This window comes from Pinus tabuliformis, chromosome 9 (assembly GCF_031772625.1).
Source record: "Pinus tabuliformis cultivar Carrire ecotype Pingquan chromosome 9, CPIR1, whole genome shotgun sequence".
In the NCBI taxonomy this organism is placed as follows: Eukaryota; Viridiplantae; Streptophyta; class Pinopsida; order Pinales; family Pinaceae; genus Pinus; species Pinus tabuliformis.
In genome coordinates this window covers 1151607009-1151751187 of record NC_142307.1, presented here as the reverse complement: position 1 = coordinate 1151751187, position 144179 = coordinate 1151607009, and positions in this window count along the sequence as shown.

Sequence of the window (144179 nt, the reverse complement as noted above, 5' to 3'; positions counted from 1 at the left end):
AAGGACAAGGCACAAAAAAGGAGTGTGGATGAGACTAGAGATGTGGAAACGGAAGATGTTCACACCAGCAAAAGGGCCAAAACCAAAGAAGTAGAAGAGGAAGAGATTGAAGCCAGGTTGAGAGAGACAAATATAGATCAGCCAAGATTCAATGTGACCTTAGAAGACCCATTGCAAGCTTCTTCCTCCTCATCTACAAAGGTAGACCCTTTAAGCTCGAATGGGAGTTCAACAATGATAGAATCTAGCTAGAATATAGGAAAGGCGATATAAGAAAGCAACAAAAATTTAGAGAAATGCAACAACAGGTGGCATCACATTCGATCCCCTACTAGACCAAACTCCTTGCTACCATGGGCCTGGAGAGGAATCAAATGAATTTATTACTACACCATATCTTGGCATAATCCCTTCCATCAAGCTCACAGTTTAGGGCTTTGAATGTATCTTTGAACTGACAAGTGTCCCTCTGCATGAAAAAATAAACTTTCATAGGCAAGTGGGAGAAATGGTGTATAGTGAACTAACCAGGAAATCCATGACCACTAGCAAAGCTAAAACGTTGTTGGAGAATGTTGTAATGAAGCTGAAGCAAGAGAGAGATAACTTTAGAGCTCTACATATGAAAAATGAGAACTTTAAGGAACTAATTATAAATCTGACATTGAAACAGAAGAAAAGGTTTCCTTAGACATTATTATCCAGATTTCATAGGTTGATATCCAAGAACTAAGGCATAAGATGAAGATGCATGCTGGTGAACATGTGTAGTCCAAAGAACTAGCACATGTGGAGGAAGAAAAATAGATTCTAGCTAAGGAGGTAATAGACCATAATAACAAAGTGGTGGGCCTCAAGCAATAGGTAGCAGAGAACCAACAAAAAATCGTCTCCCATATTTGTGCAGTGCTTTTGCTAGAGAATCCTCAGAATCCCACTAAGAAGCTCACTAAAAATCTCACTAAGATGCAACTCTCAGAAGGATAACTCAAGAAGGTGCAGGCGGATTTAGAAAATTCCAAAGATGCCCTTGCACAAAAGGAGAAACAATTGGAGACTACCAAGACAAATGCAAAACTAATAATAAAAAATCTATATACATCAAATCAAGAAATCATTGAGCTTAAAGATAGGATGAAAGGTAATATGTATCTCCTTTAGGCCAAACAATTAATATGGGATGAAGTGATAACAAAGATGAAGAATAAGTGGGAGTATATGACTCTGATGGAAGAGAAAAAAGTTGTAATCAAGGACTATGAGTTCTTCATCTTATCTGCTAAGGAGGAGGGTGAAAATAATGTTGAGACAACTAAAAGATTCATTCAGTATGTAAATGAAAAACCACTCAGTGAGTTGAGGGCCATAGATGTGGTAGATTGGGTGACTACAATCATGGAGGTCTCCAAAATGATCCAGAAGGAAGCTACTAGAGCTAAGGATGAATAATGTCTGGATAAAGTGTTGAAGGATGTAGCTGCTTTTGACTTAGAGTTTAAGCAGAGGGTTCGAGTAGGATTACCCAACTGTAGATTCAATTCCTTCCACGAGAAGACATCCTCCTTAAAGGGAAATACAATGGTAAACTCTCTAAGGAGAGATTTCCAACTAGTAGGGTTGTCGAGGACCTTGTTTTGCTCCAAGGAAAATTATTGAGGGCTCACACATCTTAATATCGCCTATCAAAACTTACTTCATTTTGCTCTATCGAGTCTAACATTGTGGCAAAAATGTGACTAGTTTTTCAACCCTCCTCAACTCTAGATCATCGACCCAAAAACTCTTCCTCCAGTACCTTTCCATTGGAGATGAAGATATTTTCTGATCATGTCAATAATGACACCTTACTGTTTTATGTTTTCTGTAAATATTTTATTTCAAGAAATGAAATCAAGTTAGTTAGGATTTTGTTAGTACAACAGTGCCAGTAACACACTCATATCATTATGTTTTGATGAATCATTGGTAAATCAAGAAGGAATATTTTTGTAAGGGGTACTCATCCTGAGGCCCTATAAAAAAATGTTTATGATACATTTTGAGAAGTTCTGATTTTTTTTCAAAGGGGGATCTAGAACTGTTAATGGAGAAATGGAAATTGTATGCTCTATCTGAAGATTAATAAACAATTTTGGTGATTCTGCTTGCATAAGGTTGTAGTATGTATTCTCTTCTATGTTTATCCCATTCATCTATTTTTTCTTCTTAGATGACATGTAATAGTAGTTGTTGGATGTAGTTTTATGAAATCATGGATTCATCTATGTCTAATATTGAACTGAGATGCTTGTGACTAATGAGATCTGACATCCTTAATATGCACTCCATGTAATCTGAAATATCATTCAAATGTTCATTCCTTCATTTCTTACCGAAGTTTGATGCATGGGATTCTATGTTTAGCCCTGTGTATTTGACTTCTCTTCTACATATTCTTCTTTCACACTTGCTACAATGACCAATGAACTATATGCTTATGTAAGTTAGCCACTAAAGCTTGATATTTAAGTCTTCTATGAGTCTACTTTGATATAAATGGTAATCTACCCTCTTGAAAGAGATTTTGAATCAATTCTATTAAAAATATGTTCAATGTTGAGTGTAAGTGAACAATTGCAATAGATCTTACAAACACTCTTTAAGATGTCCTAGGCACTGGTCTCTCCTCAACCTGGGGATTGTCTCTAGGAGATAGAACATCTTCTGGCATTGTTTCCAGGGACCGAATCAAAACATTTTCCTTAGGTACAACACTTGTACACCCCTCAATTAGGTGAGAAATATGGGTTGTGGGTTGAAGATCTCTCACCTTGGCAATGCCATTGTTTAAATCTTTGTTTGTTCACCCTGGATTTCAAAAGGATTCGTACTCATTCTGACACTTATAAATAGAAACCTTACCCTATATTTCACATTAAAAAAATCATATCCAAGAGGGTTTGGAAAGAGAGGACTCCCATTACTCCAGATCCCATGATATCATTTCCTGAAGTGTCAACATCCATCTCTCAGAAGGCTAAGATAAACTACCTTGTTTCCACGTCTAGAGCCTTGGAATATTCAGAAGAATGTTGCCATTTGTTTATCTCATTTTCATCAAGAGTCAAATATAAAGATGCTTCTGTCGGTAAACCTCCTTTTACATTCCATAACTTCCCAATACTTGAAGAATTCAAAGATATCCTCGTAAATAGTTCGACTCAGAGCACTGCTAGCATTCCATCTCAGCTCCAATTAGTTATAATTCATACAACTCCTCAACAAGGCCCTATGGTAAATCTTCTACCACCTCCATTGGCAAAAATTTCTATCCATAGTTTTCTGCTTAATAGATATGCTCCAATCAAATTTCGACAACCTCTGAATGGGATGCCACAAGAATACTTTAAAATCCTACCAAGGTTCACTGGAGAGGATGATACTTTAACCCAAAAGCATATAGAAACTTTCTGTGCATTTTTTGAGAATTTGAATGTGGAACATTTGGACGTAGTCCTAAGACTTTTTGTTCAATCTTTGGATGGAGAGGCTAGGAAATGGTTCAATATCCTCCCTAATGCTTCTATTAATACTTGGGAGGATATGGAGAACTCTTTCATGTTGAAATGGGGGGAGAAAAGGGACCATGGGCATATTCTTACAGAATTTAATGTAGTGAAGAAAAAGCACAACAAAGATGTTTCAGAATTTATAAATAGGTTTAATAAATTATGTAATAGTCTTTCTATTGAAATTAAACCTCCACAGGCTACTGCCAAAGTGGTTTTTTCTGGATCCTTTGAACTAGAGTTTTGGTTTACCCTCAGAGAAAGAAAGTCTCGTACTCTGGACCAAATCCAAACATATGCCTTGGAAGTTGAAGCAAATTTCACCTCCACTGTAAAGTGGAAAGGGAAGGTTGAATATGGTGATAGGAGGAGGAGAAAGGAAGAATCCATTTCTTCAAGCCATGTGAAGGAAAATAAAGAAAAAAAAGTTAGATGAGAGGAGCAATATGATAAGGAATTTGTCTAACAAACTCATAAAACTAGAGTTGGAAAACAAAAGCCCTCTCAACAAAGTAAACCAACTCTGAAGATAAATTTTAAGCCCCAGTATAAGAGGTTGCCCTTGTAGCCCTTACAAAGGGAGAAAAAGGATCAACATGATCATATTCAACTTCCTTTATATTTAGAAGATGATCACGAGGATACTCTTGAAGAAACTATAGAATTTCAAGAAAAATAATTATCTTCTCTCTCAGAGGGATAAGATGAAATAGAAGCACATAAAGGATAAAGGATGATTTGGATGCCCCAGTATATGGTGATGAGATAAATAGCTATTGCAAATAGTTTTTTGAATTCATGCAAGCCTAGCTACACAAGAAATATGATCTCAGGTAATCTAGGAAAAGGTCCAAGGGGAAATATTAGAATGAAGAAAATCTTCACCCAATTCCCCCTAAGCCAATAGATAAAGGGAAGAAACCACTCAACCCTGTCTCACCAACCAAAAAATAATCCCCCAATCCCATTCCAAATGATTTTGGAGCCTACAAAAAAAAAAAAAAAATTACCCCACAGATAAAGCCAATCCATAATGAGAACAAATAAACTTTTGAGTCTGTTAAAATTGATAGGAATCCCTTTGCCTTCAATCTCCAAAACGAGTTCGAGAAAGTCAAGATAGCTATCCCTTTAACTAAACTATTGAAACAACCCAATGATAAAGCTTAAGTGTCTCAGTTTATGAGTTCACCCACCATTACTCCCTGCAAGATAGCCTTAACCTTTAATAAGAAAGTCCTATGGTTGTGTTTGGACCGCATGTGGAGAGAAAGACACTTCCACTCCTCCATTCTATGTCACCTTGGTGATTCATGACCTATTACTACATAATTGTATGCTTGACTCAGGAGCATATCATAAATTAATTCCATTATCTGTGATGGAACAATTGGGACTGCAAATAACAAAACCAGACAAATATCTATACTCCTTTGATTCTGTGGAGCACCTGGAAGGTATGCTTTTGACTAGCAATCTAGTGGTTTTTCAATAATAATTGTAACCTTTTCTGCATTATGAGTTCAAAGAAGATAAAGGGTTTTGATAAAATGTGCAACAATCGATAAAGGAAGTTCAAGTGCTAATGATTGACGTTTTCTATGCAGGAAGACGTGGAAACAAAGGATCGGCGATTGAAAGCAAGAAGCAAAGGGAAAATAACTATTGTCCCGCCAACAGGGAACCGGATGCGGACAAGATCAAGTAAAATTAGAGCCGAATAGCCCAGAGAAAGAATGCAGGATACTGAGACGGAGAACGCAAGAAGGGAAAGAGAAGAATCGAACGATTAGCGAATCCCTCAGGATCTTTGATCCTGAGGGATCGCTGCTTTAACTTATCTTTTGATTATCTAGATACCTCCGTCATTTCTGTTATATAAAGGCACTACGCCATTAAACGGGGGGGACTGTTTTTGTAATTCTAAATTTCAGAACCAACTGTAATCATTGAGTCTCTCTAAGACCTGACTTTGTTATACTTTTGTTGATGCGATTAATATAAAAGACTTGGTGTTCATTTCGTCTCTGCATCTGGAGTAACTTAAGGAAGTGTTCCATTGGCAGCCAAGGGCCCAGCTCCGAAGGACACTTGCTTTTGTATTATTATACTGTGTGGTTTGTTTATTTCCATTATTTAAATAATCTGATACATCTTTTATGTGATATGCTATTCTTCGTTATAACTGATATCTGAATGAGTCCTTTATCTCATGTCTATGCATTGTATAAGTGGATCTATTCGAATTGCATCTTTCAGCTATTTCTGTAGCGGAATGTTGGTATGAATGTTATTGTTATCAGATCCATGTGAAATAGTATTTGTAAGACTTGAAAGCAATTTTACTTCGTTCAGGAACATAGTCATATCATTCATTACTCTCAGATTGCTGTAGTAGTAGAGAACGTGTACATACGGTTGAGGATTGCTGTTCCATTTCTTTACTGCTGTTCCATTTCTTTACTGCTGTTCCATTTCTTTATTGTTGTTCCATTTTGTTATTGTTGTTCCATTGCCAGACTGCTGTTCCATTTTACTTTTCGCTGCTTGATTTACCTGCCTTTGTTGTTCTTAGTGTGAGAGCAGGCCTAAGGCTGTAGTGAGCCTCACCAAGACGCTGCTTAGCCCCAGACCTATAATTCCATGCTCTGATTTCCTTTCTTTATCAGTTTCTAAAGGGATGGGTTATTGTTTCCGTACCCTTGACTGATCAACTGCCTTGTGTGATTTTATCTTTTGGGTTAGTTTCGTTACAACTTAGCATTTGTTTCCTTTCAAATCATTAGGACACTATACTACCGAGCATTACTCAGACAAACAGCCTCGGATTGAGTTACTCCTTGCAATAACAAAACGCTCCCGGGTTGACTTATTAATGTGGGATAATTAGCGGTGTGAGGGACCCTAGTTACAGCTCTACATTTTGGCGCCGTTGCCGGGGAGGAGTAATAGCCATTTGCCCTTTACAGAGTAGTGCGCAAATCTGCTAGGGGGGAGTTGGATTTTAAAAACGGAAGGTAAGAACCTGCGTACGGAGCATGTAAAAGCCCTGCTCCACCGTCCGCTCTCTTAGTAGAATTGCTGGTTGATAGGATTTAGTAGTTTTTAGAGTGCATGACTAAGCAGAAAAAGTTAGAAAAGAATACCAAAACCCCAGCCAAACCTGAGAAAGCCAAAGGACCGGTGACCCTTGGCCGAACGACCTTCATAGACGAAATCTACAAGAAAACTAAATCTCAGCCGTCAGTAGGCCTCAGAAATATTCATTCTAAGCAGCCTACTAGTTCCCTTCAGGCTACAACATCACCATCTGGAGCCTACGCTGAGGTGCATAGTCAGACTGTTGAACAGGACTTCCAAGAAATTGAAAATCCTGTGTCAGAACGGTTGCAAGAAGGGAACTTAAGCAACCTTTGTGAAGGAGAAGGGGAAACAGGGGAAATAGAGGAACCGAAATCTCCTTCTAGGATAATCCAGCTGATAAACAACCCAGATAAGGGAAGTGCAGCCAGAATTAATACTGAAGGCACCCCATTCCTTCAAATATAAATCCCAGATAAGGGAAGTGTCATTAAGACAGCCCCTGCCAAGGCCGCCCCTTCTCAACCTAGGAACACCCTCCTAGAAATCCCGGAAGGTTATTGGCACATATTCGATCCCATGGCGCAGAATCAACCAAATACCCAAACTTCTACATTGCAATATCCTATAGTAGATTCTGCTGCAAATGCCCCCATGAAGGCAATTCCTCTTCAACACATCCCAACGTTTCACGGACTCACATCAGAGGACCCTGATGCATTCTTATTTGAATTCGATGTGTTATGTAGAGGGTATGATTACACCACTGACCCTCAGAAATTAAAGTTGTTTCCCTCTACTTTGAAGGGAGCAGCTCTGAGATGGTTTATGGGTCTAGGTGGTGGAGTCATAAACAATTGGGAGCAAATGAAAGAGTCCTTTCTCAAGAAATATCAAGATTACTGTAGGTCAAGAGAACTGAAAGATGAAATCTTCCAAATGACGGCCAGACCAAATGAAACTCTAGAGGAATATGTAGAATGCTTCCAGTATAATTTACAGAGATCCCCCTATGCATCATTACCTCTACCTGACAATGTGTTGAAAACCACATTAATTAGAGGTATGAAAGAACAGTGGATTGAAACGTTGAATATCATGGGAAAAGGAGATATTTACCAAGAGAATTTTGCTGATATCATTAATTTATGTATTAGGAGTTCAAGAGGTAGCACAAGGATAAAACCAACAGAATATGATAGGTTTGTTAGAGATAACAAAACATCAACAGAAGGGGTAACACGAGTAGAACTTGGGAATTTATTAGAAAATTTTAAAACTGATATCCTAGGGACATTAACTAAGCTTCATATTGTGCAGGCTAAACAAAAGCAAATGGAGGCAGAGCAAAATCTGGCAATTTTCTGCCCCCAATGCAGAAGAAAACACAGCCACAAAGAATGTCCGCTAGATACAGTTCAAGCATGTGCTATCTGTACGAAAGACCACCTTACTGAAAGCTGCCCCTCACTTCCTAGATTGAAGGCTGTATACAAGGAAGCAGAAGAAGAATCAGAACCAGCATACTTTGTTAACCAACGTCGCCAATGGCAACCTAGGCAATCAGGTATGTTTTCGGACCCAGCTTCTTCTTTTCAACCTCCACAATACAATGCTCAGCAATATGGTATGTGGCAAAACCAATCTACACCCCCAGTCCCGAATTGGTCATCACAGCTGTTTCCTTCTCCGAATCCATGGATGAATCAGACAAACCAATTCGGATGGCCAAATTTTCCATACACCCCACCATATTGGCAGAACAATTCATACCCTCCGCAATGGATTCCCCCCACTTCACAAGGTTCACCCTGGCAGACCAATTGGCCAAGATCGACATATCAGTCAACAGGAACTATTCCACTCCCTCAACCAACTCTGCCAGCCTTACAACAAAACCCCCAGTCTAATTTAAGGCCGCAACTCCTAGCCCAACCCAATCCCAATCCTAATAATAGACCAGTCCAATCCATCCAAATCATAGACACATCAGAAACTGGACTTGACCTAAGGGAGTGCAATGACCTTCAGTTACGATCTGGACGTATCATAGAAACAGAGGGAGACAAAACAGGTCACATTGAAGATCAGTTACCAATAGAACAACCGCTACAACAAAAGGATGTAAATAAGGAACAGACCCATCAACAAACAAATACATCCTCTCCTCCTTTCCCGGAACGATTAGTCATACCACGACCAGTGCAACATCCAGACTTTGACATTCTGGGAGAGTTGCAAAACCTGTATATAAAAATTCCATTCCTCCAGGCCATTCAAGATATTCCCATATACGCAAAAACTATAAAAGAACTGTGCATAAAAAAATCAAGGAGGAATATAACTACTAACCCTAGAGTCCAAGTAGTTGGAACTTTATCCGACCTGTTATCAGGAAAAGAGACACCTATCAAATACGAAGATCCCGGGAATCCAATTGTAACTGTCCAAATCTATGGTCAAACCCTGACTAACACTTTAGTCGACTTGGGAGCTGCAATCAATATTTTGACAACTTACACCTGCCAAAAGCTTGGCATCACATCAGTAGAACCTACTTCTACTTTGTTAGAATTGGCAGATCGATCTGTAGTTCGACCCGAAGGTACTCTATATGATGTCATGGTTTCCGTAGATTCCTGGGAATATCCAACTGATTTCCTGGTAATTAATCCAAAAACCCGACTAGATGGACATCCGCTAATATTAGGAAGACCTTGGCTTGCCACTGCCGATGCCTACATTGGTTGCCGGCAGGGAAACATGACTATAACTAAAGGACCAGATGTTAAAAATCTAGTTCTATATCCTCCAGCACAGCCAAGCCTGCCAATGATCAAAACCAATCAGTATCCTGTGTCATACCTTACTAACAATATCAGAGCCCCATTGACTGTACAGAAGGCTTTAGATTTTAAAGATCAAATAGAAGATGATGCTATCAATAACTTCATCAGTCAAACCGAACCTAGATCTCACACATAGTGTTTTATGATAGAGGCAGCATTTGATAGTGAGCTAGAAGAAGACCCCTTAAAAGATCCACATGACCAAACAATACCAGTAACTGTTGTTGCCAATAGTAAAGTAGTGGAAATTGAACCTAGTAAGACTCTAAATATTAACGTCAACCTTACACCAGATCAAGAAATGAAGCTTGTTAATCTGTTACAAAAATATAAGGGAGCATTTGCGTGGGATTACCCTGACATGAAGGGGATTGATCCTCAATTATGCACCCACCACATTTATATAGAGAAGGATGCAAGACCTGTTCGTCAGCCACAAAGAAGACTCAACCCCCATCTAAAAGAAATAGTAAAAGCCGAACTTCAGAAACTTTTAGATGTTAATTTTACTTACCCCATCTCCGACAGTAAGTGGGTCTCTCCCCTAGTGGTGGTACCCAAGAAAAATGGGAAATGGAGGATTTGCGTGGATTACAGGGAGTTAAATAAGGCCACACAGAAGGATCACTTTCCCCTCCCATTTATAGATCAAGTACTGGACACTTTAGCAGGGAAGAGATTTTTCTCTTTCCTGGATGGCTTCAGCGGATATAACCAAATCCAAATCGCCCCTGAAGATCAGGATAAAACTACCTTTACTTGCCCTTGGGGAACGTTTGCCTATCGAGTACTACCCTTCGGCCTATGCAATGCCCCTGCTACATTCCAAAGGGCTGTTCTCAGCATCTTTGTAGACCTAATAAACGACGGACTTGAGGTGTACATGGATGACTTTACACCATATGGGGATGATTTTGACCCAGCTCTGGATACCCTGGAAAAAGTCCTACAACGTTGTATCGCTACCAGACTTTGCCTGAGCCACGAAAAGTGTTACATGATGATGACAGAAGGGCTCATTCTAGGGCACTACATCTCAGCAGCTGGCATCCAGGTAGACCCGGCTAAAATTTAGATTCTTTTGCTCATCCCTACTCCCACTACTCAAACAGAGGTACGCAGTTTCCTTGGATTTTCTGGATATTACGGACGATTTATAGAACATTACTCACGTATTGCTGCACCTCTATATGCTTTAACTGGCAATGTTGATTTTTTGTGGACAGAAAAATGTGACCAGGCTTTTAAGGAATTGAAGAACCTGTTATCAACAGCTCCAGTCCTTCGAGGACCCAACTGGAATTTGCCATTTCAAATCTCATCTGATGCCTCGGACACAGCAATTGGTGCAGTCCTGGGGCAAGAAGAGGATAAGAAGCCATATGCTATTTACTATATCAGCAAAAATTTATCCTCTGCCGAACTCAATTATACTGTTACTGAAAAGGAATTCCTGGCTGTAATACATGCTGTTAACAAATTTAGACATTATATTACAGGCTATCCTGTTGTGTTATATACAGATCATTCTGCTATCAAATATTTGGCAAATAAACCTGTTACGAATGCTAGAATAACCAGGTGGTTGATCTTATTGCAGGAGTTCGACATCACAATTAAGGATCGACCTGGCAAGGAGAACCCTGTAGCTGATTTCCTCTCACGGATACCGAAAGCAGTCGAAACAGCAGCAGTGGAAGATCAATTCCCTGACGAGCACCTTTTTGCTGTTGCTGTTCGAACACCCTGGTATGCAGATGTCGCCAATTACCTCGCAGTCGGTAAGTTACCAAAACACTTAACCCCTCAGGAACGCAAGCAGATTGTTCAGAAGAGCACTCGGTTTTCATGGATTGGAGGCCATTTGTTCCATACAGGGGCAGACATGCAAATCAGAAGGTGTATTCGAGAAGACAAAATCTTCGACATTCTAAAAGATTGCCATGACGGGCCATGCGGGGGACATTTCACTGAAAAAAGAACAGCACATAAAGTATTGCAGACCGGATACTATTGGCCTACAATTTTCAAGGATGCGAAAAAATTTGCACAAGCCTGTGATAGCTGCCAACGAGCAGGAAAACCTGGCCAAGCTGATGAAATGCCTCTGAGACCACAATTGGTCATTGAGCCATTTGAACGATGGGCTCTGGACTTCGTTGGGCCCATCAATCCATCATCAAATCAGAGGACATACATTCTGGTGGCGACAGACTATGTTACTAAATGGGTCGAGGCCGAATCATTACCTAGGGCTACAGAAGACTCTGTGATACAATTCTTGTTCCATTTGTTTGTACGTTATGGACTTCCGAGAGAATTAATCACCGATGGTGGACCACAATTTGTTGGAAACAAATTAGTTGCAACACTTAACAATTACCATGTCCAACATAAGATTACTACCCCATACCATCCGCAGGCAAATGGGCAAGTAGAAAGTAGTAATAAGGTAATAGAATCAATTTTAACAAAAACCATTGCATCGCATCGGTGAGATTGGGCCGCTCGACTACCTGAGGCACTGTGGGCCTACAGAACCACATGGAGAAGTACTACAGGCTATTCACCCTATCAATTAGTGTTTGGAAAGCAGCCAATTTTCCCCATAGAATTCGAAATCCGAACGCTACGAACTGCACAGGAAGTCGGCCTAGATCTGAGTGAGGCACAAATCAATCGATTACAGCAGATTAATGAATTAGACGAAATCAGGCTCTCTGCATTACAAAATACAGCATTGATTCAACAGCAGCGAGCTAAATGGCACGATGCACTTATCAAGAATAAAGTCTTTCATGAAGGAGACTGGGCTCTGTTATACGACTCTCGGTTTCAGGATTTCCCGGGGAAACTCCAGACTCGATGGTTAGGACCATACGAAATCCAGAAGGTACATGATAATGGGACCCTTACCTTGATCACAATTGACGGTTCTGGATATGCATTCAAGGTAAATGGCCACTGAGTTCGCCTCTATCGAAAGCCACTCACTCGGGAATCCTTCTGTCAACAACTGCGACAAGATACTGATATGAAAATTTTAGGAGAGGAAGCGCAATCTTCCTCACCTATAGCTTAAGAAATTCATTTCATAACTTGTACATAACATCTTGTATATATGTTTCCTTGATTTTTTTTTCCAAGTGTCTTTGCTGTTCCTTTGCGAAAAGGAACAGCACTTGTGTGATTTTGCTGTTCCTTTTCAAAAGGAACAGCTTTTGAGTGTTTTTGCTGTTCCTTTGTGAAAAGGAACAACACTTTTGCTTTTTGCTGTTCCTTTGTGAAAAGGAACAACACCTGTGTGCTTTTTGCTGTTCCTTTGTGAAAAGGAACAGCACTTGCGTGTTTTTGCTATTCCTTTGCGAAAAGGAACAGCACTGGTGTGTTTTGTTGTTCCTTTGCGAAAAGGAACAACACTTGCATGTTTTTGCTGTTCCTTTGCGAAAAGGAACAACACTAGTGTGTTTTGTTGTTCCTTTGTGAAAAGGAACAGCACTTGCGTGTTTTTGTTGTTCCTTTGCGAAAAGGAACAACACTGGTGTGTTTTGCTGTTCCTTTGCGAAAAGGAACAGCACTTGCGTGTTTTTGTTGTTCCTTTGCGAAAAGGAACAGCACTGGTGTGTTTTGCTGTTCCTTTGCGAAAAGGAACAGCACTTGCGTGTTTTTGCTGTTCCTTTGCGAAAAGGAACAGCACTGGTGTGTTTTGCTATTCCTTTGCGAAAAGGAACAGCACTTGTGTGTTTTGTTGTTCCTTTGCGAAAAGGAACATCACTTGTGTGTTTTGTTGTTCCTTTGCGAAAAGGAACAGCACTTGTGTGTTTTGTTGTTCCTTTGTGAAAAGGAACAACACTTGTGTGTTTTGTTGTTCCTTTGCGAAAAGGAACAGCACTTGTGTGTTTTGCTGTTCCTTTGCGAAAAGGAACAGCACTTGTGTGTCCCTGCTGTTCCTTTGCGAAAAGGAACAACACTTGAGTGTGTCTGCTGTTCCTTGTCAAAAGGAACAGCATTTGAGTGTCTTTGCTGTTCCTTTCTCAAAAGGAACAACATTTGCGATTTTCGGTTGCTCCTCTCAAATAAATGGTATCCTATGAATGAATTCTTCTCTCAGGAATGCCATTGACATGTTTTCGCCCTTATGGAGGATGCTTTGCGACCATGGTCTCCTCAATCTTTTAGATACAACAATGAACTTATGCGGTGAACATAAACCATGAGATACCGAAATCAGCACATCATAAATCGCTATCACTATGAAGCCAGTATGTATAAAAGGACAAGAGGAGGGACGTGAACTTTTAATCTTCACTGTCATTGTCATTTACCGGTACCATTGTTATTGATGATCTTTATCATGACGATTTCCCTAAAAATCTTTTTTGATCACTACTTGGGAGTGAGAACGAACGATTTATATCTATCTGTTGGGATCGTAAGACTTCTTCCACCATTCCCCACTCTTAAGGAGTGCGGAACCACCCTGATGTGAAAATAAACAAGAGAGATGCTCTGCAAAAGAAAACAAAAACAAAATATGAAAGTTGTCAAATGCAGGATAGGAGGTCTCATTCAGAGCCGGCCTACCATGATCATAAGGGTGGAAGCGAAGTGGCATTCCCATAATGGCCACCACACCAGGGATATGGTCCAAAGATAAATTAACAAGCAAATCTTGGAACAGGAGGTCTCATCGCGAGCCGGCCTGACCACGTTTCGTGCCTACCTTGTGAATGGCATTATGACTATCTGGTCACCAAGCCAGCATAATGGCCTGCATTTTGACAAAGCACTCTTCAGAATATACACAAAGGATCATGGTTCTGGAGGGTGAGATAAACAACTCTGCCAAGGTTATGAACACCTGTTGGCAGCAGAGCTCTGTTAATGGCATCGAAGTCGTAATATTTACACCAACAGGTATGATATTAAATCTTTCTGTCTCTTATATCCTTTGCATGTATCATATGTCACACCTCGATATATCTATCGCATGAACATTACCACTGATCATGGCAATGGAACTAACAATGACTACTGGAGACTTCGTACAGTTGACAGACATCCAATCCCCCGGTTCCTCATTATATCACGCAGGCTTATATAAAACGCGATCCACCTTTTTGCCTCGGTTTCGGCATTTCGTTGTTTTTTTACAACATGGCATAATTTCATATGATGTACTTGATGATTGCACTCCCGACTGGCTGCTGCTCCTCTCTTTGACGGCTGTGGGTAGCCTATCAGATCGCGGGGGGGGAAGTAACCTCATTACTCCATGGATTACGTGGCTGCATACTATTCGGGCAAAATAATGTACAAAGGAATGGCATGATTTAACGGTATGATGCTTCCATCCCACGGAGACTGTCGTCCACGATCTTTTCTTTTTGTTGCATGCCTTGTGTGATCCTTTCCTAAATTGGCATCGATCATCCTTTCTGCGTCGCAAATACCGCAAACAGTTGCTGTTCCATTTCTGAGTTGAATCATGGGCGGAAAGACGGTCCGGAGCGAACCTCATAAGCTGACAGTTTCCGCTGCTGCTCGCAAAATCCTGGAAAACGCAGGATGGTTGAATTACTTCAACCGCCTGCAAGAATCAAACGAAGCAGTAGCGTTGGAATTCCTGCAGAATTTGCAGGAAAACTACTCCGTAGTAGGAGGAAAGCGGATAGAGGTTACAGAGGATATCATCGTGGAAGTCTCAGGATTACCAGCTGCTGGACCCATATGGACGCCGAAGAAGGAGAGATTACAAAAAGCTATGGAAATTTTCCAGGACGAAGGCCAAAGCTTGACAGTCAAAGGGAAAGGAGTTCTGCCGGCAGCACTAGGGGAACCCTGGACCGAGCTAGCGAAGACAGTACAAAGCTATATCCCCTGCGAAGGGAGAAAAGATGTGGTAAGACCTCGTCACCTGAAACTCTTAGCTGTTTTAAAAGGAAAATGTTCTGTAAATCTCCCTGCACTTTTAAATTCGTTACTGCATGGCGCGGCCCAAAGCCTGAAAAAGGCCCAGCACATAGATACAGTCGTTAGCCACCATGGGCTGATTCGGTTGATAGTGAGCCACGGTCTCACTCAACAGCAAAGCACTTGGGAGGAATTGGTCGCAATAGTCGAAGGAGGATCGGCTGCACCACCCCCAAAACCTGAACAATCCTCTAGCACGCCGAACGATTAGAGAAATGCAAGAAGTCAACAGCAGAAAGACATGCCGCTTCAAAACAGAAGCAACCTCCCAATACGCCAGAACAACCAGAGAAACCCGCAGAACCTACTGATACTCCCGACCAACTTGAGAGGCCAAGGAAGTCAGCTCGGCTGGCCCGGATACGAGGAAGGTTGGAAAGAATTCAGGGAACAACGGCTCAGCCAATTGAAATTGTGGATGAACTTCCAGAATCAGAGGGAGGACCCTTCGAAGGAAATGCTGAGCAATTGGAGGCCGAGACTGACCAGCCGGAAGGAGAAATTGGAAAAGGACATGAACCCTCTGAGGGAGAAGAGGCCACCAAACAGGGCAATCAGGAAGAAGAAATTGCACAGCCAGGGGGTAGCCCGTTGCAAGACCCTCCAAGTGAGGAGGAATTGGCAGCAGTTCTGGCCAATATGGGAGAATATGGCCAGGACTCCAGCACAGGAGGTGTCCCTGACGGTCCCAGAGAAAGAGAATTACCCGAGGAAATGCATGCAGAAGAGGCAGGGGAAGAAAACCTGCCTGGTTATGATAATGAAATGGAAGATAACAATCTGGGACAATCTACCCCCAGGATGCCGGAAGATATCACAGATAAAGAAGACGCAAGCTTGAGAACCAAACCCTCTGCCGAGACAAGGGAAATTGCAAAATTAAGAAAGAAGCAGCAGAGGTTGCTGGGCACTATAGCCAGACTCCAGCAGCAAATTCGAATGCTGAAAGCCAGTCTGAGGATACAAAAGACTGCAAGGAAAAGGAGGAGGACCACGGTAGCAAGAACCCCGAGGACAAGAATTCGCTTTGATGGACGAAACCCCATCAGGAGACCTACTGCCGAGGAACAGTCTGCTGTTCCAAATAATAATGAGGAACAGGGTGTTGTTCCAAATGACATGCAGGAACAAACTGCTGTTCCAAATAGCGCGGAGGGACAGACTGCTGTTCCATCTGGCCTTGAAGAACGAATGGATATTCCAATGGAACAACAAGAGGCTCCGATGGCAGGAAGACCACAGCAACCCTTCGTTCGCATTAAGAAGGAAGCAGAAAACAAAGAAGTCCAAACAGAAGCACCACCCTCGGGCGTAATTCGGGTCCTAAACTCAAAGCAACGTAATAGGAAGGTCCAGGTTAAACTCCCAGCCTCTACGGCTGTGTGGAAGAAGGACCCAAAAAACAGAACCTTGCATAAAATGATGAAGGAAGCCCAGCAGGAAGCCGAGCAATTGCGAGAACAGACAGTCCCCAAGGAAAGATACGAAGAGCTCCAACAGCAACTTCGGGACATCAGTCAGTCCGAGAGCCAGGCCTTTGAAGGATGGCAGAAGGAGCAGGAAAAGGTTGCTAAGGTAACTCGTCGATTAGATAGTGTTGTTAAGCAGATGGACACCGTGTGTTCCTTATATAATGACGTTTTGACTTGTAGGGCCCCTGCTAAAAATTATGCTTTATTTTTGCTTGAACGATATCTAAGATTAAAAATAAAAGCCGTTAGGGCAGGAGCACCTATCCATATCAACACTGTTAATGATTTTATAGACTGTTGCAAGCACTATGGAGTTAGAGTTCAAAGGTTATTATGCGAGTTTTACCTGCACAATCTTGTGCTAGACCAGGAAACTGACTTAAATCCTGGCCCTTTTGTTGGCGATATACAATTCCAAGCCTTCATCTCATTTGGGGTTAATCAGGTGAAATGGCTCAGAGCTTATAACACCTTTCAGAGACAAGAAAATAGCCTAGACTTGTGGATACGAGCTGAACCTAGAGACCCAGTGATGCTATGGAGAAAGCATAGGAGTCTTATAAGGACCCCAGGAGTCATTGAGATAATAGGGCCCATGCACGAAGACTTGATCCGAAATGGTCTGGAATATTTCCTGACTATTAAAGATCTTGCCCTCGATGCTGCAAAGTTTCGATACCGGACTTCTAGTCCAAGCATCCAGCTCAGGGAACCATTCAAATATGAGAATTTTGAGCTGGCTGCCAGCCGATTGAACCTTTATGGGGAATGGATTCTGCAAGCAGGGCCATCCTGGTTAGGGTATCAATTTCGCAGTCCAATTATTTGGCACCCTGCACCCAGATATCAGGCCTTATATGAGATGCTTGCAGATCAAATAGACCAGTTCTTTGACCATCTAGTTGCTCATCACAGTTGCCGGCCTCCTCACGAGATCCCTTCTCCGGCCTATTCTCTCACCGCCTTGCATCTCAACTACAATTTTTTCATGAGGCCATGAAACAGGGTAAGCAAGGGGGTGTGTGGAGCACCTGGAAGGTATGCTTTTGACTAGCAATCTAGTGGTTTTTCAATAATAATTGTAACCTTTTCTGCATTATGAGTTCAAAGAAGATAAAGGGTTTTGATAAAATGTGCAACAATCGATAAAGGAAGTTCAAGTGCTAATGATTGACGTTTTCTATGCAGGAAGACGTGGAAACAAAGGATCGGCGATTGAAAGCAAGAAGCAAAGGGAAAATAACTACTGTCCCGCCAACAGGGAACCGGATGCGGACAAGATCAAGTAAAATTAGAGCCGAATAGCCCAGAGAAAGAATGCAGGATACTGAGACGGAGAACGCAAGAAGGGAAAGAGAAGAATCGAACGATTAGCGAATCCCTCAGGATCTTTGATCCTGAGGGATCGCTGCTTTAACTTATCTTTTGATTATCTAGATACCTCCGTCATTTCTGTTATATAAAGGCACTACGCCATTAAACGGGGGGGGACTGTTTTTGTAATTCTAAATTTCAGAACCAACTGTAATCATTGAGTCTCTCTGAGACCTGACTTTGTTATACTTTTGTTGATGCGATTAATATAAAAGACTTGGTGTTCATTTCGTCTCTGCATCTGGAGTAACTTAAGGCAGTGTTCCATTGGCAGCCAAGGGCCCAGCTCCGAAGGACACTTGCTTTTGTATTATTATACTGTGTGGTTTGTTTATTTCCATTATTTAAATAATCTGATACATCTTTTATGTGATATGCTATGCTTCGTTATAACTGATATCTGAATGAGTCCTTTATCTCATGTCTCTGCATTGTATAAGTGGATCTATTCGAATTGCATCTTTCAGCTATTTCTGTAGCGGAATGTTGGTATGAATGTTATTGTTATCAGATCCATGTGAAATAGTATTTGTAAGACTTGAAAGCAATTTTACTTCGTTCAGGAACATAGTCATATCATTCATTACTCTCAGATTGCTGTAGTAGTAGAGAACGTGTACATACGGTTGAGGATTGCTGTTCCATTTCTTTACTGCTGTTCCATTTCTTTATTGTTGTTCCATTTCGTTATTGTTGTTCCATTGCCAGACTGCTGTTCCATTTTACTTTTCGCTGCTTGATTTACTTGCCTTTGTTGTTCTTAGTGTGAGAGCAGGCCTAAGGCTGTAGTGAGCCTCACCAAGACGCTGCTTAGCCCTAGACCTACAAGTCCATACTCTGATTTCCTTTCTTTATCAGTTTCTAAAGGGATGGGTTATTGTTTCCGTACCCTTGACTGATCAACTGCCTTGTGTGATTTTATCTTTTGGGTTAGTTTCATTACAGCTTAGCATCTGTTTCCTTTCAAATCATTAGGACACTATACTACCGAGCATTACTCGGACAAACAGCCTCGGATTGAGTTACTCCTTGCAATAACAAAACGCTCCCGGGTTGACTTATTAATGTGGGATAATTAGCGGTGTGAGGGACCCTAGTTACAGCTCTACAGATTCCAAAAGAGTAAAGTGCTTGGGTGTGATCAAGGACCTAGTGGTCAATTTGGCTCAAATGCCAGTAAAAAGTGTAGTAATGGATACTGTAGTGGCTGACATCTCTGCAAGATTTGGTATGGTTTAGTCTAGGTCGTGGGAAATGAAAATTGAGGGGTTCATTAAACTAGATCTAACCTATGCTACCATTCCTAGGTTTGGTGGATATGAGCACCAATTATACAGGGAATCTAGAATTGTGAATATAGTTACAAAGGAATATTGTTCAAACAAAGCTCATGTGTATGGTAAAGAGAAGGATTTTTCTTGTCTGCTATTAGAAGAGGATAATAAAATCATGGGAGATACCCAGGTGGAATTTTCTACTCAGCTGGCTAAACAACTACTTTAACATGTCCAGGTGTGGAAATTATATTTTGATGGTGCTTTCTCTAGGGAAAGAAATGGAGCAGGTGTGTTGTTGGTATCCCCAAAAGGTAATTTTATCCCTTTTTTCCATTAAACTAGAATTCTAGGTGATGAAAAATGTGTGGCTCAATATGAAGCCATGTTGTTGAGGCTGTGTGCATAGAGGCCTAGAGTAGAGTCCACAGCTGATTGCATGGACCCCTGTAGCTGAGTGCACAGGGTAGTCTTGAGTCTGTAAGCAGAACTGAAGAATTAATAAAGAGATTATTCTGGAAATATCTATGTTTTATCCATTTACTTCTGTTATGAATGAATGCATTTATGTTATGATGAATGATGGGTTTATGATTTAATAATGTATTGATGTGCTATTTGGTATGGTTTACATTGTTATATGAATGCAATACTAATATCTATTTATGCGAAGAATATCTTAATGCATGGTAAAGTTATCAAACACGTAAGTCGATGTAGGTAAATACAGAAGTAGGAGTGATTACAGAGGCGTGTAAGTGGTTGAGTCACCTATTTAGGGTCAGTAAAAGGCAGTCGTAGACCTTCACCAAGGTCTAGAGGCTGGTAAAAGGAATTTATATCGATAAGCCTCAAGGGCTTATCGATCTGCACGAAGGAAGGCTTAGGGCATAAAATGACATCATAATCATATCTGGGTGTGGAAACTTGGTTCCAGTATCCCCCTATACTGCTTTGGGTGAGACTTCAGTCTGTGCTCCATGGATTGATGCTGAAAGGGCTAGTAGTGTAGGGATTTGTTTGGAAAACTTAACTCTGAACCTAGGTCAGGACCCACTAAGCCAACAAATGGTTCTATTGTCGGGATTGGGATATGTATAAAGAGATGTGTGATGTCACATCACTGGAATCCATATAAGAAAGAAATTGAAGATTGGTTGGATAGAAAGAGCCACGAATTTTTGGCGCAAGAAAACAAAAATCTTCGATTGACGAAAGAACAGTGGTTGTACTGGTAATTGTACATAGAGATCCATGAAATTTTCTTTTGTTCCTTCCCGATTGAGCTATACAAGGGGATTTCTAGATTGGCAGACGGATAGGGAAGGTGGAGGCTTGATGGTCTAATAGTGTGGACCTTGGAGCTAGTGCAGAGATTGGAAGCCTCTTAAGATAAGATCATGTGCGCTATCAATCATTGGCTTCATCATGTCGTCGAAGGATTTGTGAAAAAGTTCGCGGTCAATACCTCAGTCAGCTACAACAAAGTAGAGCGACGCTTCTTCAAGGGATCATGAGGTAAGTATTTAAGATCTTTGAATACTTGGATTAAAATGCTCTTGTGTGAAAAGCAAGTTGTGAAATTACCTTAATGTTTGGTGCTACATGAAGTGGAAAGTTATTCATGGATAGAAGGAGGATAGGTCCTGAATATATACTGCTAATTGAGCCTCCTCTGAGTGATGACGATGGAGCAGCACAGGCTTCTCCACAGATTGTTATTCAGTTAATAAGGCAGGGGTTTGCGTGAATACCGCACCCACCCACACCACCTCCATCTTCACCTCCACTGCATACACCTTTGCCCACACTACCACCTCCTCCACCACCATTCAATATGGTGAATACTGTGAACTTTCTTGTTTTCAAGGGCTTGGGAAACAAGGACCTGGACCAGTTTTGGTTTGTTGTGAAGGCTATGTGGCAGGCTCAGAACATTACAGATGATCGAATGAAGAAAGAAACATTGGTTACTACTTTACAAGAGCACAAGCTAATGTGGTACATTAAGTACTGCACTGATAACCCGATGACTGGGTTGGCATATATTCAAACTGCGCTGAATAAGGAATTCAGTAGACCCAAATCTAAAGTGAAATCGATTATGGGATTCAAGGAAATCATGATGAAGCTTGGCAAGACACCGTCAGAGCTGGATCAGAGATTGAAATGAAAGATCCAAAAGATAACATGAATCTTATGGATGGGCATCACCGCTAATGGTGTGTGGCTTCGCTCTTGCCTCATCTAAGGGTTTCTTTATCACAGCAAAAGATTGGGACCCAGGAGGAAGCCTTGGAGGTTACGATGAGATTGCACGAGACACCAATTCAAGATGCTGCTCTGGGAGTTCAACAGATTCAAACGGAGTTGTAGAATCTTTGCCTATAGTTCCATAGCCTGAAGAAAGATAGATCAACTCATCCTGAGGTGCGCGAAGAAGTTTAGAGTTTGAAATGTAAGAGTCAAGGGAATGATAAAGATCATTACCCTTTCATTATGAAGTATGTTGCAAGAGGAGGGTCGATGCCTCTGAGTTCAGAAGCTCAAGCAAGGCCAAGTACTAGGCCCACACTGTGGTGTGCTATCTGTCAGGTAGCTGGAAAATATGTGACAGAAAATTGTCACTAGCTGCAAAAATTTGTACAGATACCGCAACAATTCTTCTGCAACTTCTGCAAATCAATAGGTCACGATGAGGCGAATTGTCATAGTTATGAGTTAATGATGGAGAGAATTCACACGTATTGGATGCAGACAGAAACTTAGCCTCTAGATCAAGGCGTTGGGTGAGCACGAGGAGGATATCAGGGGCGCGAATGAGGCAAAGGTACAGGAGGACCTGCAAGAGGTCAGGGACAATTTTTTGCTACAATTGTGGGGGGCCAAGGCACTACACGCGAGAATGTACGAACCCGACGTGCATTTCATGCCAATACTGTACTCAGTTTGACCATGTGATAGAAGAATGCCTGGTATTAATAGCTAAGATGCATGAAAATGGGATGCAACCTCAACAACCTGCCCAGAACCTGCAGATGATGAGGGTTGAACCCTGCGAAGAGGATCCTAATGTGAATATTGTGTTGCGAAGTGGAATGATGACTAGTGAAGATAATGGGAAGTAGCTTGAAGAAAGTGAATGGGTCCACAAAGCTCTAGAGAAGGAGGTTGGCTTTGATCTAGAATGTGCAAAAGAGACCTTCATGGAAGTGAAGAAAAGCTTCCCTGAGGCTTCTACCTTAGGAGGTCAGGATAAGCAGTCTGAAGAGATGGACCCATCCATGATTACTACCTTTCTGGAGACCTGTATGAAGCTACTACGGGATAGAAAGGCCATAAAGGGATTACAGAATTTGCTCAATAAATGTATTGGTAAATACAATACTCCTAAGGGACCGCATGTGGTCAGGAAAATTAGTACGCATAAGGTAAGAACAGGGTGTGAGATGAGGCTCACCACACAAATAGTCGAATATGAAATGGACCAAGTTATTTTGGATCTTGGGTCAGATGCGATTGTTTTTTCGAAACAAACATGGGAGAGAATGGGGAGACATGCACTATAGTGGTATCCTATTCAATTGAGAATGGTGAACCAACAAAAGATTATCCCCATGGGAAGATTGTAGGGAGTGTCAGTTGATATTGAAGGCGCGAGCGCGGTGGCTTATTTCGAAGTGATAGAGATTTTCAATGAAAGGAATCCCTACCCCGTGCTCCTTGGGATCAATTGGGATATTGACATGAATGGAGTGATCAATTTGAAGAAGCGATCGATGCCATTTGAAAGAAAATCACTCCGCGTAGTAGTACCTTTCGACCCTGCAGAAGGACCGCGCTATACTGAACTGGTTCGCAATTATGAAAGTGATGATGATTTGGACCAAATTTATAATATAATGACACAAGATCAATATTGGGTGAATCTAATAGCTGATGGACGTATTGCATGGGACCGTGAAAGCTCCTGTACATCAGATTCAGATGAGGAATTGGAACACTAGCAGAATCAATTGCATGAAGTGTCTACACTACAACGTAACATGATGACCAAATCGTTGCACTATGTATCGTTGGAGGTAATAAGTTTTCCTTATTATGATGGTTTAACTGACGTTGATAAATTTTTGGATGCATTTGAAAGGGAAGTGCCAAAGAAGCATTGCTTCCAAGCCTTGGACTTGGCGCTGCGCGCTACGCCTGCAAGATGGTGGGGTATACATCAAGAAAATTTTGATGGATGTTGTGAATATAGAAGAATGATGAGAGTGCAATTTGGTCGCCCAAAAGTGCGATTGACAGAGAAATATGATGGGAGGAGTGACCCACGTGATCACTTAGCAAAATGGACTGATGGTTATGGAGGAGAACTGCAACTAGAGTGGGTGCATTTGCTCTGTCACACATTAGATGTAATGCCAATGAATTGGTACTTGGAAACAGAGCTTCTCCATGGCACGAAAGAATGGGATATTTTGAGACAGGGATTCTTGATGACATTTAGCCTGAAGGGGATAATAAGCAATTTGGGAGTGATGAAGATAACATTGAAACTAGATGTGAAGCCTGTGAGGTAGAGGCCATATCGCCTTAATCCTAAGTACAAGGAAAAGGTTTGCTTGTAGTTGGACACAATGTTGGCAGCGGGTATTATTGAACCAGTGGAAGAGTTTGATTGGGTAAGTCCTACGGTAGTTCAGGGAAAGAAGCAAAAGGATGAAATAAGGATCTGTGTGGATCTTAAGAAACTGAATGATGCTGGCATTCATGATCCCTTTCCAACTCTGTTCACGGATTAGATATTGGATAATGTTGGTGGATAAGAAGCATATTCGTTTACTGATGGGTTCTCCGTATATCATCAGATGAAGATCACACCAGAAGATAGGAGTAAGACGACCTTCGCGACCGAGTGGGGATGCTTTCAGTATATTGTAATTCCTTTTGGAATTAAGAATGCATCGGTAATCTTTTCACTCGTAGTCATTGCAGTGTTCAAAGATTTCATTCAAAAGTTTTTGGAGGTATACTTTTATGATTGGACGGTGTTTGGACTGATCAAATTCCATGTAGCTAGTCTCTGCTTGATGCTGGATACATGCCAGAGGTATTAGATCGCGCTAAACTTAAAGAAGTGTTTATTTTGCATCCCTTTTGGAATATTTTTGGGTCATGTAGTGTGCAAACAAGGATTAATGGTGGACCTAGCTAATATTGTGGTTATAATCAATTTGGAGGTGCCAAGGATTGTTAAACAATTTCACGCAACACCGGGTCAAACTGGTTATTATCAAAATTTCATCAAGATTTATGCTCAGATTACCGCGCTGATGGAAAATTTTTGAAGAAGGATGCTACATTTTGTTGGAATGAGGAATGTTAACCGAGCCTAGATGTGTTAAAAGAAAAGATGATCACTGCATTGATCCTAGTCTTCCCGGATTGGAAGAAGGAATTTCATGTGCATGTGGGTGCATCATGTATTGCACTAGGAGCAGTACTAACACAGGTCATTGAAGGAGAATTGGATCACCTGATAGCATTTGGAAGTAGGAATCTATCTAAGGCTGAAAAGAACTATTCGACGACGAAGCACGAAGGGTTGGCTATGGTGTACGTGCTCCAAAAGTTCATGGATTACTTGCTAGGTAGACACTTTAAGATGTACACAGACCATTTTGCATTAAAGTATTTGGTCAACAAGCCTATGTTGGTGGGGGGGGCACTACAAGAAAAAAGGTCGTTGGTGAGGGTCATGCTTGTGACGGACCTTTAAAGTCTGTCACCAATGTTGCATATGGTGATGGTCTTTAATAAAGCGTTGTTGTAAGTGTATATAGTGATGGTCCTTTATAGTTTTTCACCAAAGCCATTTTCAATGACGCTTTTGGTGAGGGTTGTTAAAGGCCCGTCACTAATTCGCTCTTTGGTGACACTTTTGGTGAGGGTCATTAAAGGCCCATCACTAATTCTCTCTTTGGTGACACTTCTCGTGACGATCTTTTCTTGACTGTCACCAATGATCTTTTTGGTTACTTTTGGCAACAGTCAATAAATTTTCATCATCATTTATCATTCCAATGAGTTTTTGATGATGCTTCATGCCTGTGACAGACCTTTAAGGTCCATCACCAATGTTGCATATGGTGACGATCTTTAAAAAATCATTGTTGTAAGTGTATATAGTGATGGTCCTTTAAGTTTTGTCACCAAAGCCATTTTCAATTACACTTTTGGTGAGGTTTTTTAATTGCCCATCACTAATTCTCTCTTTGGTGACACTTTTGGTGAGGGTCGTTAAAGGCCCATCACTAATTCTCTCTTTGGTGACACTTCGAGTGACGATCTTTTATTGACCCTCACCAATGCTCTTTTCGGTTACTTTTGGTGGTGGTCAAAAAATGTTCGTCATCATTGATCATTCCAATGAGTGTTTGATAACGCTATGTACTTGTTACTATATTTTTTGGTCAAAATATAATGATTTAAGATCATTGTTGTGGATTTTTCTCATTATCTATCCAAGGTCATAGTGGTTATAATAGCCAGTCAATTTGTTAAGAAGTAATTGGTGTGTATAATTCCCCTCAAATCATAAGAATATAGTCTTCCTATGAGTCAACAAATGATTCATCTCTATTAGGTTTAATCCTAGCAAATTTCCTTTAAATAAAGTTCCACTAGTGTGTGTAGCAACTACATTATTTAATACATAATCAAGCTCTGTCAATTCTATTAATGAGAGAGACCTAGCACTCCTCAACACTCATGGCACACCTTAACATGCTTTGGAAAAATACACTAACATTCCTTGGCACCTTGCATGTCTTGGAACATCTTTCTACCTGGAACATCTTTGTACCTAGAACATCTTGCCATGAGTAGGACGCCAAAACACATGTTGGCATTCCATAGCATAGCATAGCACTCTCCTATCATGTGTTGGCATTCCCTGTATTCCCTAGCATGCCCTCGAACTCCTTGGCATAATATTGCATTGACAAAAATTAGCACTTGGCACACATTGGAACTTGGCATGTATTGGAACATATTATTAGTGTGCCTAGCATGTCCCTTTTGAAAAAGATAATGCCTTGACTTATTAACCCTCTTATGTGTTCATTTCCTTTCATTTTAGCTTGGTTATTCCTTTTGTTGCCTTGAAACTCCGTGATGCATATTGGCATACTCTGGCACCCTACACATCCTATCATGTCTTAGCACCTGGAATGCCTTGGCACTATTTGGCACATGTTAGCACACCCTGGAACTACCTAGCACACTCTAGCACTTCTTGACACCATGATATTCCCTGGCATGCCTTACCCATTCTTAGCATACCTTGTCACTCCCTCCTTGGAATGACAACTAGCACTAATTGGCACTCCCCACCACACCCTCATATTCATTCACTTCCATGCATTTTTACCTAGTCCTCCCTTGTGTTGTGCTAGTACTCCCTAACACTCGTCAGCATGCATTGGCACTCTCTAGCACACCTTAGCACTCATAAGCGAAGAATGAAACTTGTAACCAATGTTACCAGACTCGAAATAGACAATAAATCGGTGAGGCAAAAGAGCTAAGAGTTTTAATCAGATTGGGGAAAAATTAAAAAAAAATTGAGAAAAAATCAGTGAATTCAAAAAATAAAAATATACACATATATTGAATTAAAAAAAAAAAGAAACATTTTTCATTGATATTCATTAAAGCCATGTCCAAACAATTCATAATATTAGTATATGTCCAAAATATCATGAATGAATACACATCTCATATATGTTATAAGTCCAAAAATGATCCAAAGTACTGAGTCATGACTCCTAACTAGTGAATACACAGAACTAGAAGCAACTGCTTGTAAAAGCTTACAAACAACTGCATACTAATTAGAAAAAATTAGTAAGAGTATAAGAATATTAAGAGTGAGAACTAGAAGTGATTCCTCCCACTCCTCCGCTTGCTTGACTCTCAAAGTTCTTCAAGTCATGTAGGCTTAAAAGAGGAGCCTCCTCTAATTGGACCCAATGCTGCATTTTTAGTTTGCAAATGTATCTCTTCAAGGTCTATTGGTGAATGATCCAAACCTATCATTATCATGAGACATTGAAATGTGAATTTAAGTTTGACTTTGAACTTTAAAGTTTAAACTTTAAATTCCAAATTAGATTATGAATCCTTCAAATTCAAGCTCTCACCTAGTATTTTCTTGTGAGAAGTTGTAGATTGTAATGGAAAAATACAAGGTCATTTAAGCGCTTTTGTGTTAATCAGTTGCGCTTCTTAGAATGTATTTTCTCAAACATGCTCTAGTTGCACTCACAACCTGAAGCACTGCATGCTTGGTTTAATATTCAAATGGAAAATCTCTTCAAATCTAGCGTATCACTACAAACGTTTTGCCACCAAAGACCTAGAAAGTGGCAAGGGTTCGTGAGTAGACATACTAAATACTAAATAGTAAAAACTTAAAAAGAAAACAAAATTTAATAAAACATTTAACATAAAAAATAAAGTTTAAAAAAATTTAATGAACTGATAAAGCTTCAAGCCTCAAAGGGTACATGGCAACACCTTAGACCTTTCTCATATAACACTGGTATAGGAAAATAATTTAGGTGGTGCTCTATAATCCTATAGTTGGGGAAAGACACAAATTTGAAATTATGGATCAAGGAAGCACCTTTCCATGCATGTCATAAGTCCTCTGTGAATCTCCCCATCCTCATTAAATTTTCTCTTATCATAAAAATACTATGGGTTTAAGAAGTACCTAGCATCATGTAAGGGGAAATGCAATTTCTTATCCCAATGTGCATCAATAATGTCCCAAAGAGGTATATACTTTGCCTCCTCATCACCATATCTTCTTTTGATGGCCTCCTTTAAGAGATCCATCACCTCATAAATGTAACCCATAGCGGGTTTGTCACCATCAACCATCTTGAAAGTTCAAGCTTTCAAATTTAAATTAATATGAAACATTGAAAATAAAAAGAATATTGAAATGAAATTTAAAACATGAAAAAGTTAAAAGACTTGAAGTACCTGATAACTCTAACAAGGGACTCCATCACAACAATAATCTCTTCGGAATCTTTCCAAAAACCATCATTAAACACAAGTGCAAAAACTTCAATGCCTTCAAGGGTCTTGGAATGTTTAGATGCCATCCACTCAGGTCCCAAGGACATCCTCTTCAGATTTATCTTTTGCTCAACCACAAATTGCAAAGATATGAAATTTGTTGCAAATCTAGTCACTGTAGGTCGAAAAATTTCTTTACCTTCAGTGTATTTTCTCATGGTGTTTAGGACAATAATGTGCTTGTATAGGTATTTGGTTATGGATTTTTCCTTCTCCACAACCTCATGTATCCAATGAAGCTTACCAATGTCCTCAAGCATTAAATCTATACAATGGGCAACACAATAGGTCCAAAAAATAGTGGGGTGCCTAATCTCATAAAGTCTACTAGAAACCATATAACTAGTTGCATTTTCGGTGACAATTTGTACAACATGTTCTTCTCCCACTTCTTGAACAACTTCCTCCATCATTTTACAAATAATTTGTGCAGTCTTAACCTTGTCTGAGGCATCCACTAATTTGAGAAACATTGTACCTACTGGACAAGATATAAGGAGATTTATTAAAGTTCCATTCCTCTGATCTGTCCATCCATCACTCATGATCATGCAAGCTATTTCTACCCATGATGAACAAAACTTGGATAGCACAAGCATGGCATCTTCAACACTTTCTAATAGAAAATTTGTCCTAATTCTCTCTAGTGAAGGAGCTTTGAACCCTAGACCTGCAACAGCAACTGCATCAATCATAGCTTGCCAATAAGGACTTATGGAACAGTGGAAAGGTATGTTAGAATAGTACCAAAAGTTAGCAATTACCTTCCTTGCCTGACTATGGATATTTTTTTTCCAACCAGTGGTATCCAAGGTAGGTTGGGAACCACGGTTTGTGCGGGGAGAAAAAAAGGTGTTTATGTTTCCACCTCCAATGTTGAATGCAGGAGGATTCATTTGGCCTTGAGTTTGACTTGGACTTGGAGGCATGTGTGGGAAACTTGGGAACTACATTGAGGATTCAATAGAGGGAGATGAAAATGGGGTAGTGGAAGAAAATTTTTCAACTCCACAAGTTTGTATTTCTTTTTTTTGCTTTTCTTTCTTTGCATTATTCTAACTCAACATATCAATGGCCAAGGTTGCTTGGTGTTTGACATTTTCGTCAACATTTTTGTAGAGACCTATATCATGGTCGGGTATTTGTGCAAGGTGGTACTTGAATCTATAAATGCCTCCACTACATTTCGCTTTGAAAAATTTACAAAGGAGCTTAGGGTATCCAAGAATCTTGTCACAATAAGCCCAAGAAAATTCCTTTCCTTCGACATTGTCGATGTTTTGGACTTGTGTTTAAATTTCAGCTTCTGTTTAGATTTGAAGTTGTGCCTTCTATTTAATTTGACTCCTGTAAAATACAATAAAAAAATTAAAATTAAAAATTCCATATATAACTTCGCAAAATAGAGGGTTGGTTTTAAGGGATATGAGGTTTTGTTAAGGATCAAAGAAGAGTCTGTCCAGCAACAAAAGCACATTTCGACCTAATATATCATTATGACCTTGAAACAGAATTAGGTATATATGAGGAAATGCTACCTAAAGGAAATATTATCAGCATGTATTGCATTGTAATCTTGAATTTGCAAGTTTGTTTAGCATAAGACAACTAAACCAATACATCAATAACAGATTCTGGAAGAACACGAATCCCAAAAGTTGTGAATGCATGGTTAAATCCTTTGAAGTCAGCAAGGCATCGACCAAGGAAGGAATTCTTGATGACTTGGTCAATGGTTGGTATGAAACCATTTCTTAGTGCATTTTTAAAATCTATTTAAGCCCCATTTATAGGGTTCAAAATTCATAACCAAAGGAATAAGATTAACATTCGATTGCTGAACAGTGAAACTTGAAACTTGTCATTGAAAATGACATTGAAACTTCAATATAGTAATATACCTATTATTTAAGCCAAGTGCCAATGTACCTCGATTGTTGAATAGTGAAGCGGCTAAGCCTAAAGGTAACACACACTGAAGGTTACGTGTGACTTCCCGAGGGTCGATATGGAGTATGGATAGAGCACACATTGGCAACTGCCCGATATGGAGTTTGGACTTAGGCTCACCTTGGCGGTTCCCCAATATTGAGTCTAGACTATGTAACAGTGACATTGAGTAGTGATTGATTACTGAAGGTCTCGACGTATGATTTTTGGGCCTGAGAAATGAGAATTAAATTTTGGAACAACTGACGTTTAATTTTTAGCAATGTGGCATACCTAAACTTGAAAACTTGCATTGACCATGATTTAAACTTGGTCAACGTGAGTTTGACTCGCAAATATTTAGATCAGATCATTTGGAGATAGAGCAGATTCTGACTCGTGATTAATCACGATTGATTGGCGAGTCCTGTTTCACTGCTTGTAATTGAAATCTGAACTGAAAATAGGAGATCTTACAATTGAAACTAATTGTGAATTTTCTAAACTGAAATTGGCCCATTAGCGTCGTTTCTATTTGCGGTTGGGTGCATCAATGGAAGAGATTCATTTTAAATCAAGTTCATGGAGAAAATATTTTATGGAAGATGTTTCTTTTATGTCGAGGAAGACATAGTAATATTTTTTATTAAATTTTAATAACAATAGTATCTACTCTATATCTCTTGTATCTCATTATTTTTATCTCCTATAACTCATACAGAAAGTGGGGTAATAGTGGAAATGTAGCATCAAGATCCACTCCTTTTAATCCAAATCTCTGCATGCAAACCTTTTTGTCACTTGTGCCGCAAAGCCTTCACTATAGAGTGTGTAGTTAACACCTACCTCTGCATGACAAAAGCTACACATACCTTTTGACTTGGCTTTTTCACCTTTTGTCCATTCTTTTTTTGGAGTCTGGGACAACAAGCTCCACATACTTTTTTTCCATACCTCTATGTGAGTGTAAGTTTTCACATTTTCTTTGCTTCAACCAATATCAAAAGCATTTGTGAGCTTCTTTCAAGACATGAATACATGCCTCAATCATGGAAATTAGCAAAGTTTCTAAAGAAAAAAATTACCATGGAGTTATCCTTTTCCATTTCAAATATGTTAGGATTCTATTGAGAGTTTTTTAGAGATAATTATTAACTGGCCCTCTACTTTTCCCTTTTCCTTAATATAAACTACATCTTTTATTACATTTCTAATCAAGAGATTTACGTCAAATACTGGATCAAAGGGCCAAGGACTTTTCATAAATGTTTCCTTGTCGATTAGAAGAATAAATGGTCAACATGTCAGCTTGGCTCCAATTTCTTGGGAATTAATAATTGTTTTGAAAAATGACTACTCTTGTTTGAATCTAGAACTAGATTTAAGCTTTGAAAATGGATTTTCCTCCAAATTGATCTTGGAAAGGTCCTTATTAAAGGCTTCTCTATATCTCCTCCACTAGAATGAATGGCTTGTATGTTGAAAAGTATAGCAGAGCTCCCTTATGAAAAGACTAATCATCCCACTGTCACCAAGAGCTCCTCCTTTTCCGCAAATTGGACCCAAAACAACATTGAGTACTTAATTTTGATCCAACCTGAGAAATTTTGGTTGACACTACAACTAAAGACCTATTAAATTTAAAGTGTGCTAATATGATTCGTCATTATTTCATTGAATAAGTATATTGTTTTTGAATTTGTCATTTGTTCTTGTAGTATGTGGTACTGACCTTGTTTCACTTGAAAGGGTTTTTACTCTTGGACTATGACAATGCTATAAGGTTTAGGACTTTTGTAGTATTTTTACCCCATGATCATTTTTGCAAGATGTATGTCCTGTGTGGAAAGAAATAAGAATTTAGTTATTACCTCCTAAACTAAAGCACTATTTCTTTTATTAGGTGCCATGTAACATCCTCTACAAATTGAGGATGAATGGGACATAATATCCTATCCATCCTCGTAGACTATAGTCTTCCATAAAGGTGAAAAAACCCCAAAATACCCATTGTTGGGCAATTTTTGGAGAAATTGAGCTTAAAAATCCCAAATTTGGGGTTTGGAGTAAGGTTTACTCAATCACTTAAGAATATGAAACGCCTCTGGAAAATCTTTAAATAAAGAAGGATTGAATTCATTTTGGATCACAAAGTGTGGATTAATTCATTTGTTCTTGAGCATTAGGTCTGATAGTTTTTGACCCCTTCTATCTCTTGTCAATTTCGGTGGTGAAATATTCCACCCTAGTTGAAATTCCCTTATTATCTCGTTGTTTGAGCACAACGGTCTCTGGCTAGTCAGCGAATTCTGTTGGATATTGGTCTCTTGTCTTTTTATGGGCACAAGATTTTTGTTAAAGGTGAATGAATTTGGAGGATAGTGCATGATAGCTTAGTTCTGTTTGCCATACACCTCTCTTGAAGGAAGCAACAAATTTTTTGGGTCCTCAATATCTTGTTCTGGGCAAAGCACTTACCTTAGGTAGTGGATTCGTTTCTAGCACCTAGAGTAGCGAAACTCTTTGCTTTATTTAGTTTTTTCATGCACAGTTAAAAGGAGCACTTCCCTAGTTATTAATTCTCAGCCTTAGCTAAGGAAGCATGTTTTCATATCTCATATCATATTCACTAGCTACAGACTTTAATTGTCTTGTCTATCCATGTAAGGAAGGTGCATTAGGATTAGGAGTTAAGAAAGTTGAGACATTGTTGTACATGCTTCTAGATTCATTGTACCTTCTAGACTAAAGGAAAAGTGAATAGTAGTGTTTTAATTTTTAGTTATTTCTTGTTTCAAAGAGTAATAAATAGTGATGTGATTTGAGTTTCAAATATGTGTACTTGTTGTTACTTTCTTTAGTGGCATGTGCTTCCTTGTTCAGAACAAGTGGTTTTTTTTGTAGTATCTAGCCTCCAAAGCTTCTTCAATGCAAACTGAATATCAAATCATGCCCTCGCACTCCAAATCATGTAAGGCATCACCCCACAGATGTTCCAAAGTAGACCAATGAGCTTTGTGAGGCCAACTCCAACCCCATGTCACTATACAAGTGTTGACATCACTACTACAAAAATTATTCTAAAGTGTTGCATCCTACACCAATTCCTAAGATGGATGCCCAAAGGGTTCTAGAACGAGGCTCAACCTTCATTACCACATTTAATACTTTTCAAAGGGATCGGTCCCTTTAAACCATACCAATTTTTACACTTTCACAATTTGGCCATGTTCCTATCAATTTATATTTTGTATTGAAAAGTCAGTCCTATTTTTCATGTTTATTAAATCTAGGAACAATTATAGGTCAGCTCCAGCAAAATGTTAAAAAAATTGTGGGTTAGGTTGGCATTTATCCAAATACTATCACACATGTATATATAATCACACATTTTCCTTTTTAGAGCTTGATTGGTTGAACAAAAGGGTTCGCTGCCTATGTAATTTTGTCCCATACCTCCACATCAGCACTCATAGATAACAATATTCTTAATTCTTCATCTGTGTGCATAGTAAGGTCCCTTTTGGTTTCTATTTTTGATGGAGAAACCTCTAACAATACACCTTTTACCACAGAGATGTTGTTTTTGGATAGAAATCTCCAGAGGAGTCTTACACCAGACATACCAATGGCTATTATATATCACAATAATAAGCATTAACATATGAAGATGTGTAGACCATAAACTATGTGCATTCAATCCATTACTTTTTCTTTCATGGAAGATTTTGTTCTGCATAGTAGATGTGTTGTGGCACTTGAGTGTGTTTGCATAAAAAATTCTAAGGCCAAACCTGGATTCTCATGTGTCATGGAAATTCAACATATGCCTTGTTCACCTAAGAACTACTTGTAACTCATATTAGGGTGCTCATGTACAATCTCACTCATCCCACTTAAAAAGTTACCAAGACAAGGCTCATCACATCCAACCTTGGTCTAAAACAATTAAGAAACACAATTTACATCTTTACATGCCATAGCACCTGACATGTCTTAGAATAACTTGGAGCTATGTGGCATGCGTTAACATCCCCTACATTCCTTGGCACGCTTTGACACTCCCTAGCACATCGTGGCACTTCTTGACATGCCTTGGTAGTTTATCATACATTGGCATTGCCTATCATATAACCTTGTCACTCCCTCCTTAACACACCTAGAACTCATTGAAACCCCCTCTCACACACTCTTATTCGTTAATTTCCATGCATTTTGAACTAGTGCTTCATTATGTTTCCTTGACACCCCTTAACACTCCCTAGCTCACCCTAGCACCTGACACATCTTGGCCTACCGCCTTAACACTCTAGCATTCCTTGGAACTATATAATATACCTTGTCACTCTCTCCTTAGCACACCTAGACATCATTGACACTCTTGGTCACAAACTCTTATTAATTCATTTCCATGCATTTTTACCTAGTTATCCCTTGTGTTTCCGTAGCACTCCTTATTACTCCTTGACATGTGTTGTTACACCCTAGCACCTATGACATCTTGGCATGTCGCCCTAGCCTCTAGCATGCCTTAACACTACCTAGCATACCTTGTCAATTTGTCCTTAGCACACCTAGAACTCACTGGAACTTCTAATCACCAACTCTTATTTTTTCATTTCCATTCATTTTGACATAGTTCTCCCTTGTGTTCCCTTGGCACTCCCCGCTAACACTGCCTTACACGCGTTGGCACATGTTGGTCGCATGTTGCCCTAAAACTCTAGCATTCCTTAACATTGTCAAGCATGCCTTGTAACTCCTCCTTAACACACTTGGAACTCACTAACACTCCATGCCACACACTCTTATTCCTTCATTTCCATGCGTTATGACCTAGTTCTCCCTTGTGTTTCCCTAACACTCCTTGGCATTGGCACACCATGGCACTTGTCACATCTTAGTAGGATTTCCTAGCACTCTATCGTCTATTGGCACTGCTTATCATACACTGTCACTCCCTCCTTAGCACACCTATAACTTGTTAACACTCCCTATCACACATGCACATTCACTAATTTACATGTAATTAAAACGAATCCTCCCTAGTGTTTCCTTGGCAATCCCTAGGATGTGTTGGTGCCACATCCTAGAACCTAGCACACATTGGCATGCCTTAGTACTTGGCATGTCTTGACATGCCTAACATTCTTTGGAACTTTATAACATGTGTTAGCACTTCCTAAAATTCCATGCACACCTTGGCACTCCCTAGTTTTCATGCCCTCATAGATAACCTTACTTTTTTTGTGACTTGGGAACCCAACCAAGTCATTGAAAAATAGTGTTGTGCCTAGACCAAAGTCTCCCTTTGTCTCAAACTTCTTTTTCCATCCTCTTATCACAATTGTAGGCTTTCCTCCTACATTTCCTAATATGAAATTATCCTAACACACTTCGTCCATGGGACACCTAGAATTCACTGACACTCCCTCGAATAATCTCTTATTCATTCATTTCCATGCACTTTGACCTAGTTCTCCCCTATGATTCCCTGACACTCCCAAACACTCCTTGACATGCATTGACATTATCTGGCATATGTCAGCACACCTTTTCATTCCTTGGCATGCCATGGCACTCCTTAATTATCATTCCCTCATAACTACCCTTATTTTCTTTTATACTTAGGAACCCAACTAAGTCCTGCCTCAACTACAACAACTTTACCAAGTTACATTTACTACAACTAGACTATGCCTTGTTCCCCTAATGGACTACAAATCATCTTATGCTTCTCATGTCCAATATTAACTCATCCCACTTAACAAGTTACCAAGTCAAGGCTCACATCCAACAATACCCATAAAACAACTAAGCAACATAGTTTACATCTTCACATGCCATAACATTTGGCACGTATAACAATCCATTGGAACTACATGGCACACATTATCATCCCCTGCATTCCTTAGCATGATTTTCCACTCCCTAATAGACCCTACCACTCCTTAACATGCCTTGACACTCTAGCATGCCTTGGCACTACCTAGCATATACCCTTGTCACTCCCTCCTTAACACAATTGGAACTTGCTGACACTCCCTATCACAGACTCTTATCTATTCATTTCCATGCAATTTGAACTAGTTCTCCCTTGTGTTCTCATGGCACTCCCTGACACACATTAGCACACCTAAGACTTGGCACATCTTGGCATGTCACCCTGGAACTCTAGCATTCCTTCGAACTACCTAGCATACCTTGTCAGTCCCTCCTTAGCACACCTAAAATTTGCTGACAATCCCTGTCACACACTCTTATTCATTCATTTCCATGCATTTAAAACTAGTTCTCCCTTGTTTTTCCCTAACATTCCATAACTCTCCTTGGCATGTATTGGCACACCTTAGCACCTAGCACATCTTGTCACGTTTCCCTGGCCTTTAGAATGCCTTAGCACTGCCTAGCATACCTTGTCACTCCCTCCTTAGCACACCCTGAAATCACTAACACTTCCTATCACAAACTCTTAATCATTCATTTGCATGCATTATTTTCACCTAGTGCTCCCTTGTGTTTCCCTAACGCTCCCTAACACTTCCTAGCACTATTTGGCACACCTTGGCACCTAGCACATATTGGTTGCATGTCACTCTGGCATGCTAGAATGACTTAGCGCTACTTAGCATACCATGTCACTCCCCTCTTACCACACCTAGAACTCATTGACACTCCCTGTCACACACTCTTATTCATTCATTTCCATGAATTTTTACCTAGTTCTCCCTTGTGTTTCCCTAGCACTCACTAACACTGACCACACATTGGCACACCTAACTGCAACGAGTTTCACTAACAGTCAATCCAAAAACCCTTCCAGAGTCTAGCTAGTTACTTGTTCTTCACTAAGATATTAGGGTTAAGTTTATTGTATAGTGTTCAGTGTGAAAATATTACTAGGTGTTTTTATCACATAGAGTAATTATGATCTTTCCCATGTACACAAGGATAACTGAGAAGTGTTTCCCATAATCATGCAAGTGGAACTTCAACATGTACATCAGGGCAACCACAAAATATTTATCATATTTACACAATTCGAGGTGATAGGAAAATATTTACATTATATACGTTAATGTACTAAGATCAGGACCAGTAGCATCATATATACATATTTACCACATGACGAGGGTCATTACAACCCCTTAAAAATAGCCATAAGGTCTTCCTCTTTTGCAGCTCTTTGACCAGAAGGGTTTAATTGAAAAACACAGTTCCTTTAAAGATTTTTAGGTCGAGGCAGCCACTTCAAGCCCTTGAACTTAAAGATAATAAAATATTTGCAATTTGTTATAATAATAAGTCCATTATGCACACTCCTCATCTTAGAGTTGGATAGAAAGGGAGAATACTTGATTAATGCCAACCTTGTAAATGAAAAAATTTGCCTACTCCATTGGTTAGACACTCCACCACTAGTTGACACCACTAACACACACCAAAAGTCCAAGATACCCATAATATGTGCCCTACACCCAAGGGCTTAGACTACACCTCCATAAAATGTACCTTCAACTTTAGATGTCCCAAAATAGTAATATCCTAACCCTAGCCTATTTGTTAGATTTTTGTAACTTTCTCCTTAAATAACATTTGTTTTTAACTATTTAATCCACTTACCATATACTCTCTCTTGTTTGCACCCACCTAGTATACAAGAACACTTATGTTTTTAATACAACCAAGTTAAGAGCACGTGTTTCCTTTTCAAATTCCAAAAGTATAACATGTCTATCTCTATAAAATAACAACAAAATCATTGCATAAAAAAGGTAAGCTTAAAATTAAATTAAAATTAGATTATTATTATTATGATAAATACACCAAATATGGAAAAATTGTTTTCAAACACAACCATAAAAAAAAAGTGTTAGTTTATCAAATACAACTACAAACTTATTAAGCCAGCCTAGATCCATATTGACCCTTATCTATCAAGCACCAAGAGGGATCCAATATCTCGATGTGAAAACCTCTTTTTTGGCGCTTGATAGATCCAAGTTAAGATGGATCTAGGCTGGTTATATAATACTATATAATATCTATATTTTTATCTATGTGTCTCTTTCTTATTCCCTCTCTCTATCTCACCCCCCAAACATACACACTCTCTCTCTCCCTCCCTTTTCCTCTCCGCCTCTCCCTCTCCATCGCTCCCTTGTCACTCCCTCTCTCTCTACCTTTCTCCCTCAATCTCTTTCTTCTTCCTTCCCTCTCTCTCCCCCTCCAACTTCATCTCTCTCTCCTCTCTCTTAGTCCTCTCTCTCCCTTTCTCTCTCACTCCCTCTATCCCCCCATCACTCTCTCTCTCTCCCCCCCTCCATCTTTGTGCCTTCCCTCTCACTCTCTTTCCCTTCTCTCCCTATCTTTATCTCCATCTATTCTCTCTCTCCCCTCCTCTCTTCTCTCCCTCTCTCTCTCTCTTTCCCTTCTCTCCCTATCTTTATCCCCACCTATTCTCTCTCTCCCCTCCTCTCTTCTTTCCCTCTCTCTCTATCCATCTATCCCTTGTCACTCCCTCTCTCTCTCCACCTCTATCTCCCTATGCCTTAGTTCTTCCTCCCTCTCTCTCCACCTCTATCTCCCTATGCCTTAATTCTTTCCTCTCTCTCTCTCTCTCCCCCTCCAACTCCATATCTCTCTCCCCCACTCTCTTCTTCTCTCTCTCCCCTCTCTCTTCCTACCTCCTTCTCTCTGTCTCCCTCCAACTCCATATCTCTTTCCCCTACTCTCTTCTTCTCTCTCTCCCCTCTCTCTCTTCCTACCTCCTCTCTATCTCCCTATGCCTTAGTTCTTTCCTCTCTCTCTCTCTCCCCCTCCAACTCCATATCTCTCTCCCCTCTCTCTCTTCCTACCTCCTTCTCTCTGTCTCCCTATGCCTTAGTTCTTTCCTCCCTCTCTCTCCACCTCTATCTCCCTATGCCTTAGTTCTTTCCTCTCTCTCTCTCTCCCCCTCCAACTCCATATCTCTCTCCCCCACTCTCTTCTTCTCTCTCTCCCCTCTCTCTCTTCCTACCTCCTTCTCTCTATCTCCCCCCATCACTCTCTCACTCTCTCTTTCTCCCTCTCTCTCTCTCTCCACCCTCCATCTTTGTCACTATCTCCCTCCCCCTATCTTCTGTTCACTTTGCTTGCTATCATCACTTGGATCCTTAATTAAGATAGATCTATGTTGATTCTTTCTAATATTTGTATTATATAAATTTCACATCTTTAAATGCAAAAGTATTCTCATTTTTTATTTTATTAAAACCTTAATTTGATTGATATGGGAATAATTCTAGTAGTCATGAGGATAGAGGGTTTATATATATTTCAAAACTAATTACAACCCTTTTCCTGTTAGCTTCAAATAAATTTTTTTATAAAATTAAATTAAATGAAAATATTTTTATTGTGAAATAAGTTATGGTTTTTGGGCATGTGGTATTGATAAGGCATGATATTGGCCCATGGTATTGTAACAAAGCCTATTTACAAGTTAATAATATCCATGGTAAAGTGGGGGTGAATATCGATGGTTAAGAATCTTGTCATATTGTTATAAAATATTTAGATTGTGAAATAAGATATGATTTTTTGGCATGTGGTATTGATAAGCCATGGTATTAGCCCATGCTATTGTAATAAAGCCTATTCACAAGTTCTTAATATCAATGACAAATCGAGGGTGAATATCCATGATTAAGAATCTTGTCATATTCCTATAAAATATTTTGATTTTGAAATAAGTTATGTTTTTGGGAATGTGATATTGATAAGCCATGGTATTGGCCAATGGTATTGTAACAAAGTCTATTTCCAAGTTAATAATATCCATTGCAAAGTGAGAATGAATATCCATGGTTAAAAATATTTTCATATTGTTATAAAATATTTTGATTGTGAAATAAGTTATGTTTTTGGAGCATGTGGTATTGATAAGCCATAGTATTGGCCCATGGTATTATAACAAAACCAATTTTTTACAAGTTAATAATATCCACTGTAAAGTGGGGGGTGAATATCCATGGTTAAGAATCTTGTCATATTGTTATAAAATATTTTGGTTGTGAAATAAGTTATGGTTTTTGGGCTTGAGGTATTGATAAGCCATGGTATTGGCTCATGGTATTGTAACAAAACCTATTCACAAGTTAATAACAAAATCAAAATATAACAAATTGAATTTTATTATTTTTATTATTATTTGAGCCAACATTTATATTTTTGCACTCATTCCCATTCTTTTCACTTTTATTATTATCATTACTATTATTCTTTAACGAAGCCCATATTTAGAATTGTTTACATACTAACATTGCACCTACACATCTACTCTATACTCTATAAATATTGTATTTATTGTTTTTTAGGGAGGGAAATTTTAACATTTTTGAAAAAATTCTTGATGTAACAAAGCCCTCCTAATTCCAATCTTCATTTACTTTCTAAAACAAGTAGTATATTTTCACTTTTCATAGGGCGGAGGGAAAACTAGTAGATATTTTCACTTTTCATAGGATGGGAGGGAAAACGAGATTGAAGAGAGTTGTGAATTAAATTTTCACTTTTCATAAGGCAGAGGAAGGGAAAACTAGTAGCATATTTTCACTTTTTCATAGGGCAGGAGGGAAAACGAGATTGAAGAGAGTTGTGAATTAAGGGTTTACCAGTAGCAGATTGATATCGAACCCCACCATTAGATCTTCAATCCATTAATGGCGCCTAGGTATGTTTCATTTCTAACCTCGCTGCATTTACACCCCACTTTTAGTCTTCCACACAGGGAGGAGTACACACACCAAAATTCACTATTTTTTCATTCTTACTTTTAAGTTTATGAGTAGCATATTTTCACTTTTCACAGGGCAGGAGGGAAAACGAGATTGAAGAGAGTTGTGAATTAAGGTTTTACGAGTAGCAAACTAATATCAAACCCAAAAATTGGATCTTCAATCCATTAATGGTGCCCAGGTATGTTTCATTTCTAACCTCACTGCATTTTCACCCCACTTTGAAGTCTTCTATTTCTAACCTCATTGCATTTGCACCCCACTTTTAAGTCTTCTTCCACACAAGGAGGACTGGTTCAAAATTCACCATTTTTTTCATCCTTTCTTTTAAGTTTAAGAGTATCATATTTTCACTTTTCACAGGGCGGGAGGGAAAACGAGATTGAATAGTGTTGTGAATTAATGTTTTACCAGTAGACTGATATCGAACCCCACCATTGGATCTTCAATCCATTAATGGTGCCCAGGTATGTTTCATTTCTAACCTTGCTGCATTTCCACCCCACTTTTAGTCTTCTTCCACATAGGGAGGAGTACAAACACCTTAGATCCCCCACCATTGGACCTTCAACCCATTAATGGCGCCTAGGTATGTTTCATTTATAACCTTGCTTCATTTACACCCCACTTTTAGTCTTCTTCCACACAGGGAGGAGTACACACACTTCAGATCTCTGGTTCAAAATTCACTATTTTTTTCATCCTTGCTTTTAAGTTTACGAGTAGCATATTTTCACTTTTCACAGGGCTGGAAGGAAAAAGAGATTGAAGAGAGTTGTGAGTTAAGGTTTTACCTCTTCATTCCATTAATGGAACCCAGGTATGTTTCATTTCTAACCTCGCTGCATTTCCACCCCACTTTTAGGCTTTGTCCACACAAGGAGGACTGGTTCAAAATTCACTATTTTTTTCATCCTTTCTTTTAAGTTTAATAGTAGCATATTTTCACTTTTCACAGGGCCAGAGGGAAAATGAGACTGAAGAGTGTTGTGAATTAATGTTTTACCAATAGCAGGCTGATATTGAACCCCACCATTAGATCTTCAATCCATTAAGGCGCCCAGGTATGTTAAATTTCTAACTTCGCTGCATTTCCACCCCACTTTTAGTCTTCTTCCACACAAGGAGGAGTATACACACCTCAGATCCCCCACCATTGGATCTTAAATCCATTAGTGGCACCCAAGTATGTTTCATTTCTAACCTCGCTGCATTTACACCCCACTTTTAGTCTTCTTCCACACATGGAGGAGTACACACACCTCAGATCTCTGGTTAAAAATTCACTATTTTTTTCATCCTTGCTTTTAAGTTTACGAGTAGCATATTTTCACTTTTCATAGGGCAGGAGGGAAAACGAGATTGAAGAGAGTTGTGAGTTAAGGTTTTACCTCTTCAATCCATTAATGGCACCTAGGTATGTTTCATTTCTAACCTCGTTGCATTTCCACCCCACTTTTATTCTTCATCCACACAAGGAGGACTGGTTCAAAATTCACTATTTTTTTCATCCTTTCTTTTAAGTTTAAGATTAGCATATTTTCACTTTTCACATGGCGGGAGGGAACATAGGTAAAATCATATGTATTTTTCTTTATTTTATGGTTTGTCTCTATAGATTTGATTTTATTGACTGTACACTATATGCATCTCAAAATTTCTCTTTAGGAAATCACATTTTTATTCATTCCAAGAAAAACTCTCTGGGGAATCCCAATGTATGTTTCCCCACATTCATGGATTGCATCCTTGGTAAACCCATTGGCATTGACTAGTGCACCTCACCCAAGGGATTTCAAACAGGGCACCTGCTAGCACAGAACTAGCCAAATACCCAGTAACATTAATGACATTCAGTTGGGCTAACCCCTTGGGCTCAATAAATCATAATCAACTACACTATTTTCCATATTAACATATTAATCCTATTTAACATTTTGTTAGAGTAACCATAACAATCCAAGCCTGTTCCTATTTTTATTTTGGTTTTTAATTCCTTCTTTGATATGGTGACAACTTTATATGACTGTATAGATGTTTATTTTTGTCATAGTATATGTTGAAAAGTAGATGCTCTCTTACATTCTACCTTGTCTGTTATGTATTGATGGAGTTCAGTTTCATTAGTTGTGACCAAAGAACTGTGCCAGGCATGTATACAAGGATTCTTGTATCACTATTTATAAACTGAACATTGTCCTTAAACAAGAAAAGTAGATCCTTAATGCTACATGTTTGTATCTCAGGGAACTTCCAATCCTAATAAATGAGGTGAAATTTAAGTGTTTCTAGAATCCAAATCTCCAAATCTCAGGTTTTGTGAATTCACTCATATATGGTCCTAGAAAAGTGAACTGAAATTTAATTATTTCCAAATCTTAAGTTCTGTGAATTCACTCATATTTGGTGCTGGAATATTTTGAGCAAACGAGAGGAATTTCTTTTAGTTGCATTCAAATTTTCCAAAAATAATACTAAATTTCTCCCTGAAATGGCTTTGGGATTGAAAGTTTTGTAAATATTTTTAGGGAACGAACCCAAAATACTTTTTCCAGTTAGAGTTTTATACACTAGGTACTAAAACAATGTTCTATTTTCTACTGCAAATGTATGATAGAGTCTTCCCAGAAACTGATCAAAAAATTAGGTAGATGCGTTGGACAGACTAAATAATTTTTAATGAATAATCACTTAACATAAATGATATATTAGGTTGCATAAATATATAACTTAGAAGCATGAAATGAAGAAGAAATATCAATGAGATTGACATATTCTTAATTGATTTGAATGAGGCCAGAAATAACTTTGACTAGCAGGTGTTGAAAAACGCATAATTTTGTTCCGGTTGGATAGATTTAGAACTAAAAATCAGCCGTTTTCTTGCTTGCATAACTTGGGAAGATTTTTGTATCTCAAGTCTCAATCTTATTAAATAGTATGATTTATGCCTTGCAATGTTGAGATATGTTGTGATACCGCTTGCTAGTAACCTAAACACTTTGGTTGAAAATTTAGTTGTGAATTTTACTTGCAAAAGATATAAGTGAAAATATAGATTGGTTGTCCCTTGTGTAGAATTTCCTTGAAATTCTGCTACTACTTCAATCAATAAATCTGAAACTAATTGTTGCATGAAGACAAAACATATCTCTACCAATTTGTAATGGAATAGAACATAAATAAAACATAGTCACACTATAGCAAAAAAACAAAATTTTCTAGGGAACCCAACTGGGAAAACCCTTTGCTAGCTGTAGAAATTTAAAATACTATCCATATTAGATTTTGAGTCACCTTCTTCAAGACCAGGTTCATCGATGTTTATTGCTTTCCATATTCATTTTCATAAGCATTAGGGTTGTTGTCCGTCAAATCAGAATAGCTAGAAAGTGTCTCTTTGATTTCAGAAAGCAGATCAGGATCAACTTCATCCAAGAATCCCCTAGAAGGCTCATTAGTAGCAAGAAGAAAGGTCTCTTTTTATTTTACTTCATCACATGCATCCATCATAATCACTGATTTGTCTTCATTTCTTTCATAGTCATTTTCAATGTTAGATGCAAAAGGTAATTTAGTATGATGTAATAGGTAACCAACCTTAGACATATTGTTCTTTAATTTATGTTGTTTGAAGTTTATTGAGTTTGAGTTTTATCATGAAACTAATAGAAGCGTACTAGAATGGGTGAGTTGATTATATTGATAAGAATGTTATGGTTTGATATAGTCCTTGAAAGGAACTTATAGTTTATGGTCAAAATTTCACATTCCTTTCATTTTTTTTATCTTCACATATAACAAATATCTTTATGTTATAGCCTCTAGCTAGATATATACAGTAACTACCACTCAGAAGTTTGATGCCATCATTTTGGAGCTTGAGCTTACTCAAATTACCTTTGTTTAAGTTGAAAATGTCATTAGATCTCATTATATCGTCTATTGCAAAGCATGAATCCAATTTACCTTTGTTTCAGTTAAGAATGTAATTAGATCTTGCTATATAATATTTTGTAGAGAATAAAACCAATTTCTCATAGTCCATTTTCTTGAGGTATAACAAAGCTACTTTAATTCATAAATCTTACTTTTCATATTCTATTTGCTGATTGTGATTCTGCAGGCCACATCTGCATTGGAAAAGGGGCATATTTAATGAAGTGTGGAAGGAGAGGGAAGCTTCAGTTATGTCCTTTCAAACTTTATAAGGTATGTAATAAAATTTTAAAAACATTCTCCATATAATGTTGTGCTTTAACTTTTTCTTTTGATAATGGATTATTTATGTGATCTCCCCTCTCTTACACACAACCAGAGTCTAGACATACATGGTTTTTTGGGATATGTGGACGATTGACAGATTTACGATAACCATTTATCTAGAAATTTACACTGTAGAAGATCAAGCATTTACAATTGAATATTTTCCTTGCCATTAAATTAGAGTTGAAGAGTCAGAATCCTATTTTTCAGGCACATACCTCACTTTTAAATCAATTTATTATTGACTTTGTATAGACATTCAATGGGAGGGCAAAGAGTGATCACTACCATTGCTTAATCTTTCTGCAAACCGATTAAAGATTCCAAATGTGTATAAATTAGTGGCTGTTTGGAGAATCCCAAGAGTGGCGCTATTGTAGAAACACAAAATTCGTTTATTTTGAGTTCTTCATTAGTGCATTGATAGTCTATTGTTTATTCCATACAGTACCTCAACAGTGTATGGTCACATTACAGTTAAGCCTGTCGTAATATTTTGACTTACCCTCTTTTAGAGGGAAACTAGAGTGTGTGTCAAGCTTGCACATCACAATTGTATCATGCAAAGTTTACTTGGGACAAGTTTTTTGGATCTAAGTAGTAAGATACCTATTGGAATTCAAGAGGAAACAATACTACAAAGTGGGAAAGAGGTTTCACAGTTAACCTGGATTTCACATTATGGTTGGAGTCATTTTATTGGCAAGATGATGGATACCCCAACTTCCTTTTTATCACTGAGTGCAAGATTGAATCCTTCGACATATTCCTCGCTCAATTGTCATTACATGATGGGTTTTCTCAAAAGCGCTGCACACCTATAAACTTTACTAGAGTTGTTCTTGAGTCTTCGGAGGTGGTTAGCTTTTCAAAGCACACACGTACAAGAAGAGGAGAAATAATATGCCCAGCTAATTTGAAGTTATCTACCTGTGAATAGGGTGTTCCCATTCATAAACCTGATGACTCGCTTTACTTATTTATAATGAACAACTTTGGGACTTGCCATCAATCGTGAGACAATTCTAACCCCATAACTATAAATTTCTTATTTAAATCTATACCCAATAGATTAGAATCTGCACAAGAACTCCATTCTTGTTTCGAAAGAACCTGCAATCGACTTGTACCATGCTATTTAATCTTTTTTGTATTTATTCGCATCCTTGGTCTCTGACATAAAGATGCAACAGGCTACCTTGCAATTTCTATAATAACACTCCTAAAAAATAATAAAGTATGCCCAAATCTATCATTTCAAATGATCTATGTAGCTCACCTTTTATTTTTTCAATTATCAAATTTATTACCTATATTGATGAGAACTTCTACAACCAATACCATAGTGACAATATATGTTATAGCTTTATCCATGTTTCTCTGAAGATGTTTCTCCTTCAGTAGAGTAGTAATACACTGTAGTTTCCATTTACGGGAGAAGTGTACCCAGTAGCAACCTTGGCCTGTGTGCAGATGGGTTGAATGCACATTAGAGTCTATTTGTTGTTTTGAAGGTGTTTCTCCTTCAACAATACTTCATCGTTGTAGATACTTTCGGTCTGCACCTTTAGTAGATGCATGCAGCCTTGGGATACATATTGTAGATTATAGTTTTCCTATGAGGTTGTAGAAGCAATGAAAGAAGTGCATCGATTTTAGGCATATTTAGTATGCTTTTATAGTTTGACTTAGATGCTCACTTTTCTTAATTTATGTGTTTTTCTTAGTTCTGTTTTATGCACAGATTTATCTTTAAGAAAAGTGCACAGTAGAGAAGGGTTCTATGTTTTGAGTAGGGGACGCACTTCAAGGTAGGAGGTACTCTGTTATAGGAAGATTTTGCCATGCAGGTTAGGTGCTTTATCTGAGAATCCCAAAAGGTGCTATTGTAGCAATAAGAAATTCATTTATTTTGAGTTCTTAATTAGCGCATTGATAGTATATTGTTTATTCCATGCAATACCTCAATATTGTATACAACCATATTTAGTATGCTTTTATAGTTTGACTTAGATGCTCACTTTTCTTAATTTAGGTGTTTTTCTTAGTTCTGTTTTATGCACAGATTTATCTTTGAGAAAAATGCACAGTAGAGAAGGGTTCTATATTTTGAGCAGCGGACACACTTCTAGGTAGGAGGTACTCTATTCTAGGAAGCTTTTTCCATGCAAGTTAGTTGCTTTATCCGAGAATCCAAAGAGGCACTATTGTAGCAATAAGAAATTCATTTATTTTGAGTTCTTCATTAGTTCATTGATAGTATATTTTTTATTCCATGCAATACCTCAATATTGTATGATCAAATTACAGTTAAGATTGTCATAATATTTTGACTTACCCTCTTTTAGAGGGAAACTAGAGTGTGTGTCAAGCTTTCATGTCACAATTGTATCATCCAGAGTTTACTTGGCACAAGTTTTGTGGATCTAAGCATCCAGATACCTATTGGAATTCAAGAGGGAACAATACTAGAAAGCGGGCAAGAGGTTTCGCAGTTAACCTGCCTTTCACATTATGGTTGGAGTCGGTTTGTTGGAAAGACGGTGGATACCCCAACTTCCTTTTTATGACTGAGTGCAAGATTGAATCCTTCGACATATTCCTCGCTCAATTGTCATTAAGCAATGGGTTTTCTCAAAAGTGCTTCACATCTATAAACTTTACCAGAGTTGTTATTGAGTCTTTGGATGTGGTTATCTCTTCAAAGCACACACTTAAAAGAAGACGAGAAATAATATGCCCGACTAATTTCAAGTTATCTTCCTCTGAATAAGGTTTTCCCTTCCATAAACCTGACGACTTGCTGTACTTCTTTCTAGTGAAAAAATTTGGAATTTTCATGAATTGTGAGACAATTTCAACCCCATAACTATCCATTTCTTATTTAAAGTTATACCCAGTAGATTAGAACCCACACAAGGAGAAATCCATTCCCATTTCAAAATAACCTGCAATCGACTTATACAATGCTATTTAATATTTTGTGTATTTCTTCGCATCCTTGGCCTATGACATGAAGACGCAATAAGTTACCTTGCATTTTCTATACTAAAACTCCTAAACAATAATAAAGTATGTCCAAATATGTCATTTCAAATGATCTATTGGTTTTTCAATTATCGTAGTTGTTACCTATTGTAGAGCTGTAACTAGGGTCTCTCACACCACTAATTAGTCCACATTAATAAGTCAATCCGGGAACGTTTTGTTATTGCAAGAAGTAGCTCAATCCGAGGCTATTTGTCCGAGTAATGCTTAGTAGTACAGTGTTTAGAAAATCCAAAGGAAAACAGATGCTAAGCTGTAACTAAACGAATCACACAAAATAGTTGATCAGTCAAGGGTACGGAAGCAATATCCCATCCCTTTAGAAACTGATGAAAGAAGGGAAATTTAGAGCATGGACTTATAGGTCTGGGAGCTAAGCAGCGTCTTGCTGAGGCTCACTACAGCCTTAGGCCTTCTCTAACACCAAAACAACAAAGGCAGGTAAATAAATCAGCGGAAAAACGGAAACGGAACAGCAGTAAATGGAACAACAGTAATCAAATGGAACAGCAATAATCAAATGGAACAGCAATAATCAAATGGAACAACAATAATCAAATGGAACAGCAATAATCAAATGGAATAGCAATCCTTAATGATTTATGAAACAACAACCATCACCTGTATGTACATGTTCTACACTAATATAGCAATCTCAGAGTATTGAATGATATAACTATGTTTCTAAACAGAATGACGCTACTCTCAAATCCCACAAATATTGTTTCGCATAAATCCAATGACAGTAACATTCATACCATCACTCTGTTACAGAAATGGCTGAATAAAGATACAATTCGACCCTGTGCAAATCCAATTATACAGTGCAGAGTCCTTACATGGAGAAATCATTCATTCATTGATCATAACAAAGCATAGCGTATCACATAAAGAATTCATCAGATTGCTAAGTAATAAAGATAAACAAACCACACATAAATCACCATATAATGATACAAAAGCAAGTTTCCTTCGGAGCCGGGCCCTTAGCTACCAATGGTACACTGCCTTAGATTACTCCAGACGCAGAGACGGAATAAACACCAAGTCTTTTATATTAATCGCATCCACAAAAGTATAACAAAATCAGGTCTCAGTGAGACTCAATGATTAAAGTTTGTTCTGGAACTGTAAAATTACAAAAACAGTGGTCCTCTTGCTTAATGATGCTGTGCCATTATATAAAAGAAATGACGGAGATATCTAGATAATCAGAGATAAGTAAAGCAGTGATCCCTCAGGATCAAAGATCCTGAGGGATTCGCTAACCGTTCAATCTTTCTTGCGTTCGCCGAGCCGGTATCCCGCATTCTTTTCCTGGACTATTCAATTCCGATTTTGCTTGATCGTGTTCGCATCCGGTTCCCTACTGGAGGAACAATAGTTATTTTTCCTCTTCTTCTCACTTTTGGGTGGGAACTCCTTGCTTGCACGTCTTCCTGCAGAGAAAATGTCAATTATTAGCACTTGAGCTTCCTTTATCTATTTTTGCACATTTTATCAAAATCCTTTATCTTCTTCGAATTCCTAATGCAAAAAAGGTTACAATTATTATTGAAAAACCACTAGATTGCTTGTCAAAAGCATACCTTCCAGGTGCTCCACACACCCCCCTGCTTACCCTGTTTCATGGCCTCATGAAAACATTGTAGTTGACATGCAAGGCGGTGAGAGAATAGGCCGGAGAAGGGATCTCGTGAGGAGGCTGACAACCGTGATGAGCAACTAGATTATCAAAGAACTGATCTATTTGATCTGCAGGCATCTCATACAAGGCCTGATATCCGGGTGCAGGGTGCCAAATAATTGGACTGCGAAATCGATACCCCAACCAGGATGGCACTGCTTGCAGAATCCGTTCCCCATAAAGGTTCAACCGGCTTGCAGCCAGCTCAAAATTCTCATATTTGAATGGTTCCCTGAGCTGGATGCTTGGACTAGAGGTCCGGTATCGAAATTTTGCAGCATCGAGGGCAAGATCTTTAATAGTCAGGAAATATTCCAGACCATTTCGGATCAGGTCTTCGTGCATGGGTCCTATTATCTCGATGACACCTGGGATCCTCATAAGACTCCTATGTTCTCTCCATAGCGTCATTGGGTTTCTAGGTTCAGCTTGTATCCACAAGTCTAGGCTATTTTCTTGTCTCTGAAAGGTGTTATAAGCTCTGGGCCATTTCAGCTGATTAACCCCAAATGAGATGAAGGCTTGAAATTGTATATCGCCAACAAAAGGGCCAGGATTTAAATCAGTTTCCTGGTCTAGCACAAGGTTGTGCAAGTAAAACTCGCACAATAACCTTTGAACCTTAACCCCATAATGCTTGCAAAAATCTATAAAATCATTAACAGTGTTGATGTGGATAGGTGCTCCTGCCCTAACGGCTTTTATTTTCAATCTCAAATATCTTTCAAGCAAAAATAAAGCATAATTTTTAGCAGGGGCCCTACAAGTCAAAACGTCATTATATAAGGAACACACAGTGTCCATCTGCTTAACAACACCATCTAATCGACGAGTTACCTTCGCAACCTTTTCTTGTTCCTTCTGCCACCCCTCAAAGGCTTGGCTTTCAGATTGACTAATACTCCGAAGTTGCTGTTGTAATTCTTCGTATTTCTCCCAGGGGATTGCTTGCTCTCTTAGTTGTTCAGCTTCTTGTTGGGCTTGCTTCATCATCCTGTGCAAGTTTCTCGTTTTTGGATCCTTTTTCCATTGAGCCGTAGAGGCCGGGAATTTTGCCTGAAACTTTTTATTGCGCTGTTTAGAGTTCAGAACCCGAATAACCCCTGAGGGTGGTGCCTCTGTTTGGATCTCCTTATTCTCTTTCTCCTTCTTGACACGAATGAAAGGCTGCTGACGTCCCCCTGCCATTGGAACATCTTACTGTTCTTCTCCCTTAATTGGAATGTCAGTTTGTTCTCTAGGGTCAGATGGAACAGCAGTCTGTTCCTCTATGTTATTTGGAACAGCACCCTGTTCCTCATTATCATTTGGAACAACAGACTGTTCCTCGGCAGTAGGTCTCCTGATGGGGTTTCGACCAACAAAATGGGTTCTTGTCCTCGGGGTTTTTGCTGTAGTGGCCCTCCTTTTCCTTGTGGTCCTTTGTATTCTCAAATTGGCTTTCAAAATTCGAATTTGCTGCCGGAGCCTGGCTATAGTGCCCAACAATCTCTGCTGTTTCTTTCTTAATTTCTTAATTTCCTTTGCCTCGGCAGAGGATTTGGCCCTTAAGCCCGCTCCTTCTTCATCTGGGATATCTTCCGGCGTCTTGGGGACAGACTGTCCCTGATTGTTGTCTTCAATTTCATTATCATAACCAGGCAGGTTTTCTTCTCCTGCCTTTTCTGCATGTACTTCCTCGGGTAGTTCTTCCTCTGCGGGACTGTCAGGGACGCCTGCTGTGCTGGAGGGCTGGCCATATTCCCCCATATTGGCCAGAACTGCTGCCAATTCCTCCTCACCTACAGGGTCCTGCAACGGGCTACCTCCTGGCTGTGCTATTTCTTCTTCTTGATTGCCCTGTTCGGTAACCCTTGCTTCCTCAGAGTGCTCATCTTCTTGGTTGCTCTGTTCGATAACCATTTCTTCCCCTTCCGGCTGGCCAGTCCCGGGCCCTGATTGCTCCACATTTCCTTCGGAAGATCCTCCTTCTGGTTCTGGAGGTTCGTCCGCAATTTCAATTGGCTGGGCCGTTGTTTCCTAAATTCTTTCCAACCTTCCTCGTATCCGGGCCAACCGAGCTGACTTCCTTGGTCTCTCAGGTAGGTCGGGTGTACCAGTAGGTTCTCTGGGTTCCTCTGGTCGTTCTGGCGTATCGGAAGGTTATTTTCGTTTTGAAGCGGCATGTCTTTCTGCTGCTGACTTCTTGCGTTTCTCTAATCGTTCCTCCATACTAGAGGATTGTTCAGGTTTTGGGGGTGGTGCAGCCGATCCTCCTTCGACTATTGCGATCAGTTCCTCCCAAGTGCTTTGTTGTTGAGTGAGACTGTGGCTCACTATCAGCCGAATTAGCCCATGGTGGCTAACGACTGCATCTATGTGCTGGGCCTTCCTCAGGCTTTGGGCCGCGTCATGTAGTAGCAAATTTAAAAGTGCAGGGAGATTTACAGAACATTTTCCTTTTAAAACAGCTAAAAGTTTCAGGTGACGAGGTCTTACCACGTCTTTTCTCGCTTCGCAGGTGATATAACTTTATACTATCCTCGCTAGCTCGGTCCAGGGTTCCCCTAGTGTTGCCGGCAGAACTCCTTTCCCTTTGACTGTCAAGCTTTGGCCTTCGTCCTGGAAAATTTCCATAGCTTTTTGTAATCTTTCCTTCTTCGGCATCCATATGGGTCCAGCAGCCGGTAATCCTGAAACTTCTGCGATGATATCCTCTATAACCACTATCCGCTTTCCTCCTATTATGGAGTAATTTTCCTGCAAATTCTGCAGGAATTCCAACACCACGGCTTCATTTGATTCTTGCAGGTGGCTGAAGTAATTCAACCATCCTACGTTTTCCAGGATTTCCCGAGCAGTAGCGGAAACTGTCAGCTTGTGAGGTTCGCTTCGGACCGTCTTTCCGCCCATGATTCTACTCAGAAATGGAATAGCAACTGCTTGCGGTGTTTGCGACGCAGAGAGGATGATCACCGAGAATGCAACTAAAAAAAAGATCGTGGATGGCAATTTCCGTAGAATGGAAGCATCATACCGTTAAACCATGTCATTCCTTCGTACATTATCTCGCCCGAATGGTGTGCAGCCACGTAATCATGGAGTAATGAGATTACCTTCCCCCCCGCGATCTGATAGGCTGTCCCCAGCCGTCAAAGAGAGGAGCAGCAGCCAGTTCGGAGGTCCAATCATAAAGTACAGCATATGAAATTATGCCATGTTTTAGAAAAACAACGAAATGCCGAAACCGAGGCAAAAAGGTAGATCGCGTTTTGCATAAGAGCCTGCGTGATATAATGAGGAGCTAGGGGATGGGACGTCTGTCAAGCGTACGAAGTCTCCAGTGGTCACTGTCAGTTCCGTTGCCATGATTGGTGGTAATAAATATTCATGCGATATATACATCGGGTGTGACATATGATCTTTGCAAAGGATAAGAGACAAAAAAATTTAATATCATACCTGTTGGTGTAATTATTACGACTTCTATGCCATTAACAGAGCTCTGCTGTCAACAGGTGTTCATAACCTTGGCAGAGTTGTTTATTTCACCCTCCGGAACCATGATCCTCTGTGTATATTCTAAAGAGTGCTTTGTCAAAATGCAGGCCATTATGCTGGCTTGGTAACCAGATGGCCATAATGCCATTCACAAGGTAGGCACGAAACGTGGTCAGGTCGGCTCGCGATGAGACCCCCTGTTCCAAGGTTTACTTGTTAATTTACCTTCGGACCATATCCCTGGTGTGGTGGCCATTATGGGAATGCCACTTCGCTTCCATCCTTATGATCATGGTAGGCCGGCTTCTTAATGAGACCCCCTATCCTGCATTTGACAGTTTTCATATTTTTTTTTTTGTTTTCTTTTGCAGAGCACCTCTCTTGTTTATTTTCACATAAGGGTGGTTCCGCACTCCTTAAGAGCGGGGAATGGTGGAAGAAGTCTTATGATCCCAACAGATAGATACAAATCGTTCGCTCTTACTCCTAAGTAATGATCAAGAAAGATTTTTAGGGGAATCGTCATGATAAAGATCACCAATGACAATGGTACCGGTAAATGACAATGACAACGAAGATGAAAAGTTCACGTCCCTCCTCTTGTCCTCTTATACATACTAGCTTCATAGTGATAGCGATTTATGATGTGCTGATTTCGGTATATCATGGTTTATGTTCACCGCATAAGTTCATTGCTGTATCTAAAAGATTGAGGAGAACATGGGGGCAAAGCATCCTCCATAAGGGCAAAAACATGTCGATGGCATTTCTGAGAGAAGAATTCATTCGTAGGATACCATTTCTTTGAGAGGAACAACGGAAAATCGCGAATGCTGCTCCTTTTGAGAAAGGAACAGCAAAGACACTCAAATGTTGTTCCTTTTGAAAAGGAACAGCAAGCACACTCAAGTGCTATTCCTTTTCGCAAAGGAACAGCAAAAACATACAGGTGTTGTTCCTTTTCGCAAGGGAACAGCAAAAACACACAAGTGTTGTTCCTTTTCGCAAAGGAATAGCAAAAACACACAAGTGTTGTTCCTTTTCACAAAGGAACAGAAAAAACACACAAGTGCTGTTCCTTTTCGCAAAGGAACAGCAAAAACACACAAGTGTTGTTCCTTTTTGCAAAGGAACAGCAAAAACACACAAGTGTTGTTCCTTTCCGCAAAGGAACAGCAAAAAGCACAAGTGCTGTTCCTTTTCGCAAAGGAACAACAGAAACTCGCAAGTGCTGTTCCTTTTCGCAAAGGAACAACAAAAACACGCAAAGGCTATTCCTTTTGAAAAGGAACAGCAAAATTACACAAGTGTTGTTCCTTTTCGCAAATGAACAACAAAATCACACAAGTGCTGTTCCTTTTCGCAAAGGAACAACAAAAAGCACAAGTGCTGTTCCTTTTCGCAAAGGAATAGCAAAAAGCACAAGTGCTGTTCCTTTTCGCAAAGGAATAGCAAAAAGCACAAGTGTTGTTCCTTTTCGCAAAGGAACAACAAAAACACTTGGAATACAAGCAAAGAAAAAATCAAGAAAACATATATACAAGATGTTATGTACAAGTTATAAAAATGAATTTCTTAAATTATAGGTGAGGAATATTTCGCTTCCTCTCCTAAGATTTCCATATCCGTATCTTGTCGTAGCTGCTGATAGAAGGATTCCCGAGTGAGTGGCTTTCGATAAAGGCGAACTCGGTGGCCATTTACTTTGAATGCATATCCAGAACCGTTAATTGTGATCAGGGTAAGGGTCCCATTGTCATGTACCTTCTGGATTTCGTATGGTCCTAACCATCGAGTCTGGAGTTTCCCCGGGAAGTCCTGAAACCGAGAGTCGTATAACAGAGCCCAGTCTCCTTCATGAAAGACTTTATTCTTGATAAGTGCATCATGCCATTTAGCTCGCTGTTGTTGAATCAATGCTTTATTTTGTAATGCAGAGAGCCTGATTTCGTCTAATTCACTAATCTGTTGTAATCGATTGATTTGTGCCTCACTCATATCTAGGCCGACTTCCTGTGCAGTTCGTAGCGTCCTGATTTCGAATTCTATGGGGAAAATTGGCTGCTTTCCAAACACTAATTGGTAAGGTGAATAGCCTGTATTACTTTTCCATGTGGTTCTGTAGGCCCACAGTGCCTCGGGTAGTCGAGTGGCCCAATCACGCCTATGCGATGCAATGGTCTTTGTTAAAATTGATTCTATTACCTTATTACTACTTTCTACTTGCCCATTTGTCTGCGGATGGTATGGGGTAGTGATCTTATGTTGGACATGATAATTGTTAAGTGTTGCAGCTAATTTATTTCCAACAAATTGTGGTCCACCATCGGTGATTAGTTCTCTCGGAAGTCCATAACGTACAAACAAATGGAACAAGAATTGTATCACAGAGTCTTTTGTAGCCTTAGGTAATGATTCGGCCTTGACCCATTTAGTAACATAGTCTGTCGCCACCAGAATGTATGTCCTCTGATTTGATGATGGATTAATGGGCCCAACGAAGTCCAGAGCCCATCGTTCAAATGGCTCAATAACCAATTGTGGTCTCAGAGGCATTTCATCGGCTTGGCCAGGTCTTCCTGCTCCCTGGCAGCTGTCACAGGCTTGTGCAAATTTTTTCGCATCCTTGAAAATTGTAGGCCAATAGTATCCCGTCTGCAATACTTTATGTGCCGTTTTTTTTTCAGCGAAATGTCCCCCGCATGGCCCGTCATGGCAAGCTTTTAGAATGTCGAAGATTTCGTCTTCTCGAATACACCTTCTGATTTGCATGTCTGCCCCCGTATGGAACAAATGGCCTCCAATCCACGAAAACCGAGCGCTCTTCTGAACAATCTGCTTACGTTCCTGAGGGGTTAAGTATTTTGGTAGCTTACCGACTGCAAGGTAATTGGCGACATCAGCATACCAGGGTGTTCGAACAGCAACAGCAAACAGGTGCTCGTCAGGAAATTGATCTTCCACTGCTGTTGTTTCAATTGCGTTCGGTATCCGTGAGAGGAAATCAGCTACAGGGTTCTCCTTTCCAGGTCGATCATTGATTGTGATGTCGAACTCCTGCAATAAGATCAACCATCTGGTTATTCTAGCTTTCGTAACAGGTTTATTTGCCAAATATTTGATAGCAGAATGATCTGTATATAACACAACGGGATAGCCTGTGATATAATGTCTAAATTTGTTAACAGCATGTATTACAGCCAGGAATTCCTTTTCAGTAACAATATAATTGAGTTCGGCAGAGGATAAATTTTTGCTGATATAGTAGATAGCATATGGTCTATTATCCTCTTCTTGCCCTAGGACTGCACCAATTGCTGTATCTGAGGCATCATATGAGATTTGGAATGGCAAATTCTAGTTGGGTCCTCGAAGGACTGGGGCTGTTGATACAAGCTTCTTCAATTCCTTAAAAGCCTGGTCACATTTTTCTGTCCACAAGAAATCAACATTGCCAGTTAAAGCATATAGAGGTGCAGCAATACGTGAGTAATGTTCTATAAATCATCTGTAATACCCAGAAAAGCCAAGAAAACTGCGTACCTCCGTTTGAGTAGTGGGGGTAGGAATAAGCAAAAGAATCTGGATTTTGGCCGGGTCTACCTGGATGCCAGCTGCTGAGATATAGTGCCCTAGAATGAGCCCTTCTGTCATCATCATGTAACATTTTTCGTGGCTCAGACAAAGTTTGGTAGCGATACAATGTTGTAGGACTTTTTCCAGGGTATCTAGAGCTGGGTCAAAGTCATCTCCATATGGTGTAAAGTCGTCCATATACACTTCAAGTCCGTCATTTATTAGATCTGCGAAGATACTAAGGACAGCCCTTTGGAATGTAGCAGGGGCATTACATAGGCCGAAGGGCAAAACTCGATAGGAAAACGTTCCCCAAGGGCAAGTAAAGGTAGTTTTATCCTGGTCTTCAGGGGCGATTTGGATTTGGTTATATCCGCTGAAGCCGTCCAGGAAAGAAAAGAATTTCTTTCCTACCAAAGTGTCCAATACTTGATCTATAAACGGGAGAGGGAAGTGATCCTTCTGTGTGGCTTTATTTAACTCCCTGTAATCTACGCAAATCCTCCATTTTCCATTTTTCTTGGGTACCACCACCAGGGGAGAGACCCATTTACTGTCGGAGATGGGATAGATAAAATTAGCATCTAAAAGTTTCTGAAGTTCGGCTTTTACTACCTCTTTTAGATGGGGGTTAAGTCTTCTTTGCGGCTGACGAACAAGTCTTACATCTTTTTCTATATAGATGTGGTGGGTGCATAATTGGGGATCGATCCCTTTCATGTCAGGGTAATCCCACGCAAATGCCCCTTGATATTTTCGTAACAGATTTACAAGCTTTGTTTCTTGGTCTGGTGTAAGGTTGGCATTGATATTTAGGGCCTTACCAGGTTCAATTTCCACTACTTTACTATTGGCAACAATAGTCACTGGTATTGTTTGGTCATGTGCGTCTTTCAAAGGGTCTTCTTCTAGCTCACTATCAAATGCTGCCTCTATCATAAAACACTGTGTGTGAGATCTAGATTCAGTTTGACTAATGAAGTTATTGATGGCATCATCTTCTATTTGATTTTTAAAATCTAAAGCCTTATGTACAGTCAATGGGGATCTGATATTGTTAGTAAGGTATGACACAGGATACTGATTGGTTTTGATCATTGGGAGGCTTGGCTGTGCTGGAGGATATAGAACTAGATTTTTAACATCTGGTCCTTTAGTTATGGTCATATTTCCCTGCCGGCAACCAATGTAGGCATCGATAGTAGCAAGCCAAGGTCTTCCTAATATTAGCGGATGTCCATCCAGTCGGGTTTTTGGGTTAATTATCAGGAAATCAGTTGGATATTCCCAAGAGTCTACAGAAACCATGACATCGTATAGAGTACCTTCTGGTCGAACCACAGATCGATCTGCCAATTCTAGCAAAGTAGAAGTAGGTTCTACTGATGTGATGCCAAGTTTTTGGCAGGTAGAGGTTGTCAAAATATTGATTGCAGCTCCTAGATCAACTAAAGCGTTAGTCAGGGTTTGGCCATAGATTTGGACAATTACAATTGGGTTTCCGGGATCTTCGTATTTGATAGGTGTCTCTTTTCCCAATAATAAGTTAGATAAGGTGCCGACTACTTGGACTCTTGGGTTAGTGGTTGTATTCCTCCTTGATTTTTTTATGCACAGTTCTTTTATAGTTTTTGCGTATATAGGAATATCTTGAATAGCTTGGAGGAATGGAATTTTTATGTACAGGTTTTGTAACTCTCCCAGAATGTCAAAGTCTGGATGTTGTACTGGTCGTGGTATGACTAATCGTTCCGGGAAAGGAGGAGAAGATGTATTTGCTTGTTGATGGATCTGTTCTTTATTTACACCTTCTTGTTGTGGTGGTTGTTCTATTGGTAACTGATTTTCAATATGAACTCTTTTGTCTCCCTATGTTTCTATGATACGTCCAGATCGTAACTGAAGGTCATTGCACTCCTTTAGGTCAAGTCCAGTTTTTGATGTTTCTATAATTTGGAGGGATTGGACTGGTCTCTTATTAGGGTTGGGATTGGGTTGGGCTGGGAGTTGCGGCCTTAGATTAGACTGGGGGTTTTGCTGTAAGGCTGGCAGAGTTGGTTGAGGGAGTGGAATAGTTCCTGTTGACTGATATGTCGATCTTGGCCAATTTGTCTGCCAGGGTGAACCTTGTGAAGTAGGGGGAATCCATTGTGGAGGGTATGAGTCATTCTGCCAATATGGTGGGGTGTAAGGAAAATTTGGCCAGCCGAATTGGCTTGTCTGATTCATCCATGGATTCGGAGAAGGAAACGGCTGTGATGACCAATTCGGGACTAGGGGTGTAGATTGGTTTTGCCACATACCATATTGCTGAGCATTATACTGCGGAGGCTGGAAAGAAGAAGTTGGGTCCGAAAACATACCAGATTGCCTAGGTTTCCATTGGCGACGTTGGTTAACGAAGTATGCTGGTTCTGATTCTTCTTCTGCTTCCTTGTATACAGCCTTCAATCCAGGAAGTGAGGGGCAGCTCTCAGTAAGGTGGTCTTTCGTACAGATAGCACATGTTTGAACTGTATCTAGCGGACATTCTTTGTGGCTGTGTTTTCTTCTGCATCGGGGGCAGAAAATTGCCAGATTTTGCTCCACCTCCATTTGCTTTTGTTTAGCCTGCACAATATCAAGCTGAGTAGTTAATGTCCCCAGAATATCAGTTTTAAAATTTTCTAATAAATTCCCTAGTTCTACACGTGTTACCCCTTCTGTTGATATTTTGTTGTCTTTAACAAACCTATCATATTCTGTTGATTTTATCCTTGTGCTGCCTCTTGAACTCCTGATGCATAAATTAATGATATCAACAAAATTCTCTTGGTAAATATCCCCTTTTCCCATGATATTCAATGTTTCAATCCACTGTTCTTTCATTCCTCTAATCAATGCAGTTTTCAACACATTATCAGGCAGAGGTAGTGATGCATAGGGGGATCTTTGTAAATTATACTGGAAACGTTCTACATATTCTTCTAAAGTTTCATTTGGTCTGGCCGTCATTTGGAAAATTTCATCTTTTAGCTCTCTCGACCTACAATAATCCTGATATTTTTTGAGAAAGGATTCTTTCATTTGCTCCCAGTTGTTTATGACTCCACCACCTAAACCCATGAACCATCTCAGAGCTGCTCCTTTTAAAGTGGAGGGGAACAGCTTTAATTTCTGGGGGTCAGTGGTGTAATCTTACCCTCTACATAGCACATCGAATTCAAATAAAAATGCATCGGGGTCTTCTGATGTAAGTCCATGAAACGTCGGGATGTGTTGAAGAGGTATTGCTTTCATGTGTGCATTTGCAGCAGAATCTACTATAGGATATTGCAATGTAGAAGTTTGAGTATTTGGCTGATTCTGCGCCATTGGATCAAATATGTGCCAATATCCTTCCGGAATTTCTAGGAAGGTATTCCTAGGTTGAGAAGGGACGGCCTTGGCAGGAACTGTTTTAATGACACTTCCCTTATCTGGGATTTCTGTCTGAGGGAATGGGGTGCCTTCAATGTTAACTTTGGCCGCGCTCCCCCTATCTGGGTTGTTTAACAATTGGATTATCCTGGAAGGAGACCTTGGTTCCTCTATTTCCCCTGTTTCCCCTTCTCCTTCACAAAGATTACTTAAATTCCCTTCTTGCAGCCGTTATGACACAGAATTTTCAATTTCTTGGAAGTCCTGTTCATCAGTCTGACTATGCACCTCAGCGTAGGCTCCAGATGGTGATGCTGTAGCCTGAAGGGAACTAGTAGGCTGCTTAGAATGAATCTTCCTGAGGCCTACTGATGGCTGAGATTCAGTTTTCTTATAAATTTCGTCTATGAAGGTTGTTCGACCAAGGGTCACTGGTCCTTTGGCTTTTTCAGGTTTGACTGGAGGTTTGATATTCTTTTCTAGCTTTTTCTGCTTAGTCATGCACTCTAAAAACTACTAAATCCTATTCAACCAGCAATTCTGCTAAGAGAGCAGACGGTGGAGCAGGGCTTTTACATGCTCCGTACGCAGGTTCTTACCTTCCGTTTTTAAAATCCAACTCCCCCCTAGCAGCTTTGCGCACTACTCTGTAAAGGGCAAATGGCTATACTCCTTCCCCGGCAACGGCGCCAAAATGTAGAGCTGTAACTAGGGTCTCTCACACCACTAATTAGTCCACATTAATAAGTCAATCCAGGAACGTTTTGTTATTGCAAGAAGTAGCTTAGTCCGAGGCTATTTGTCCGAGTAATGCTTAGTAGTACAGTGTTCAGAAAATCCAAAGGAAAACAGATGCTAAGCTGTAACTAAACGAATCACACAAAACAGTTGATCAGTCAAGGGTACGGAAGCAATATCCCATCCCTTTAGAAACTGATTAAAGAAGGGAAATTTAGAGCATGGACTTATAGGTCTAGGAGCTAAGCAGCGTCTTGTTGAGGCTCACTACAGCCTTAGGCCTTCTCTCACACCAAAACAACAAAGGCAGGTAAATAAATCAGCGGAAAAACGGAAACGGAACAACAGTAAATGGAACAGCAGTAATCAAATGGAACATCAATAATCAAATGGAACAGCAATAATCAAATGGAACAGCAATAATCAAATGGAACAACAATAATCAAATGGAATAGCAATCCTTAATGATTTATGAAACAACAACCATCACCTGTATGTACATGTTCTACACTAATATAGCAATCTGAGAGTATTGAATGATACAACTATGTTTCTAAACAGAATGACGCTACTCTCAAATCCCACAAATATTGTTTCGCATAAATCCAATGACAGTAACATTCATACCAGCACTCTGTTACAGAAATGGCTGAATAAAGATACAATTCGACCCTGTGCAAATCCAATTATACAGTGCAGAGTCCTTACATGGAGAAATCATTCATTCATTGATCATAACAGAGCATAGCGTATCACATAAAGAATTCATCAGATTGCTAAGTAATAAAGATAAACAAACCACACACAAATCACCATATAATGATACAAAAGCAAGTGTCCTTCGGAGCCGGGCCCTTAGCTGCCAATGGTACACTGCCTTAGATTACTCCAGACGCAGAGACGGAATAAACACCAAGTCTTTTATATTAATCGCATCCACAAAAGCATAACAAAATCAGGTCTCAGTGAGACTCAATGATTAAATTTTGTTCTGGAACTATAAAATTACAAAAACAGTCGTCCTCTTGCTTAATGATGTTGTGCCATTATATAAAAGAAATGACGGAGATATTTAGATAATCAGAGATAAGTAAAGCAGCGATCTAACTGTTCAATCTTTCTTGCGTTCGCCGAGCCGGTATCCCGCATTCTTTTCCTGGACTATTCAATTTCGATTTTGCTTGATCGTGTCCGCATCCGGTTCCCTACTGGAGGAACAACAGTTATTTTTCCTCTGCTTCTCGCTTTTGGGCGGGAACTCCTTGCTTGCATGTCTTCCTGCAGAGAAAACGTAAATTATTAGCACTTGAGCTTCCTTTATCTATTTTTGCACATTTTATCAAAATCCTTTATCTTCTTTGAATTCCTAATGCAGAAAAGGTTACAATTATTATTGAAAAACCACTAGATTGCTTGTCAAAAGCATACCTTCCAGGTGCTCCACACCTATATTGATGAGATCATCGACAACTGAGGCCACAGTGACAATATTTGTTAGAGTTTTATCCATGTTGCACTAAAGGTGTTTTTCCTTCAGCAGCACTACAATAAATTGTAGTTTCCATTTAGCGGAGAAGTGTACCCAGTAGCAGCCTTGGTCTGTGTGCAAATGGATTGAATTCATAATAGAATTTATCTATTGTTTTGAAGGTGTTTATCCTTCAATAATACTTCATCTCAGCAGTTCCTTTCAATTTACACCTTGACCAAATGCATACATCCTTGGGGTACATGATATAGATTCCAGTTTTGCTATGATCGTATAACGACGATGAAAAAATCACATCAATTTTAGGCATCTTATTGTTGTTGTATGAAAGCATGCTTGTCTAGTGTTTCCCAAAATTATATAGAGCCATATTTATTATAATTTTATAGTTTGACTTAGATGCTCACTTTTATTAATTTAGGTTTTTTTTCTTAGTACTATTTTATGCATAGATTTATCTTTAATAAAATTGCACAATAGAGAAGGGTTCTATATTTTGAGCAAGGGACACTCTTTTAGGTAGGAGGTACTCTATTCTAGGGAGCTTCTATCATGCATGTTAGGTGCTTTATCCTAGACAAAGTTCCAAGACCTTGCCTCATTAACAAAGTCCCTGTTAGACAAGACACTGGTGGATAGAGTTCCAAGTCCATAAATTTTCCAAAAACCCACCCGACCCTAGCTATCTAGCCTAAAATCCTTTACATTCTAGTCATCTCTTGGCTGTGATTTCATAGAGAGCCCTCTCCGGTTTGATAGGGCTAGCTACAAAACTAAAATCTTGGTTTGTGGTTACCTCTGTCGATCAGTTCGTCGGCCTGGGACATTATGGAGGATAACAGAGGGCATGACCACTAGGGAGTGCCAAGGTGTTCTAGTGAATGTAAGGTTCCCAAGTCATGGAAAAATGCAATGCTAGTTGTGAGGTCATGACTACCAAGGTGTGTTAGGGAATGCTAGGGCATGCTAAGATGTGCCACATAGCACGAAGATTTGTCAAACAAGCTAAGATGTGTCAAGTGCTAAGGCATGCCAAGGTGTACAAGGGTTCCAAGTCCCTACCTGCTCTTCTTCCATATGATATCCACTTATGACATTTCCTTTGCAATATTTGGTGAATTTGATAGTTATAGGTCATTTATAAGTTATAATGTCTTCAGAGTTTCACTTCTAATTGAGTATTCAACTAAACATATTGATTCTCTTATACATAACTATTTTTCCTTCCACCCAATTTTCATAATTTCATTAACAATTAGGTAGGGACCTACATCTTTGATGTTTCTTTTCTTGTTTGGTAAAATATTGCAGATAATTTAATTTATTGAAAGTTGTAGAATTTACAATTTATGAAGTTTCAAGGTCTAATTTTAAAAAATATAATTCTTTAAAGGGTGCTAGCTCAATGGAAGAGCACCTACTTTAAAAGCAAGAGGTTGGTGGTTCAATTCCATTGTGCCCTGACATCCATATGGAATGGCGACGATCAATTTTTGGTGATGGAGGCTCTTTTGACCATCACAAATGAGCTTTGGTGACATTTTTTGACCCTCACCAAAAATATGAAATGGTGACTGTCAACGAACACCACCATATATATGCATCAGTAGTGACAACCCTCAAAGGTCGTTAACCATAAATCATTGTTGTTGATATGAAATGGTGATGGTCCTTGTCTATCATTATAGTAGTTACTCGTGATGGACATTGAATGTCACCACAACACCTATACTTCTAGCAATGCAAATTTTGGTGATGGTCAATGAACGTCACCATATATATGCAACAATAGTTACGGCCATTAAAGATCCATCACAATACATCATTATTGTTCATATGAAATGGTGATGGTCACTATCCATCATTATAATCACTATTCATTATGGACCTTGAATGTCACCATAACACCTATACTTTCGGCGATACCACCTTTGGTGACGTTCAGTTTTTGGTGACCTAGGCTATGGTCTGTCACCATTGCTCATATGCAATGGTGATGGTCGTTATCCATCATTATAAATAATTATTTGTGATGAACTCTGAATGTCACTACAACACCTATACTTTTGGTGACGCCACCTTTGGTGACGTTCAATTTTTGGTGACGGAGGCTATGGTCCATCACCATTGCTCATATGAAATGGTGATGGTCGTTATCTGTCATTATAAATCATTATTAATGATGGACCTTGTATGTCACTACAACACCTATACTTTTGGCGATGCCACCTTTGGTGACGTTCATTTTTTGGTGATGAATGCTCTTTTGACCGTCACCAATGAGCTTATGGTGACATTTTTCGCCCCTCACCAATGTCATTTTTTCTTGTAGTGGGGGGAATATGCAGATGGTTCTCGTTGTTTCAGGAGTATGATTTCGAAGTCATTTTGAAGCCAAGTCGATTGAATGCAGGACCGGATCATCTATCGCACATTGAAACAGGAGAGGAGCCTATAAATTTGGAGGAAGGACTGCCTGGCTCACATCTCTTTGCGGTGCACATGGCAAACAATCATTTTGTAGACATAATCCACTTCTTGACTACGAGAACGGCTCCAGATGGGTACACTAGTCAACAGAAGAAGGAATTAATGGTGCACGCGATAGACGTTTCTGTGATTGCAAGGCATTTGTATAAGATGGGAGCTGATGAGATATTGCAACGTTATGTGCCTAATTTTGAATGAAGAAGCATCCTAGCTGAAGCTCATGGAGGAGTTGTGGGAGGCCATTATGCAGGAAAAGCAACAAGGTAGAATATTTTACGCGTTGGGTTGTGGTGGCCAACCTTGCATAAGGATTCCAAAGCATATTGTAGGGCGTGTGATGTATGTCAAAGGATGGGCAGGCCATCGAGTAGGGATGAGCTGCCTTTGAATCCACAGGTATCATTGCAGCCATTTGAAAAATGGGTGATTGATTTTGTAGGGCCGATTCAGCCTCCAAGAAAGAAGACGAGTGCGTGGTATATCATCACCGCGACCGAGTATTTGACCAGATGAGGGGAGGCGCAGCCTGTGAAGGATTGTATAGGTGCAACAGCAACGAAGTTCCTATTTGAATATGTGTTGACCAAGTTCGGTTTCCTGAAGATCTTGATGAGTGATTGTGGTATGCACTTCATTAATGAAACAATCAGCACATTGACGAAAGAATTCCAAATGTATCATCAAAAGAGCATGCCATATCATCCTCAGGCTAATGGGATGGTGGAAGAATTTAATAAGATATTATAGAACGTGCTAACAAAGGTTTGCAATGCACAGAGGAATGATTGGGATATCCATGTACTAGCGGTGCTATGGGCTTATAAAAATACTTGTAAGAATTTGACTAGAGAGACACTTTTTAGGCTGGTCTATGGCGTAGAAGTTGTGATGCCGATGGAATACATTGTGCCTAGTCTATTCATAGTGGCATTCACAGGAATGGTGCAGCCATAGAAGACTGGCTCACACAGTTGAGAGAGATGGAGGAAGATAGATTCTTGGTTGGATTCCATCAACAAGTTCGGAAGGAACACGAAAAGGCATGGCACGATCGGCACATTAAATTGTGCACCTTCAAGGTAAACGATTTAGTTTTATTATATGACAACAAGTTTGATAAGTTTCTAGGAAAATTCCATATGCTATGGCTGGGGCCATATGTGATTAAGGAGATTACCGATGGTGGAGTAGTTTAGCGTGAGAAATGGAATGGAGATCAATTTCTCGAAAATGCAAATGGCAGTCGGTTGAAGCCATACGCTAGGGATTTGGCCATATGACTATATGATGGTAGCATAGTCTTAGTGCTCCAGGCAGCTGCAAGGAGGTGCAGGACTATAAACTACACTTCCCAGGTTGGAAAGCTACGCAAGGAGGGGTCTGCGCATAATAGAAGGGTGTCACAGTATCAGCAGACGCACGAAGGGAGCTGCACTACAGGACGAGAGACCATGTAGTGTAGCTAGAAAGTGACCATTACAATCATTGTTCATGATTTGGCTGCCAGAGGACGGTTAAGAGGAGCAGGAGGCCGACATTTAAGGCATTTAAGGCTGAAATCAAGTGTGAAATCTTCATAAATCTTCCACCAATCTCGCATTTGTGGACGAATTTTGGGGGGAACAGTCGAATTTGAATTCAAAATTGCCTATAAATTACAGATGGTCATCCAGTGGGAAACACTTTGCATTCTGAGAATTTATGAGTTTTGTTGTCTGTTGTGTGAGCTCTCTTAGAATTTGCTTGCATGCCCTATGTCTGAGTCTGATCAAAACTTCATTAACAGTGTCATGTCTGCACCAACTGAGACCACTACTACTGGGGGCACTGTCGCCTCCGAGGGAGCTTCCCCTAAGGTCATGAGCATGGAGGTTCCCGCAGTAGTGCCTAAGGCGTCGAGGTCGCCTGGGCCGAAGCCTATGCCGCTGAGAGAGGATCCCAAGTCGAAGAAGGATAAACAAAAGAAGACACTGTTGGTGTGTCAGTCACCAAGGAAGCATGCAGCCACATGGGCTCAAAAAAAAGAAAAGCCAACCACACAGGAGAAAGGAAAAGTGGTAGACTTGGAGGCCGACGAGGGTGCAGAATAAATATGTATACCCTATTTCGAACCTTCTGGAGTACATCCCTTCACGCCAAGGCAAGGTGAAGGTCCTGAAGGACCCAGATGAGGGATAGTTCCTCCTGAACACACCCTTGCTGCCAAAAAAAAAACACTTTTGAAGGTCCGCGCTTGGCATGCATCCCACATATAAAACTTGAAGATTGGGATTTGGTAGATGTTGAGTAGTTTCCCCACCTATCTACTGATACCTTCATGAAGCAAGTATTCTATAAGGAGTCTGGTGTCACCACGCTGGAGCTGGTGGAATGGATTCGTGGGGTAAACAAGGCAAGGTTGTTGAACCTCCTATGGGTGCCTCACTACCACTGCACCCCCATAAACTTGATAGTCATTAAGCAGTTATTGTGCTTTGTGCATGATAGTTTCTTGTGGTTGACTGAGCCCATACCGATCACTAATATGTTGATCCCTAGGATCACATTATTACCTCACTTTGGGTTGAATCCTACAAAGGCATTTGGCAGAAAGATGGGCGAGTGCGAAATCGCGGAGAAGATGAAGGACAAGTTCAAACCTGTCAAGAAAGCACGCGGTTATTCTATTTCTAGTATTACTGAGCCCATGGTGAAGGTGGCCACCCAAATTTTTGCTGGCAAAGTGATGAGGAAGTGTTGAACGGACGAGGTGTCGGCACCAGTAGTTTCCCTAGTAGCTCAGTGCGTGCAGGGTGTATAGTTCAACTAGGCACGCTACCTATGCACTGAGTTCCTCATGAATTGCCGAGAGGCACAGGACCAAAGCAAGACTTTCCATTATTCCTGCCTATTACTATCAATTATGCTAGTCACGTGGGAGTTGCTAGAGGACAGCCAGTTTCCTCCAATTCAGAAAAATTTACTAGAAGCAACGAAGTTTGCTTCACTATGGGCCACAAAGGACGCTGCGCGGGTTCGAGAAAGTAATTTTTTTGGGTATTGATGGAGATGAGCATTCATATGGCCATCAACCAAAAGCCACAGTTGTCACCAACCATTTTTGAGCAATTATCTCGCTATGCAGAGTTCAAAGAAGACTTCCACCATGTTTACATCCATACGCTAAAGGATCTGAATCAGAAGTGGTATGATCTTCCATACTTGGCTATGGATGATGCCATTACCGAAGTCCTTAAGCGATGGCCAGCAGATTGGCACACACCATCGGATTTGGCCACCAGGACTAGCAAGTCCACGAAAAGGCAGAAAAAGGAAGCAACCCAACTAAAGGTTCAACAGTTGGCTGAAAAGAGAAAGAAGGAGACTAAGGAGAAGGCACGCATAGAAGCAGAGCACGGCACAAAGGAACAAGCCGAGTAGGAAGAGCGCGACTCTAAAAGAATTCAAAAATCTCCTTTGCCCCAAATGGAGGAATAAAAACACTTGGAAAAGGGTGGTGGATATCTGGAGAGCACTCCTTTTCCCATAAAGTGAAATAGGGAACAAGAAAAGGAGGGACAGAGAAAGAAGACCAAAGCCTCCAAATCATCGCTAGATCCAATCACCTTGACGGAGGGTGACTTGGAAAATATTGGTGACAAGGTAAGGGACATCATAGCAAAATACTACAGAAGAAAGCATTGGTCACCGTACAGATAGGTCTGCATGAGCTGCAGATCCAAACAAATAGACTGCAGGGAAGAGTAGCGCGACCTTGACTAGTTTGGCACCGGGGACCACTCAAGAAACAGAGTTGGTTCGATCCTTCTGGGAAGTCGCGTTGCCGGATGGAGCTCTGAGCATGGAGGAGGAAGCTGACAAGGCTACTGTCAGCACCTTGAGGAATGTTGGCCTCAACTTGGCCGCGCTCCCCAGTAAATTCCTTCACACACTACAAGCAGGTGTGATTGCAGAGCTTAAGGCCCGAGAGTAGAGTGCGTTGAGCATGATCAACGAGCATAAAGTCAACAACAAATAGATATTTGTTGAGAATACTGTCGTGCTAGAAGCATGGAAGAAGGTTCAGGAGAAGAATGAGTGAACCACAACCGTGGTAGTCAAAGCATGCAAAACTTTTCCGGAACTGAATATCCCAGAAGAAGTGCCGGTGGAGGTCGAGATTACGAAATTGGCTACAGGTGTGCGCAATGCAAGGACAAAGATGGCCAAGGTTCAGTTTGAACTGAACCTTAAAATCACAGATCTTGAGTTGAAGTCACAACCTTCAACTCCCCTAGAGGTCCGAGCACAGTACGAAGCTACTGTGAAGGATGCAGATGCAATAATAGATGTTGCGGTGGTAGATTGCACCACACTCTTTGAGCATTCTATGGAGGTCGTTACGACTCTGCAAGAGGATCCTAAATTGCAGAGGTTGAACACAAGGGCCTGGTAATTGCAACAACAATATGACGAATCAAAAGTGATTGTGTGCACCGTCACTATATCACAGCGATTGGCTAAGCTACATGAGGCAAAGCAGTTGCTCAAATAGGTGGAGGCAACGCGACGCAAAGAGGCGGTCCTAAAGGCAAAATTAAGGCCTTGGCTGGACGAGGCATATGTTATCTTTGCTATCATTGAAGAGAAGCTGGCATCCCTATAGAGGACACAATAGAAGGTCAAAGAAGATAGTGCAAGACCAGTGATCGAGTAGCTAGTCGAGCAAATAAAGCAGGTAGGCATGTAGAGGATGGCCAAGGTAGCAGTAGTGCAAGTCGAGCTAGGAGCTCTCTGTAGTAAGATATTCATGCCAGTAGAGAGACTCGAGGGTGAGTCATGATATTTGTGTTGGGGGCTTGTTGGGACAGGGTCCCCTGTAGTCAATTTAGGGGCAAAAGCCAAAGTTTTGGGGTAGAAAGCCCAAGTTTTGTTATGTAAAATGTAAAGTCTCTGCAATTTTTGGTCGTGAAGCACATAGATAGTAAGTGTCATAAATGGATTTTCCCTTCTTTTATGTAAGTTGTGTCGGCTTGTATAGACCTATCCATGGTTCACGGACCATGGGATTGTATTAAGAAAGGAGAGTCTTAGAGAGTCTAAGATATTTCATAGTGGAAGTTAATGAATATAATGGGTCATTAAGAAGTGAAGAGCGAAGATTATTAGAGTAGAGGAGGGTCTCTGCAGCTATGTGCGCAGAGGCCTATAGTAGAGTCCGCAGCTGAGTGCGTGGACCTGTGCAGCTGAGTGCACAGGGTAGTCTTGAGTCTGTAAGCAAAACTGAAGCATTAATAAAGAGATATTCTGGAAATATCTATGTTTCCTCCATTTACTTCTCTTATGAATGAATGCGTTTATGTTATGATGAATGATGGGTTTATGATTTAATAATATATTGATGTGCAATTCGGCATGGTTTACATTTTTATATGAACACAAGTACTAATATCTATTTACGCGAAGAATATCTTAATGCATGGTAAAGTTATCAGACACTTAAGCTGATCTGGGTAAATACAAAAGTAGGAGTGATTACATAGGCACATAAGTGGTTGATTTGCCTATTTAGGGTCCGTTAAAGATAGTCATAGACCTTTGCAAAGGTCTAGAGGCCGGTAAAAGGAACTTATATTGATAAGCCTCAAGGGCTTATTGATCTATGTGAAGCATGTTTTAGGGCATAAAACGACATCATAATCATCTCTGGGTGTGGAAACTTGGTTCCATCACCGCCCCATACTGCTTCAGGTGAGACTTCAGTCCACACTCTATGATTGATGCTGAAATGGCCAGTAGTGTAGGGATTTGTTTGGCAAAGGTAACTCTGAACCTAAGTCAGGACCCACTAAGCCAATGGTAGATGTCATAAATTTGAATAAGGCCTCACTAAAAGATAACTACCCTATGCCTAAATTGGACTACATTCTACAGAAAGTAGTAGGTTTTTCCCCGAATTTCCATGATGGATGGTTTCTCTAAATACAATCAGGTCGTTGTTCACCCTGGGGATTAGAAGAAGACAAATTTTACTACACCTTGGGGAATGTTTATGTATGCTAGAATGCCTTTTGGCCTCATAAATTCTAGAGCTACTAACCAAAGAGAAATGGATATAACATTTGTTGGAGAATGGGATAAATTTGTAGTGATTTACCTGGACGACATCATTGTTTTCTCAGTAAAATATGGAGAGCACATTAAAAATTTGCAACTCACTTTTTCAAAATGCAGGAGGTATGGTTTGCCTTTAAAACCTAAGAAATCACAATTTACTTTATGTGAAGGGAAGTGATTGGGCCACATTGTGGCAAAGGAAGGAGTGAAGATTGATCCCAAAAGGGTGGAGGCGATTAAAAATATTCCATTACCATGGAATAGGAAAAAAATTCAGGTTTCCTTGGGCATAATAATTTTTTTAATGAGATTTATACCAAACTACGCTGAAATTGTCAAAGAAATCACAGAAATATTGAAGAATGATTGGGAAATCAAGTGGAATATAGAAGCCCAAAAGTCATTCTCTAGCCTAGATTATTAGAGGCCATTCCTCATCTTCTCTTTTTCCTCTCCTAACATGGTGGAAACTATTTTATTGTAGAAAAATAATGAAGACAAGAGCAACCAATCACATTTTATAGTCAGGTGTTGTGAGATGTAGAGTTGAAATACAATAATTTATAAAAGCAGGCCTATGCCTTAGTCAAATCTATAAAGGCCTTTCAAATTTATGTCCCATGGTAAAATATAATAGCTTATGTACCTACAACTTCTATGAAAGATGTTGTTGTGTAGGGTGACAGTGAAGGTAAGAGAGGCAAGTGGATTCCCAAGGTTCAAGAATATGATATGGATATAAAACCCATTAAGTTGATCAAGGGGAAAGGATTAGCTAAAATATTGCCTGAGGCTAACTGCTAGGCCTTGGGCATAAATCTGTTTTCAAATCAAGAGGGAGAAAGTAAGGAAGAAGAAGATTTGGAGAATATTGAGGTCTCAACACAAAAAATCCAGATGAAATACCTAGTCTCACATTGGTATAAGTATCTTGTCCATTATTTAATTTTTCTAAACTTCCCATTGAATTTTGACACAGTTAAATACAGGGCCTTGACGTTACAAGCTCAGAAGTTTGTTATCTCAAATGTCTAGTTGTACTAGAAGGATACGGTGGGGATCTTTCTATTATGCCTGGTATAAGAGGAGATTTCTAAGGTGATTGATGAATTCCATAGCTAGGTCTGTGGGGGACATTACAGTTGGAGAGACACAATCCATAAGATTCTCCAAGTTAGTTTCTATTGGCCTAAATTATTTAGTGAGGTTGATACATATGTTAGGGCCTGTGAGAAATATCATATTTTTGTAGAGAAGCAGAGGTTGACACCCCTCCCCTTGATCCTTGTTTTTGTAGAAGAATCCTTTAGAAAATGGGGGCTAGACTTCATTGGAGAAATACATCCACCATCTAGTGGTCAACACAAGTGGATACTTATAGCCACCAATTATTTCACAAAATGGGTTTAGGCCATCCTAACCCAAAATGCAACCAATGCAGTGGTCATCAAGTTTATGGAGGAGAATATCCTTGCTAGATTTGGATGTCCAAGGAATATTGTCATGGATAATGCTCGAGTATTTAAGTTAGTCAAGTTTATTAGTTTTTGCTAAAATTATAACATCATCGTGGGCCACTCCACCTACTATCCATAGGGAAATGGATTGGATGAATCCTTAAACAAAGCACTAGTGAGGATTCAAAAAAAGACCATATCAGAAAATCATAAGAACTGAGACTCACAACTAACATTTGCATTATGGTCCAATAGAGTTACTACCAAGAGGTCAAATAGGAAGTCTCCTTTTGAGTTGGTATATGCAAAGGATGCAACGTTACCTAAAATTATACAGGATATTGAGGAGGAGCCAAATTCTCTGACCAGGAGAATAAATCAACTAGTAGAACTGTAAAAAAATAGAGGGAAGGTAACTCAGAATATTATTAAATATCAGGAAAAGATGAAGGCTCTTTTTGACAAAAAGGCAAAGGGCAGATCCTTACAACCATGATATTTGGTACTCAGATGGGATGTTAGAAGAGAGGACAAGGGAAAGCTTAGGGAGTTTGATACCTTGTGGTTTGGACCTTTCAATACATCTGAAGAAAATGGAAACACCACCTTCTTACTGGAAAACTTGGATGGTGAGGTGCTTGAACTGCCTGTGAAAGGGCAGTTTCTTAAGCTCTATTTTTAGCATTAAAGAGGTCCATTTTCACCAACCGTATATACTAGTGAGCCATTATACATACTAGTAATGTTTTATGTTCTTATTGCTTCTTTTTTTCTTTATGTGTACATGAATAAAATGAATCCATGCCCAAGGGATAAGGCGCTAATATGAAAGTTATCAATGCATTTCATTCAATACATTATCCCCAGTTGGAGCCGATGTTGTCCTCTTTTCTACATATTTCGTTTTTATGTTGAATGGTCTCTTATTCACCCTGGTTCAGATAAGGATGGATAAACTTGACTTAATGAGACATAACCAAATTGGGTAGTGGTGGCACAATGAACATCCTTAAGTAAGAGGCAACAATTGAGAAATGTTTATTAAGGAAAACACAACAAATTTAAAGGATGAAGGAAAATTGAATGCGGGCCCCTCTTAAAGATCAAGCAGCTAATGGGAGCATCATCATTCATCATGGCTAGATGAAATCACAGAGGCCTTTGGGGGGCGGGGGGGGCAACAGGCATGACCAATACGTCGACAACACCCCCCAGGGTTGAAAATTCAATAGGGTAGGATCAACCGATCGATGACCTAGATTAACTCTAGGGGGTCTCAGCTTGATCTAGCCTCCCACTCACCCACCCTCTGGAGAGAGGTGGGGACCGCAACCACCATGAATTGGGTCGCCAAAAACTCGAGCAAGTGATCATTGAGGTAATAGTGAACTATCCCCTCCATGGTTCACCTGTCACCCGTCCAATCATTCTCTACCACTTGTCTCCTCCTCCTGACCTTGTCTAACATCAAATGACCATTTCCCTCTGCCTATAAAGGCCCTACCCATTTATGTGCTTAAATTTAAATTCATTCTTCTTGTAGCGAAGTTCTCCCACCGTTTAGCTAGTCTGTGACGCCATTCATCCTATGGATCACTCCAGAGCTCCCACCAACACTGTTCTCCAACTCTCAACCAGTGAACTAGGTAATCCATCAACGTCCTACCTGTAATTTTTGTCTCCATGTTCAAAATGAATAAACCAGTCCAAAATACCCCCAAAGCGTGGGAATTCAAACCCTCATCCTAAACGTAGCCATTGATGGACATAGATGCACGAAATGTCGACCCATCCTATCCCTATCACCTACCAACCTCTGGTTCGACATGTATGGCTACTAGGTCAAGGGAGAGGACCCTTTCAGAGTAGCTAAATCAAGGCTCTGTAAACAAATTTCACCCTCTGTCTATTATTTTCCTGAGTTCATTTCATGGCTTTCTATGTCTTATGTTGAGAAGAACAATTGTTTTATATATTCTACTAGAGTCAAACTCCTAGAGGTAATCGCGGAGCTGATTCAAAAGGCTTTAGTGTACCCAGTTTCACCTAAAACAGAAAAAATAATTGAAACCACCTTGTTTTACAAATACAGTTCCCTCTTAACTAGGGAACAACATTCCTTTGTACAAATGATTTTGGCCCTGGCCACCAATCCTTTCCAATTGTTGATACTTTCCCAATACATACCTTTATAGAGGCAGTGCAACCTATCCTCACTGTAATTGCCCAGTTGTTTGGGGAGGATGATGCTAATATTGCTACTAAAGCCACGATAGGGTTTCTAAGAGAGATTATGCATCTAAACCATCTGTTTGATATACCTTCCTTCCTAGATGAATCCATCAAATTCCAACTGCACCACTTTTTTGTCACTTCATTTTTTAGATATTACTCCATAATGTTTTATTTGTTCCTATATACCCATGTAGATGAATTTGAATGCCTCAATATCATTCTAATGGATTCAAATAAACAAAGAAAGTATGTCTTTGATTGGGATGTTCCTGTCAGGAAGAAACCCAACAATGGGGGCTACTCCCAATTCGTATCCTCTTATATGACTATTGCATACAAAATCATCCATAATGTATCCCCCCCAAGAATATTACCTCGACAAAAATGGATCCTCCAACTTAGTAAGGACACCAGGGTAGGTAATTGGTATTTGTTTGAGAGTTACACTAAAATTAGTGTTTATGGATGTGAGCTCCCTCCTTACCGATTACCTGTTTTCATGCCAATGAAGATATTTGGTTTAGAGTTCATCAAATAGAGCCTACATGTGGATCAAATCCATTTGTTCCTGCTAAGAAAGGCTATAAGTTCAAATTGGGTGAGCCTATAGGTCCTTTCATTTCCAATACTAGCTAAGCTCTTCACCTAGCTCAGAATTTGTTGAAAATGATGGATTTTGAAATGGGGGATATTTGGCATTATAACCCCCATGGTATCATTGCAAAGAAAAGAAAAAACAATAATGATTTAACCTATGATCATGAATACATGCCAAAATTTGAGTGGAAATCTAACTTTGATTCCTAGATTATTAATATAAAAATGGAGACTAAGACTCCAACAAAAAAGGAGTGTGGATGAGACCGAAGATGTGGAAATGGAAGATGTTCACACCATAAAAAGGGCCAAAACCCAAGAATTAGTGGAGGAATATTTTGAAACCGAGTTGACCGAGACAAATATAGATCAACCAAGCTCCCATGTGACCTTAGAATACCCACTACAAGCTTCTTCCTCCTCATCTACAGAGCTAGCCCTTCTAAGTTAAGCTGGGAGTTCAACAATAAAACAATCTATTTGGACTACAGGGAAGGTGATAGAGGAAAGAAACAAAAAGGTTAGAGAATAAACACAACATTAGCTAGCACTGCATTCAATTCCCTACCAGACCAAACTCATGGCTACCATGGACTTGGAATGGAATCAAATGAAGTTATCACTACGCCATCCCTCAACACAGTCCCTCCCTCGGGCTCACATTTTAGGGATTTGGATATATCTCTGGGCCTGACAAGTTTCCCTCTTCCTAACAAAATCAACTTTCATAGGAAAGTGGGATAAATGTTTTATAGTGAACTAAATAGGAATGCCATGACCATTAACAAACCTAAAAATCTCCTAGAGAACATTGTAATGAAGCTAAAGCAAGAGAGAGCTAAATATATAGATCTACATATGAAAAATTTTAACTTCAAAGAACTAATTGTAAATATGGGAGTGAACCTAGAAGACAAAGTTCCCTTAGAATCTCTTATCTAGAGTTCACAGATTGAGATCCACAAACTGATGCATAAGTTGAAGATGCCTACTAGTGAACATGTGCAGTCCAAAGAAATAACATAGGTGGAGGAAGAAAAATATATTCTATCCAAGGAGCTAATATGCCGAAATAACGAAGTGGTGGCCGTCAAACAACATGTAGTGTAGCTCCAATAGAAAAACAACTCCCATATTTGTGCAGTGCTTGTGCCAAACAATCCTCAGAATCCCACTAAACAACTCACTAAAAATATCACTGCGTTGCGACTCTCAGAAGGAGAACTTAAGAGGGTACAAGTGGATTTATACAATTCCAAACATGTCCTTGCACAAAAGGAGAAGCAATTGGAGACTTCCAAAGGAAATTCAGAACTGATAAAAAACGAAATACATGCATAAAATCAAGAAATCGCTGAGCTTAAATACAAGCTTAAAGGTAACATGTCTCTCCTTCATACAAAACAACTAATATGGGATGAATTGATAATAAATATGAAGAATAACTAGGAGTATATGACTTTGGTGGAAGAGAAAAAAGTTGCAATCAAGGACTGTGAGTTCTTCATCTTATCTTCCAAGGACGAGGGTGAAAAGAATGCTGAGGCAACTAAAACATTCATTTAGTATGTAAATGAAGAACTACTTAGTGATTTGAGGGCCATAGATGTGGTATACCAGGTAACTGAAATCATGGAGGTCTACAAAATGATCTAGAAGTAAGCTATTAGAGCTAAGGATGAAGAATGTATGGAGAAGGTGTTGTCGGATGTAGCAGTTTTTGACTCATAGTTTGAGCAGAGGGTCCTAGTAGGACTACCCAGCTATTGGGACCTCATAAGAGGATTAATTCCATGGGAGGACTACAGTCAAATTATGGTAGAGGCTAAGAGTAGAGTCAATTCCTCCCCTGAGAATACCTCCTCCTTAAAGGGAAAGTCAATGGTGAACTATCTAAGGAGATATCTCCAACTTCTACGGCTCGTGAGAACCTTGTTTCACTCGAGGCCAAAATATGCAAGGCTCACAGGTCTTAAGATCACCAATCAAAGCTTCCTTTGTTCTCCTCAACTGAGTTCAGCACTGTGGCAAAAATGTGACCAGTTTTTCAACCCTCCTCAACTCCAGATAATCAACCCGAGAACTATTCCTCCATAACCTCACCAGTGGAGATGAAGATATTTTCTGATTGTGTCAATCATGACACCTTACTGTTTTAAGTTTTTTGTAAATCTTTATTTCAAGAAATGAACTCAAGTTAGTTGGGGTTTTTTCAGTACAATAGTGCAATTAGCACGCTCATATCATTCAGTTTTGGATGAATCATTCGTAAATCAAGAAGGAATATTTTTGTAAGGGGTACTCATCCTAAGGCCCGATTATGGTGAAGTAAAATTATGAGTGTGGACACAAACAATTCCTCTAGCCCGATAATGGGTCTAGCCACAACTGATACATTCTATGGAATATTTCCTTAGGTTAGAACCAATTAAGAGGGCCTACCTCTTAGTACACTTATCATGTTTGATGATGTCCTTGTTTTCTCACTCCAGCTATCTCTTGCTTCCTTCTTCAAACACCTCAAACAAGTAAACAACAACAAACAACAACCGTGATAATAGACAAATTGTAATTCAACCTACTTAACAAGTCAAGAAACATTAAGCCATGAACATGTAAGATGACACATCATGTAGGAAATCAATCGATAGTTGCATATATATTGAATCAAGAAGAGATTACAACCATTGCCTTGACGTTGCCGTTCTCCTCCGACAAAACCAGGTTCCCACACACTTCTGCTATCATTCCATGATGGCCTCAAAAATAATAGTTTTAAGGATCTTCCCTTTAGGCTTCACACTAAACCAAATTCACACTTCTCCCTCACACAACTAGAGAGCTACAACTATGAATAGCTTGTTGTTTACTCCAAACTTAATTAGCACTAGCACACCAACCTTAACACTAGCTTGTGCTTGGGAAAAAGGGAGGTTTATATAGGATGAATGGATGGAAGATGGATCCTCTTCTCATGGGAGAAGGTCTTATATCTTGAGGTAGTTCCATCATTATAGGGGAAATGAGCCCAAACTAACATCCTTGACCCCATCCGGCACAACCATTTACCAGGCTTCTGTTATGAAGCTTCTAGAGCTGGAAGCTTCGGCTCTTTATTTAAAAAAAAATCCATAAGAGGACCAGTGCAATTGGAACAAAGCTCAGCCACTCCAATCGGCACTAGGGATAGTGTTAATCCCTGCATATCGACACGAGGAGGACAAGGGCCATTAGCGCCAGTCTTGTAAACTGGGGAAAATAGAAGATTTTGGGAAAATGGTGCAAAAGGGAATTGTTTTGCTCATGAAGAGGGACACAATGGGAGTTTCTTCATGAAGAGTAAACATGTAAGGTTCATTTTAGAGGTCCTCTAGGATCAAGGAATGGGGAGTACAGGGATAGTGATAAAATGTTTTGTAATAGATGCCCCATAAAGCGTGAATGCCAAATTAGAGTGAGGGATGAAATGCTTTATGAATCAGTGCAAGGAACCATAGCCTATCGTCGGAAAACCTGCAAGCAAGTACATATACATATACATAACTAAGAACTCTGTCAAATGATACATGAATCATGGAATGGACATAGCCATCCAGAGAATGATCATGTGAATGGATCTGGGCATGGGCACAACCATCTTCCAAAGAGGATCATAATGAAACCAAGGTATTGTCACAGCCATCCAATAATGATAAGGATCACATATGATAACTCATGGTATGGTCGTAGCCATCCATCTAAAAAAGACATGTATATCAACATAACCATGTCACCTCACTTCACAACCTAGACTTTTGCGATCTGATCCCAAGATCTTGCGCTCCAACATGACCCGATCAAAGTACAAATTCTAACATGTGAATAGATGTGTTGACATCGAACATGCTAGAAATTTGCTTGAAACTGTTAACAAGCATGAGATAAGCCACCAATAATGATAATGGTCATCAAGGTACTATCAGCACAATCCACGTAATGTGAATAGAGGAACCGAAGTTGAACACCCATGAAATCACTCCATTGAAAGCCAATGATGTGAACTTGCCATCGAGTGTGAAGAACTTTCCATTAGGGCATGCAAGCTCTAAGGTATCAAAAGGGAACCTCTTGGTCAACTTCCTGGATAATGAGTTGAAGTCGATGGAAAGCGACTATGTCGAAGGAGGGCCATAATGTATCCCACATCATCGATGCGAGACAAAAGGATGCAAATTTTTTTTGGGTGATACAGAGAATCAGAGGTAAATGTAACTGTAGAAGGACAACTCTTGAACATATCAACCACATGATTGGAAGTTTGGCAGTTTTTGGATCCATAGGATCGATGGTCATGATGATGTGGCAGAGATCAAATGGAAGGAAAAAATGAGTGGCCCAACCCAAGAAGATCAATGATAAAAAGGAGGATGTCCCAACCCAACACGAAGTAGAAAGTGTCATGTTCAAGAGTGAGCTACTGACACAACTGATTAGATTTCTAAATTTCCCCCCACCATTTCTGGCAGGTACCCCAATTATGTTTTAATCAGATAACATATGCTTTCACTGTAAGTTCATCCTTCAGACGAACTCAACCTAGCAAGTTTAACGAACCTTAGGAAGGAGAAGCTCATGCTCATCATGATGATGAATCCGATGTCGTTTAGTTTTTTAACGAGTTCGACAAAGGTATAACTCGGTATATTTTTAGAGAGTTTGAAAAAGACATGGAAAAGAAAACTCCACATGGTCCCTTTTCATGCATTTGTATCTTTCGAGCCCGAAAAGGTAGAAAATAATACTTGAGAGAACCGCTTGACCATTTCAGCCAAGGAGTACCTTTCTCGTAAATAGTGCATCCCAGCCCGCAAAAGGGATAAACTTATATTGGGTGCACGACGTTTCGCATGTGTTAACAAGTTCGAAACGATAACGGCTCGACTATCTTTTCGCTTTTAAAGGGTCAAAAAAGAGCTTGAAAGAGGACCCCCCATTTTATTCTCTTTTATCAGTCAAAAGGGAAAAATACTCAAAAATATTTTCATATGAGTTTTACGAGTCGAGAAAATATTTGAAACGTGACTCCACCTGGAGGAACGAGTGGTATAAAGGGTAGGTTCCGGCAATGGAGGAACCGCTCAAAACATGTCATGGTCAAGAGGCTGGCTAATAAAACCACACATTGCTGTAGTTCCTTAGGAAAGGAAAAACAACCAAGTGAAAGCACATGACCTCCCAAAGAGATGGTGGCGATGGAATGAAAAAACCAAGGCTCATCTAGTATAATTTAGCTGATAAAAACGACAATCACGATATGTAAATTGGGCATGGGTTCATTTCTACACAAGCTTGAACCATGGAGAACTCTCCTTGGATTTGGTTTCATGTTTACACAAGCTTGAAATGAAAAATTATGCTTGCTATAAGTTTGCATGCCCCCAACATAATGACTTAATCAAGGTACATGCCCCCCAAGCTTCATTTCATTCAACTAGGTGAAAGGAATGAAGGTTCACTTTCGAGATCCAGGAAATACTCGACTAGGATTTTAGGAGATCTTAATCAAAGATTCAATTTGGAAAAAGGGGTTGTTTCATTTTTTTAACGAGGTCGACACAGTAAAAGAACTATCCTCAGACATCTGTTTCATTTTTTAATGAGCTTGACACAAGACAAGGAACTATGCTCATGAATCTGATCATGGACCATACGAGAACATGGCTCCCAAGAGGTATTCACTAGATGGAAGAACCATGCTCTAGGAAGAATACATGTCATTTAGTACCAAAGATAAATCGGGTTCCAATGACCCCAATACATAATGTACAATACCATTTGTGTGATCATCAGCAGATGCGGAGACGAAATGAGCAGCCACATAATTGACCTGTGGCGGGGAAGGTACTGCTTGCAAACAAGATCTGATAGGGGACAATGGTTGCAAATTAGGTGCTTGGTGACAAATGAACGACAATTGATCAATGGTCACTATTCTCCCTTCATGCAGAAAACAAACCACACGGAAAAGTGAAGAAATAAGAGCTCCCATGAGATAAACATAGTCGCGTCCAAGGAGGAGATTGAAATCTAACGAACCTTGGACTACCATCACATTTATATAGACGATATTTCCTTCCAAAGTAATAGGGAACTTTGGAAGGACCCCTAAGGGTTGACTAGTTCCTCTGTTGAAGGCCAACAGATTCTGAGTGATAGGCACAAGCTGTGGGGAACCCAAAGCTTGCCAAGTAGTAGAAGACATGATGCTAATCGACGCGCCTTCATCTAATATAGTTCCATGTACTACCATATTATAGGCTTGTATTGTAATCTGGAAAGGCACATAAGATGGGATATGAAAACAAGTCAAGTGACTCCAATCAAAAGAAATGATATAACTACTTGGTGGGGGCATCATATGATTGCCCCCATGTTGTACAAGAATAGGAGAAGGACTCTCTTGAACAACTGGGATGGGAGGGTCACTTTTCGATTCATGAGAATATAAGGAGATGAGAAGAACATGAATAGTATGATCAATACTCTCTTCCAGAACAGAGTCACCAACTGGTGGCGGAACCAAGTCGACACTCTTTTTGACCAATGGTTGGTTGGGAACAGACACAAGAGAGTCATGCTTATGAAGAGAAGGATGTGCAAAAGATGAATCCAATTCAATCTCTTTACCAACTAGGAGAGGGTTAGAAGAAAGCCTCTGATAACCAATAGGAAGTTGGGGTTGAGGAGCTGCAAGGTTTTCCAAAACTTTGGAAGCTTTATCCATAAGAGGACAAAGGTGAAGAAGATGCTTCCCTTCACATAACCTACAGGGGAATCTAATCTTCCCCTTCTTCTTACCATCGCTAACCAAGAGTGTAGCACTGAAATGATCTCCATAGGTCGATGGGGATGGTCGATCCAGATTTTAAGACCATACCTCTAAGACTCTGGGAAGGCCAAGACAGCCTTGGAGGAGATGGTCACCCTTACACAGCCTGCAAGGGAATTTTACCTTCCGTAAAGGATCGAAAGGTTTATCGATTGGAAGTGCATTGGGAGAAATAGGTGCATGGTTTGCCTCTCGCTTATTTGAATTCTTGTTCTTTGTCTTCTTCTTCTTATTCTTAGCCTCCTAGTTACTAGATTTGAAACTTTCACCAGGCGAAGTAGAAGAGGAGGGTGAAGAAATGGGGGAGGAAGGAGAGGGGTCAACCTTAGAATCATCATGACATGATTCAAATGAAGGAGATGGCAGGATAGGAGTTACGACACTTAGGATCACCGAGGTCGAAAATACCCAGACAAGTAAACCAACGGTTAACCCAGGAAGGGACAACGTTTCCATATAAGGTGCACTAGCATTTCCAGAAGAAGGAAAAGGACCAGGATTCCCATCCGAGGGGAACCCTTGACTGGTAAACTCTGGGAATGTTTCCATTGGAATCGACCCTAAATAATCACTAAGGAAGATAACTTTAACCAAGAATATTTTGTGGGCAGTTAATTTTAAGACACTGAAACAAAACTTTTCCTTTTCATATTTTAAGAGTCGAGAAAAGGATGAAAGGTGGCTCTAGTCGCATTTGGATTTAATGAGCTTGAAAGAACAAGTGATCGATGATCTTTTAAATTTAAAGAGTCAAAAGGACCAAAATTACTGCTCTCGATGATCTAGGCAAAAGGATTACTATGCAACCGTGAACTGCAGAATACCTCCCAGCGAACCGAGAAGTACAAGCAGGTAATCTCCCCGAATGTTGTGTTTGGTGCATCACATTTGCAAGGCGGCTGACTTGGCTTCCTATGGATAAAGGATTGCAGCCTAGAGGGGTCTCCTGTTATATACTCAATGGTATGGGGAGCACAAATCCATACTAGCGTTGTCTAATGCTGAAGCTAACGACAACTACTAGGTTTAAAGACGTCGGAACACATCTCTAGCCTAGACCACTAAATGTGAGCATTAAGTTTCAATTCTTCCTTAGGTTAATTAAATAAATTTTAACAGTTGATCTTGAATTAGGTTTTAATTGCAAGGCTCTACCACTGTCATCTGAAAACACCTATATGCAGCTATATGAGAAAAGAGATCTTTGTCTTCGATGAAAGTTAACACTAATTTAGAGGTAGGGAACACAAAATCAATGCAACAATCAAAGAAAGAAATCTTTCTCTAATAAATGTCATAAATGCACTTAATCTCCCTATAAAAATATAAGAAGTTTCCTTTCATTTCCAATGCTTATGATGATGCAATTCTAGCTTCTCAATGATGCTACTAATGAAATATTTTCGCTTAAGTAAACTAGAATGATGTTCTTCTTTTCATAAAATGAAAAATGAATCTTTCACATAAAGCACTTTAATGAAAATTTTCACAATTTTGAACAAACAAGCATCAATCAAATCCAAAGCATGATAAATGAAACTAAAAAAACTTCTTCCCTAAATCGAAAAAACCAAACACATAAATGCTTCAATCGACAAACCAAGCAATGTAATCTATGCTTGAAAAGAGAAAAGAGACACTCAAAATAAGAGAACAAACGAGACTCTTTCATTCATTCAATTGGAAACAAAGAATCCTAGTTACTTCTGGGCAAAAGAAGAGAGTCTGAGGGTCAAGACACACTAGCACTGGAATGGGAGAAATTCTTATTTTTCTTAACTCAGAGACCAGAGTGACCTTTGGGCCAAAAGTAGCACTCGTCGACACGACCGACATGACTTTCAGGCTAAAACTAGCACTAATAGGCCTGATCAGCACAATTGTTTGGCAAAAAATAGCGTTTATTGAGGGATTAAAAAAAAAAAGACTTCACACAAGGCCAAACTTAACACATTAGAGGATGGGCTAGACCAAGAAAGCACACAAACCAAGCTAAATGAAGCTCTCTAGTTAGGGAGAAGATGGTCTAAAATGTTGGGTTGTGTTGTATTCTTTCCACATAGTTAACGAGGGGTTTGAGGGGCACCAGTAACCCCACTTTATGGGGTCTAGGGCAGCGCCCCGGAAAATTTTGGTTTTGGACCCTATGTTAGGTTGGGCGAACCCACCTATGGTTTTGTGCATGATTTTTGCACATGTTTTTTGGACGTGATGGTTTTCGGTCCATGGTATTGGATGCGATGGTTTTCAGTCCATGGGATTGGATGCTTCGGCATGTATAAATATGTATTATAACATTGAAAGGAACATAATGAAAAATCAAGCCGTAGTCCCGGTTTTGGGATCCACTGGGAAAATCTCTGTGTATATGTGTTTTATGTGTTATGCTCTCGCATTGCTTATTTTTCTGTGTTTTAGAATTTGTATGCAGGTAATTTCTGTACAGGGATAAAACCTACATTTGGAATCAGAGTTGTTTTGGCTTCAAGGGTACGCCTTTGTTGCTGAGGGGTTTTGCTCAGGCCTGTGGTAGACCTGTTCAGTGGGAGATCTGCAAGATCGATTTTGGTGGTGAAAGAAGATGGTGAGCAGTGGAAAGATAGAGATCGAGAAATTTAATGGTCAGAGTTTTGAGTTGTGGAAACTCAAGATGGAGGATCTGTTGGTAGATGAAGATCAGTGGATCGTGGTAGATCCAGGTACTAAACCAACGGGAGTGACAGATGAAGAATGGAAGAAGTTGGATCAGAAGGCAAGGAGCATAATACGATTGTGTGTCTCAAATTCAGTATTGCTAAATGTATTAGGGGAAGCTATGGCAAAGGCTTTGTGGGACAAGTTAGGGACTCTGCACCAATCTAAGTCTCTGGTGAATAAACTGTTCCTACGAAAAAAGCTGTATAACCTGAGGATGAAATATGGAGACTTGATGACAGAACATTTGAATTCATTTAATACTATGGTAAGTTAGTTAGCATCTGTTGATATTAAAATTTCATATGAAGATAAGTGCATCAGTTTGTTGTGTTCTCTACCAGATTCGTGGGATAGTCTAGTTATTGCAATAGGTAGCAATGCAACTGCCTTGCATTTTAATGAAATAGTCTCATCCTTGCTAATGGAGGAGATGATACGGAAAAATATGGAGAGCCAAAATGGTGATGCCTTGTCTGTACGAGGACGGTCCCAGAACAGAAACAAAAATAAGTCATCGAGTGGGAGATATAAATCTAGAAGGAGATCTAAATCTCCAAGAAAACCTGTAAAGGTGGTGTGCTGGAAATGCGGAAAGGAAGGCCACTTCAAAAGGGACTTTAAATCTAAAGCTCCTGACAAAGGAAAAGGATCTGATGAGGCTCCTTCTACAGAGGCAAAAACCACCTCAGATGAAGGTGTGGATGTGTACTTTTCTTTTTCAAGTACACATGTAGATCATGAGGCATGGTTGATTGACTCAAGTGCATCCTTTCACTTCACTCCTCAAAGAGAGTGGTTCTGTGAGTATGAGAAATATGATGGTGGTGATGTATTCTTGGGGGATGATAGGAAGGCTGAAACCATTGGTAGTGGAAAAGTAAAGTTGAAGCTGCAAGGTGGAAGGGTTGGAACACTTCCGGGTCTTCTGCATATTCCTACATTAGCCAGAAATCTGATTTTTTTTAGTGAGCTGGATGATGCAAGTGTAAAAGTAGTGTTCGAGAAGGATACCTGCAAGATGGTTCAGGGAGAACTGGTCTTGATGTGAGGAGTTTGGACTGGAACTCTGTACAAGCTGCAAGGTATCACTGTTGTTGATGGGTGCAATAGATCTGTGGTTCTTGAAAGTGAAGCAAAAAATCTAGTGGTCTCTAGAGAAAATACCATGTTATGGCATCAAAGGCTTGGACATATTGGAGAGAAGGGCCTTCGAATACTTCATGGTAAAGGTATGGTAGAAGGTATGAGTAATAGCTCTCTGGATTTTGATTTCTGTGAAAATTGTGTATATGGGAAGCAAAATTGAGTGAGTTTCCCCTCTGGTGGTAAGAGAATGAAACAGATATTAGAGCTTGTGCACAGTGATGTGTTTGGGCCTGTGAAGGTTCCATCACTGGGTAAGTCTGTGTACTATGTATCATTTATAAATGACTTCTCAAGGAATACATGGATATATTTCCTTAAGAAGAAATCTAAAGTCTTTAACAAGTTTAAAGAATTCAAGGCTCTGGTGGAAAACCAGACAGAGAAGAAGATAAAGGTGCTGAAGACAGATAATGGTGGAGATTTTTGCAGTAAGGAATTTGAAGAATTCTGTACGAAGTGTGGTACAACATGGCAGAAGACTACTCCATATACACCTTAGGAAAATGGGGCTGCAGAAAGAATGAACAAGACGTTGATGGAAAGGGAAAGAAGCATGCTCAGTGGTGCCGGGTTAGGACAGGAATTTTGGGCAGAGGTAGTGGATACTGCATGTTACCTGGTCAACAGGTCACCTTCATCAATGTTGGAGGATAAGACTCCACAAGAGGTATGGACTGGTAAGAAACCCTCTCTTTCACATCTGAGGGTATTTAGATGTGATGCATATGTACATGTTCCAAAGGAGAAAGAACAAAGTTGGATAGTAAATCTAAAAAGTGCATCTTTATTGGGTATAAGGATGGTTTAAAGGGTTATAAGCTTTGTAACCCAGTAACAAGGAAGGTTATGTACAATCGAGATGTGGTGTTCAGAGAGGTGAAAGATGTTATTAAACATGAAGACCAACCAAAGGAACCTGAGAGGATAGAGTTTGAGCTAAAGTAGGAAGAATCAGACTCTACAGCAGAGGAGGAATCAAAAGATGAAGAGCCACAAACTCCGGCTGTGAGAATATCAGTTCAAGAAAGAAGGCATCCAGAAAGGTATAGTCCATCTGCTTTCTATTCAAATTTTTCTTTGTCTGTTACTGATGATGATCCCAGAACTGTGAAGGAAGCAGTGGATTCAGAGGATGGAAAACTCTGGAAAGAGGCCATGGTTGATGAAATGGCATCTTTGCACAAAAATGAGGCTTGCGATCTGGTGGAGTTGCCAGCTAGAAGGAAACCCATTGGCAGCAAATGGCTGTTCAAAAAGAACACAAATGTAGAAGGAAAAGTGGAGAAATACAAAGCTCGGTTGGTAGTAAAAGGTTATTCCCAAGTGTCGGGAATTGATTTTGATGATATTTTTTCTCCTGTTGCCAAGGTAACTTCTATTAGATTACTTTTATCTGTTGCTGCTGCTTTTGATTTTGAGGTAGAACAGATGGATGTGAAGACAGCATTTCTTCACGGGGATCAGGAAGAGAAGATCTACATGAAGCAACCTGAAGGTTTTGCGGTGAAGGGTAAGAAAGAACTGGTATGTAAGTTAAAGAAGTCCCTATATGGGTTAAAACAGTCACCAAGGATGTGGTATCAGAAACTTGATACATTTATACGGGGACTTGGCTTCACCAAAAGAAAAGAAGATCATTGTGTGTATTTTAAATTAATTGGTGATTGTGTTATTTATCTGGTCTTGTACGTGGATGATATGTTGTTGGTTGGAAATGACAAAGAAGTTATCCAGGATTTGAAGACCCAATTGTCCTCCAAATTTGGCATGAAAGATCTTGGTGCTGCAAACTATATTTTGGGTATGGATATTAAAAGAGATCAAGCAAAGAGGAAGCTCTGGTTAAACTAGAGGAAGTATGTCAAGACAATACTGCAAAGGTTTAATATGCAGGATAGTAAACCGGTGAAGGTTCCTATTCCTGTAGATGTGAGGTTATCTACTGAACAGTGTCCCAAGACACAAGAAGAGGAAGAGGACATGTCCCATGTTCCATATGCAAGTGAAGTTAGTAGCCTGATGTACACAATGGTCTGTACTAGACCATACATTGCACATGCAGTGGGAGTATTGAGCAGGTTTATGTCAAAACTAGGAAAGGAGCATTGGATAGCAGTGAAGCGGGTTTTCAAGTATTTGCGTGGCACTAGTGATTATGGTTTGTGCTACCAAGGAAGACCAGGATTGGATAGAGTGTTGGATATTCATGGCTTTGTTGATGCAAACTGGGCTGGAGATCTGGATCAGAGAAGATCTACAAGTGGGTATGTGTTTAACCTATTTGGAGGTGCAGTCAGTTGGATGAGTAAGAAACAATCTGTAGTGGCACTATCAACTACAGAGGTAGAATACATGGCAGCCACTCATGCAAGCAAGGAAGCAGTTTGGTTGCAGAGATTGTGTTCAAGTATGGGGTTAGTACAGGAAGCTATAAGGATAGACTGTGATAGCCAAAGTGCAATTTTCTTAGAAAAGAACCCTGCATATCATTCAAAGACAAAGCACATTGATGTTCAGTATCACTTTGTGAGGGATATGATAGAAGACAAAAAGGTGTTGTTGGTAAAGGTGGACACTTTCAAGAATACTGCAAATGCATTGACAAAATCTCTGAGCTCTGACAAGTTCTCTTGGTGTAGAGAGATAATGGGCATTTCAGGGCTGGAAAAATGACTAAGCTCTCTTGTGGCCCCCTGTGGAAATAAAACAACAAGTGGGAGAATGTTGGGTTGTGTTATATTCTGTCCACATAGTTAACAGGGGGTTTGAGGGGCACCCGTAACCCCACTTTATTTGGTCTGGGGCAGTGCCCCATAAAATTTTGGCTTTGGACCCTATGTTGGGTTGGGCGGACCCACCTATGGTTTTGTGCATGATTTTTGCACATGTTTTTTGAACGCGATGGTTTTCGGTCCATGGTATTGGATGCTTTGGCATGTATAAATATGTATTATAACATTGAAAGGAACATAATGAAAAATCAAGTTGGTAGTCCCGATTTTGGGATCTAGTGGGAAAATCTCTGTGTATATGTGTTTTATGTGTTATGCTCTCACATTGTTTATTTTTCTGTGTTTTAGAATTCGTATGTAGGTAATTTCTGTATAGGGATAAAACCTGCATAAAAGGCTTACAGGGTCGAAATCATGAGAGAAAAACACACCAGTTGAGATTTGGGGAAAACCCTAATCTTCTCTTACAGGCATCGCATGATTTCCTAACTGACAACAAGCACCAGAGGTAGGTCGGCACGACTATTTCTTTGCATATCACGCTGATCGACGTGACTGTCAGCAGATTAAACGCACTGAGCAAGGGAGTCAAGAAAAAAAAATAAAAAAATTAAAACAGGGACCAAATCTGCTACTATGAATTTCAAAATCAGACTAGTAAGCAAAAGAAAAGAAACATAACCAAAGGGAAAAAGTGGAACTAGAAAAGTTCACACGAAATCATGAAATCTCAAAAAAGACAAACAGAAGGATTGGCATCCTAATATGGTCACCAATTTGTGGTGAAGTAAAATTATGAGTGCAGACACAAACAATTCATCTAGCCACAACTAATACATTTTATGAAAGATTTCCTTAGGTTAGAACCAATTAAGAGGGCCTACCTCATAGTACGCTTATCCTGTTTAATGATGTCCTTGCTTGCTCACTCCAACTATCTCTCGCTTCTTTCTTCAAACACCTAAAACAAGTAAACAACGACAAAAAACAACCGTGATAATAGACAAATTGTAATTCAACCTACTTAACAAGTCAAGAAACCTTAAGCCACGAACATGTAAGATGACGCATCATGTAGGAAATCAATCGATAGTTTCATATATATTGAATCAAGAAGATATTACAACCATTGTCTTGACGTTGTTGTTCTCCTCCGACAAAAACAGGTTCCCAGACACTTCTGCTAGCATTCCATGATGGCCTCAACAATAATATTTTTAAGGCTCTTCCCTTTAGGCTTCACACTAAACCAAATTCACACTTCTCCCTCACACAACTAGAGAGCTACAATTCTGAATAGCTTGTTGTTTACTCCAAACTTAATTAGCACTAGCACACCAACCTTAACACTAGCTTGTGCTAGGGAAAAAGGGAGGTTTATATAGGATGAATGGATGGGAGATGGATACTCTTCTCATGGGATAAGGTCTTATCTCTTGAGGTAGTTCCATCATTATAGGGGAAAGGAGCCAAAACTGACATCCTCGACTCCATCCGGCTCAACCATTTACTAGACTTTCGTTACAAAGCTTCTAGAGCTGGAAGCTTTGGCTCTTTATTTAAAAACTTTACATAAGAGGACCGGTGCGACTGGAACAAAGCTCACCGGTCGATGCTAGGGACAGTGTTAATCCCTGCATATCAACGCGAAGAGGACAAGGTCCATTAGCGTCGGTCTTGTAAACTGGGAAAAACAAAAGATTTTGGGAAAATGGTGCAAAAGGGAATTGTTCTGCTCATGAAGTGGGACACAATGGGAGTTTCTTCATGAAGAGTAAGCATGTAGGGTTCACTGTAGAGGTCCTCCAATATCAAGGAACGGGGAGTACAGGGACAGTGACAAAATTTTATGTAACACCTATAAAAAATTGTTTATGATACATTTTGAGAGGTTCTGAATTTTGTTTCAAAGGGGCTCTCGAACTGTTAATGGAGAAATGGAAATTGTATACTCTATCTAAAGATTAATAAACCATTTTGGTGATTCTAATTTTATAAAGCTGTAGTATGTATTCTCTTCTATGTTTATCCTATTCATTTATGTTTTCTTCTTAGATGACATGTAACAGTAGCTACTAGATGTAGTTTTATGAAATCATCGATCAATCTATGTCTAATATTGAACTGAGATGCCTATGACTAATGAAATCTAACATCCTTAATATGTGCTCCATGTAATTTGAAATATCATTCAAATTTTCATTCCTTCATTTCTTACCGAAGTCTGATGCATGGGATTCTATGTTTAGCCCTGTATAGTTGACTTCTCTTCTACATATTCTGCTTTCACACTTGCTAGAATGACCAATCAACTATATGATTCTATAAGTTAGCTACCATAGTTTGATATTTAAGTCTTCTATGAGTCTAATTTGATACAAATGGTAATCTACCATCTTGGAAGAGATTCTGAATCAATTCTGTTAAAATTATGTTCAATGTTGATAGTAAGTGAACAAATGTAGCATATCTTACAAACACTCTTTAAGATGTCCTAGGCATTGGTCTCTCCTCAACACAAGGGATGTCTCTAGGTGCTACAACAGGATCAATGAGATGATATGTGAAACATGCCAGTAGCAATGTCAAAAAAATGTATAAGGAGATGGTCAAAGAAATGGACAAAATTGCATCACAAGAGGAGCCATCTCAACAACAACGTGCTTCAAATGTATATAATCATTTATTTTTCTATTAGGTACATATAAACAAATATTGTAGCCTTAAATATTACTTTTCAAGTATTTTCTTGTAGAAAAGAAAATAAAATGGAACTCATTCAACATATAAAACAAAAGACAAGGAAGAAAAAGGGGTTTTTTTTTTTTTTTTTAAGTTGTTTTACAACAACCATCCTTAAATGTCTTCAAATAGGTGATAACATACAAAGAAGAGCAATCAAAAGAATTGATTGACATTTGGCTAAATATGGGTTGTGAGTATATGTTAGCATATCAAGAATTAATTGTAGAATTTGTAAGTATCTATGTTTTTTTACTTCTCTGAGTTTGTAATTAAAAGAACAAAAAATCCTTTATATTAAATCTATGATTTATTATGAGGTATAAAACTTGCAAGAAACATAGTATGGAACTATGCCAACAAAAGAGTTGTTGAAAGAAGGCATGATATTTGGTTTTGAAAGAATGTGTATAATTCATGACTCACTTCTTGCTCTGGTACATTGCTTTTCAATTTACATTTATTTATATTATTTATTTCAATTTTCATTATTCTCACCAATGTAGATACCCTCATTACACTTTATTTTTATGTGTGTAGATGGAACTTGAAGAAGATGAAAACAATCGATGCAATCAAAAAAACATTCATCCAAATAATGCAAGTCATGGAAGTTGCTCTAAAATTGATAGTAGTTCCAATGAAGAATGCTAATCTATTTGGCTATCAAAGCAAGTTATAGTATTTTTTGAAATAATTCTTTGTGAAAAATTAGACATTTTGTTTAATGTAATGGACATAGTGTCCCAATTGAAAGACAAGGGGTTACCAATAACTATCCCATTTGTATGACAAAGAGCCTCTTATTCATATAAAATAAAACACATTTTAATTTATTCTTTTGCATTGTTAAATGTCACTACACCACTGATTAAATATATGGATGATTAAATATTATAATGAAGAGATGTGAAATATGATGACATAAAAAATTAATCCAAATATCATATACAAATGCACTAATCAAAATTTAATTATAGGAACACTGTTGTAAGATATATGTCAATTTTTTGATGAATAATGCACTTAAAAAATCACAATGATTCCATTTTCATAGGTCGATATTTCTGAAAAAGAGAAAATGGATAGCGAGACATCGTATATTAATGCACACTACTTCAAATACGTTTTTTTAAATAATGATATTTACAATAATTAAAAATGGTATCCCAGGGCATTCGTAAAATAAATACATATTGTGAATGTATACATTTCATGCAATGGCGTGATTCGCATTTAGTGCACCAATGCATCGTTACGTTCAACGCGTTGGTGCATTATATTATGTAAAAGCACCAGTATTGCAAGAGTTTTTTCGCTTGTTCCAGTGCCCTTTGTGAAAAATATAGCACCGGGGATTTTGCAAACACATAAGCATCAAGGTGTTATACTTTTGAAGCATTGGTGTTGTTTATACAAGTCATCCACATTGGTGCATTGTTACACTTAACTACCCAGTGCATTGGAGAAGATAAAAACACTGGGGCTGCAAGATTTGTTTGCCTACCTCAATGCCCTTCCTGGAAAGTACTGCCCAAGGAATTTTTGGAAGACACAAGCATTGGGGAAGTATAATTTTCAGGAATTGGCATTGTTTACATTCAATGCCCTGGTGTATGGTATCATATATTGTACGAACCAAAGAATTTTTATGATTAAAGCACCAGTACTTTTATAAATTTAGCGCATTGGTACTCCAAATGTTTGCTTCCAATCCTGATGTTTTTATTTAAATTTACAACACTAGTGCTTTTATATTAGTAGCACAACGGGTGTGTTTTTTATAGTAAACACACCGCTAAGAAAACATCTGCTAAAACTTCCAAGCGCCCAATTGTTTTTATTTATGATGAAGTTTCATTATCGTCTCCGCTAAACAATACGCTACCACAAATTGATGTTGCAGTGAAGGTTTTTTTGACATTTTTTTCAAATTTCATAACACTAAAAACCTCCATTATAACCTTCGCTAGAAGGTATTTTCCTTCTTGTGTCTTCTCTTCCATTCTAAGAATTGTATTGAAGTCCCCTCCCATTATGCTATTTGCAAAGCCTTCTATAGACTTTATTGTATTGAAGGAGTCCCAAAAGTAATTTTTCACTCCATACACTACAGGCCCATAGACATTGATGATCAAAATTCTTTCCTTCATGTTCTTTCTTTCAAGCAATGCTACTACCCAATATTGCAACTTAACGCAGTCCACTAAATTGAAATGCATCCTCGAAAAATACATCCCAATTCCTCTTGACACTCCTCTAACATCTTGAGTGATTCATTCACAACCTTTCCAAAACATATGTGCTTTTATTATCTTTTTTTTCCTCCATTTTGGTTTATTGTAGTAATAAGACCCATGGTTTTTCCTCTCTTACTAGATCTCGTATTTCCTAGGTTTTGATAGGGAGACCTAGACCCCTTCTATTCGAGGACAATATTATCATTTAAAAGGAGGGTTTTGGGAACTATTTGTAGGCTAGGGTTTTATGAACTACACTTGAAAGTATCTATTTAGAGTCTAGGGTTTACAATTTTTCCAACCACCCGGAGTTAAATTGATCTCTAATGGGAGTCCCTTCTCAAGATATACTTCTAAAAATATTTGTGAACATGCAAATTGGAAGCCTCTTGGCTTAGCTCAATCCAAGTATTTACTGACCCAAATTGTGATTGATCTAAGGTAGTCATCACTCCATAGAAAGAGTGGGATGAGAGATAATTTCACCCAGACCAGAATCGTAGTCGGAATGTCTTCATCTGGGTTGAAGTCTGGATACCATTGATTCAAGTATGTTCCCCTTGATCTAAAGAAGTATGGGTCATTCCTGAATATCACATCTTGATCTTCCTTTAATTCAAAAAAAATTGCATAAAAACCATTACCATAAGCATAAAATCAAATGTTCCCTTTCTTCTTTAGTTTCCAAGTTTGCTCAGTCCAGTATTCCATTGCTCGGTCTGATATCAGCCCGTGCTTGACTCCTTTGTAAGGGGATCTTCCCAGAGCAAAATTGTAGTAAATGGATTTTCCTCCCTATCGCAAGATTCTATTGTTTTTTTACAAATTTGGAAATTTTACTCACTTCCCTATTAGAAAGCCCTACAACCTGATCTACTGTAGGTGGAAAAGAGCCCTAAGAATAAAAACTTTTAAGTTGATTTTATTAGCGTTGATTTTAAGAGTTTTTATTTACTAAAAGGTGATGGATGTGAAACTGATGAAATTATGAGTTGACAAAAATCATAATGCAATCGAAAATGAAAATGTAATAGTTTCGTTTCAATGAAAATCTATCTGAAGTAAGGAGAGAGTATTTTCAATTTTTCAACCAAAATATAAACAAAAACTAACTCTCACTATATTTGATTTCCCAAAAATGAAACTATCCAATTTCGAATTACCCAAATATTGGAAAATAACTTCAAATTTTCACTTTTCCCATTAACATAAAAATCGAGAAATTTATTTTTCCATACAATGAAAGAAACCAATAATCACTAAAAGTGAATTTTCCTTAATTGAATGCTATGAATTTAGTTGCAGTAAAAAATATAGTTCATGAACACTTCAACAATAGAAATAAAATAAAATTTTCATTTTAGAACAAGCATAAGAAGTACTTTCATAAAAAAATACCTAATCTTGTAAATCATTCACTTTGACACTCAAAATAAACTTTTGCAAAAGAGAAAACTGGACTCAAAGCCTAATCTAATCGACAAAAGAAAGATAGGCAGTCAACACAACAGGACCAACAAATCTCTCTTTTGATAGATCGACCATTCATCAAATGAGACTCTACCCTAATTTACAAAAACAAGACAATCACAAGGAAATCTCAATATAACACTCAGTCAGACTGATAAACACTCACAAGAGGTTCAAACAAGCGTAAAATAACAGGAAAAACAAAAGTTTGGATTTAAAGAGGATATAACTAAGTTTTTCAAATATTCCAGTTATCTACACATGATCTAGAGTAAACCAGTGCGAATACGTTGTGTTGCTAAAAAGGAAATGCGCAGAAGTGCACACTGTGCCTAAAGTCTAAGTGTGCACAACTGGGATGTAACACCCTCCTACCACATCTACCTAAACAACCAACCAATTGAGGTAAACATGCAACGAGAGGCCACTATGATATGATTCAACCTCCTAAGTCATGTTAAGGAAGTGGAACCGATGGAAATACAACATACAGACATTCAACATCAGCTTCAAGACCCTCAGGAACAAATACAACACTTTAGACATCTTTCCCTTGGGTCCCACTGAGCTTTTAGACAACTTAAGCCTTAGTCACTCTCATGCTATAGGCATGACAGTGTCCAAAAACCCAGATTTTCTCTCAAAGGCTTGCCGAGTAGCATCCAGAGACTCATTTAGTTAGTGTTATGACAGCCTCCCTGGGATTTGAGCCATGTTTTCAGGCCCAGAGCCCAGGTCACTTCCCAGAATTGAACCATCTCTTCATATCAGTAAATAACATGGAAATGACAGTACTAAATAAAATACTAGTTTAAGACCTTGAATGGACCCCTTCTAGCCATGATATGCATTTCGTAAAACATATCACGAATATGTAATATACAGGTGTAAAGAATAGTTCTGAGGATAGTGGTCTCATACTTAGCTTAGAATTGCTAAGAACCATTGATGCCTCAACAAATCAACTGTCATTACATCCATTAGATCATAGATACATTTGTTTAGTCAATTTTGTGTGTCCTAAATTGCTACATAAGTTATCAATCTGGGAGTCATAAACTGATGAATTGCAGTGCAATGTATGTGCTAGAAAACCCTTTTCTTACCTCACTGTATTCAGTTTTTATCTTGTTTTGGGGTTTTGTTCTTGTTGGTCTCCTAAAGTGTTTAATGCAAATGGAAATCCTAGTCTAAAGTTTTGAGAATACTTTTAAATATCAAGTGTGGATGTAGAATTGAAGACATGGTTTATGCTTCTTATGGTAATTTCCAAACTTAGAACTTCAAAGATCTCAAAACACGCTATCTACAAAATCAGAATTTGAACAAGAGTGTAAACATGTAGTTACATAAACCAAACTAAAAATAAAGTATTGAAAATGAGGTTACTATCTCTGTTGTCCATCCTAATTGTAGAATTGAAATCTAATAAACTGTTGTACTCAAAACCAAAAAGTGAAGAAACTAGAAACTAGTCAATGATTTCACCCATAATCACAATATTTCGTCAATTAACTTCTAGAACAAGGTTAAGCTAAAGACTCCGAAAATATCATCATATGGCATGAAAAGAATGACATTTGAATTTCACACTAATGAAAGCAAAGTCAATTATTTCATCTATAATCACAATATTTCGTCAATTAACTTCTAAAATGGGGTTAAGCTAAAGACTCTGGAAATATCATCATATAGCATGAAATAACTGACATCTAAACTATCTACTTGTAGACTAATGAAAGAAAAATCAATTACTTCACCTATAATCACAATAGCTCGCCAATTAACTTCTAAAACGAGGTTAAGCTAAAGGCTCAAAAGATATCATCATATAGCATGAAGAAATGATATCTAAACTATCTACTTGCAGTAAACAAATCTCACTAAATAAAAGCATAACAACTGGAATTGAAAACTAAAGCTCGGCAGAGGAAGCAAGTCTCAGATCACCACTTGATGCAAAAACTACATTAAAAAGCTTGAGAATAACCTATTCTGAAATGCATTGATTAGTGTTAGTAGAAAATATAACAAGCTGCAAAAAAATGTACAGGATTTAGAATGATTAAAACCGTAAGGAAAACATGAGAAATGTAGAGCTCAAATAAGAGAAAATATACATGAAAAACTATACAAAACAAAAGAAGAACCTGAGCCATGCAGGGACCCTCTGCACAACTTTGGATTAACACGTTGTCACTTCAAACCACACTTAAACAACCATGTGAAAAATAGAGTTTTGTATTATGAAACAGAGGAATATGTCTCTCGGTTACACAACAGCAAAGTAACGATAAAACAACAGTATCAAAAACTAAGAACTAACTATTTGCATTGCAAATGCTTATATTTACAAAGGAAAATAGATAACTATATTCTAGAGGAAATTCTTCAGCAATGGACACGTGAACTGACCAGAATCTGAAGATTCAACCTCTTAGTTGCCATGAGCAATAAATCTACACAAAGTGGATGTTGGATTGCGTTATGGAGATGGCCTGCAGGTGGCAAAAACGGATCCACGAGTTTAGGAACGGCTTCAGGCTTATTTTATGTGCAAGAATAGAGTCCTAGTTGACGCAGGACTCTCTGTTGACCACCCTTTGACTGGTACCTTTCTTCACTAATTTGTCTAAACAAATAGGACCTCATCCATGTGTGGATCATTCCTGAGCTGCCCATGTGTCTCGTTTCTCCTGCCGACACCTATAACCTACATAACAATGGAAACAACTACGAAATTGTAAATTAGCTGCGGAAAGTGGCTACATTTCGTAGCTGATAAACAAAACCTATATCAAATAGCACACACAATGATATAATTTGAAAATCACTCAAATATACTCCTGAAATCAACATGTAACAACTTTTGATAGCTTATGAGGCGTTGATATGGGAAAATAGAAGAGAAAAGGTTTAGGAAAATGTGTAGAAGAGAGGTAGTTCTAGGGCTCAACATACCCCCACTATGAAGATGTTGCATTGCCTCATGCAACCAAAACTGTAACTATCCTTCCTTCAATTCATCTGTTTTCAGACTTCTGCTAAGACATCTAACCTTTTCTTCTTCTTCCTTGTTATCGCTGTTACCTTGGGCTTCATCATAAGGCATCTGTATTTGAGATTGATGAGGGCTCTGCTCAACATCCTATTCTTTTTCTTCAGTTTTCTATTCTTCTTGTGCCATAATCCTAAATGCAGCATGGTATTGTCATGGATAACTTTGTCCAATTTGTTTTGCTCTTTTAATGTCTCATTTTCCCTTTGAATATGTCTGTTCAAGACTTCCAACTCATAAATTTCTTGTTTTAATGATTGGATCAAAGTTTCCTGAGCTGTACCTGGCTGATTAGATGAAGTTCCCTGTTCTATTGCAGTCTTTTCCAATGATTCAATGAAATCATACATCTATTGCTGAATTTGATCAATTTATGGTGTTGTCTTTCTTGGACTAGTTTCAAAATCTAATTGAGGAGAAGGAGAATACTATGGACTTTGATTAGGAGGAGTGTTTTCTAGTGACTGATTTGGATTTTCACCTCCAAAGTCTATGAAGTGAGCCCCTTTTATTTGTGTTTTCTTCAATTTTCCCTTTAATCTACAGCTTCTTCTTAGACCTTGTGAGCTTGTGTCTCCCTTTTCTATGCTCTGTTTCACCTTACCTTTTTCTTTTGCCTTAGTTGATTGTTCTTTAAGATGAATTAATCTCTCAGAAAGCAGTTGCTCTTCTTCTGAAGAAGGCTCAAAAGTCTAGTAAATATCTTCAATAGTCCTCTTTCCTTTCTGTTTTACTTGTTTTCTAATCTCGGTCAATGTTTTGGAAGGCAATTCTTCTCTACTAGTTTCCTTGGTCACATTAGTAGGAGTATCTTGGATTGTTAAATTTGTTCTTTTGCTCCTACTTTTCTTTGTTGAACTCCCCTCAGGCACTTCAGGAGGGTCTTGAAAGAAATTCCTAACTAGGAATTTTTCCCATGTATCTTTCCTCTCTTTCAATTGATTCTCAACCAAGATCTTAATAAGGCCACGATAATAGAGGTGAGGCTCCACATAATCTATATTCTTTTGCACTGTAGTAGACATTTTTCTCAAACTAATCAACAAGAAATAAGGAAGATTAATAGTTTCATTCTCCAAGAAATTCATTAATAATATGATATGATACATGTACATGGAGCCATACCTGCCCTCGCATGTAATGAATTTCTGAATGATCAATAACAGACTAGTCCATTTTTCCTTTAAGGCTGAAACATGAATTCCTTGTTTAAAAATTGAAACGTCCATACCTGGATTATGAAGAATGACCCTGCAGACCTTTTCATCGAAGTCTTTATTCTTAAACCATCACTCTCCTTCTTGTGGAAGCTCTATTGCTACTGCAATGGATGACTCTGTCACTGGAAATTTGATGTCCCCAATTTCAAATTCTACACCATTGAAAGATCTTGCAAACATTTTTGTAACTTCCTTATTATGATCCTTGAACTTCTTAATAAACTGCAACCATCTTGCCTTCCTCAACGTGCTCTTTAGCTACGGGTATCCCTCCATGAATTTAGCTTCTTCAGGCTCTGTTCTCACTATAAGACCCATTCCTCCTTCACTGCGAAGATACCTCTGTAGATGATAGTTTTATGGGATCAAAACAATTATGTGAGCGGAAAAAGGAAGAGGGCTGCAGAGAAAATCAGTGATTACAAAATGAGAAGAATATTGAGCACGAAATGAGAGTGGGTTCTCAGAGCAGAAGTCTCTGTAAATAAACCATGAACCGAAAATCATAAAACATGGTGTAGAAGTGTGGAGGCAGAGTATCACTCATAAAACTTGTGAAACTAAACAGAGTTTGAGTTCATAAAAGGCTACGGAGTGGACGCTAGTGGGTTCATAAAAAGGTTGCGGAGTGGAACGTTAGTGGAAGAGAGCTGTATTCAATCGGCTCACGTCTACATGATTAGCCGTTTTAACAAGTGTAATGAGGATGTACGACTAAGTACGAGTTAAACTCGGGAGTGGATTATGAGACCATTAGGATTGATGCAGAGGATATGGTGGAGTTAAGGAAGCCATCAAGTCAAATCATTACACGTTATGGAGCTTGTGATTTACAAACTATACAAATTATGCATTTGAAATGCTATTTGAAATGGTTTTGTTCATACCTTGGAATCATACCTCTTTCGTTTTGCTAACTTTTAATTGGATGCCTCTATAGGTGCTTTTCAGGTGCTGATGTCTTCAATGATCTTCTTTCATACCTGCATCTTGCTTTTATTATTATTTGTCTAATCACTTGACTGTCACTGCAGAGTAACAAAGGATTAGCTGCAGAATCAGAATTTAGCTGCGGAAACAGACATAGTGAATAACATATGACTTGGCGAACGAATGGAAATGAAAAATGACTGTATGAATGATATATGGAAAGGTGAACATGAAGATAAACAGAAAGAAATTTTATTGATGGAATGTGGTGGCGAGATGGAGTGAAATGAAATGAAATGGAATGAAAACAACTATGAGTGAAATGAGAGATTTTTTTTGGAAAATATAGGGTGTCAGAAGCTTCTGATTTTCACCCTGTATTTTCTGTATAAGATTGTCAATCAATGATTGGTTTTCAGGCTTATACATTATTTTTTTTTAGATGATGATGAAAAGAACAAAGACTAGGTTGGTGGAGAAGAATGATTCTTCTTCACCAGCCTCATTGCAAAATTATCTTGAAAGATTTTGATAAACTCCTCCTTTGAGAGTGGCTTATGATAGATCTTCAATCTGACCATTCACAATGAGAGGAGTTTGATGCTCATCAATTGTTTTGATTCTTACTGCTCCATTGCTAAAAACTTTTTCAATCTCATATGGCCCAAGCCAATGAGTCTAAAATTTACCTTGAAAATCTTTGAACTTTGAATCAAATAGCAATGCCCAATCTCCTTCTTGAAACTTTTTGTCCTTGATGTATTTGTCATGCCACTTAGCTCTTTGATGCTGAACTAGATTAGTTCTTTGAATTGCTTCTTGTCTGATCTCATCTAGTTCATTCAACTGCTCCAGTCTATGCTTTTGAGCTTCTGATAGATCCATTCCCAATTGAACTGCCATCTTGAAGGTCTTGACTTGGAACTCAATGGGGAGCAGAACTTCCTTCCCATAAACAAGTTCATAGGGAGTGTGTCATGTTGTGTTCCTCCATGTAGTTTTGTAGGCCCATAAGGCTTCAGGAACCCTTTCTGCCCAATCTATTCTATGTGGATGCACAGTCTTTGTAATGATTCCTTCAATTACTTTGTTTGTGGACTCCACTTGACCATTTGCTTGCGAATAATAAGGAGTGGATTTTCTATGCTTGATCTTGTACTCTTCCATAAGCTTCTCCACATTATGGATGTGAATTGACCTCCCTGATCTGTCACAATTTCCTTTGGAACACCAAAACGAGTAAAAATATCCTCATAAAGAAAATTAACTACTATATTTTCAATAGCATAAATAATGCTTTGGCTTCTACCCATTTAGTGACATAATCAGTACATACCAATATATACTTTTTCTGCTTGGATGGAGGATTAATAGGTCCAATAAAGTCCAAAGCCCATTTTTCAAAGGGTTCGATGAGTACTTGAGGTTGTAATGGCATCTCATTTGAGGGAGTAGGTTTCCCTACCCTTTGGCAGCTATCACACCTTTTGACATATTGTTTTGCATCTTTGAAGAGGGGTGACCAATAATATCCTAAAGAAAGGATTTTATAAGTTGTCCTCTTGTTAGCAAAGTGTCCACCACACAGTTCATCATGACATGATTTGAGAATATCAGGCATTTCATCTTCCCTGACACATCTTGTAATCACAAAGTCTGGCCCTATTTTAAACAATTAGTTAAAAATCCATGAATATCTTGAACTCTCCTGAATAATTTTTCTTCTTTCACTAGGAAATAAATGAGGTAGTTTCCCTGTAACCAAATAGTTAGCCATATCTGTAAACCAAGGAGTTTTAGTAGTTACTGCAAATAAGTATTCATCGGGAAACTTATCCTCTACAGGAGAATCTTCTTTGATATTCTGAATCCTAGACAAGAAATTAGCAGTTGTGTTTTGTTTCCCTGGTCTATCTAACACAATAATATTGAATTCCTGTAAAAGTAAGAGCCATCTTGTAACTTTGCCATTAGTAATAGGTTTGTTCATCAGATATCTAATTGCAGAATGATCAGCATGAATAAAAGTTTCATAGCCTGTTATATAATTTCTGAATTTATTAATTGCATGAACAACAGCTAAGAATTCTTTTTTTAGTCACAGTATAATTTAACTTAGTGGGAGTCAAATTTTTACTGGTATAGTAAATGGCATAAGGAACCAAGTCTTTTTGTCCCAATACAGCTCCTAGAGCTGTATATGAAGCATCTATAGAAATATGGAAATGAAGTTTCCAATTTGGTCCTCTCAAGAGAGGTGCTTCAGATATTTTTTTTTTCAAAGCTTCAAATGTTGATTGGAAATCAGGACTCCACTTGAATTCACAGTCTTTTGTAAGTAGTTTGAAGAGTGGAGATGCTATTTTGGTGAAGTTTTCTATAAATCTTCTATAATATCCAGTAAATCCTAGAAAACTTCTAACATATTTTTGAAAATTTGGAATAGGTAACTTGGAGATGACTTCAACTTTGGGTTTGTCTACTTTAATCCCATCTACTGAAATATGATGCCCCAAAACAATACCTTTAGTAAACATCATAAATCATTTTTCATGGCTTAATGAAAGGTTTTTTTCTTTACATCTTATAAGGACTTTTTCCAAATTTTCCAAGGCTTCTTCAAATGTATTACCATAGATTGTAAAATCATCCATATATACCTCTACACAATCATGGATTAGATCTGAAAAAATTCTAGTACTGCTCTTTGAAATGTTGCAAGTGCATTACATAATCCAAAAGGAAGCACTCGGTAGGTAAAAGTTCCCCATGGACAAGTAAATGTGGTTTTATCATGATCTTCAGGTGCTACCTAAATTTGATTATAACCACTAAAACCATCCAAAAATGAAAAGTACTTTTTTCCTGCTAATGTATCTAATACTTGATCGATAAAGGGAAAAGGAAAGTGATCCTTCAAGGTTGCTTTATTCAATTCCCTATAGTCAATGCACACCCTCCATTTACCATTCTTTTTGGGCACTATCACCAAGGGAGAAAACCATCAGCTATCTGAGATTGGGTAAATGAAGTTCACATTGAGTAGTTTTTGGAGCTCTTCATTCACAATCTCCCTAAGATTTGGATTCATCCTTCTCTGAGGTTGTCTAATTGGTCTACTGTTTTCCTCAATATAGATATGATGAATGCAAGTCTTAGGGTCAATACCTTTCATATCAGTAAACTCCCATGCAAATACAACAGAATGTTTTTGTAAGATTTTGCTTAGCTTTTCTTGTTGTGACTCTTCCAAGTTTTTGTTGATATTCAATGTTTTGCCTGGAAAAATTTCAACTGCAGAACTGCAAAACTCTTCCATAGAGTAGAGATACATTTGCCTTGATGACAATTATTCAATATCAGAATCTAATTGAAATTGTGTGTGATCATATTCTGAAGATGTTTCAAAATTTTACAATGTATTCAAGATTTGACTATCTTTACTAACTTTAGAGAGAGTAAAGACAGGTTGTATAGTATCTTCATCATTGACCCATTCATTGTCTCCTACTTCTGTAATTGTTTTTGTTGGAGGATACAAAGTAAATTTCTTTGTTGAACTACCATTAGAAATGTACATGTCACCAGATATACAACTAATAAAAACATCAGCTGTGGCTAGCCAAGGTCTTCCTAAGATGAGTGGGTGTCCTCCTAGATTATTCTTGGGAGTCAAAATCATGAAATCCACTAGATATTCCCAAGAATCTAAGGAGACCGAAATATCTTCTAGTACACCATCTGGTTTGATTTCTGATCTATTTGCAAGTTGCAGTAAGGTAGGTGTGAAAAGAAGATTAGGAAGTTTAAGCTGACCCATAGTTTCTCTACTCATAATGTTTATAGCATCCCCTAAGTCAATCAATGTCTTTGGAATTTCTATTCCATTTATGTGTGTCTTGACAATTGGACTACCTGGATCCACATATTTCTGAATAGTAATCTTTCCCATCATGATATCTGCTATTTTTTCTACTAGGTGGATTCTTTTTGTGTCTCTTGGTTTCCTACCTGGTCTTTTGATACTCAACTCCTTTATTGTTTTTGCTAGAATAGGAATCTCTCTAATGGCTTGTAGCAAGGGAATCTTGATACATACATTTTTTAATTCATCTAGGAAATCATAGTCAAGCAACAAGATTTGTTTTTCCACCCCCTTGTCAATTTGTAATCTCTCAGGAAAAGGAGGTGTGGATGTAGATACAGGTTGCTCAACTATAGGAGTTGTGGGGGTTGACTCTTTTTGTTTTTCTTTTTGAATGATTTGGTTTTGAAGGGATTCTTCTTCAAAACCTTTATTTACTTTTAGAGAATCCTCCTCAGAGGCATCTTGCTCTTGAACATCTATATAAGGTTTTTCCATTTCTAAAATCCTACCAAATATAAGTTGAACATCATTAAGATCTAGAGGAGCAATCATGTAGGTAGGAAATGGTTGTTGTCCTTCTACCATGTAAGCATTCTGAGGGTTTTTCTTATTGGGATTTCACAATGGTTGGGCTGGTAGTTGATTTGGTTTCTGTTGAAATGGAAGCAAGAGTTGAGAATTTTGATTTTGTTGAGGAGGTTGTTGTTGGGGAAATGGCAATGAAATCTATTGGCTTTAATTTGGAATTTGTGGATTTTGTTGTTGGTTTTGTGGGGGAGGATAGCCCTGATAAGATGGAGGATATTGATAATATTGAGCAAATCTCCCATTATGATTTTGTACCCCTTGTGCCCATGATTGAGATTGATACTGATTTTGAGGTTGAGACCAAGGTTGTTGCCAAGAATTCCAATTTGGTGGGGGCTGAAAATTCATTGGATTGTTAAACCCTTGATTTTGTTGCCCTTTCCAAGGTGTTCTTGAAACAAAGCAAAGAGATTCTATAGCATTTGGGTCCTCCTGAAATACAGCTTTAAGCCCTAGGATTAAAGGACAATCCTTGGTCTCATGGCTTTCTGAGCAAATCATACATGTTTCTACAACTTTTGCATCTAAGGGACATTCTCTTAGAGCATGTTTCTTTCTACATTTTGGGCAAAAGATGGCTAAGGCATCAACGTCTATTTTCTACTTGTTTTGAATTTTGAGGGTGTCTAGCTGTTCACTAAGGCTCCCTGGGATGTCAGTTTTGAACTCATCAAACATATTGCCAATTTATGCCCTACTTACTATCCCAGTTGCAGATTTGTTTGCTCTAATAAGAGAAGGATCTCTAGGCCCTTTTCCAGTTTTAGATTTCCCCTTGAGAGATGGACACATAGTTCTGCTATGTCACTTAGTGGAAGTTGAGAGATGTCTCCCTTCCCCATCATGTTTAAAATATCTATCCATTCATCTCTAATGGCTTTCAATAAAAGGGATTTCAAGGTTTCCTCATCTAAATTGTTCATTTTTGCTGTCTTTAAGTTGTATTGAAACCTCTCAAGCAAATCCTCCAAGTTCTCATATTATTTTTGCATCATTTTGAATACCTCATCCTTATCATTAGTAGGCATACAATAATCCAGGTATCTATCCAAAAATGCCTGCCTCATATCATTCCAAGTCCTAATAGATTGAGTGACTAATCCCATAAACCATTTCAAATTAGCCCCTTTCAATGTTGAAGGGAACAATTTGAGTTTTTGAGAGTCTTATAGATAGTCATAGGTTTGGAATAAGACTTCAAACTCAAATAGAAATGTTTCAGGATCCTCACTTCGCAATCCATAAAAGTTTGGGAGGACAGATGGTGAAATGTTTTTCATTGTTGTATGGGTTTCCTTATCTACTATAGGGAATCCAAATGAGTTATATCCTTCCTTATTTCCCCCATTGTTACCTCTGCCTCCTCCATTGTTACCTCTACCACCTCCGTTATTTCATCTACCTCTACCTCTACCCCTTCCTCCAAATAGTGAAAATTCTCCATCTTGTTCTTCTTCTGCCATGATAGTTTCCTCGAAATATTCTGGCTCTTCTATTAATGGCTGATGAGAGAGAGTTTCTACCTCCTCTTCTTCTCTAGGCAATTATACTTCTTCCACTGTAATAGGCTCTCCTATGGAGGTGAAGAAGGGTTCTTCTCCTAGGTCAGATTTAGTATATGGAGTGGGAGAATCTTCTAATTCAGTTGCTGCCCCTTGAATTCCAGGAATCCTAAGGCTGGGAGTATGAGTCTAGGATGGAGGTGTATCTTATCTATTCCTTGAAGTAGTTAGAGCTGTAAAAATCGAACTTTTGCCCCTAGCTATAAACCTTCCCCTAGAATCTCTTTCTCTATGCATGTCATTTTTTTTATTATTTTTTAATTATTTTTAATTGGGCTAATAATCCTTTTTCTGATCTTCCAGATCACACTAGGTGCAAGAAGAGAGCATAATTAAGGAATTATTGAACTTATAATTCTCTTTTCTGATCCTCCAGATCATACTAAGTGCAAGAGGAGAGCATACTTCAAGAAATTACTAATTTTTCCCTTCTTGTTTTTTGAATGTAAGAAATAGGCTACCTAGTTACACTTCCCCGGCAATGGCGCCAAAATTTTTAGTCAATTTAGTGTGTCCTAAATTGCTACATAAGTTATCAATCCGGGAGTCATAAACTGATGAAGTGTAGTGCATTGTATGTGCTAGAAAATCCTTTTCTTACCTCATTGTTTTCAGTTTTTATCTTGTTTTGGGGTTTTGTTCTTGTTGGTCTCCTAAAGTGTTTAATGCAAATGGAAATCATAGTCTAAATTTTTAGGAATACTTTTAAATATCAAGTGTGGATGTAGAATTGAAGACAAGGTTTATGCGTCTTATGGTAATTTCCAAACTTAGAACTTCAAAAATATCAAAACATGTTGTCTACAAAATCAAAATTTGAACAAGAGTGCAAACATGCAGCTACATAAACCAAACTAAAAATGAAGTACTGAAAATGAGGTTACTATCTCTGCTGTCCATCCTAATTGTAGAATTGAAATCTAATAAACTGCTATACTCAAAACCAAAAAGTAAAGAAACTGGAAACTAGTCAATGATTTCACCCATAATCACAATATTTCGTCAATTAACTTCTAAAACAGGGTTAAGCTAAAGACTCTAGAAACATCATCATATGGCATGAAAATAATGACATCTAAATTGCACACTAATGAAAGCAAAGTCAATTATTTCATCTATAATCACAATATTTCGTCAATTAACTTCTAAAATGGAGTTAAGCTAAAGACTCCAGAAATATTATCATGTAGCATGAAAGAACTGACATCTAAACTATCTACTTGCAGACTAATGAAAGCAAAATCAATTACTTCACCTATAATCACAATAGCTTGCCAATTAACTTCTAAAACGGGGTTAATCTAAAGGCTCTGAAGATATCATCATATAGCATGAAGAACTGATATCTAAACTATCTACTTGAGTAGACAAAATCTCACTAAATAAAAGCATAAAAATTGGAATTGAAAACTAAAGTTCAGTAGAGGAAGCAAGTCTCAGATCACCACTTGATGCAAAAACTACATTAAAAAGCTCAAGCATAACCTATTCTGAAATGCACTGATCAGTGTTAGTAGAAAATATAACAAGCTGCAAAAACATGTACAAGATTTAGAATGATTAAAACCATAAGCAAAACATGAGAAATGTACAACTCAAATAAGAGAAAATGTACATGAAAAACTATACAAAACAAAAGAAGAACCTCAGCCACGCAGGGACCCTCTACATAGCTTTGGATTAACACGCTGTCACTTCAAACCACACTTAAACAACCATGTGAAAAATAGAGTTTTGTATTATGAAACAAAAGAATATGTCTCTCGGTTACACAACAACAAAGTAACACTAAAACAACAATATCAAAAACTAAGAACTAACTATTTGCATTGCAAACACTTATATTTGTAGAGGAAAATAGATAACTGTATTCTAGAGGAAATTCTTCAGCAATGGGCACGTGATTAGGTTAGAATCCGAAGATTCAGCCTCTCGGTTGCCATGAGCAGTAAATCTACGCAAAGTGGATGTTGGATTGCATTATGGAGATGGCCCGCGGGTGGCAAAAATGGATCCATGAGTTCAAGAATGGCTTCGGGCTTCTTTTATGTGTAAGAAAAGAGTCCTAGTTGACACAGGACCCTCTATTGACCACCCTTTGACCGATACCTTTCTTCATGAATTCGGCTAAACAAATAGGACCTCATCCATGTGTGGATCATTCCTGAGCTGCCCATGTGTCTCGTTTCTCCTAGTGACACCTGTAACCTACAGAACAATGGAAACGACTGCGAAATTGCGAGTTAGCTACGGAAAGTGGTTACATTCCATAGCTGATAAACAAAACCAGGATCAAATAGCACACACAATGTTATAATTTGAAAATCACTCAAATATACTCCTGAAATCAACATGTAACAACTTTTGATACCTTATGAGGCACTAATATGGGAAAATAGAAGAGAAAGGTTTAGGAAAATGTGTAGAAGAGAGGTAGTTTTGGGGCTCAACAACATTTACCATTCAATTACAATTAAAAACATGATGAAACCCATACATAGTTGTTGTCATAAGACACATACATAACCAACATAATAGAAACATAAATACTCATGAAAGTACATCCAGATATACCACATATAATCCATCAAAATGCTCATATAAATACAAGGAGAAATCATCTTTCATTAATTATGAAAAATCCAAACCCGGGATGGGACTTCCACGTTCCACCCGACCGTAGAATGGTTGAGCCAGATCTCTCTTCAGCCATTCACCCCCATGCCATATTCCAAGAATGAATGTGGGATCTCATAGAACACATCAATCCAAAACCATTAAGGGCTTCCAAAGGCCAACCACCTCCTCCCATCAAATAATGATTCCACCATACGGCCATACATCACAAAACCATCATGACATTAGTCTCTATCCCAACCATCCAGGCTAGGACTAGTAACTCAACCCACAACTATCACTGGGCTCCAGAGCGTTTGTCCAACCAAGGCTCCAAGACTAGTAACTCAACCCACCAAGGGGTCTAGAGTGTTTTTCCAACCAAGGCTACAAGACTAGTAACTTAACCCAAGATGTTACATAGTTCTAGAGTGTTTTTCCAACCAAGGTTCAAAGAACTAGTAACTCAACCCAAGCTAAGGAAACATGAGAATCAACAAAAAAAAAGAAGGAAATAAACCCACAAACTCCATGGCTATCTATGAAATGGAAAGGCTAGGAAATCCACTGTCAATCTAGGTAATCCTCCATGTCAATGATAGATCACAACCAATAATCGACATGCATATGCCATGCATAACAAAACTAGTGAACAAATCATACATGCAACTCGGTACCTGCAAGAAAATCTCATGTAACTGCTGATCTCAATGCCTTCTTGCACTTTCCCACTCTTCCTTTGCCTTCTTTCTCAAAGAATCCAAGTATTCCACACCCTCTAAGAGTGCTCCAAGACAACTCTAGGTCTCCAAGAATATGAGGGGGAGAGAGTAATGAGAGAGTTCCAAATTGAACTAACAAAAGGTTACCAACTGATCCTCATAAGCCTTTTTATGAATGAGGCCTCTATTTTCTTCATTTTACATTATTTTCCTTCATTTTCCTCCTCACATGCAAGTTGTGACCTTTCACCTCCTTTTTCTCCTAATTTCCATTATTTTCATAAATAAATGAGCCAAAAATGTCATTTTTCCTTTCCAAAGCCTTAGCCATTTCCTTTGCCAGTGTCCTTAGCCATTAATAGGATTTTGCCCAACATTCTTCTTGGAATAAGTGTCGCATCATCTGTGGTTACTATTTTTCCTTTATTTACTTTTATTACATGGAATTTTCACCAAGGTTGTTACAGAACCCTCCCCCTTAGGGGAACACCATCCTTATTGTTCAACAACACTTATAACCACGAAACTGTTGTAAGAAAAATATATTGCTGATGGAGATTTATAACTTAGCTCGATGCAGTATTTACAATGATCAACCTGCTAAGAAGCAAACCAACATGAAAACATAACATCATAATGACATGACACCCACACCACTTATTAGAGCTTTATAATATATCTCATGGCAGTATTTACATCCATATGCATATGTATATAAACCAATACCATCAAAACATATACCAAAAACCACACCAAAACACCAAGCTAAAACTACTTTTCCTCAATCTGTGAACAAGGAAGGATACATAGCCCGCATCTGATCCGTCATCTCCCTTGTATCTTCATCAGGACCAAAGTGCTTCCACTACACCTTAACTTGATCAATTTCTTGTTTCCAAAGCATGAGTACCTTTTTTTGCAATATACACTGAGGCTCTAGTTGGAATTCTCCATTTGGTTCCACCTGCAATACAGACCAGTCAATCACATGATCAACATGTTTAAAATACTTCTTAAGCAATGCCACATGGAAAACATCATGGACTTTCACTGTCAGAGGTAGTGCAAGTCGATAGGTTATTGCCCCAATCTTCTCAACAATGTTGAATGGTCCAGAAATCCATGGTGCCATCTTGGCACATGATCCAGTCCGTAAAGATCTCTTCTTCAGTTTGATGCACAAGTACACCTATTCCCCAACTTGGAACTCCTTGAACAACCTGTTCTGGTCTGCATATCTCTTCTATATATCCTATGTTGCCTTTATATTCTTCTTGATTACCTTCATTTCCTATTCCATGTCTTCTAACATATCTGGTCTAATCAACACGTTGTTAACTGGATCATTCTAACTAATATGAGTATTGCAATTATGCCCATACAATGCCTCAAAAGGACACTACACTCATACACTACTTCAAAAGGACTCATCCTCAATGACTCTTGATAACCATTGTTGTATGAAAATTCTACTAGTGGAAGATACTCTTCCCAATTTCACTATTGATGCATCACATACATCCTTAACATGTCCTCCAATACCTTGTTGACCCTCTCTGTCTGCCATATACCTGTGGATGACAAGTTGTACTGAAGGTCATCTCTGTGTCCAAACCTGCAAACCACCCCTTCCAAAACTTGGAAGTGAACTTTACATCCCTATATGACACAATGTTCTTTGGAACACCATGCAATTTGACCACATCTCGGATGAATACCTATGCTACATCACTAGCTAAGAATGTAGACTTCATTGGAATGAAGTGTTCAACCTTTGTCAACTTTTCCACAATACCCATGATGGAATTGTGTTGTCTCACTGTCCTCGACAACCCTGTTATGAATTCCACACAAATGACTTCCCATTTCCACTCTGGAATCACAATTGTATGTAGTAGTCCACCTAGATGTTTACACTCTGCCTTCACTTGCTGACAATCAAAACATCTAGCCACAAACTCTATTGCATCCCTCTTCAAATTCAGCCAATAATAAAATCTATTCATTATTGTCCGTGTCTTCTGATAACCTAGGTCACTTGAATATGGTTTCACAAGAAATTCTCTCCAGATCACCTTCTTGAGCTCACTGCTATCTGACACATATATCCTTTCTTGGAACCTGACAAATCCATCTGTTGTAAGACAATAATCCATACCTTGTTCTCCTGCACCTGTACCTGTGCATGTACCTGTACTGCCACCTGTACCATTACATGTACATGTACCTGTACCTGTAATATCACTTGTACCTATACCAACACCCTGCGGCAACCTGTGCACAATCTCCATATACCTGACATCCTGCTGACCTACCTGCAAGATCCTATACTATAGATCTATCCCATAGGAGCTCATAGCTGCCAAGTGATTTACCTGTACCCACCCATTGAGTGCATCTGCTGCCATATTCTCTTTTCCTTTAATGTAGTTGATCTCGAAGTCAAACTCACTGATTGTAGACAACCACCGAGCCTGCCTACCGTTCAGATTCATTTAGTAAAATAGATATTGCAAACCACTGTTATCACTCATCAATGTCAACCTCCTACCTAAAAGATAGTGTCTCCACATCTTCAATGCATGTATGATCGTTTCCAACTCAAGATCATGAGTCAGGTAGTTCTACTCATTCTCATTCAAGTTCTGTGAATCATAGAATACCACCTGTCCAACTTACATAAGGACTCCACCAAGTCTTTTCTTGCAAGTGTCTATGCATACTACAAACTCTTTGTCTGGATCTGCAATCTATAGCACTGGTGCATGTTTCAACAACTGCTTAAGCTACTCAATATTAGCCTCACACTCCTTTTTCCATTCAAACTTCTTACCTTTCCTTTGCAATGATGTGATAGGATAAACGATCTGTGAGAAGTTTTTGATGAACATCTTATAGTAGCCTGCTAACCCCATGAAGGATCTCACCTCATCCACAGTCTTAAGAGCTACCCACTCCATGATGGCTCTTCTCTTCTTTGGATCTACAATCATTAAGGGAATTTTGAGGTCTAAAATGGGCCTCCTAAGAAAAATGTACAACCAAAATAAAATTTATAAGAACCAATAAGTTTCACCAATTTTGGAGTAAAAAAGTAAAAAGATTAAAAAATAATAAAATAATAAAACTACTTTTTAAACTCATATTTTCAACTTATCTCTCTAAGGTTTTACTCAAATTTTGAGTGGGAGTACTCATTGGATGAAAAAATTATTTTTTCATCCAAGTATTACCCATGTTGCATACTTTTGATGGACCCTGCTACACGAAAAAGGAGAAATTCATGAAAAAAATACATGAAAAACATGATTGCAATCATGTTTTTTTCATGAATTTCTCCTTTTTCATGTAGTAGGGTCCATCAAAAGTATGCAACATGGGCACTCCTTGGATGAGTAATAAAATTATGCATCCAAAAAGTGTTGCCACTCGAAATTTGAGTAAACCCATAGAGAGATAAGTTGAAAATATGATTTGAAAAAATAGTTTTTTTCCTTTTTCCCTCTAAAATTTGATGATGTAACCTAATCTTATTTTATTACTTTCACTATCATTTTATAATTTCCTTAGGAGGCCCATTTTAGCCGTCAAAATTCCCCTAATGGCCCTCCTTGAAGACATCATTCCCCAAGTAATGTACCTCAATCTGAAAGAAACTACACTTGCTGAGCTTAGCATACAATTGGTGCTCTCTCAACAACCTCAATACTCCTGCTAAATGCTCAACATGCTCTTTCTAATTTTTAGAATATACTAGTATATCATCATTGAATAGAATAACAAATTTATCCAAATATGGATGCAACACACTATTCATCAAAAACATAAATGTAGCTGGAGCATTAGTCAAGCCAAATGGAACTACAACAAACTCATAATGCCCATACCTGGTCTAGAAAGTTGTCTTGTAACTGTCCTATTCTTTGATGCGTACCTGATGATACCCCGATCTCAAATCAATATTTGAGAACACTGCTACTCCCTTTACCTGATCGAACAAGTCATCAATCCTTGGAAAATGATACATGTTCTTGATGGTCACTTTGTTTAACTTCCCATAGTCAATTTATAATCTGAAAGTACTATATTTATTCTTTACAAACAATATTGGTGCACCCCATGGTGATACACTTGGCCTAATGTATCCCTTGTCCAACATTTCCTTCAGCTACAACTTTAACTCAACCAACTCAGGTGTGCTCATCCTGTAAGGTGCTTTTGATGTTGGAGCTGCCCCTGACACTAACTCAATAGAAAAGTCTACCTCCCTATGAGGTGACAACTCTGAAATTTCCTCAGGAAATACATTCTTGAACTATTCTAAAACTGGGTACCTACTCAAAACATCTATATCCTCAACTTCCTTACCCTTATCACTATAAATGTGCACTGCAATTAACTTACACCCTTTTTTACGACTATGCTTTGCTTGCATAGTTGTCACCATCCTAACTGATGTGGATTTCTTCTCTCCCTACAAGGCTCTTGGTTCCCCATTGTCATCAACACACTCAATAGAATTTTCACAATAGTCTACCTTGGTTCTATGTAAATACAACCAATCCATGCCCAACAACATAGTGTATGATCCCAACAGTGATAAATTCAAATGTGTTACGATAGGCATACCATTCAAAATAAAATGCACAAGCTCTTACCCAATGATGAACTCACTTCTTCGTACCTATAGCCAATTGCACTAGCCAAGACCCTGCATGCAATTCTTTACTTAAACCACACTTATCCACAAAGTTAGGACTAACATAGCTATAATTAGATCCACGGTCAATCAAACTAGAAATAAATTTATCACAAATCTTACCCTCCATCTCAATGATAGATTCCTGATGCTCTGCCTATTTATTATCCAGTGTTGCATAAATATGGGGAATACTCTGACCAACATCCCCAATAGCCTATGCCTCCTGCGTACTGTATATCTTAGGCCTACCACTCTAGTACTATTGACAATCTCTCCTATGATGATCTCTTCCACAAGTCCAACACCGCACATACTCCTTATTCTGCTCCTGAAATTGGTGTTCCTATCCCCTATTTGATGCATTGAACTTTTTAGGTGGTGCAACATTCTCCTTGTTATCTGAATCATGAGGTCTTGCTCGCTTCTTGTCCCATTGTCCTTTGTTCTTTGCATTAACACTCCAATCAAGCTTAGTCTCATACCTACGCTTTAATTGTTCATAACAATGCCTTTGCTTCCGAATGGCCTCCTCTAATAATCTAGGCTCATCAAACTCGATCTTGTCTTTGCATGCAACTGGTAATCCACTAATGAACCTATGAATATTGGCCTTTTCCTCTTTTAGATAAGGCACATACCTTAGTAACTCCAAGAACTTGCTAGTGTATGCATCGTCGTAGCTCATAGAATTCTTTCATCTTGTCGTCAAAGTATCTCTCTGACAAATACTTGCTCTTGAATAACCACTCCAAATCACTCCAAGTCAAATATTCCTCATGAATACATCTGAAATTCTTCACATGTTCCCACCAAATGTTGGATTTACCTTTTAGATTGAATGTAGCCACTCTAGCTTTCATGTTCTCTGAATAATCATGCAACCTAAAGAACTTCTTCATACCAAGCCACCATGTCTTTGCATCCTAGGATTTCTTCATCTCTCCATCAAATGTAGGTTGATTTCTTAAACTCATCTGGAAAGTATCCCCTATCACTCCTCCTATATGGATGATAATGATACCGATCATCATGCCTATCTGAATCAGAACTAGAGTAATACTTGTGTCTATCCCCTCCCCTATCCAGAGTCTTCAACAATCTGCCATCTCTGACCATGTCATCTTTATCTAACCTATGACCACCATGTGACCCACTGCCATATACCTTGTTAGTTCTATCCTCTTGCTCATAGCTGATCCGACGTGGTCCCTTTCACTGCAAATGTGACAAAATTTGAAATATCATTGCATTTACCTCTGCTTGTTTCTCCTATTCCTGGATGATTTTGTCATTATCTTCCTTACAACTCCTTATTTCTTCCTTTAAGCTTGTTAGTGTATCTTCCAAATCGGAAGAGTTCCCAACGCCATACTGCTCATTTGATACATAGGGGGAGTCTTTGTAGTCTACCATCTTGCTAGCCATTTGATATTTCTTCCTGCAAGGTATATCATGTCAGCTAAACCAAATCACAATAAATCAACATACCTTAGTATATCTCGAGGAGGATACCTTGTCTACAAGATCAACAAATCAATGTGATACATGTATAACATAATCATGATAGCATATAGAAACTTAATACATAATCATATGACCATGCAAGCGTCATTCTAGCTAGGTTACATTCATCAATGCATGATCTTAACAACAACACACACCATGACCTCATGTGTGACAACAACCACTACATCACTATACACTTGATCACATTCAAACATGAACATGCATAAGCAATACGTAACCAACTTCACATATGCATAAGCACATATGATCAAGCATGAATGAACAAGACTTGAACCAAACCTACAAGAATGATACATGCAACCAAGCATACAAGAATGTAACCAAACATACTACAATGATAAATGTAAGTGACATAATTCGACATGTAACCAGCCATACACTCGTGACGATGCATTCCACAATAGCAACCTCAAATTTCACATGACGAAATCACTACAACCATGAAAAACATCATGCAAATGCAACAAGCACATGGAATGCAAGTGTGAGAGACACACATGCAACTAACATGCATGCATGGCCAACACATAGCCCACCCAGTTCAAGGAGTGAACCATGCTCTGATACCACTCAGTAACACCCTCCTCCCACATCTACCCAAGCAACCGGCTAGCTAGGGTAAACATGCGACAAGAGGTCACTATGATATGATTCGACCTCCTAATTCACGTTAAGGAAGAACCGATAGAAACACACCATACAAACATTCATCATCAGCTTCAGGACCCTCAGGAACCAATCCAACACTTTAAACAACTTGCCCTTTGGTCCCACAGAGATTTTGGACAACTTAAGCCTCAGTCGCTCTCATGCTATAACATGTAGGCGTCCAAAAACCCAGAGTCTCTCTCATACGATTTCTTGCCAGCATCAAGAGACTCATTTAGTCAGTGTTATGCTAGTGTCCTCGACATTTGAACCACTTTTTCAGGCCCAGAGACCAGGTCACTGCCCAAAATTGAACCATCTCTTCAGATCAGTAAAATAACATGGAAATGACAATACTAAAGCAAATACTTGTTTAAGACCTTAACTAGACCCCTTCTAGCCATGACATGCATTTCGTCAAACATATCATGAATATGTAATCCACATGTGTAAAGAACAGTTCTGAGCATATGGGTCTCATACTCAGCTGAGAATCGCTAAGAAATATTGATGCCTCAACACATCAACTACCATTCCATCCATTAGGTCATAGATACATTGATCATTCAATTACAAATAAAAACATGATGAAATACATACATAGTTGTTGTCATAAGACATGCATAACCAGCATAATAGCAGCAGAAATATTCATGAAAGTAGAACCACATAGACCACATATAGTCCATCAAAATTCTCATAGAAATACAAGGAGAAATAACCTTTCATTAATGATGCAAAATCCAAACCCAAGATGGGACTTACACATTCCACCTAACCATAGAATGGTGAGCCAAATCTCTCTTCATTCATTCACCCCCATGCCATATTCCAAGCATGAATGTGGGATCTTATAGAACACATCAATTGAAAACCATCTAAGGCTTCCAAAAGCCAACCACCTCAACCCATAAAACAGTGATTCCACCTCATGGTCAGACATCACAAAACCATCATCATATTGGTCTTTATCCCAGCCATCTATGGCTTCATAGCATTTGTTCCAACCAAGGCTCCAGGATTAGTAACTCAACCCACAGCTACCACCTAGCTCCAGAGTGTTTGTCCAACTAAGGCTCTAGGGCTAGTAACTCAACCCACCTAAGGCTCTAGAGCGTTTTTTCAGCTAAGGCTACAATACTAGTAACTCAACCAAAGTTGTTATAGGGATCTAGATCATTTATCCAACCAAGGCTCTAGGAACTAGTAACTCAACCCAAGCTAAGGAAACATGAGAACCAACCAAAATAAAACAAAGAAATAAACCCACAAACTCCATGGCTATCTAGGAAATGGCAAGGCTAAGAAATCCACTCTAAATCTAGGCAATTCTCCATGCCAATGATAGATCACAACCAATAATCCAAATGCATATGCCATGCATGCCAAAACTAATGAAGAAATCATACATGCAACTCAGTACCTACAAGAAAATCTGATGTAGTTGCTGATCCCGGTGCCTTCTTGCACTTTCCTGCTCTTCCTTTTCCTTCTCTCTCCATCAATCCAAGTATTCCACACGCTCCAAGTGTGCTCCAAGAAAAATCTAAGTATCCAAGAACATGAGAGAAAGAGATTAATGAGAAAGTTCCAAAACTGAACTAAAAAAAGGTTACCAACTAATCCTCAGAAGCCTTTTTATGAATAAGGCCTCTGTTTTATTCATTTTCCATTATTTTCTTTCATTTTCCTCCTCACATGCAACCTATGACCTTTCACCTCCTTTTTCTCCTAATTTCTGTTATTTTCATAAATAAATGTGCCAAAAATGCCATTTTTCCTTTCCAAATCCTTAGCCATTGCCTTTGCCAATTTCCTTAGCCATTAATCAATCACAAGTGATCCCCATCACTAGGATTTTTCCCAACATTCTGTTGGAATAACTGTCCCATCATTCGTGGTTATCATTTTTCCTTTATTTACTTTTATTACATGGAATTTTCACTCGGGCGGTTACACGGGAAATTTAGAAAAAATATAAAATAAATCAAATCTAGCCCAAAATCCAAATTTGTAAAATTTCAAGACACTTAAGGAAGGCTTGTGTGGAAGGTTTAAAATGTCAAACAAGGAAAACTAATGGAGGCTGAGACGATTCCCCAATATGGTTGCTAATTTGTTATGTGGACTTATCTCTCTTGCGGACAAGAGCGATCTCCGTAGACTTCAAAGAACCCTAGTAACAAAGAAACACAAATTGCTACCTTTCTCTAGACTATGATTGAATGAAAGCAAATACAATGATAGAGGCCTCTTATCGATTAAAAAAAATGATTGATGAAGTCCCCTTCAAATCTTTCAACCATTCACTCCTTGATGTTTTAGAGATCCTCTTGCCATTCCCCACACCTTCTACATAATATCCTAAAACAAATTTGCATAGATAGAGAGAAGTAAGAGATCCAAGCATCCAATATATAATGACAGAAATAAATGGAATAATTAACCAATTATATATCATAAAGTGATCAATATGCAATCAAAATCTATGTAGGTGATCAAGGAATCCTACAAATTAGATCAACAGAGAGGTAATTGAGAAAGAACAATTTCTTTTATATTAATAAACTAGAGAAAAGCCTTACAACCATATAGCCTTGATGTTGTAAGTCCCTTCTACAATATCCAAACCTTTCCCTTGCAATAATAGACTTCCAACCTTATTCCAATAGCATAAACCTACTTCCAACAGTCCACCTCCAATCCTCAGACCTGTAGTAGCTTTATAGTCCAAGAATGGGAAGTTTTGGGTCCATTCTCCAAGGGATGAGATCCACTAATAGTGGGATAGGGGTTCCACAAAGGAAGTGGAGTTTCTCCATGATGGGAGGGATCAGGGCTGAATACACACCCATTCAAAGCTTGTTGGTTGGGATAGATGCTACCAACAATGCTTCTATACTTTACTTTTTATTTGTACATTTGTTGAGTCATGTTCGCAGGTCATAGTGTAAGACAATGCATACTTATGCACATATTTTAATGGTCTTCTCTACATATGCGTAGAAATTAACTAGGGAGCTGAACAGGTAGCCAAAAACATGGTTTTGTACCATGGGATCCAGGAATTCCACTTTCTTTGGGATGATTTAGATTTTAAATTTGTAGGGTAATGATCTTGGGTCACATTTGTGGATAGCAAAAGATCCAAACCGATGGTCATTTGCCTAATGCAAAAAAATGAGATGTAACAATGAGCACACCCTGCAAGTGTATAATCTATCCCTCTTCCTGACTGCCTGAACGTGGCCAACACTTAGCCAATTTCAAGCCTTCCCAAGCTCCTAATTCCTTGTGCTATTCCTCTAGGAATTAGACCCCTGTTAATTAGGAAATTTCCTAATCTAGATTGCACAATTATTATAGGTTCTTCCTTTGACTGCATGCACCATTTGTGAACTTAGGAATAGTACACTGCCTTGGAATCTACATCTCAACTGGGTAACTCAAATTCTCTGCACGCATGAGTTAATTGAGGCTAATATATCAGTTATCTGGTTGATCACTTAGTGTAGTTGAAGTTCCACTTGCACAACTTGACCCTCCACTAGTTCCTCTTGTTATGCTCCTATATCAATAGGTATCATATTTCATGATTGACATTGATGAGCTCTGTTATATGTTCATACATTTTCTAGTTGCAAAGGTTTTCCATATTGTAAAATAATCAAAAGATTTGAAAAAATGTAAAGAGGGTATGCCCTAAAAGAAAAATCAAAAGGTAAAAAGAATAAAATGGTCAAAAAAGTGAAAGAAATGAACCCTAAATAAAAAGACCAGGAAAGTGTGCAAGTCCAAATGCCACTACTATTTCATTTTTTGTAAATAAAGCATCATGTACAGCTTGTTGAACTTTTTACCACAATTGATGAATGGCCAAATAGCTTAATCTTGGCCAGTTCATGTTTGAATTTCCTGTTTTAGAGATAGAGAATAAAAATCTATCCAAACTATTTAATCTTGGTAGATAAGTAGATAGGTAGAGAAGCAAAGAGCTCAATAGTTTAATTTGAGCCCTTGGAAGAAATAAGTGTAGACTTAGGTAGGCTCACACTGAAAAGAAAATATAAGTTGAAAAGGGTTTGCCAGTCCAAGTGCACCCAAGAAAGAAGAAAAAATGTTAGGCAAAGTAGGCTGGGTAGGCAGTTTTGGTGTTACAGAGTGAGACTTGTGATGGATTATGTTTCTTAAAATGTGTGTCAACTTACACCTATATCACAAGTGCAAAGCAGATATTTTGATGCAGCTCAAGCAAGGTAGATTCATAACTAACTTCCATTCATGTTTTTCCCTGAAAGCATTTACTAACTTCCCCAAGAGTGTCAAGACCTACCTAATATCCTTAAACACACCCCATCTCATTCCATTTCGTCATTGCCTAAGTAAATTCCTACTTTACTTAGGAAAAATGGTCATATTCCTTGTATAGACTCCTTTTTCATTTCGGCCTAAGTTTCTTAACATTATTCTTAGCGCTTGTATTTCAAAATTTCATATTAATACTTTACAGATTATCTTTTATTATATAAATTCCTATAATTTTGCCCCTTTCCCGTAATATGTACATATATATAAAACCCCGCATTATCTAAATCCTGCCCCCCGATTTAACTATAAACCATAGTCTTCACCGTGCACGTGAGGGATTAATTAACCCCACGTTAATTAATAACGTACACCCCCTCCCCCCCGAAACAATGGAAACATGCCCAAAAACCATTATATATTATATTGAGCCCCCGCGCGTTAAACCTCCTTCACCTCCATTAACCGCCAACCATTAGATCAACGGCCCCATATCCAACAGTCGATATCTATTTTCCGACCCCCTCCGCCGTTGAACTTTACTGCCCAAGGAAATGGTGGTATTGCGCCCATACCATGGATGCGTGTCAACCACTGGCGGTATTTGCTACCCCTCCGCCCGAAACCGCCTAAGCCCATAAGCGATGCGGGGTAAACCGCTTACCACCCTCCGCTAAACGACAATATGTCCCATCGCTCTGATGTCATCCATTCAATAAATGCCAAAAACTATTCGCCAAATCAGTTTTTGTTAAATAAATGATAAAATGTCTTTTTCACCCTGATTCCTAGCAAACTATGCTCCACGCAAAATACGTCCAGTTGACTGTCCGAGCAGTTAGCCCGTCACCCGGCCAAGAAACTCCAGCGTCGTTCTCTGCAGTCCGCCATTCGACCTGCAAATACACAGTTTACCTCCGTAATCCAGGTATTTATCCATTTTTGCCCTACAAACCTACAATTTCACTTTTCCACTTAAAATTCTACCTGACAAAGCCAAATTCAAGTTAAAAATAGTCTGTCTAGTCCATAAAAAGACTCCTAAACCTGTTGTTTAGTCCAATTTTCCATAGAAATCCCGAATTCCAGTTTGAAAACACAATAACCAAATATGGAAAACCCCTGCAGCTTTGAATATCACACCCATCAATGCTCCCCACAAAGACTTAGATTATCTGCCTCTTGCAGATAAAGATTTTCAAATAAAGGACTTAACCACTGATTATAATCACTTAAAAACCTTTTGCCAAATCAGAAAGAGTTATCTGAACAAGTCTGATATTTTTGGACTACAGGAATCTAACCTTCCCGTGTATTTCCTCCCCTCAGTCCATGTCTTCCCAGACCTCATTCATTAATGTTGTGCCAATTATGACCCTGTCCAGAGAGCAGTTATGTCTCCATCCCAAACTGTTCTTTTCCCCATAACTACTAACTCTATTAATGAAATGTTATAGTTCCATCCCACTCAGCCCCTTGTTCCTCTTTCCATGGGGTATCTACTCAAAAAAGCATCTCAATTATCCACATCAGATATAAGCCGTAATGTTCATAGTTTCATGCTACTAGGGTTCCAGCCAAAGGGCCCACCTCCTTATCCGCACGCCCTTTTCATTGACACTGACATACTCATTGTTGACATGATATCCCTGGTCATGGGATTTAAAACAAGTGAATATGTTGATGAGATCACCTTAGTTTTACTATCAATCTTTACTCCAAGACAGCCCCCTGCTGTCAAATATGACTATGCCACTTTCATTGCCAACAAAATCCATGCTCAATTCATGAATTTGGATAGGGAAGGAGTGTTTAAATATACATCTTTCATATACCATCTTTTGTTATATCATCAGCCAGACAACTTTCCTTTCATAATCAGGAAATTGGACTCAAAGGGAAATCGAAGGTCTGTGATCTTTTGGAGCTCAGTCTTCCATAATACCTATGAGTGCCCTTATACTTATAACGAATTCATTGACTGGTTTGTACATCCAGCATCCACTCTGCTGATAGGAGCTTCCCCTCCTAGGATCACTGGTGATATGAAGAAGATTCTGCAACTTTCTAAACAGTACAGGATAGGTGACTGGTACCTATACCAAAATTACACAGAGATCAGAATGTATGGGTGTGAACTTTGCCCTTTCAAGTTGCCTAAATATGTGCCCATGAGATTATTTGCACTAGAGTATTTCAGACAGATCATCAATGCAGACTTGACCCATTTTTGTAATGCAAAGAAGAAGGCCCAGCTAAGAATCAAAAACCAGTTAGGCCCTTATGTTATCCATTCTAGGGATGCGTGGAAAGATGTTGAAAAGATCTTAGAAGACCACCTTAGGTTGAAGAAGAGTTTTTGATAGGTGCCATATGACCCAAATAGTTTCATAAGTAACAGAAGGGTAAGAAACAGGCTGTTAGTTTATATATATCATAAAATCCCAGAAATTGAACAGTTTGCAAATCAGGAGGAATGGGTATAAGGGACATTAATAGAAGAAATTAGTGAGCAAGAAAAGATGGAAAAAGCTATGAAAAATCTTGAAAAAACCTTTGACCTGGACTCTTTTGGACAGGTATCATTCAAGCTGCCTCAACAATCAGGAATTAGAACATCCTCTGCTGGAACTTCTCAACGACCTACACAGGAAACCAACATACCAGTTACAAGGAGTTCCAAGGGAAAAGAAGTAGAAACTACAGAGCAACCAAAAATGACTGATCAGCCAGGGGTGTCCAAAGAATAGGGTCAGGAACAAATTCCCCCAGCCCAAACTAAAGCAACAAAAATTCCAACATTACAGACTCCTCTAAATGAGGAAAGAAACAAGAAGAGAGACAGAGAAACCACCACACCTATCAGTGCGCCTGTAGAACAACCAAGTGCAAAGAGGCAAAGATTGAATCCTCCATCAGAAGATGAAATTATTTAAGAAACCACAGACGGCCAGAGGACAGAAAGGGTAGTCAGCCAGCAGACTTCCCGAGTGATAGAAACATCAACTAGCTCCCATAGGCAAGAGTTAGAAAGGCAGCACAATGTAGAGGTGTCATCCACCAGGACACAAAGCAAACAGGCCTCAGACATTAAACGGACTTTCATAGAAATTAAGGCTAAAAATGATCCTGTGAGGATTAAAATGTACAATCAATACTTGAAAATGGCCCCCTCAAGCCAACAAATATTAATGTTTGCCTATGACATTAAAGAGGGAAAAATGTTAACGAGTTATTTTAAGCCAAAGGTACAACAACCCCAGTCGGCAGCAGATTACATCAGAACAAACTTAGAGGTCCTAGCGAAAGACATTCATCCAATGGACCAAGTTGAACTTCACAAGCAGACTGGAGAAATGGTTTATTCTACATTGGCTGACAAAGCAATGTTGGCCCACCAGTTACAATGTTCCTTAGACAACACAACAGCTCAGTTACATTGGGAAAAAGCTTCTTCTCTGGCCAAAGATAACATAATCAAATCCTTAGAAGAGATCATCATGGAACTGGGACATGACCCCGAAGATGCTAAAGGCATAAAGACACTAATCAAGAAGAAGGAAGAGGACATTTCTGCCTTGAGGAAATAGCTAAAGCTACCTCCTTCAAGGCACCCTTAGACTGCAGAAATTATAGAGCAAAAATCAGAGGAAGACATGATGGACCTGCTCATGAAACTCAATGAAAGATTAACTGATACAGAGCAGGCACTGGAAAAAGCATTAAAAGAGAAGCAGGGAGAGTCTACCTCCCAGCCACCTGAGGTAATCCCCATAGTCTCAACTGCAGTCCCCTCCACACTGGGAACAGCATCAGCTCCAAATGTCCCAGCAGCTACAGCAGAGGCAATTACAGGTACATCAATAGCAGGAACAACACCAGCCAACAGTACAAGTATGAGCACAGAAGAATTGATAAAGGCCATGGAAGAATTGAGACTCCAAGTGTCAGAATTAAAATGAGTGAAAGAACAATTGGCAAAAGTAGAAAAGAATTATGATAAATCCAAAATAAGTGTGGCAGAGAAAATAAGGGAGGTTAAAACATTAGAGAACAAAGTGAGAACATTAGAAAAGGATCTCACTCTTGATAAGCCTCTGGCAGAAATCAAAGGAATTATTTGGGCCAACATCACTCAATCCATGAGTGATGTTTGGCCATCCATCCAAGTTATCTATGAGCAGATTGACTTAGTGAATGTAGCACATGGAGAAATTCAAAAATCAAGAGCTATATTAGGACAAATGCCTGATCAAGCCAACCGGCTCATACATTTTTTGAATAACAGAAATAGGGAACAACTGGAACAACTCGGCATCCCAGATATGATAGGCACCATTTTGGATATCAAAAGAGTTCTAACCAAGAGAACTTTAATGCAGAATTTGGAAAGAAGATGCCAGGATATGCAAGTAGGAATTAATTCTTTCATGGAAAGGTTTACAATTTTGCAGGATAAAGGGCTACCAAGTCTGTTACGAAATAATGATCGATTAATGAAGCACATAGATTATGTACACAAATTGAATAAATATGCTGCAGATCGAGCTAGTTCATCAACAAGTGCTTCAGGAATAAAAGCACTCCCCACAGGCCAAATTCTCTATGATAACTTAGAGAACTTATTTTATATTGAGCATGAGGTAAAACATCTATTTCAGCTCCAGCCTAATTTTTTTAGATATACAGAAACTGATGAAACCCTGAGGAAACTTCAGAAGCATAAATTTCCAGAGCAAAAATGGTGGGAAGACATGTTGGGGATTTTGTAAATTTCTCTTAGGTAAAACGTAGATTTCGGGCTATTTTTCTGTGATAAGATAAACAGAGATAAATGAGGCTCAAGTGGGTCAAAGTGTATCTGATCAGGGTCAAAGAATGTCTGACAAAGATGGAGTAGCCAGCACAGAGTATCAGTGGAAGACAGCTATAAACCGACTCGCAGAACCTACCTCCAGCACATCTGATAAAGATGAAACAACCAGCACAGCATCAGTTTATCTTTTCCCTATTTTTGAGAATATTTGTCTCTATCTTTTGTAAAAAAGGGATTAGTCATCACTAGATATTATCTCCATCAAATATTTTATAATATATTTTGCCCCAAAACGAAGTATTTGAGGTTGGCGGGCATTCCTAGATTTTGTTGTAATACTAAACCTTTGGAATAAAAAGTTGTTGGATCCATCTGTTGTCTGTCCTACTGGATGAGGAATTGATGCAGAAGAATTGTCACAAAATTCTTGAATCAAACTCCGGATCAATAAGTCCCCTATACCTCATGTTTTACATTTTTCTTGTTGCTATTTCATCTGTGTTTCATTATATGAATGGTAAAGAAAAGGATTAATTCATAATTTTCTTAAACTGCACTTTGTTTTCAGTCTTTATTATTCTCTATGTTTTCCTCAGAATTTCTATAACAGTGAATTCTTAATTGCTCTTGTTTCCTGATTCTCGCATATTGACTATATGCTAAGGAATTCTTAACTGCTCTTTAACAATAATCATCCATTTTCCCTCTTTCAATATGTTGAAGGATTCTTAACTGCCCTTCACCCATTTGAGTCCATTCCATCTGATTCCAGCCTTAATTTGTTCCACGTTTGTCTACCTTTATCTGTGATGTCATCCTCTGTTAAGAAACCAAATCCAGAAAGCCATTCTTCTTTGAATCCATCATGCCCAATGGACTGAACTATTCAGTTTGCCTCACTGTTCTATTGAATCTCAACATCTAAACCCAAAAAAAAACCATTGAACTTCATAACTAGCCTAACACTTTTCAAAACAAAGCTAAATCATAAAGAGAGAGCCCTCTCTGGATACAGATTGGCTGGATTCTATATCTAAAAGATTGGTTTGTGGTTACCTCGGCCATATTCCATTTCTTACAACTTTTGTGAACAACCTAAGTGATAACATATTGGCGACTCCACTCGGGATCTGAATAATTGTCCGTTACTATTGTTTATTTCATAAGCTACAGATGGAGCTTAAAATTAGCCAGGTAGCCTTTGAAACTGCTTTTGCTTTGCATTTGCAGAAGTAAATAAATGTTTCTTCAGTCTATCTCTAGTCTAGTTTATGTTTTGAACAGTTGTTTCAAATTCTTGATCAGTTCCTTTTTTCAAAAGTCTTTTAGGAAAGTTCAAAGTTCCAATATCTAAAAAATTCCTAGAAGATACTGTCAAAGTTGTATTGTTAAAAATTCCAAGAAAAAACCAAAAATACACCTAGAAACTGGCTCCAAAGAAGATCCGTTACACTAGATCAAATCCGGATCCTAATCCCCCACCTATCTTTGAAAATCCTAATCTGATTCCTAGGATCCTTAGAAGCCAGGAGAGCCAAGAAAATTCTGCTAATTCACACCTTGACAGAGATTTGCAGAACCCCAATCAAACTGAGCTTACCTCTGAAAGAACACTAAATATTTCTGTCATTGTTGCAGCTTCTTCAAGTTCCCCATCAGCACCTCAAGCAGCCCTTTCCACTCTTCCGTCTTCAACATACATTCCTACTGTTATCCCTGTTCCCCCAGTTGTCACACTTATCTCTGCAACCATGGCAAACCGATATAATCCCCTAAACTTACCTGCAAATCTGGGGGCCATGCCTCAAGATTATCAAAGTAAAATCACCTATTTTGATGGTACTGGCACTTACACAGCTCAACAACATACCAAGAAAATGACAGATTATTTTGAAAACTATGAGATTGATGACGATGATGTCAGAATGAAAGTATTTGTGCAAAGTTTAACTAGAGATGTTAGAACATGGTTTAGAGCCCTCCTTGAAAATAGTATAAATGACCCAGAAGCTCTTTATCAGACCTTCTTGAAGAGATGGGAAAAGAAGAAAGATCCTCTCCACATTTTATTAGAATATGAAGGCTTAAAGAGAGGTACCCAAGAAACTGTCCGAGATTACTGTACCAGATTCAATAATGTCTACAATGCTATTCCTCAAAATCTCAGACCTCCTCCAAATTTGGCCTTGATCAAATTCCCTGATGCATTCGATTCTAATATGGCATACCAAATTAGGGAGAGAGATCCTCAAAACTTATAAAAGATGCAGAGTATAGCTGTCAGCGTTGAGGCCAACCTGATTTCTAAACGAGCCAGAGCTGAAAGGAAGACACCTCTCAAAGAAGAACTTCTGCCTTTGAACAGAAATTAGACGCTATTATTAAAGGAATGGATAGACTTGGTGATAGAGTAGAAACAATTGAAAATAAATCCCCTTGGGATGGTCAACCGAGAAATACTGGGAGAAATCCAAATTTCAGGAAAAACCAAAACCCTAATACTAGAAAGACTGGGCATAACCAAAACATTAGGCCACCATTCTAGGAAAATTATGTGAAGCCTCAACTTCTAATGAACCAACAGAAGACACTCAAATTAACTTAATGGGCCTCAATGATGAACAACAAGTTTTCTTGACCCAAGAGGACCAAAGCTCACACCCTTAAACAATTCCAAACTCAACCAAGTGAATCATTTGATTTTAGGGAGGGATATGATACAACCTTGTATGAAGTCCACAAGTAATAAAATCTGAGAAGCAGAAGAATAGATGTCCCTGAGACGAAGAAACAGAGAGATACCAAGCAACCTAACAAAGCTAAGATCAATAACCCCCCTGTACAAGCCCTTCTTAAAACAGGTCCTAACCCAAATAATCCAACAGTTGAAGATGTATCAGACAATCAATGACCTAACAGACAACCTTCCACTTCCACTTCTCCCAAAGGAAATGTGGAAGAACCTCCAGAAATTGACTTGGAAGCAACTTCAGCTCATAACACCACTCCTGAAAAAGAGAAAAGCACTGAAAATACAGTAGAAAAAGACAATCTCATTGTTCGAAATACAAAAACTCAAACTGAAAAACCTTTCAATCTTGAGACTGAAATAGGCAAATTAAAGATAGCCATTCCATTGTCAGAATTGGCTAAACATGATGTCTACAGAGGTCAAATTAGCAGATCACTCCAAATTTCGGTGAACAAAGATTCAGTAAATGTCTTTGATGACCAACCTGAATTAATTTTTGGCCTTGAGGTAAATGGAAAATTAGTAGATGGAGGGGTCCCTCCTTTCTATGTAAGTCTGAACATACATGATAAAATACTTCATAATGCCATGTTTGATTCTGGTGCTTCTCATAACTTAATGCCTAAATCTGTAATGGAGAAGTTGGACCTAGATATTACCAGGCCATACAAAGACTTATTTTCTTTTGATTCAAGCCAAGTCAGATGTCTAGGATTGATCAAATATTTATGTGTATCATTAGTTAGCTACCCTACCAAGACCATTTTAATGGACATAGCGGTAGTTGATATTCCACCAAAATATGCCATGTTGTTGTTTAGATATTGGGGTGCAAAGCTCCAAGGATCTTTACAGTTGGACATGTCCTATGCTACTATTTCAGTATTTGTTCAACCAAAGAGATTGTACCGAGAGACTTTATTGAAATATGTGGTAAGTAGCCAGGAGAAACTCTAGAATTTTCCCATATACTCCATGCACTCTGACATGGACTCCTTCATTCTCTACAATGCTGAAATTGATCCTCCAACTGATGTCAAGGTTTTAGCACTTGAACAAGAAGAAATTATAAACGAAAATTCTAGTGTTCAAATTCAAGAAATTTCTGAGAACAATGATATAACAAACACTCGAGTCAAACTAGATGAAACTAAAGAAACATATCTTCCTATCAAGTAGATTACTGAAACTCCTTATACCAATTATGAACATGAAATTCTCTGGTACTTAGAATTTGATGGTTTAGTTAATAAATTAGGGGCAGGAGTAGGGATTTGGGTACACAATCTAGAAAATAATCATGCTGAAGGCCACTCTTATAGATTAAACTTAGATGCACCAATAATATGGCTGAATATGAAGCCCTGTTGCTAGGAATTAAATTGATCAAAAGTTTAAGGGCAATCAGGGTATTAGTTTTAGGAGACTAATTTAGTCATTCAACAGATAAAACGGAACTTCCTCACAAATGATCCCAGATTAAGATCTTACAGAGGAACAACAATTGAGATCCTCAATACATTTCTAGAAACACAGCTGGCCAAAATTCCAAGAAAACATAATTTGCATGCTCACAGCTTGGCAACATTTGCCAGCACTTGTAAATTACCATTTGAACCCAATCATCAGTTTACAGCTAAGATTAGACACAGGCCAGCCATACCTGACAATGTAAAGAACTGGCAAGTGTTTGACAATGATATTCAGATTAACAATTTCTTGACCCTTGAAGAAGAGTTTTCTAGCACTAATATAGACACAGACACTGTTAGTGAGTTTGATAAAAAAGATAAAATTAAAACAGACATTTTATCAGAAAGTGAAACTCAAATGCTTCACACAACAAAATTTACCAATAAAAAATTGCAAGATCTTAAAAAAGTGGACATCAATGATATTATCGGAGGAGAATCTGCAGTTATTAATTTAAAAGACAATTATTTTTCCAAAGGATTAACTCCTTTGGAAGATTTCTTTGATTCTAATGATATCCCAAAGAAACCCAAAATGCAACCTCCTAAAGTAGACATTGAGGACTGTCACATAGGAACGGAAGAAAATCCGAAAATAATAAAATTATCCAAAACTTTGCCCCCTGATAAAAAACTTAAATATGTTGAACTGATCAAAGAATTCCAGGATGTTTTTGCCTGGAGCTATGAAGATCTGAAATCTTATGACACCTCTGTAATTCAACATACAATACCCCTCAAAGAAAATAAAAAACCATTCAAGCAAAAGCTCAAAATAATTAACCCTGTACTATTCCCCTTAATTGAAAAAGAAATCAAACGAATGTATGAAGCAGAGATAATTTCTCCTATCAAGTTTTCAGAGTGGGTGTCTAATTTAGTACCCACTAGGAAGAAAACAGGAGAAATCATATTGTGTGTTGATTTAAGGAATGTAAATAAGGTTTTTTTAAAGACCACTACCTGTTACCTAAGATGGACCACATTTTACAAAGAGTAGTAGGTGCCTCTAGGATTTCACTTTTGGATGGGTTCTTAGGCTTTAACCAGATTTTAGTCCATCCTGATGACCAGGAAAAGGCTGCTTTTACAACACCATGGGGAACTTTTAAATATGTTAAAATTCCATTTGGACTTAAGAATTCAGGGGCAACCTTCCAACGAGAAATGGACATAGCTTTTGCAAAAGAAATTCATGATTTTCTATTTATATATCTAGATGATCTTACTGTGTTTTCTAAATCAGATCAACAAAATTTAGATCATTTGAGACACGTGTTTTTAAAATGCAGAAAGTATGGTATTTCATTAAATCCTAAGAAGTCATTGTTCAGTCTAGAGGAAGGCAAACTGTTAGGCCATATCATCTCCAAAGATGGCATTAGAATTGATCCTGATAGAATAGAAGCCATTCTAAAATACCCCACCCAAGAAATGTCAAAGAACTTCAAGCTTTCCTAGGAAAGATTAACTTTTTAAGAAGATTCATACCTAGTTTGGCTGAATTAATTAGATTGCTGAACAATATGTTGAAAGAATATTCCAAGGTTAAATGGACATTAGAAGCTAAACAAGCATTTGAATAAATTAAAATGGCTTTGACCAGAACACAGTCCTTACAAGTCCAAAGTTTGATAGCGACTTCATAATAATTTCATTTGCATCAGAACACACCATTGTTGTTGTAACACTACAAAAAGATGATCAAGGATGTGAAAAACTCATAGCCTTTTTTAGTAAAGCACTTAGAGATGCACTGCTAAAATACCCAATCATGGAAAAATAGGCTCTTGCACTTGTGAAAGCTATTAAAGACTTCAGAGTCTACATATTGTACTCCTATGTAATAGCTTATGTACCAAGTGTTGTTGTCAAAGACATCCTAACTCAGGATGGAATTGAAGGAAAATGAGGTAAATGGATAGCTAATATCTTGGAGTATGATATTGAAATAAAACCTACAAAGCTTATAAAATGTTATATATCTAACCCAGAAATATATGATAATGGAAATAAACCCAGAAACAATAAGATAAACATAGATAGAAATGACTCACTTTATTAATCAAACCCTTAAGGTAGGGCAACACCATACATTCACTCCTTATGGAAGGAGAACACTCCACAAGCCATATGTCTGTTCATACAATAATCCTTGACTCTCTCTCCCTGTGGAGTCTCTAGCCTCTGTATAGGCCTCATACATACAATACCATGGATCATTACCATGGTTCCCTCATACCATCGACTAATACCATGGGCCCATTACATTATTACTAACTACTTGTGGTCCCTTACATGATATGGGTTAACCACCTTATTTATTACTATGGCCCATCTCATTATTACATTATTGCCTTGGGTACCTCCCTTGGTACCCCATATTATCCCCCCTAGGTATATAACATTCCACCCCCCTAAGCATGTTTCGTCCCCGAAACATGGGAAGAACACAAATAATAAGATCTACTCAAAAGAGTAGTCCACTGGTACCATGCATGTGCATCTAGCCATCTAAGAGAAAGGTGAACCCTCGATCTCGCTAGTGCCTTGCTCGCTTGAGATGGAAGTTGACCATGGCATCTCTTCTGTGTTGATGTGTAGTAGGTGGATCTAGGCTCCTTGCTATCCATCATCTGGGGGTTGTTGTCCTTGTGGCTAGTTGGTTGCCATCTTGTTGGTTGTTTTCTTGCGGGGTGATGTGGGTGATGATATGTTGAAGTTTTATCCCACGGTGTCTTTTTCTTTAATTCACCCTGCTGTGGTGCCTGTTGTTGTGTCTTCTTTTCCAATATGACTTCAACCACTGAGCCCTCCTCTGATGTATCAGCACCTGTAACCTTTTCTGCTTTAGCCTCTGTTTGTGTTTGATTATCTATCATTACTAGCTCATCATCTAATATGTCAGACTCTGGAACATCTTCTGCTTCAGCCTCCTTGGAATCTACCTGTTTATTAATGGAAATATTCTGTAATGTAATTTTCTTCTTTTTATACCAGAGCTTCAGGAATTTCTTCTGCACATTAATATTTATAGTACCCACTGATTCCATCCAAGGATATCCAAAACAACATCCATATTATCCATCTCTGAAGTATAAAAATCACCATGCAACACATACTTATCCATAGAAAGATTCAAATCTTTATAAACTTGAACATCCTCATTATCAACCTGTATGTTTTCAATGTGTTTTGTTGGAACTTGCAATTTTTTTGCCAAATTAACATTGATAAAATTATGCTTACAACTAGGATTTATAGACACAACGATCTTCTCCTTTTGAATGAATCCATGAACCTGCAATAAGGAGACACCCGTAGCAATTAACCCCTTATGTGTCTCATTCTCCTTTTTTCTAGCCCGAGACCATTTGTCCAAAAAGACTTTTTCAAATTCTGCATCTGAAAGTTTGGTCAACTGCTTGTAGTCAAGTGATAAATTCCATTTTTGAGCCTCATCTCTCATATTAAGCACCATTGGAAGCTTCCAATATGTCCCATGTGTGGACTTGTATCTTTGTATGAATTCTTCAATAGTAGGACCATCATCTTTTCCTGTAAAATATAGAATCGCCATGAAGAGGGTTTGAGAAAAAATTCGCTTACTTGGCGAAAATTTGAAATTGTCATAGTTTAGTCAATATTGCTCAGAATCCCTATTATTCCCTATTTCTATAAATGGAACAATCATTCAGAATCTACCCATGTGATAGAAATATTGATCCAGGCACGATAATTTCAGATCTACGCTGCTACTCTCCCGCCGTCACCAAAATTTCTGAAAAAAGAGCTGATTTTAAATCAGCGATATCTCCCTCATCCGGACTCCGATTCGACTGATTTTTTTTTTAAAATTAGGTATTTTTTCACAAATATTCTAGATCTATAATTATATTTTGCAGATCGTGCACCAGGACGTCCAGAGCTGCGCCGCAAACTCGCTGCCCTGAAAAATTGTCTGCAACCCCACTGATTTTTAGATCAGCGATATCTCCTTCATCCGGACTCCGATTCAACCGATTTTTTTTTTGAAATCGGCTATTTTTCACAAAGAATATAGATCTGAAATTAGATTTTGTAGATCTTGCACCAAAATATACAGATCTTATCTACAAACTCGCCGCCCCCGAAATCCTGCAAAAATTAAAAAAAAAAATTCTCCACTTTTGTGCCCAAGAAAGAGCTCTGATACCACTTGTTATATATCTAACCCAGAAATATATGATAATGGAAATAAACCCAGAAAATATAAGATAGACATAGATAGAAATGATTCACTTTATTAAACAAACCCTTAAGGTAGGGAAACACCATACATTCACTCCTTATGGAAGGAGAACACTCCACAAGCCATATGCTTGTTCATACAATAATTCTTGACTCTCTCTCCCTGTGGAGTCTCTAGCCTCTATATAGGCCTCATACATACAATACCATGGATCATTACTATGGTTCCCTCATACCATCGACTAATACCATGGGCCCATTACATTATTACTAACTACTTGTGGTCCCTTACATGATATGGGTTAACCACCTTATTTATTACTATGGCCCATCCCATTATTACATTATTACCTTGGGTACCTCCCTTGGTACCCCATATTATCCCCCCTAGGTATATAACATTCTAGAAACTATAATATAGATAGGGATTGGCTAAACTCATGACTGAAACAAACTTTCAAACCCTGGATATCAATGAGTTGGATAACGAACAAGAGATGGCGACTCCACAAATCAGCCAGTCCTTCTTAGAATCACCTTGGTATGCTGATATAACCCATGTATTATTAAACCTGCAGGCTCCTCCAAGGTTATCCAGAACAAAGAAAAGGCTTTTAAAAATGAAAGTTTCAAAATTTTGTATTTTAGATAATGCTCTTTTTTGGAAAAATCATGAAGGTATTCTATTAAATTGTTTAATAAAAGATGAAGCTACAAAATTATCACAGAATTTCATGCAAGGGACTGTGGTGGACATCTTTAATGGAAATCAACTGCAGACAAAATCCTAAGGGTTGGATTTTATTGGCCCACCTTGTTCGCCGATGTAAAGAAATTTGTCACCACTTGCCATAAATATCAAATTTTTGAACGCAAGAGGAAACTTTTACCTCTACCCCTTAGACCAATTTCCACTGAAAGGCCCTTCCAACAATGGGGTTTGGACTTCATTGGGGAAATCCATCCTTCCTCTTTTGGCCAACATAAATGGATTCTCACTACCATAGATTATTTCACAAAATGGATATAATCCATTCCTTCCAGACAAGCCAATGATATAGTGATTATAGGATTCTTAGAGACCAATATCTTGTCTAGATTTGGCTATCCTGAAAAGATCATAACTTTCAAATCCAAGAAAATGATAAGTTTCTGTAACAAGTACCACATCACCTTAGGCCATTCCACAGCCTATTACCCTCAAGGTAATGGTCTAGCTGATTCCTCCAATAAAAGCCTGATCAATCTTATTAAGAAAGTGTTGGAAGAAAACAAGAAAAACTGGCACAAGAAACTTACCAATGCACTATGGGCAGATAGATTAACTACCAAGAGATCCATTGGAACTAGCCCCTATGAATTAGTTTACGGCATGGAGGTTGTATTTCGTTCATCATTAGGGGTCCCTGTAATGAAATTACTCCAAGAAGCTCAGGTGGAGCCCAATGGCATTCAAAGAAGAATAAATTAGACCATCCATTGCAGCAGACCAGAGAAGATGTATACCAAAGATCCCAAGTGTTACAAGAAAAACTCAAGAAAATATTTGATAAGAGGACCAAGGCAGAAGATTTTTACCTAGGGGACAAAGTTTTAAAATGGGATTCCAGGAGAGAAGACAAAGGAAAACATGGGAAGTTTGACTTCCTATGGAAGGGGTCTTTTATTATCCAAGCCTCACAGGGGAACAATACTTACTTTTTGAAGAGCCTAGATGGTTCAGAAATAGAAGAAGGGCCAGTTAATGGTCGGATGCTGAAACACTACTTTGATCCAACCTCATGATAAAAGTGAAGCCTGAAGAGAAGGCCTTGAGCTTCATAAGTGAAACTGTCATATATCAAATAAAACAATCAGCGGAAGGAGATTTTAGAGCACAGTCAAAGTTATGGAGAAGGCTATTTGACTTGTTGTTCTTGACTTTCCACCAGGGAAAACCATCCCCAAGTGGAGCCACTGTTATGCTCCTATATCAATAGGTATCATATTTCATGATTGACTTTGATGATCTCTGTAATATGTTCATACCTTTTTTGGTTGCAAAGGTTTTCCATATTGTAAAATAATCAAAAGATTTGAAAAGATGTAAAGAGGGTATGCCCTAAAAGAAAAATCGAAGGGTAAAAAGAATAAAATGGTCAAAAAAGTGAAAGAAATGAACTCCAAATAAAAAGACCAAGAAAGTGTGCAAGTCCAAATGCCACTACTATTTCATTCTGTAAATAAAGCATCATGTATAGCTTTTTGAACTTTTTACCACAATTGATGAATGGCTAAATAGCTTAATCTTGGCGAGTTCTTTTTTGAATTTCCTATTTTAGAGATAGAGAATAAACATTTGTCCAAACTGTTTAATCTTGGCAGATAAGTATATAGGTAGAGAAGCAAAGAGCTCAACAGTTTAATCTCAGCCCTTGGAAGAAATAAGAGTAGACTTAGGTAGGCTCACACTGAAAAGAAAAGATAAGTTGAAAAGGGTTTGCCAGTCCAAGTGCACCCAAGAAAGAAGAAAAAATGTTAGGCAAAGTAGGCTGGGTAGGCAGTTTTGGTGTTGCAAAGTGAGACTTGTGATGGATTATGTTTCTTAAAATGTGTGTCAACTTACACCTATATCACAAGTGCAAAGCAGATATTTTGATGCAACTCAAGCGAGGCAGATTCATAACTAACTTCCATTCATGTTTTTCCCTGAAAGCATTTACTGACTTCCCCAAGGGTGTTAAGACCTACCTAATATCGTTAAACTCACTCCATCTCATTCCATTTCGTCATTGCCTAAGTGAATTCCTACTTTACTTAGGAAAAATGGTCATATTCCTTGTATAAACTCCTTTTTCCTTTCAGCCTAAGTTTCTTAACATTATACTTAGTGCTTGTATTTCAAAATTTCATATTGACACTTCAAAAATTAACTTTTATTATATAAATCCCTAAAAAATTTTCCCCTTTCCCGTAATATGTACATATATATAAAACCCCGCATTATTTAAATCCCGCCCAGGGTTTAACTATAAACCATAGTCTTCACCGCACACATGAGGGATTAATTAACCCCACGTTAATTAATAACCTACACCCCACCCCCCTCCCCCCCGGAACAATGGAAACACGCCCAAAAACCATTATATATTATATTGGGCCCCCACGCATTAAACCTCCTTCACCTCCATTAACCGCCAACCGTCAGATCAACGGCCCCATATCCAACGGTCGATATCTATTTCGCGACCCCCTCCACTGCTGAACTTTACCGCCCAGGGAAATGGTGGTATTGTGCCCATACCATGGACGCGTGTCAACTGCCCGCGGTGTTCGCTGCCCCTCCGCCCGAAACCACTTAAGCCCATAAGCGGTGCGGGGTAAACCACTTACCACCCTCTGCTAAACGACAAGATGTCCCATCGCTCTGACGTTATCTGTTCAATAAATTCCAAAAAATACCCACCAAATCAATTTTCGTTAAATAAACAATAAAATGTCTTTTGCACCCTGATTCCCAGCAAACTGTGCTCCATGCAAAATACGTCCAGTTGACTGCCCGAGCAGTTAGCCTGTCACCCGGCCAAGAAACTGCAGCGTCGTGCTCTGCAGTCCTCCATTCGACCTGCAAATACACAGTTTACCTCCGTAATCCAGGTATTTATCCATTTTTCCCTACAAACCTGAAATTTCACTTTTCCACTAAAAATTCTACCTGAGAAAGCCAAATTCGAGTTAAAAACAGTCGGTTTAGTCCATAAAAAGACTCGTAAACCTGCTGTTTAGTCAAATTTTCCACCAAAATCCTGAATTACAGTTTGAAAACACAAGAACCAAATATGGAAACCCCTGCAACTCTGAATATTTCACCCATCAATGCTCCCCACAAAGACTTAGATTACCTGCCTCTTGCAGATAAATATTTTCAAATAAAGGACTTAACCACTAATTATAATTACTTAAAAACCTTTTGCCAAATCAGAAATAGTTATCTGAACAAGTCTGATATTTTTGGACTATGGGAATATAGCCTTCCCATGTATTTCCTCCCCTCAGTCCATGTCTTCCCAGACCTCATTCATCAATGTTGTGCCAATTATGACCCTGTTCAGAGAGCAGTTATCTCCCCATCCCAAACTGTTCTTTTTCCCATAACTACTAACTCTATTAATGATATGTTACAGTTCCAACCCACTCAGCCCCTTTTTCCTCTTTCCATGGGGTATCTACTCGAAAAATCATATCAATTATCCACATCAGATATAATCCGCATTGCTCAGAGTTTCATGCTACCAGGGTTCCAGCCAAAGGGCCCACTTTTTTATCTACATGCATTTTTCACTGACACTGGTAGACTCATTGTTGACATGATATCCCTGGTCATGGGATTTAAAACAAGTGAATATGTTGATGAGATCACCTTAATTTTACTGTCAATCTTTACTCCAGAACAACCCCTTGCTGTCAAACATGACTATGCCACTTTCATTGCCAACAAAATCCATGCACAATTCAGGAATTTGGATAGGGAAGGAGTGTTGAAATATACATCTTTCATATACCATCTTTTGTTATATCATCAGCTAGACAGCTTTCCTTTCATAATCAGGAAATTGGACTCAAAGGGAAATCAAAAGTTTGTGATGTTTTGGAGCTCAGTCTTCCATAATACCTATGAGTGCCCTTATACTTATAAAGAAATCATTGACTGGTTTGTACATCCAGCATCCACTCTGCTGATAGGAGTTTCCCCTCCTAGGATCACTATTGATATGAAGAAGATTATGCAACTTTCTAAACAGTACAGTATAGGTGACTAGTACCTATACCAAAATTACACAGAGATCAGAATGTATGGGTGTGAACTTTGCCCTTTCAAGTTGCCTAAATATGTGCCCATGAGATTATTTGCACTAGAGTATTTCAGACAGATCATCAATGCAGAATTGAACCGTTTTTGTAATTCAAAGAAGAAGGCCCAACTAAGAATCAAAAACCAGTTAGGCCCTTATGTTATCCATTCTAGGGATGCGTGGAAGGATGCTGAAAATATCTTAGAAGACCACCTTAGATTGAAGAAGAGTTTTTTCTCGGTGCCATATGACCCAAATAATTTCATAAGTAACAGAAGGGTAAGAAACAAGATGTCAGTTTATGTACATCATAAAATCCCAGAAATTGAACAGTTTGCAAATCAGGAGGAATGGGTAGAAGGGACATTAATAGACGAAATTAGTGAGCAAGAAAAGATGGAAAAGGCTATGAAAAATCTTGAAAAAACCCTTGACATGGACTCTTTTGGATAGGTATCATTCAAGCTGCCTCAACAATCAGGAATTGGAACATCCTCTGCTGCAACTTCTCAACAACATGCACAAGAAACCAACATACCAGTTACAAGGAGTTCCAAGGGCAAAGAAGTAGAAACTACAGAGCAGCCAAAAATGACTGATCAGCTAGGGGTGTCCAAAGAACAGGGTTAGGAACAAATTCCCCCAACCCAAACTAAAGCAGTAGAAATTCCAGCATTACAGGCTCCTATAAACGAGGAAAGAAACAAGAAGAAAGACAGAGAAACCTCCAGACCTATCAGTGGGCCTGTAGAACAACCAAGTGCAAAGAGGCAAAGATTGAATCCTCCATCAGAAGATGAAATTATTGAAGAAACCACAGACGGCCAGAGGATAGAAAGGGTAGTCAACCAACAGACTTCCCCAGTGATAGAAACATCAACTAGCTCCCATAGGCAGGAGCTAGAAAGGCAACACAGTGTAGAGGTGTCATCCACCATGACACAAAGCAAACAGGCCTCAGACATTAAACGAACTTTCATAGAAGTTAAGGCTAAAAATGATCCTGTGAGGATTAAAATGTACAATCAATACTTGAAAATGGCCACCTCAAACCAGCAAAGATTAATGTCTACCTATGACATTAAAGCGGGAAAAATGTTAATGACTTATTTTAAGCCAAAGGTACAACAACCCCAGTCGCCAGCAGATTACATCAAAACAAACTAGCCAAAGACATTCATCCAATGGACAAAATTGAAATTCACAAGCAGACTGGAGAAATGGTTTATTATATACTAGCTGAGAAAGCAATGTTGGCCCACCAATTACAAAGTTCCTTAGACAACACAACAACTCAGTTACATTGGGAAAAAGCTTCTTCTCTGGCCAAGGATAACAAAATCAAATCTTTAGAAGAGATCATCATGGAACTGGGACATGACCCCAAAGATGCTAAAGGCATAAAGGCACTAATCAAGAAGAAGGAAGAGGACATTGTTGCCCTGAGGAAATAGCTGAAGCTACCTCCTTCAAGGCACCCTCAGACTGCAGAAATTATAGAGCAAAAATCAGAGGAAGACATGATGGACCTGCTCATGAAACTCAATGAAATATTAATTGATACAGAGCAGGCACTGGAAAAAGCATTAAAAGAGAAGCAGGGAGAGTCTACCTCCCAGCCACCTGAGGTAATCCCCATAGTCTCAACTGCAGTCCCCTCCACACTGGGAACAACATCAGCTCCAAATGTCCCAGCAACTACAACAGAGGCAATTACAGGTACATCAATAGTAGGAACAACACCAGCCAATAGTACAAGTATGAGCATAGAAGAATTGATAAAGGCCATGGAAGAATTGAGACTCCAAGTGTCAGAATTGAAACGAGTGAAAGAACAATTGGCAAAAGTAGAAAAGAATTATGATAAATCCAAAATAAGTGTGGCAGAGAAAATAAGGGAGGTTAAAACATTAGAGAACAAAGTGAGAACATTAGAAAAGGATCTCACTCTTGATAAGCCTCTGGCAGAAATCAAAGGAATTCTTTGGGCCAACATCACTCAATCCATGAGTGATGTTTGGCCATCCATCCAAGTTATCTATGAGCAGATTGACTTAGTGAATGCAGCACATGGAGAAATTAAAAAATCAAGAGCTATATTAAGACAAATGCCTAATTAAGCCACTCGGCTCATACATTTTTTAATAACAAAAATAGGAAACAACTGGAACAACTCAGCATCCCAGACAGGACATGCACCATTTTGGAGATCAAAAGAGTTCTAACCAAGAGAACTTTAATGTAGAATTTGGAAAGAAGATGCTAGGATATGCAAGTAGAAATTAATTCTTTCATGGAAAGGTTTACAGTTTTGTAGGATAAAGGGATACCAAGTCTATTAGGAAATAATGATCGATTAATGAAGCACATAGATTATGTACACAAATTGAATAAATATGTTGCAGATCGAGCTAGTTCATTAACAAGTGCTTCAGGAATAAAAGCACTCCCCACAGGCCAAATTCTCTATGATAACTTAGAGAACTTATTTTATATTGAGCATCAGGTAAAACATCTGTTTCAGCTCTAGCCTAATTTTTTTAGATATATAGAAACTGATGAAACCCTGAGGAAACTTCAAAAGCATAAATTGCCAGAGCAAAAATGGTGGGAAGACATGTTGGGGATTTTGTAAATTTCTCTTAGGTAAAATGTAGATTTCATGCTCTTTTTCCTTGATAAGATAAACAGAGATAAATGAGGCTCAAGCAGGTTGAAGTGTATCTGATTAGGGTCAAAGAATGTCTGACAAAGACGGAGTAGCCAACATAGAGTATCAATGGAAGATAACTGTAAACTGACTTGCAGAACCTACCTCCAACACATCCGATAAAGATGAAACAACCATCACAGCATCAGTTTCTCTTTTCCCTATTTTCGAGACTGGTTGTCTCTATATTTTGTAAAAGAGGGATTAGTCATCACTAGATATTATCTCCATCAAATATTTTATAAGATATTTTGTATAAATACTCCCCCAAACAAAGTATTTGAGGTTGGTGGGAATTCCTAGATTTTGCTGTAATGCTGAACCTTTGGAATAAAAAGCTCTTGGAGCCATCTGTTGTCTAGCCTACTGGATGAGGAATTGATGCAGAATAATTGTCACAAAATTCTTGAATCAAACTCCAAATCAATAAGTCCCCTATATCTCATGTTTTATAATTTTCTTGGTTCTATTTCATTTGTGTTTCATTATGTGAATGGTAAAGAAAAGGATTAATTCAGAATTTGCTTAAACTGCACTCTGTTTTCTTCAGAATTTCTATAACAGTGAATTCTTAATTGCTCATGTTTCCTGATTCTCGTATATTGACTATTTTCTAAGGAATTCTTAACTGCTCCTTAACATTAATCATCCATTTTCCCTCTTTCAATATGTTGAAGGATTCTTAACTGCCCTTCACCCATTTGAGTCCATTCCATCTGATTCCAGTCTTAATTTGTTCAATGTTTGTATACCTTGCTCTGTGATGTCATCCTTTGTTAAGAAACCAAATCCAGAAAGCCATCATTCTTTGACTCCATCATGCCCAATGGACTGAACTGTTCAGTTTGCCTCACTTTTCTGTTGAATCTCACCATCCAAACCAAAAACAAAACCCTTGAACTTCATAACTAGCCTAACACTTTTCAAAGCAAAGCTAAATCATAAAGAGAGAGCCCTCTCTAGATACAGATTGGCTAGATTATGTATCTAAAAGATTGGTTTGTGGTTACCTCAGTCGTATTCCCTTTCTTACAACTTTTGGGAACAACCTGAGTGATAACACCTCCAACATTTAGAACTAGTTTAACTGACCATAAATTAATCTAACTGAATTAAATTTCTATAGCTGAAATTAACTCAACCTAGGCTCCTAAAATTTAGGAACCCACTGCACACCACTGGACTCCATTTACCTAACTTGAATTAACTGAGCTAGAATCCTAATTTTTAGCAATCAACTCAAGAAAACTTAACTTCAACTCATTAACTCGAATTGAGTGTTTTTAACTAAGTGACAAGTTCTATGTCACCTCAATTAATTCCTCCAAGTTGTCTGTTGATGTGGAAATTCAATTTTTCTCAATTTTAATTAAGGAAAATATCAAAACTGAGACTTTCTTCTTTCATTTTCAACAATCTAGTAGCGTGCCCTTCAAGCCATCCATGCCTTTATCACCCATATCAGTAGAATTACACCCCATATCCAATTCACTATGGAAATATAATCCAACAGGTCCCTTCGTTTTCTCAATGTCCTTGTCACCCAACTTCCTAATGGCTCCCTCACCCATGAAGTTTACAAGAGAACGATAGGTATTGATTGTTATCTTCATGCCCATTCTCAATATTACCCTTCCAAAAATTCAGGGGTCCTTAAAACCCTTATCTCATGGGCCCTTAAAATCTCTACTCCCCAATTCTTTCCCTTAGAGAATTCCCACCTAATCCAAGTTTTCA